This window comes from Micromys minutus (genome assembly GCF_963924665.1).
Source record: "Micromys minutus genome assembly, chromosome: 2".
Classification (NCBI taxonomy): Eukaryota; Metazoa; Chordata; class Mammalia; order Rodentia; family Muridae; genus Micromys; species Micromys minutus.
In genome coordinates this window covers 23,667,401-23,770,945 of record NC_137971.1, presented here as the reverse complement: position 1 = coordinate 23,770,945, position 103,545 = coordinate 23,667,401, and the positions used below count along the sequence as shown (strand labels likewise).

General features: G+C 39.3%; 2 protein-coding genes across 2 annotated transcripts; one reads left to right on the top strand and one right to left on the bottom strand.

Moving 5' to 3' along the window:
- Positions 1-10,784: 10,784 nt before the first annotated feature.
- On the bottom strand, positions 10,785-11,953 carry FGFBP3 (fibroblast growth factor binding protein 3). The gene has a single exon (XM_080912573.1). It carries the CDS (start codon positions 11,945-11,947, stop codon positions 11,210-11,212), a length of 738 nt encoding a protein of 245 aa, XP_080768699.1. The 5' UTR covers positions 11,948-11,953; the 3' UTR covers positions 10,785-11,209.
- A 6,364-nt stretch (positions 11,954-18,317) lies between these two features.
- Positions 18,318-99,970, top strand: BTAF1 (B-TFIID TATA-box binding protein associated factor 1). The gene is made up of 38 exons (XM_080911483.1): positions 18,318-18,338; positions 32,311-32,434; positions 35,755-35,869; positions 37,734-37,877; positions 43,505-43,668; positions 45,192-45,328; positions 48,394-48,523; positions 49,000-49,068; positions 51,366-51,455; positions 52,244-52,339; positions 52,428-52,604; positions 55,794-55,934; positions 56,629-56,753; positions 59,158-59,278; positions 63,952-64,056; positions 65,620-65,769; positions 66,344-66,486; positions 66,984-67,158; positions 68,784-68,987; positions 71,335-71,761; positions 72,911-73,101; positions 74,839-74,992; positions 75,350-75,459; positions 76,652-76,853; positions 78,211-78,359; positions 80,185-80,337; positions 80,508-80,629; positions 80,714-80,881; positions 82,344-82,421; positions 82,847-82,976; positions 84,930-85,071; positions 85,156-85,286; positions 87,283-87,408; positions 88,328-88,480; positions 89,257-89,468; positions 96,152-96,311; positions 96,590-96,760; positions 98,413-99,970. Exons 1-38 carry the CDS (start codon positions 18,325-18,327, stop codon positions 98,554-98,556), a joined length of 5,547 nt encoding a protein of 1,848 aa, XP_080767609.1. The 5' UTR covers positions 18,318-18,324; the 3' UTR covers positions 98,557-99,970.
- The last annotated feature ends 3,575 nt before the right edge of the window (positions 99,971-103,545 follow it).

The window sequence follows — 103,545 nt, the reverse complement described above, 5'->3', positions numbered from 1 at the left end:
GAGCCTCAGTTGAGGAAATGCCTCCATGAGATCCAGCTGTAAGGCATTTTCTCAACTAGTGATCGAGGGGGGAGGGCCCAGCCCATTGTGGGTGGTGCCATCCCTGGGCTGGTAGACCTGGGTTCTATAAGAAAGCAGGCTGAGCAAGCCAGGGGAAGCAAGCCAGTAAGTGACATCTCTCCATGGCCTCTGCATCAGCTCCTGCTTCCTGACCTGCTTGAGTTCCAGTTCTGACTTCCTCTGGTGATGAACAGCAGTGTGGAAGTGTTGGTCCAATAAACCCTTTCATTGGAGGTCATCCTGAACTACATGACACTTTGTGTCAAACATACACACACACAGTTCATGTATGTTATGTACATATAATAAATATTTATTTCAAATTAATTCAAAAATGAATAAATATAAAAGAAGATATGCAGGAAAAGGCTTTGTAAACTTATGATTGGCTCTTTAAATTTTTTCTACTAATAAAGGTTTTGAGACACAGTGGCGGAAGAGCAAGTGTGTCTGGCGCAACTTGTAGATCAAAAGGTCCAAAGAGACACCTCTACCTGAGCTTGCTCTGGAGAAAGCCATGGAAATCACAGACACATCCTCAGAAAACACAATGTTAGCATACAGGCGATTCCACCAGCCATCAGAAGAAACCTAGTAATTGCTTAAGTCACTACTGATGCTGCCATTTCCAAGTGTTGTGTGTCTGTCTGTCTGTCTGTCTGTCTCTTTCTCTCTCCCTCTATCCTGGGCATCCCCTTTCTCATTCTTGATGTGTGGCCCCTCTTTCTCCCTCTCTGGCTCCCCTTTTTCTGCCCTAATGGCTCTGTTCCTTTTTGTCTGTCTGTCTATTTGTCCACTTGTCTGATCTGCCTCTATCCCTTCTACAGGTCCTCACTCCTCTCCCTTTTCCCCGTAAGCCTCTTTTATACCAGGCCTGTTGCATGGTGTTATTATTATGGGGCACACCTTGGGTTGGGCCCCCAAAGGTGTCCCTAGCTACTTATATTTCATAACAACCACACTTCACAAAATTGCAGCTATATTCATGTTAGCCAAGATCCAGAATCAATAACCTAGGCACTCATAAAGAAAATATAAGATGTAAACACACTGTAACTTTATCCAGCAATTAAAAAAATAGCTAGGTGTTGTAGCACATGCCTTTAATCCCAGCACTTGGAGTCAGAGACAGGGAGATATCTGTCAGTTTGAGGCCAGCCTGGTCTACAAAGCTAATACTGGGCTTTGTTACACTATCTCCACAAAAATAACAATAATAATAACAACAACAGCAATAATAATAAAGTTTGGTTTTTCGACTGAGAACAAGAAACTGAGGAGTATACATCCTCAGTAAAATATGCACCTAAGTCCCTTGTCCCGGTTCTGAAATCAAACAGTCTATATAATAAGTTCCTGCCAGGCTAACCTGAGCTACCTAGTGAGTAGCAAGTGGGAAAGCCTGAGAAAGCCACAGGGGACAGGCTGACTAGCTGACAGCAAAAATGGATGCAGAGATGCAGCTGGATAAAAGGACTAACTTATTATTCTCCATCATGGTAGGGTATTGTTGGAAAAAATACATATATTTAAAAATAACTCGTGGAGAAGGTTTTAAATATTCCCCAAACAAAGAACTAACAAATGTCTGATGTAGTATATATGCCAATTACCGTACTTTCATTATGACTTGGTGCACACACGTACCTCATAAGCATGGACAATTGCTGAACACCAATTAAAAAATAAAAATGCATTTTTAAAAAGATTTTATTTCACGACTGTATTGGCTGCCTGTGCGCACTTGTATCACATGCCTGTTGGTGCCCTCAAAGGTTACAGTTACAGATGGCTGTGCCCTCAAAGGTTACAGTTACAGATGGCTGTGCCCTCAAAGGTTACAGTTACAAATGGCTATGCCCTCAAAGGTTACAGTTACAGATGGCTGGGAACTACCATTTGGGTGCTAGGAATATAACCCAGATTCTCCCCTAATGGCAAGTGCTCTCCAGCAGAGGACCAACTCTCCATTCCCGCATTTTAAAAAACGTGTTCATGGGTTAGTGTAATGCTCAGCAGGTAAAGGTGGCTGACACCATCTCTGATGACTGGGGATGGGTCTCCAGAATGCTTATGGTGGAGAGAACTGAATCCTGCAGGTTGTTTTCTGACTTCTTCATATGCACCTGTGGCACAGGGGCGAGCACACACACATTTAATTACAATGTGGTAATAACAATGCCTATTGAAGAGCACAGGGGTCCTGGTGAAACCAAATAGAAAGATGCCTACCTACCTCTTCCTGGGCACTGGGATGATATTAATCATTTTTAAAAAATCTGTTACAAGTGCTGTGGGTGCTAAGATGTCCTTTGCATTTATGTTATAAGCATTCGTTCTGCTGTTTATTTATAGCACAGGAGTTGGGGATGGAGCAGCTCGTAGGCTCCTCCTTGCTGCTAAGATGCTTTGAGCAAAAGGATTTTCAGTAAAACAGCCAGTGGACTGTAAAATGAATTATATATTCTAGCTAGCCGGTATAAAAGACACAAAATCCTGGTATCTTATTAACCAATTAAGTTTAAATTGGGGACCAAGGTTTACACAACAAAGGCTGTGCTCACCTTTGGGCAGCCAGATTTTGGGGTACAGAATTCACCGTTTGAATACATAGCAGTACCAGACCGACCAACAACGGGCTCCCCTTACGCAGCACCAGCCATTCCGAACACTGTAGATTCTTGGAAACAACCGTGCAAGGGTTTTAGCTTATTAAGCTGGGACTGTTTGGACATTTGGAGCAGTTAGACTAGACTTCTCGATATCAGAAGCTTTGATAAAAACTGGATGGCTAGAATAGTTCAGCTCTTGAGAGCACGCACTGCTCTTGCTGGAGACCCGAGTTCCATCCCTACAACAGTGCCTATATTTTCACAACGGCTGGTAACTCTAGTTCTAGAAGATCCAACAGCCTGTTCTGAACTTCATGGGCACCGAACTGATGTGCTCAAATCCACACATAGACACACAAACATATACACATGAATAAAACTAAATCTCAAGGGCTGGAGAGCTGCGGTCTGGAGGATCTAAGTCCGATTCCCAGTACCTACATTGGACACCTCACAAACTTCCTGTAACTTCAGCTATGTTAACAGAAAGGGCTCATGCACTCACATGCATCTACCCATGTACATACATCATTACAGACAATCTAATTTAAGAACAAAATAAATCTTTAAAAAGTAAAATGAAAGAAGCAAGAGAGGGAGAGAGAGATAGAAGGAAAGAGTGAGAAAGAAAGAAGGAAGGAAGGAAGGAAGGAAGGCAACAAACAAGAAAAGAAATCAAGCCAGCCTCCATGAAGCCAATTCCACTTTGGGCACAGGGGGCGCGCTTTCTCCGCTGGAGAGGGTCTATACGACCGGTGCTGAGTCAAAGCTGTGTCCTCCTGTCAGGTCCAGCTCCTTTGTTGGATGCTGCAAAGGTGGTTGTGATTAGTTCAGAATAAACAAAGGATTGTAACCGGCCCAAACAAACAAAGGCTGTGAGTGGTCCAAACACCCTTTTTGGACGTCTACATCTGAGCAAGCTGCTGAGATGGTTGGGAGATACGATACTCTTGTGCTACCTCCTTGGTGCCGAGCCAGTCCATTCACGTAGTTGTCTTTTCTTGACCACTGAAGAAGCCTCAGAGACAGTTCTTGCCCTGAGTTCCCAAAGAAGCCAGCTTTCTTCTATTGTCAAGTTCCTTGTCAGGCTTCGTAAAGCCATCTGCTAGACAGTGGACCTTTGTGGCTTCCGGCCAGCGCATCAGCAGTGCCTGTGGGACTCAATTCTCTTCTTCCATGGAGTGGATTGCACGGGTGAACTCAAGTTGTCAGATTTAACGGCAAGCACTTTTACCTTCTCAGCCACCTTGCCTGCCCATGTTGTGGATCTTAACAAGGCTTTCTAAGAGCAAAGAGACTCATCTAAGATGCTGGTTGCATGTCCACATAGTGACTTTGGTCACATGAACTACAGGATTAAAGAGAGGATGATCCGAAGCATCCTCTTCCCTCTAGATTCTATTGCTGGTGCTCCAGCCTTCCCATGTTGTGCCCCCCTCCCCCCCCCCGCCTACATTTTTAATTGAGAGCATTCAGAGCTTCGAGTGGTCATAGTTAGAGGTTAAATTAGAGGAGAGGAAAGGAAATAGATGCCTCTGCATTTCTTCTTGGTATTTCATCCCGTGGCACTGCGTCGGAACACTTCCACAGCGCATGACCAAGCATTAATTTGGACATCTCAGCCTTCTGGGATCTCACGAGGGCAGGTTTTTCCTTCACCGAGTTCCCCTCATCTAACAATCAATGATTGTTCCTGTCAGCATTGTAACCATTGTGCCAGAGAACAAAGGAACATATGGATCAAAGCTTTAGAGTCATCAGCCCCACTACTGTCACATGACCACCCAGCTCAAAGGCAGCTACTGTCAACTGGAGCACTGGTGGGATCCGCAGCTTCTGGGCTTTTTAAAGGAGTTCCCATGGTTACCTAGAGACAGCACCCTCGCACATCATCCGCATTGTCTGGGGCTGTGTTGCCAACATTCCTTCCGCGAGGCTGTATTTAGCCACTTGAAGCTGTAGCCCTTGGTGACAGTGTCTCTCCTCTCACAGACCCTTCCCTCCCTCCTGCTCCTCTAGTTCCTTTGGTTTCCCTTTCCTACCTAAGAATCAGCTTGCCAAATCAGATCCGAAAACCCTACTGGTGTTGAATTATAATAACAATTAAATGTATATGCTAATCTAGTCATTTTAAATGTTAATGTATGTAATAATGGCAATCCATATGTTTTCATCTGAATCTTTACTTTCCATCCCCAAAGAACTTCTTTGCTTTTTATATGGCTTTCCTATATAGTTCCTATATAGTTAGGTTCACGCTCCTTTTACCTTGTGCTGAGATTTATTAACAGCCATTTCTAATTACACCTCTTAATTTTTTTTTTTTTTGCTATCTCTATATGATGACCACACCTTCCTTCCTTCCTTCCTTCCTTCCCCTTGTACAGTTCTGATGGTGAAACACAGAGTGCTATGCATGTGAAGAACTTGCTTTCACAGCCTCAGCGCTGATGGTTTTAGTATGATTAGAGTAAGGAGAGAGAGAGAGAGAGAGAGACAGAGAGAGAGAGAGGAGAGGGAGGAATTTGGGATGCTTTTATGGCTGCTTTTATATTTTAAAAAGGGGAGAATCTTGAATGTGATGAACCAGAGGTCACAGGGGGGACAAAACTCAGGGTAAGTTCATCAAAGCCTTGCGGCTGTAAGCACTGGTCAAGAACTAAAGGAACCGTTCTTTGAAGCTCTCAGAAAGCTGTGGAGCTGGGCGGTACATGTGGTCCCCAGGGCTGGAAGACCATTTATGAACACTCCTCTCCTTTCAAGTCTTCATGCTGAAGACTCCCCTCCACAACTCCCCCAACCCCTCCAACACCCCCATCCTCCCAATATCCCACTCCCCACCCCCATCCCTGTGCTTTTACAGCGGGAATGTGAGTGCTGTCCAGTTCTTATTTATCACCACGGAATTCACTCTACAACACCCCCTCTCCCCTCCCCGCCTTCTCAGTTTCCGCTGCTGGAGAGTAAGACCTGGCCTTTGCACATTTCAAGCATTCACTCTACCACTGAGCCACATCCTGACTCTCACTATTCATTCATTCATTCATTCATTCATTCATTCATTCATTCATCCATTCACTGTCTCCAACTGAGAGGAAGAGCTGCCAATGATTGTCTTGATAGCTACATTGGCATACAAAAGAAAATAGGCTTTAGCTATCTACTTATCCACACTTGCAATGAGTCCGGCGCTGTGCTTTTCCTCAGCACCCATCTCCTTTAAGCCTCTCCACAGTACTGTGGAGGAAGTACTGTTATGACCATCTCTGTTTTACAAGTGGAAAAACGAGGCTCAGAAAGGGGAGGTGAATTGCCCAAGGTCACACAGCTAGAAGGCCATTCCTGTCCAGCACAGGATCCTGAATGAGCAATGCCTGTGTTATACTCCCCAAGGCTGAGGTTTTCTCAGGGCTCCAATGTTGAGGCCCCTTCTACTCAATTCTCCCTCCTCTTTCTGTCCGCTTCTGCTATCCTTAGGGCGCTGCGTGTCTCTGCATGACGGAGGCTCAGTTTCTAGTGCATCCTTGCCCGAATTCTGAGGAAAGGCAAGCGGCACGCTATTTAAGCACAGTGAAGTTGAAGTTACACAAGTCACTGGCAAAAGGTTAGTCACTGATCACACACGTGTACAAAGAAGGCTATAAAATGTCCCTGGCTTGGACATGGGGGTGGGGGAGAGGGACTGGATTTGGGTGGATAACTAGAACTTCATTGCAATGAACAGTGGAAAGTCGAGAGGTATATTCCCCTCCCACTCCCTTTGGTTCCTCCCACCCAGCTTGTACAAACAAAACAGGTTCCCATCACTGAAACAAACCCTAGCCGAAGCAGTCCAGGGGTTGACTTCTTTTCCTTCTTTTTAATTTTATTTGTTTGTGTTTGTTTTGGAGACAGGCTATCACTGTGTAGCTTTGACTGGCCTGAAATCCACCTGCCTCTGCCTTGAAAGTGCTGGGATTAAAGGCGTGAAGCCAACTACTCCAGAACTGATTTCTAACCCTGAAAGTGTGCAGCTTGCACTGGGTCACAGAAAGCCTGACTGTATCTGGTTTCTCGCCCACCTCTGAATGAGTTTTTGCAACTAGATGCACTTAACACGGTCTGTGTCTGTTCAGCTACAGCCATACAGTGTGTTATCTTCACGCTCAATTTCATATATTCAATATTCAAAATATTTTTTTTACTTCCTTTAGGATTCACAGACTTACGTTGGGATCCTGTGTTTACTTTTTAGAAATAATTGGACGTTTTCTTGCCGCTGTTGATTCCTAGCATAACTCTTTTCTCATCATAGGATAGATTGCGCATTATTGGAGCTGTTTAGGATGAGTTGCAATTTGTCTTGTTCAGAATATGGTCTGCGTTGATGAATATAGGAGGTCAGTCTGAAGAGAATCTATGGTGTATGGTTATTAGCTCTCCATTAGGTGTCAGCCAAGCCTGTTCTATAATGGTGTTGTTTAAGTCTTTTTCCTGTCCTTTCTTTTTGTGTGGGGCAGGGGTGATCACTATGTAGTGCAGGCTGGCATCATACAATCCTCCTGCATCTACCTCCTAAATGCCAGGACTACAGACTTCCGCCTTTGCAGTTGGCTAACTGCCCCTCTATGGCGACCTTTGCGGGGACCCTGTATAGCCTTGAACTTTGTGTGGAATATCAAAATAAAAAGTTTAACCCAGAGTTCTCTTTTAGTCAAGAGAATGTCAAGCGTTAAAACACACCTTTCAGGTGACAATCTCTGCATAGGCAGTGAGAGATGATGGAAAGTTAGCATTTTATAAACCTACTAATATTCTTGTACAAATCTGCATTCTGAGTTAATATTGTCAGAATACTAAGAGACTATGATTAGCCATTTTCCACAACTGCTAAGCAAATTTATAAAGGACTGGTACCTCAGGGCAGATGACTTTTTAAAATTAAATTAAATTTAATTTAATTTTTTGAGGCAGTGTGTCACCATGATGTAGCCTTGGTTGGGCTAGATCTCACTGTATAAACCATGCTAGCCTCTCTGCCTACCTCTGCCTCCTGCGTGCCAGATAACTTTAAGAACAGAACTAAAACAACATGGTTGTAGGCTACAATTTCTCCTTCTCCCACAGAGCTTCCAGCACCTTCCTCTTTGACACCTGATCCCAACACTGACAGCACATGTTACTGCACCTGGCTACTTTCCCTCCATTCTGCATGGTGCCTTGAGGGGAAAACATTCATCCTCCCCAGAACCAGCCTCCTGGTATTCTAGAGGTTTTCATTCAGCCCTCTTCCAGCTGAGGCTTGTCTGTCTAGCATGTTTTTCCATACTCTTCTAGATGTCCTAGACATAGACGCTTTCTCCCTGACCATTTCAGTTGCCTCTCCCTGGCTCTTCAAAGTCCGCCATCTTTCCTGGGTTACATCATGCACTCCACATGGTATACTTGTTGCTACTCATGTTATTATGTCTGTGGAGAACTGCATGTATGATTCTAGAAGACAATAAGTGTGTTTTAAAAACCCCAGACTTAGCCCAACCCAATCTCCAAAAAGAGAGACACTGGGACTTAGCCAATGCCATTCAAAAGACAGATGGTGGGGTCTGACCCTTTCCCCTCCACCGAAAGCAGCTGCCACTTGTTCCTGAGACACAGTCCTGGCACAGCTCTTAGACACAGAGTGTGACCTTTTCTTCTTTCTTAGAAAGAAAATTGTCAGACCTTCAGAGGGCATACTGGGAGGGATTGACAGTCCTCTTTCCCAGAGAGCCGAAAGTGTGATTCTAGCCATGGTTTTGGACAGTACAGATTCGTTTCTATTGTTTCTTTTTGGTGATGCATGTTTCTTGCCTGCCTTTTAGGGACTATGTATGTTGGGCCATGCTTTTGGAGAATGCGCTCCAGATAGTTTGAGTTTCCTTTCTTTGACCATGATTAATTTTATCTAAGGATCAGTGCTACTCAACGCATGATCACATAAGTCTACCTCCAACTATACTCATTCTGGATGTTTTAACAACTATTTAAACACGGAAATACACAAAACGGGTATAAAATAGTTTATATGCCGTAGAGGCAGATCAAAAAGAAAAAGCCAGGAAGTCGAGGCCCTTACTAGTATTTTTAAAGAGAGAGTAAAGATAGAGGTCAACAGAAGGTATTCTACCTGGGAGGGTGGGGGTGGGGCTCCCATTGGCGCTGGGCTCAGGATTAGATAATATAAGGTGATGTAAGGCATGGTGGGTCTTTAATTCACTTGGGAGCTGAGTCAGGCAGGGTTCCTGTCATGGCGTGCCTGGGTAGCAGAGTACCAGCATCTCATCTAAAACGTAAAGACAAGTCTAGGGGCTCCGCAGGACACCTCAGTTGGTATAGGAGTTCCTAGTCAAGGCAGACTGCCTGAGCTCAGTTCCCAGGACCCACATGCTGGAGGGAGATAACTAACTCTGGAGGCTAGGTGTCCTCTGACCTCCACACATACGAACACACACACTCACACACACACACACTCTCTCTCACACACTCACTCACACACACACACACTTTCTCACACACACTCTCACATACACACACTCTCTCTCTCTCTCTCTCTCTCACACACACACACACACACACACACACTCTCTCTCACACACTCACTCACACACACAAACACACACTTTCTCACACACACTCTCACATACACACACACACTCTCTCTCTCTCTCTCTCTCACACACACACACACACACACACACATACACACACATTCACAAAATAAAACAAGACAAAACCAAACCAAACAGCCCAGCTTAAGATGTAGCTTAGTGGTCTTGTGCTTTGCTAGCACGCACAAGTCCCTGGGCTCCGTCCCCAGTGCCACACACACACAATGAATAAGGCTGGCAGCTGCACTGCACTGCGGAAGAACTCTAGAAACCACACTCAGTCCTGAGAGGCAGCCAGTCAGCTGTGCCGTATGGGAAGACAGAACTGTTGGTGGATCTTCTGATTTTCTTTCAAGAACTTTGGGGTTTTAAACGAAATTATCCCATCTTAAAATGCTGGCAGCTAGTTCAAATTGGAGGAAAGAGAGAAAGGAGAAGGAGAGGAGGACAGGGGAGAAGGGATCAAGGAAGAGAGGGGAGAGAGAGACACACAAAGACAGAGAGAATATGCTCGTTGAAATTCAAGCAGAACAAAACATACTCTTGCCTTATACAAAAATTTCAGTTTCTCCTTTCAACCATTCAAATTATGAAATTAATTCCAGGTGACTGTGATCAGGATGTAAAGTGAATAAAATAATAAGTAGGAAAAAAAAAACCCTTATTGTAAGTTGGTCATGGTGGAGCACCTATAAACCCAGAACTTGGGCATGGTGGTCTTGAGAAAATGAAAGTCTCAAACACACACACACACACACACACACACACACACACACACACACACACACACAGAGGAGAGAGACAGACAGACAGACAGACAGACAGACAGACAGACAGAGAGAAAGAGGTGCTTAAATAAAGGTGAACGTAAAAATAGATAAATAGGGGCCAAAGAATCCAATTCCCAGCACCCACATGGCAGCTCACAGACCCAGTTCTCTGGTCTGTTCCACAGAAACCTCCATGCGTGGGACACATAACCTCACCCCACACGCACATACACAATAAAATAAAATAAATAGCAGAATCTCCATAGTTTTACAACTCTTTAAATCCAACCAGTTTTTTTTAAATGACGATCGTTACAACATATTTTAAGAACCCACATTTTAAATTTAATTACAGAAGAGATGAAGGCCCAAATGACTGAGACACGCGTTTACATCTTAGCTGATTTTTAAAAAGAGTGATCAAAATTTAAAGGCTTGGAGGTTTTGTGTTTGAAGATCTAGAGAGCACTAAACTTCAAAAATTCACTTCTGATTGTAGGTAGGGAATGAACTTTCAGGACAGTAGGCTCAAAATTCAGTTAAACAGTAGTAAAGTGACTGACAAACAGTTGTCCTGATAATCCAGTCTCAGAGGTTTTTTTTTTTTTTTTTTTTTTTTTTTAACCTATAAGGCTTTAATCTACATAGAAAGTGTGCTAAGTCATACTCAGAGTTCATAACAATCCAGAAAGGGGGGGGTGGGTGGGTTTTCACATTCTCAAGCTGAAAACCCAAGAGTTTGAACAGTTCGACATGGCTCAGGATCTTATGCACATTTAATGAAAATGTGGTGACATACACCGCATCTCACTTCCTAGGAGAGATTCGCACCTCTTTAGTCACTTCATTCCTGCTCTTCAGCGTCTCTCCCTAGTCTGGAGCTTTTGCATACTTAATATAAACCTATCCATCTCCAGTATTTCTTCTGCTCTTAAATCAGAATTGAGAAGCTTCAAAAAAAAAAAAAAAAAAGCTCTCCTGCTGCCTCAGATTCCTCTCACCCTGCCCCCTGCCCCATTTAGAAATCCCTAGCCTACTCTCCATCCTGATTCCCAGACTAAAACTCCCAGAGCCTCCCGCCCCGGTGCTCTGCCCTCTGCTCCTCAGCACCTGCCCCTAGTGCCCCTGCCAGCCAGCAGCCTCAGCCATTCCAGAAATTGACAAAGAAGTTGCAGAGAGAGTGCCACTTCTCGGTGCAGTAGGTCTCAGTGAGCTCGGCATTCTGATCCAGCCCGCTGGGCTCGAGTCCGGCCGCCGCAGGAGGTTCCGGGACCCGGTCTGGACCCGCCTTCCTCCCGCCGGAGTTGGTCTTCACCAACAAGGGTTTCTTCTCGGGCTGGGAGCTCGGGGGCCGCACCGACTGTCTTGGCCGAGCCCGGCTCCGCGCCCTGGGCCGGGGCTGCTCGCTAGGCCGCGCGGGCAGGCTGGGGTGCGCCGGCGGGTGCAGCTCGGCGCCGGCCGTCCTGCGGGCGCACAGGCGCGGCGGCAGCGGCGCGGGGTCCAGGCAGGGCCGCGATCTCCTGCGCAGCGCGCCCAGCAGCCGTCTCCAGTAGTGCGCGCGCCGGGCGCCGGTGGCCGCGCAGCGCTCCGGATGCCCGCGGTAAGCGCAGTGCAGGCTCGCCCCGCCCGGGGCCTGGCAGCGCAGGGCCAGCTCTCCGCCGGTCCGCGTCCCCGGGGCGGGCACCAAGACCTGCCAGCTGCACGCGTGCTGCTCTGGGCTCACGAAGCGACCCGAGGAACCTCCCGTGGTCCCGGAGGCTCGGGCCACTTCCCTGCCACCCGCCCCCATGTCCCTCCCGGCGGCCGAGAGGAAGCAGCCTCCCAGCAGCAACAGCAGCGGCAGCGGCGAGAGCGACGCCCGCGGCCTCGGAGGACTCATGCCCGCGTTGGCCCTGCCACTCCTCTGGGATTCCTGGGGTCTCAGCACAGGCAGCACGCGGTGAGGAGCATCCTTGGATCTGCGAATGAAGGCTAAGGATGAGTCCCGCTCTGCCCACTCCCTGGACACAGGAACCTGCCAACTCCCCTGACCCGATTTTCCCCAAACAAATGTTTCCAGTTGGCAGCGAAGAGCCCCTCTAAAGAGCTGTCTGTCCTAAGGGAACAACTTAATGTTCAAGGATTCGTTTAAAAACATTCATTAATATAGAAAAATGAAGTTTAATAATCACACCCCCCCCCCAAACCCGCACCCTCCACCAAACTGTCTACAAAGTCATTTCAGATTAATCGGATACATGTACTTCTCGCTTACCGAATTCTAGAAGAGGCGGAGGGGTCCTATTAGAGTGAAAGACTGCATAAGGGATTAGTCTGCTTTAAACCGCTCTCTGAATGAACCTGTTATCAATGGGACAGAAGGGGCCTCCCTCCTCCATGCCCCTCCCAGACTTCTCTCACACTAGGTTTCGCCCACTGCTAACACACACAGTAGACCCGCTGGCAGACACACTCTACCACGGAGATGATAGAAGCAGTCATGAAACACGAAGGAGAAAATGTTGTATTTTGCTTCCACTGCGGAAAATAAGGCAAATGTTAACAAAACGTTCCTTCTGAAACTTGTACATATTTATCTGAAGTCTATATATAGTTAACAAAAAAGATAAAACGAAGCAATCATATTCAGAACACGATGCTATTTGTAGTTTCCTTTTTCTTTTTGCATTCCCTGTATTTCTTCTGTGTGTACCCCAGGGATTCAACTCTGTCGGGGCCAGTGGGGTGGCAAGCGCCTTACAAGTCATCTCAAAGGCTCCACTATTTTCAGTCTTTCTATTTTTTTCTTATCACTCAGTTCTATATTTTCATAAGTACATCAAAGCATGGGCACTTGGGATTTTAACTATTTGGGATATGGTAAATCATTCTAAATATACTTGAAAACTCAAAGATCCTAAAATAATGAATTGCTTTGTGGTTGGAAGGTAATACAAATCCAAATGGTGTGTAATACTTAAGTATTAACCTGTTCCTTTGAATGCCTCTTTAGGAGAGGAAGAGACTTTGTGTCGGGTTAATTTTGCTGTGTGTTTATTTTTCTTTGCAAGTTTTTTAATAATAACGTTTATAAAATTTAAAAAAGAATTTTACATTTGTTTGTTGTGTGTGTGCTCAAATGCTATAGCACACTTGAAGTCAGAAGGCAAATTTCAGGAGTCTACTGTCTCCTTGTGAGTTTCAAGAATTGGAGGATTCAGCTCGGATGATTAGGCTTAGCCGCAAGTCTCTTTAATTTGATAAGCCTTAAGACTCCCCTTTTGGAAACAGTCTCTCCTGCCTTGAGTTCACTGTGGGTCTGACTGGGACCTTGTATTTTAAGAAAAGTTACTTTTAAGCTTTGGGATTATATATTCATCCCACTTGTAGCTCCAAAGTATATGTGGTCTTTTTTCTTTTCTTTTTTTTTTTTTTTTTTTTTTTAACTTTAAGTTCATTGCCACGTGAGGTAGAAAGAGGAACGGTGTCACAAAGTTGTCCCGTGATCTCCATTCTGGTGCACACAAGCCCCTCCTATACACACAGTGATAATAAAGCCATTTTGATAAAGCTTTTATATCATCAGGGAATGGGGATATTTCTCACTGGTAGAGAACTTGCTTAGTGTGTTCAAGAGCTTTGACCACTTGGCACAGAATTTCCTTATCTAATTTTGGTATTAATTATAACAGTTTTTTGGTTTTTGTTGTTGTTTTTTTTTTAAACGATTCATTTATTTTATTTTATTTGAGTATACTGTAGCTGTCTTCAGACACACCAGAAGAGAGCACCAGATCTCATTACAGATGGTTGTGAGCCACCATGTGGTTCTGGGAACTGAACTCAGGACCTCTGGAAGAGCAGTCAGTGCTCTTAGCTGCAGAACCATCTCTACAGCCATTTGCTTTTGTGTTTTTAAGACAGGGTTTCTCTGGGTAATTTCACTTGCTGTCCTGGAGCTCAACTTGTAGATCACACTGGCCTTGAACTCACAGAGATATGCCTGCCTCTACCTCCGGAGTGTTGAGATTAAAGATGTGCATATAAGTTAAATTTTTAATAAAAACAAATTGGTACCTATGGCATTAAGAAACACTAACAACATGAAAACAGGAACTCTAACAAAAGCTTCATAATTATCAGTAGATAATACATTTAAAAATGGAAATTTCTAAATTTCCTTATCGGAAAAATATTCTCTTAGGTAAAGCACCAAAAGTAGTTGTTGGGCTCCCCCACCTCACCCTTCACTCTGTGCTATGATCTTATCAAGGGCAAAATGGCCCTATCAGATTTTTCAGCTAAAGACTGACATCTTGTGGCCGTATGCTATAATTACATTAAAATTATGAGAGCCATAGAGTTTTTGATGTCAGAGACATCAAGAAAAGAAGGCCACACAGAAAAAGCAAGGTAAGTTCAAAAGCATGATAAATTAAGCAGAACAGGAGTAGCCTGGTGGTTCATGTCTGTAAGTCCAACACTCTAAATGCTGAGGCAGGAGAAGCCCACACTCAAGGCTAGACTGGGCAGCACAGCCTGAGAAACAGCAAGACTGTATCAAAAACAAGTAAAAAAAAAAAAAAAAAAAAAAAAAAAAAAACCACAGCAAAACTTAGCATTTTAGGTGCTGGAGTGAAAAGTGCTTACTGCTCTAGCAGAGGACCAGGACTTGGTTCCTGGCAGCCATATCAGGCAGCTCATAGCCACACCTGTAAATCTAGTTCTAGGGGGCCCATCACCCTACTCACATGTACACACTGCCACATAGATACACACACGTGACTAAAATTAAAATCTAAGGGAGGTCCAATCCTAGCAGCCCTGGGCTCCTGTGAATAACTAACTCTCCCTCCTCTGGGACTATATAGTTCAAGTGTTCTGGGTCCACTGCTGGGGGTGTGGTTTGCAGAATTTTCTCTTGCCATTCTTTTCTGTTCTGTAGCTCTCCCAGAGTGTGTTCTTGAGTGTTTTGAGTTCCATGTGTGAACACAGGGGTTTTATAACTCCCCTCCATTAATGTCTTCCTGCTCTCTTAGTTTCCTTCCTAGCCCTGACCTTCCTCTCTCTCCTCCTAAGTGCATTCTAACTGCCTCTTAAGAAAGAGGTTGTAGACTTGGAGGTGGGGCAGAGCCTTGAAGTTCAACTGTAGAACTGTCTCCAGTCTAGCAGTTCCCTCTAACTCGATGCTGTCCCTGCTAGTATCTGATGGCAAAGGTGGAGGCATTGGGTCTGCTTAGGCCCATGTACCTTAGCACTGGGTGGCCAAATGGAGGGGCATCCACACCCCTTACTAACCACAAGCACCTTAGTCTTAGTCCCTCCAACCCATCACAGATCCCATGCATAATCTCCTGGGAACTTGGCAAGCACTTGACTCTGGCTAAGGCTCTGGCTTTGTAAGGGAGCAGCTCCCTGGTACTGAGAGTTCTTGCAACACAGAACACATTGGTTCCAAGAACCTCAAGAATTGACTCTGGTTCCTGGGATTAAGGGAAGCTGGTATCAAATAAGCGGAGTTTGTTTCCACAGCCACTATCTTTAAACTGGGAATATACATGGATCCTCAAGAAATGTATAGGTCTAGTAGTACCATGCTTTTAAAAGTCAGTGTACCAGAGTTATACATCTGTTTCATTAAAGAACACTGACCTAGAAGCTGGTGGGATGTGGCATAAGAGCTACATGCACTCAATTTCTTTTCAGTCCCCACGTGTAACCTAGACAACTGTACTGTCAAAAGTTGTGAACTCGGATTATTGTCCCCATTTCACAGTTGAGGAATTAAGGTACAGAAATTAAGTAACTAGCTCAAGGTTATGTTAACAAAGAAATGATCAGAAATGGAGGCGTAGCTCAGAGTCGCACATGTGCCTAGCATGAGCCAGTCTTGGACTCTTCACCTTAATGAGTAGGGTGGAGTGCTTATGTGGCAGTCATTGGTTCAGTGGTGTGCATTTCCGTCTAGGCCTTACTGACTCCATAAATGCCATTATTCTCCTCACTTCCAGATGTAGAAAACATGCTTAGTGAGGTTATAAAACTTCTTTGGACATGTAGCTGTTTTGTTATGAGAAAGGACTGAGAAATAAGCCAGTTCACTCAGGTGGTGGTGATGGCACACCATAAAATCTCAGCACACAGGAGGCAGAGGCACCAGCTTGGTCTATAGGGGTAATGCCAGGACAGCCAGGGCTACACAAAGTAACTCCGTCTTTAAAAAAAAAAAAAGAAAAAAAAAAAAAAAAAAAGACAAAGACAAACAAAAAACCAAACCAAACCAAACAAACAAAAAGAAATAAAAGTTGGTTTATGTGAGTATAGTTGACCATTTGACAATTACTTCATCCTTACAAGCTTAAGGGTTAAAGACTCAGTAGTTAAGAGCACATACTACTCTTCTAGAGTAACTGAGTTAGATTCTTAGGAGGCTCACAACCATCTGTAACTTCAGTTCCAGGAGGACCAGATGTTCCAGATGTTATGGCCCTCTGGCTTCCACAGGCACAGTTCCCCCCCAACTTAAATTACCTTGGGGGGGGGGACAAGTTGATAATAGTCCCATCCTCTCTCAAAGTTTTAGACTATAGACCTATATATCTGAGTATAGAAAATGTAAATTAGATCATTTTACTCTCTTGCCCAAAACGCTCTTTTCTATATCTTATATAAAATCCAAATCCCTTACTTCCAGGCCCCCTTTACTCCTCCCAACAGAATAGACCAGTCTTAGGTGGACCCATTATTTAGAGGGCTCCCAGGATCTCTGCATAGCTAACCACCTCTTGTCATATAGTTAGCGGCCTAAACATGTTTTTTCCCCCTAACCACCTGGTTCAGACAGGTCTTTGTCACTTTCTTTTCCAGTATTCTGGTTTATATACTAGGAAAACATTTCTGCATTTAGGTTTACTTTCTCTTCAAAACCTTTTTTACATTTATATGAGATTTTGCCTGTATGTGTGTATGTGTACGTCAGCTTGGTGCCAGAAGTCAGAAGGCATTGGCTCTCCTGGATCCGTAAGTTACCTATGCAGTACTTTAGCATACACTTGCTTCATTTCCTCCTATACACATCTATTTCAGTTTGAGTTCTTGTGAACTTTCCTGGATTCATGACATCCTCCCCCCCCCCCCCCACCCGAGCCTTTTACAGTGCTTCTCATAACTTCCAAATAGGTAACAAGAAGCTAGTGGGCATGTTTTATAAGGAAGGGCGACAGGACATGTGCCTTTTGATGATTAATCTGTCAGTGGCCTATAAACTGGGCTTGCCGAAACTTGAGAAATACTAGTTTGACTACTAGCATAAAAACAAAGTTTAAGGTGCTAAGAGGCCACGGTAGTTTAGAGAAGTGTTTAGTAGTGGGGGGTGAGGGTGGACGGAAGGAGGAAAAGATGGGAGAAGGGTGATCGGTCTAGGTAAAATTATGAGCAGTTTCTTCAGCATTCGTGCAGAACTTCTAGGAAATAACTGTATACACTTGAGACTCCTCCCGCCCCTTCCTCGCGGAACTAATGCAAATTCTTGGCCTGGATCTCTCTCTGTAGCCCAGATTGACCCCCAGTTTCACAATCTGCTGCCTCAGCCTCCCAGGTGCTAGGATTATAGGCCTGCATCACCCTAGCCAGCCCTCTTCAGCTTTTCCTTCTTGACTTCATCCCGCCCACAGCATCGCGACCTGGGCCGGAGTCTCCTTTCTCCGGTTTGTTCCGGTTTGGAAGCCGCCTAGCTGGGTAGTAGGGTCTGGGTGGAAAGCACTTAGAAACCGAGGTTTGGAACTTTTAGAGCTTTAGCTAGTCAATCTTCGTCCTTCTTTGGAAGACACAGACATCTTTCCACTTCTCCCCTTAATCTTAGAGATTAGGAGCTCGGTCCCGATCGGCGCCGCCAACCAGCTCTAGGAGCCCCGGGACGCTCCGACACTCCGCTCGCAGGCCCCGGGAGCCACGTGCTGGTGACGTCACTTCCGGCGTGCGGACGCTGGGTCCGGCGTGCCGGCGTCTGCGTCAGCAGAGAGCGGGGCTGGGGGCACCCGGTTTGAAGTGGTGCGGGTCAGAGCGGCGCCGCCTCCGCCCGTGTGTGGGACCGTGGTCGCGGCGGAGACGAGCTCAGGTGACCGGCCCATGCCGGAAGGCCCGTGCCGGCCGCAACACGCCCCGCCGCCTGCTGCCCTGCTCCCGGCGGCCTGGGCCTGCGCCGCTCTGCTCGGGAAACGAGCGCCGGAGCGGCGCGGCGTGTAGCTCCCCGAGAGTTGGGAACCGCCGGCGCGGGCCATGGCGGTCTCCAGGTGAGTGTCGCCGGCCGCCAGCTAACGGGGAGCGCGCGCGGGCAAGGCTGTGCGCTCCCGGCGTGACGGTGCGGGGCCGGAGCGCTGCTGCTCGCCCAGACTTCCGAGGCTTCCCGCGGCTGGCAGGCGCTTTGGGCTCGGGTTACCCGGAGAAATCGGCTCAAGAAGGGCTCTTTCCTGGTTAAATGAGACTCGGCGCGTTCGGTCTGGCTCTCTCTCTCTCTTTCTCTCTCTCTCTCTCTCTCTCTCTCTCTCTCTCTTTTTCTTCACCACGTTGCTCTTCTTTGGTTTCTCTTCCCTCTTTGAATTCTAGGCGAGTTTCTTTTCTTTTTCTTTCGTAGTATCAAAGTCTGTTCCCTAACCACCATTTCACGGCAAAACTTGGTAGTAACTGTCTATAGAGTGGGGGTTGAAATACTGTTTGTTATCTAAGAGATGTGGTTTTGCTACATTTAAAAAACTTACAGCGTAAAGGGTATAGTCTTTCTCACTTTTTTTTTCTTAAGGTCTAATTCCTCCTTTTTGTTCCGCAGTAAGTATTCTGTCAGTCAGCGTGTGGTCTTTAAGCAGATCACCATTTTAGCATCTTTCCCCAAGCGAAATCATAGATGTTAATTATTGGGAAAATTTTGCCCATTGTGGAAAAGTCTGAGAAAATTATAGAAAAACTTACAAGCATTTAACCTTTATAGATGATAAAATGGGTTGGAAAGTTGGAAATGATCTTGGTGTCCCAATGACGTTTATGTAGGGAATGGTCTCTCTGTGTTTAGTCACTTAGAGTTACCAAGTCCTTTAAGGGTGATTGAGTCCTTTCACCAAATGGACTGAAGGAGGTAAAATAATGATGAAAATAAATAGCTTTCACTCATTTTTCGAAATTAGTTGAACACATTCCTTTAAGCACAATGTGTGCTGACGTTTTCTCTTATAAGGAGAGAAAGACTCCCCAGGTAACTGATGAAATAGTGTGTGGGAGAAGCCCATGGGAGTTGAGTGAAGGGAGTTGCTAGGTGCTGGTGGTAGGGACACCTAATTTTTATTTTATAAGCAGCCTCATCCGCTCAGGAGGAGAAAGAATTTTATTGCAGCATCTATGAAACTGCTTTAAGAGAATACAAGTGGCATTTCTTATTTCTGCAAGTACAGATAGCTCTATCTTATAATTTATCTTCCATGTAGATGCATAAATATATAGACCAGAAATGCATTGTACACAAACAATGTGAGATTTATCAGTCTCTTTCTTCTTTGAGACTCATGTAGCCTAGGCTAGCCTCAAACTCAGAAGGACCCTTTGGTTCTGGGATTAGAGTTTGGTCCTCATTATCTGGTTTCAAAGAGTAGTGCTGTTTGTTGTTCCTGTTTTTTTTTTTTTTTTTTTTTTTAAATTCACTGCCATAATTAAAGCCAGCCACATTTTATAGAAGCTTCTTCTGTGCTTGGCTTAGTAATCTAAATTTAAGCAAAGGCTTTGGGATGCCTTGTTTGGTGGGAGGTATTGGACTTTAAAAAATATTTGTGGATTCAATTTGAAAAACAAACTTTGTAGTTTCAGGTATGTCATACACTAAACATAAGTCTGTGTTAAATAAGCTTCATTTCTCTCTTGTTGGTATTATGGAAATGGGGATTTATTTACGTACTTTTATGTAAAATAGGCAGAATATAGAATTGAGAAATGGAAATCATATGCCAGAATCAAATAAAAAATGTTTGCGCTGTTTATATCAATGCACATAACTGTAGAGGAGCCACTTTTTTTTAAGACCTGCTATTCCCACCCCACAAGGATTTCCCTGTGTAGCCTTGTTTGTCCTGGAACTTGTTCTGTAGGGTATGTTGGCCTGGAATTCAGAGATCCACCTGTCTCTGCCTCCCGAGTGCTAGGATTAAAGGTATACCACCATTCTACAGTATTTTAGATCTTAGAAACATTGGTACCATTGTGCCTTCTGTCGGGAAATTTGGAGTAGTCTTTGACTTTTCTGTCTTTTTCATTCCATCTACCCAGTCACTAAGCCCAATCCTGCCCCACCTACTAAGCTTCCTGTAGCCCTTCTTTTTGATATTCTATAATTGCCAAAGTCATCCAAACTCCACCATCTGCAACAGCATTCACATACACAAACACTTTTTTTCTTTTCTGTTTTTAGAGGAAAGGGGTTTTATTTTGGCTCATGAGGGTAAAGTTGATCATGGTCAGGAAGGCATGTGGGAATATGAGACAGCTGTCCACACTGCATCCACAGTTAGGAAGCAGAAAGAAGTGCTCTCTTTAAAATTTTTTTTGTGTGAGTATGCATATAGAAGTCAGAGGACAACTTACAGGAGTTTTTTCTTTCTAACTTGAGTTCCAGGGATAGAACTCAGGTTGTTAAGGCATATATCAACTATCTTCACCAGCGGCAGCAACAGCAGCATGATCTGGCCAGCTCACGGCAGCCTTTTTCTTTGTGTTTGTCCTCTTTGGTGTCTCTAAATTACTTGTCATTTTAGACACGTTATTTGCTAATATGCAAATTTTAATTAGATTATTTTTCTTCCTATAAATGACTAGCTTTCTGTTGCCATATAAGGTTCATTTTCCCAAGCTTCTTGTAGATCTTTTGATTCTTGCTACATCTTGCATCAAGTTTTCTGTACTTCATGTCCTCCCTCCCTTTTTTCTATCTTCTTCCCTAGAATGTTCTTACCTCCCATTCTTTTGTACCTAGAACACTTATCTTCCCATCTTGTCTTTCTTGTTACAGTCTGACTTGTGCCTAAGTGCCTACACACCACTTTGCTCAGAAGCCTTCTTCTTTAGTTTTACTTTACCTGTGCTGTTTGCAGTGGTGTGGTTTTTGTCTTTTAAAGCATTTATCACAGTAGCTGGCTGCCTACTTGTTCTCTCTCTCTCTCTCTCTCTTTTTGCTGAATTAATAAATTCTGTTTGGTATAGAAATGTGTCTTATGATTGAACTCAGGAACTTACAAATGTCATGCAAATATTTACCACTGAACTATAATTTTGGTTTTGGTTTTGTGAGGTAGACTCTGAATATGTATTCTAGGCTGCCTTACAACTGTCTTATCTTCCTGTCCCGAATCTACTAGGTTTACCGGTACACTAACAGGCCTGACACCTAACACTTTTGTTGTTGTTAAGAACATTTTCTTTAGCTTTGCACATTGTTTATTTATAAGCATATACATGACTACACATTTATAAGTATATTATCTGTACTTATAAAAGATTGATTATTCTTTCAAAAGTTTTAATTTTATTAGTTTTAATAATGTATATGAGTATGCCTGTTTGTGAGGTATGTGCATGTGAATACAGGTTACCTTGTAGGCCAAAGACATCAAATTCCCTGGAACTGGGTTATTGTTTATTGTGTGCAGCCTGACATGGTGGCTGGGAATTGAACTCAGGTCCTCAGGAAGAAAAGGAGTTGTAGACTGTGGAGCCATTACTCAAGCTCAGGATCATACTTGTGCGTGTGTGTGTGTTGTGTGTGTGTGTTGTGTGTGTGTGTGTGTGTGTTACACTAGAAGAGGGCATCAGATCTCATTACAGATGGTTGTGAGCCACCATGTGGTTGCTGGGAATTGAACTCAGGACCTCTGGAAGAGCAGTCAGTGCTCTTAACCACTGAGCCATCTCTCCAGCCCAGAATCATAAATGATCACAATAGTTTTAAATATTTAAAGATAAGTATTGTCATAACATGATTTTTATAATGTAAATAAAGTATATAAAATGTAACCCTGCATGTTGTATGATCAAAAATATTGATCCTTATAAGGATTGGTTTTATTGTACTTGTGTAGCAAATTATGAAGTGCACATGAACTTTTGATTTGTGGATGAGGATATAAATCATGTACAAATAACTGATTCTCTACGATCATGAGCAAAGGCAGCATTTGAAATTCTCTGTAAAATTCAGCAGAATATCATTGGAAGATAATGTGTCTTCTTTAGGTGCTTACTGTTTAACTGCTGTTAAAACATGGGTGCTGAAAAGTCAGCTAAGCTTATTATGTCCCATAAAATTTTGCACCTCTCCACTCCCCCACCAAATTAGTACTTGTTAAGAACTTGTACTGTTGCTTACTAACAGTTTAAGTGTACTTAAGTACTTGCCAAATCTTGAATTCTATCTTCTTGGCTTTGTGACACACTCTTCTGTTATCTTTTTTTACTTAGTGAGAATTAGACAGAAAATGCAACCTTAGAGAGTTTAGAGAGAATAAGTTTAAGGTTTATTCATGGACAGTGAATCTATAACTCTTCAGTTGGGTCCTCTTCTCTCAAATTTTGGGCTTGCAGGCTTGTACCGCCATGCTCTGCTTAATGTAGATTAGAAAAAGTTTTGTGTGTGTGTGTGTGTGAGAGAGAGAGAGAGACAGAGAGAGAGAGAGAGAGAGAGGGAGGGAGGGAGGGAGGGAGGGAGGGAGGGAGAGAGAGAGAGAGAGAGAGAGAGAGACACTTGATTAAAGGATTATTTGAGGGAGTTAGTTCTCTTTTACATTTGAGTCTGGGGGATTAAGCTCAGGTTATCAGCCCTACCAGTACCTGCTTTTACTAGATGAACTATCTTTATCTTGCCAGACCTGATACAGATTTTTAAAAAAGGATTGATTGGTTTTGGTATGGTTGCTCATTTATGCCTTAAGTGACAGAGTTCACTGTTGTACAGTAATATTTTCCTGTTGTCCAGGTAAGTTTCTTTCTTGATTATGTGGGTTCAAGAATGTAGTTTATATTATTTTTCTCTGACTTATGCATAACAAGTAATATGTATAGTGTTTAAACATCGAGGATTTATTTTGGAAGCTGCATCCACCTCACTCCTCCGTATATAAATTGAAAATTATAGAACTACCAAAGATTATGGGAAGAAAAAGGAAATTTATCTCTTAACAAATTGTTACACAGGAACAGAACTTTTGCTCAGTCTTGTTAATTATCACTACAGTGCTGATACTTTAGAGAAACATTGTTTCAACAGCCCTATTCTACAAAATAACAGGAAGTAGTACCTGCCATGTTCTGGTGACTTGTAGTCTCTTGAGTCAGCTTTCTCAGGGCTGAGCGTACATGCTGACAAAAGGAAGTTCCTTGATGTGGGAAAGTGCTAAGGACAGGGGAAATAATTACTTACGTGGGTCAAACAAGTATGCTATGCCTGCTGCTCCTCCCTTACTATTAATTTCAGCCATTATAAGATTGACAGGAGGTATGACTGTAAATTATATTTTATCAAATTCCATTCTTTAGAAAATTCATAGACAACTAGGAAAAAGTAGAGGAGGTATTATAGAAGATTTCCCATTTCACTGTTGTAAATTTCAACATGATTTGGTTTATCTCTCAAAGTGCTTCTATAAGTTTGCTTTATTGTGCTTGATGTTTAAATCCAAGGCCTTAAGAATGCATGGTAGCCAATCACCTGACCACTGACCTGTATTCTCAGCCATGTTTATTTTAATTGTACCAAAACAAAATGTACTGCTTTAACCATTTAAAGAGGTATATTTTCATAATTTGAAATTATATGTTTTTGTGTCAAAGAATCTAGCTTATGATTTTTTGTCTTTAAGATAACGGCTGGAGTATAGAGAAGTGGACTGAGGGACTAGCATGGCTTGATTATGCCTTTTCAGTGTCACTTAGTACTTACTGAATGCTTCTATGTCCTGTGTACTAGAATTATAACAAACACATTTTCTAACTGAGCTTTCACCTGACTTTGTGGTTTCACATCTTCCTGTTGCTTGTGAGTGTACTATGTGGTGTCTTAAGTTAGTCTACTTTCTTTTTTAGAAAGAAACATCAGTGTGGTTTTATATTACTCGTAGTATAAACTAGAAGTTGTACATTTTGAACAGTAGAGAACTTCTTGGTGAGGTATACATACCAGCATTTATTCTCCTAATTTTTAAAAAAAATACAATCTCTACATTAAATTTTACTGCACTTTATGTGTGAAAGAATAAAATGGACAAACTTGACCTTAAAAATATTGATTTTACTATTTAGTGTGCATGTGTGTGCTTGTGTCTGTCTCTCTTTGTGCAGTGGCTATGAAGACTAGATGGTGGCATCCCTGGAACTGGTTGTGAGCTGCCCACTGTGTGGGAGCGGTCATGTGGATGCTAGAACCAAACCCAGGTCCTCTGCAAGAGAATCCAGCGCTCTAACTGCTGATCATCCCTTCAGTAGATAGCAGGATCATTACATTTTGCAGTTACTTATGTTATGGCCCCTTGTGTCCTGGGCTACTCTAGTGTTAGTGCTCGTCAGTCTTAGCTGAGATGACGCCACCATTTTTGTGAACTATTTTGTCAGTTGTCCTTTCTCCACTTTCTCAAAGATTAAATTTTGAGAATCCCAGTGAGATTTCTTTTGCAGAAGGACATAGAGTAAAAATGTAGCTTTTTTAAAAATTAATTGTACTTGTAATCTGGGACATGTCATAGTTCAAATGTATAAGATTTCTGTTTCTCTTTAATAGCCTACCTGTTATTAATTCTATTGCAAACATTTGGAGAGGAGAGGGGTTATATTGTAGTTACCTGCAAAACCTCACAAACATCTCTATCCTCTTTCTATATAAACTTTTAAGGCAATTTTTAGGGCATTTGTCTGAAGTGAGTTTGAAATAACGTGAATCATATTTTCTGTATTATTTCTCTGAGTTGAAAACAGACTATTTCTTAGCATCAGCAAATTCAAAACTAGTGAGTATTGTCAAATACAACTACCTTATCTTTTAAGTTTGTTTTGTTTCATTTTTTTTTTGATTTTTGTTGAGACAGGATTTCTATATAGTCTTGGCTGTTGTGTAACTCACTTTGTAGACCAGGCTAGCCTCAAACTCTCCTGCCTCTGCCTCCTGAGAGCTGGAATTAAGGGCATTTACTATCACTACTTGACAAAAAGATTCGTTTGTTAAAAAAAGATTTTATGTGTATAAGTTTGTCTGAATGTATATATTACTCCATGCATTCACGGAGGCCAGAAGAGGCTTTTAGATACCCCGTGACTGGAGTTAAAGTTAGTTGTGAGCCACTTACCATGGGTGTTGAAAACTAAACCTAAAACATCACTGCAAAAGCCACAGTTTTTTTAAGCACAGAGCCATTTTCTCATCCGAAATACCTTAAATTTTAATTGCTCTGTGCAGTCTGACAGTCTGACACCTCCGGTTCAACTCGGCATTTGTCACCTTTGTTTTTTTCATCTGCGTATCCTTCCAAGAATGAAGTTTGTTTAAGACAGGGTCTCAGTATGCAGCGCTGGCTGGTCTAGAACTCATTTTATAGATGAGGCAGGTCTCAAACTCAAAAGAATTCTTTTGCTTTTCCTCCCTCCTGAGTGCTGAGATTAAAGGCATGTGCCACCATACCTGGCCAAATTTTTGTGGTAACCAAGCATGGCACATGCCTGTGCTCCTAGTACTCTCCAGGCTGAGACAGGATGGTCTCAAGTACTAAGCCTCAGAAAACGAACAGTGGGGTTGGAGAGATGCCTAGAAGTTAAGAGCATTGGTGGCTCTTAGAGAGGCCCTGGGTTGGATTCCTAGTACACGGTGGCTGTCAACCATCTGTAAACTCCAGTGCCAGGCGAATCAACACTGCTTCCACTGGCACCAGACGCACATGAGGCACAGCCATGCAGGCAAAACACCAGGGTATGTTTTGCTGCATCTGGTCATGGTTCTATGACAGCAATAGAAAGAAAAATTTACTGGTTATGTAACACAGGTTGGCTTTAAACTCAAGATAATAGTCATGAATTCCCAAGTCCAGTTTGTAAGACATTGTTTGAGACTGTGGATGTAGCTCATAATCCTGCATTCAGTCCCTTATCTCTCCATCACTTAAACTAGGTGTGGTTGTAGACACCTGTAATCCTAGCCCGTGGAGGTGAAGTAGAAAGATCAGGATTCATTGTTAGCCTCAGCTGCATCGAGAGTTCAAGGCAAGCCTAAGCTACATGAGGAGCCTATCTATAAAATAAAGTAGATACAAATTAAGTTTAAAAGTAAGTTAATTTAAAAAGTATGTTCTAAAGGGAAAATAGTATAACAATATTTTGAAAAACCAAAAGACTCACATTTGGGTTATACATCTCTGTTTTATGTTATCATGTGGTAGATAAGGGTGAGTCATTGAAAGTTTTAGAATAAGTAGTGATTTGATCATCGTATACTGTAGGGAATTAATCTGGCAACTGGATCACATTGAGTATGGGTTATATATACTTAAAGGCAGGTGGAAGTGTGTCTGATGAAATAGATTTGGGAGGTATTTGTACTGGGTATAAACAAACAGTAGTATACGGTTTCCTAAAAGGAACTGGAGAGATGAGCAGGCAAAGACTGGGCGATGAATGTTCATAGAAAGGGGTATGGATAGGAGGTGAAGTAAAGAAGTATTTGGAGACCAGCAAGGTAATCAATCAAAACTTGACAAGGAAAGGATTTAAGAATGAATATTTGCTGGTATCAGTGTCATAGAAGAGTCAAGAAATTTGAATATATAAGAATGTTACTGGGTTTGGAGCTTAAGAAATTATTGGTAACCTTCAAGCGTGGTATTTCAGTCATATATAAATAAATCAGATTTTCCAGGATTAAATTGCATGTGATCAGAAAAAAAAATGGTGTGCACGTTTGTGTGTGGGCCTAATGACAATCTTTGGTGGCATTTCTAAGATAATATCCATCTTGGTTTTGGACACTGAGTCTCTCACTAGCCTTAAACTCGATGATCAGACTAGTTTGGTTGTTGAGCTTCAGGGATCCACCTGTCTCTGCCTTCCTGGCACTAGGATTACAAGAGTGCATTGAAATACTTGCATTTTAGAATGTGTGTTCTAGGGTTTGAGCTCAGGTCTTCATGCATGAGCAAACACTAAATTGAATGAGTATCTACCAGCCCCAGGAATAAATGTATTTACTATTTAGGCACTTGTTCAAGAAGTTTGGCACTAAAGGAACATATTGTAGAAAATAGAGATCAAGAGATCTTTGCATAGAGGAAAGTAGAGGGAATGAAGTAATAACACAGGCGTTATGAGCAGATATTAGGGAAGGGTAACTGAGGTTAGTATTAGACTTCCCTTAGAGTGCAAGTGTATTTTGCTGTATATGGATTTACAAATATATTGGTACTGGGCCTTCTTTAGAGTGCTGATTTTGCAGCCAGTTTTGCTTTTGATTTAAAAAAAAATCACAGAAAATAAATTTTATAGTAGAGAGTAGTTTTTCCAGAGGCACAATTTAAAAAGCTAAGGTCAGATAAATCGAAGATATGACAAACATATTAGTGGTCAAACCAACCAAACACTATACATACACACACACACACATACACACACACACACACACACCACGTTAAACTATCAATATATACACTATCTAGTTCTGTACTCCAAAATAAGAGAAGCCTATGTGACATTTGAAGTTAACCTCCCAGAGTCTCTTATCTTCAGTTTACTGGTTTGGTTTTGTTTGTTTTATTTGGGTGGGTGGAGTTCAATAGTTGAGTCCTCAGTTAATGTGAATTGTATGCATTGTAGAGAGCATCATGATATAAAAAATACAAAATCTATGCTTTTGTGGCATAGATTTAATCTTCAAAATTTAAAAAAAGATTTATTTATTTATGTGTACACTATAGCTGTCTTCAGACACACTAGAAGAGGGCATCAGACCTCATTACAGATGGTTGTGAGCCACCATGTGGTTGCTGGGAATTGAACTCAGGACCTTTGGAAGAACAGTTAGTGCTCTTAACCACTGAGCCATCTCCAGCCCTAATCTTCAATTTTTTAACTGAGTGTGGCTTATGTATGCATATTTAGTGTGCATGCTTGCAGAGGCCATAGGAGAATGTCTTGTGTCCTGTTCTATAACTCAACCATCTATTCCCTTGAGACAGGGTCTCTCACTAAACCCCAAGAGCTAGGACAGCAGTTGGCAAGCCGCAATAACACACCTGCCACTGCCTCCCATAGTACTGAGCATACATGGCCATGCCCAGCTTTTTAAAAATGTGGGTGCTAGGGATTCAAACTCGGGCCCTCATGCTTGTTCTACAGTGCTCTTTCCAGTGTGCTATCTCCCCAGCTCCTATTGGATCTCATTACATACAGATGGTTGTGAGCCACCATGTGGTTGCTGGGAATTGAACTCAGGACCTCTGGAAGAGCAGTCAGTGCTCTTAACCACTGAGCCCCAACTATTATCTTTATGATAAGAGACACTATTTGCCAGTTTTGCCTTCCATGAAATTTAAGATTTAAAATGCATGTCTGGGCCAAGTGAGGTTTCAGTTGGATTTAAGGGGTGGGAAGCTTAAAAAAACAAAACAAAATCTTGTGTATTCTTGCATGCTTAACATTTCTTTTAAAAACATTTATTTTGGAGAACAGGGCATGCCACGGTATATATGTGGAGGTCAGAAGACAATTTGTGGGATAATTTTCTTCAGCTATGTGGCTTCTGGGGACTGAGCTCAAGTTGTTGGGGTTGCTGGCAAGCACTTTTACCTGCTAGTAAGCCGTCTACTGGTCCCTAAAACTTCCTGAAAATAAATTTCTTTTTGTCATTGAGCCTGAGGTGTTCTGAGTAGCAACGTGCAGATGTTTGTTGCTATCTCCAAGGATTTTTGTTTTGAAGAATCACAGGGGGCATTCATGAACTCTTGACATGCCAGTCTCATGAAAATAAGTCAGATGGGCTCAGACCTGAGAATCACATATAAAATGAATGAAGGAAAGCTGTTGATAGTACAAGGATTTTAAGTCTGACCTTACCTTAGGACTTTCTAAGAATACCAGTGGTCATAAACAATTTTCCTTCCTTTTGTTTCAAAATCCTAATCTTTCTACCAATTCTTTAGCAGGAAACCAGAATGAATGGTGATCAGCGTTTGCCATTGTGGCAGGTATTTGAGAGACCACATAGAGAGGAAGCTACTTCAGCTTACTGTTTCAGAGGTTCCAGTCCATGGTTGGCTGGCTCCATTGTGTGGACCTAAAGAAGGAGGGAGGGAGAGAGATAGCCTTTGAAGACACATTCCAAGCAATTTTCCTTCAGCTAGGTCCACCTCTTGAAGTTTCTCCTACCATTCCAATAGACCATATACTAATAGTTTAACTTTTAACACATTAGCCTGTGGAGGATTATTTTATTTTTCCACAGTTGGGTAAAGCCAAGTGTTTAGATAGCTGTGAATGAACAAGAAGAAATTAAGTCTACATGCCCAGTGTATGTGTAAATTAATTTTTGCATTTCTTTTAGAAGCTTACTGTGTTGGATTTTTAAAAGTTGTCTTTAGCTTTAATTGCCTGAAGGAGTTTTCTTGAGCTATATCTTTCTTACAATACCCTTAACTCTAAAATGTAAATCATGTGTCATCATTTTGTTCTGAAACAGTTGAACATATCAATACCATGATATTGAGAGAAAAAGATGTATTTTATTTTTCTAACCAATTCCAATGATTTTGTGTTTAGTATGATTCATTTTTTTAGATACCACGTTTCTGCTGTTTGCCCTGGCTGGCTTTGAACTCAGATTCACCAGCCTTGTCTTGCTGCTGAGTGTTGGCATTAAAGGCATGGGCTACCAGGCCTGTCCTGTTTTCCTCTTAGTGTGAAAGAAATTCATTTATTTCATTTGTCCTCTCATAGTCTCTTTTTATTATTATTATTCTTATTATTATTATTATTTCTTCTCCATTTTCTGTTTTTTCTTTTTTTCTTAAATAAAAGGCTTTCAGAACTTTGTAGTTTTTAGTTCTTTGTAAGATAAAAAGAATCCCAGAAATATTATAAACCTTTTAGTTTATTAATGCTTAAAGCTTATGCCTAGCTTTGGGACCTTGTATGTTCTCTCTTCCTCATAGACAAAATGCAAAATTATATTCACTAGCTCTCCCTTCATGTCGGATGGGCAGTTCTTATAGCCTTGCCCATTGTTCCCCTCCATTTTGTTTAAAAGTGTCCACATATCCCCAATATGAAGCCTTCTATAGACATGGCACTCAGTTTACTTCAGTGGGTTAGTGTGGCAAGGCTAGCCCTGTGTGGTACATGGATAGGTAGGTGGAGTTGGGACTTTGTTCACCCTCCTCACTCTAAGCATAATCTATTGTGATTTCATTGCACACCTTGCTTAGAAGTAGCAGAGTAGGGTTTGGATTTGTATCATCTCTCGTATGTTGCAAGCTCAGGATTATATTGTCAAGTTTATCACCTCTGCAGACGACCTTCCTTCAGCGCTTGTAAATGCTGGCTCTGGTCCAGCCATCATGTTGTGCTCTTTCTCTCTCTCTCCCACTAGTGAGCTTGCCAGCTTTTCTGTTTTTCTTCAGTGCCCTTTTTGGATTCTTTCAATGATATCTTTTTTTTTAGGTGTGGGGTAGGATGGGAAGTTGTGTCAAAGTCCCTGTATGTAGCACAAGCTAGTCTTGAACTTGGTTGTAGGTAGCTCTTAGGTTGGTCTCATTCTCAGATTGATCATTCTGCCCTGTTTTCCTAAGCACTGGGGTTATAAGTATGTACCACAAAGTTCTTGACATTTTCATTTCTTAAGATTCAAAATCTTAAAGTTCTTTCAATACCCATGATGTTTTGTTTAATTACCACACTCTGTGTGTTTTGTTTAGATGTATGTTTTGCTTCTGTATATTGACTACTAGATTCTTCGGGGTTTTGTATGAATTGTGGTTTAATTCTCCACAAGACTTCCACTACTGCTAGATGAGTCTTCCTAATCCATAAACCCAGCTGTACTTGGTGAGCTCTGCTATACTCAGCCTGTTTCCTTTGTCCTTTTCTTTCCTTTCCTATGTAGCCCAGGCTGGCTTTGAACCCACAGTCATCCCGTTTCAGCTCTCTGAGTACTCAAATAATTGTGACTCCTATGCCCCGCTAGTCCCGTCATTTTCTTGACCCAAGGCTTTTGATGCACTATACAGTAAGGATTCCACAGTATTTCTGTAGTTGTATTTGTTTTTCTTTTCTTTCTTTCATTCGTTTATTGTTTATTTATTTATTTAGACAAGGTTTTTATATGCAATGCTGGCTAGTTGGGAAGGTTTTATGTATATGAAACCTTTCAGTTTTCAATTCTCCACTCCACTCACCTTACAGATGAGTATAATAATGTCTAATATTCATCTTTTTCCATTCTGAGAATGTGTGGCCTATAGGTACCAACTCAGTCTCTTCATCTCCATCTTGGTTAGAAAGTCCAGATAGTGTCTAATTCTGTTAGCCCTTATGGTACCAATCACACAATACACATTTGTATGTATTGAAGGGAGTTTATAACTCCCCTCATAGCCTGTCTTTGCCTCTCTCCCAGCTGGAGATGTGCTTGGCCCTCCCACTGTTTTGTAAGTTAACCCTGAGTTACAGCCAAGCCATGTTATCAATTTTGCAAGTTACAATCTTTCATTATTGCTAGCTCTTTTAAAATTTATTTTTGAGACAAGGACTCAAAAATAAAATTGAACCCAGGCTGGACTGGAACTCACTATATAGATTAGCAGCCTTGAGTTTGTGACAGTCTTGACTCCTTCCTTGCTGCTGGGAATACAGGTATGAGCCGCTGCCCCAAGTTCATTGCAGGTTCTCTCTCCTTCTTTGAGAGCAAAGATAGGCATGTCTTATAGCGATAGCTTTTAAGGATTTGTTTTTTGTTTTTTTGGTTTTTTTGGTTTTTGTTTTTAATCTTTTGAGACAAGGTTTCTGCATAGCCCAGATTGGCCTTGCTTTTACTCTGTAGATTTGGTTGGCCTTTAACTCTTGATCTTTCTGCTTCTCAGGTGTGGGATAACAGGCACATGCTGCCACACCTGGCTCCCAGCATAGGGCTTTGTTTACAGGTTAAATACATTTCCTGCCTCTAGTTTATGAGGAAACACATTCAGATTAACTATTGTATTTTTGCTATTTTAGACTTGATCGTCTTTTTATCTTACTGGATACTGGTACTACTCCAGTTACAAGAAAAGCTGCTGCACAGCAACTTGGAGAAGTGGTGAAGCTTCATCCTCATGAATTAAATAATTTGTTATCTAAGGTAAGAACTCAGCATTTATTTTTTTATTTTTTTTTTTAAATTTTTATGTGATGTCTGGGCAGAGAAATAGTAGGAGAGGTAAAACTCATCCTAAGTGACCTTGTGGTCTCTAAATATATCTTTAGTTCTCAAATATTTTTCAAAGTTGCTATTTGTTTAAAAGATATAAAGTATTTAAATCACTTTTAGTTGTTTAAGGGATCTGTCAATATTGAAACTTTTGCTTGTGTGACAAATTTGAATCTGACCCAAATTGTTAATGAGCTAAGTTGTTAATCTGGTTCGTTAGTGGTCTAACTTGTTCTTAATGGCTAATAATTATATGGCAGTTGGTAGTTTTCAAATGGATGAGTGCGCATGGCCAATACTTGAATATATAAGATACTAGATGAGCTGTTTGGAATGGGAGATTTTCTGCTGTGGTGGGACACTGTTTCTGTAATACTAGTATATGTTTTTGCCTGTGCAGTGGCTGAATTTTTGCTTAACTCTGTGGGTACCTATACATTAATATTTGACAGGTGTTAAATTCCTTGGCATGCAGAATAAAGCAGTGATACTTTGGGATGATGGGAGCATATGACTGCCCAGACATTTGAAGCCCTTTACTCTCCTTTTATTCTTATTTGTCTCTTCCTGATACATAGGAGTCAGAGTTATAAACTCCCTTCAACACATACAAATGTGTATTGTGTGATTAGTACCATAAGGGCTAATAGTATTAGACATTATCTGGACTTTCTAACCAAGATGGAGAGACTGATTTGGTACCTATAGGCCCCACATTCTCAGAATGGAAAAGAATGCATATTAGGCCTTATTATATATTATACTCATCTGTAAGGTGAGTGGAGAACTGAAAACCGAAAGAAGGTTTTTAGTCTTCCAAGAGAGACTTATTCTCCCCATTCCCTTCTTTTGGGTTTTCCAAGACAAGTTTTTTTCTTCTTCTTTCTGTGTAGTTTTGGCTGTCCTGGAACTTGCTTTGTAGATTAGGCTGGCTTTGAACTCAGATATCTGCCTGCCCTTGTCTTCTTTTTTTTTAAAACTCTTGACTTTTAATTCGTTTTTAACGAATTTTTTTTATTATATATAAGTACACTGCAGCTGTCTTCAGACACATCAGAAGAGAGCATCGGATTCCATTACAGATGGTTGTGAGCCACCATGTGGTTCTGGGAATTGAACTCAGGACCTCTGGAAGAGCAGCCAGTGCTCTTCTATTCTTAATTCTGACTTGAACATATTGACTGCTATTAAATTGTTCTAAAATAATTGTTTTAGCACCTTCTTGTCTTCTTTTTTTACAACATTTGCTCTTAATATTTATTCTCCTGGTCTCTTTGGTGTGGCTGTACAGATGGTTTAGAGTTTGAATTCTTGCTATTGCAGAAGTGGGTTTTGGTTTCCACACATGCACATGGTGGCACATAAACTCTGTAACTCCACTTATAGGAGATCCTATTCCATCTTCTCGTCTCCAAAAGTACCAGGCACACATGTAGATGCCCATACATGCATGCATACAGGAAGATACTTCATATATAAAATAAAAGTAAATAAACACCCCCATCTAATAGACAGTCATTAAATATGTTTCTGTATATTTAGTATATCACTTTATGTACAGCAGGCATCACAGCAGTCTAATTGTTTATTATTTATTTATTTATTTGTTTGTTTGTTTGTTTGTTTGTTTGTTTATTTTTGAGACATTGTTTCTTTGTGAAGCTCTGCTGTCCTGGAACACAGGCTAGTTTTGAAATCAGAACTCTGAGACCCACCTGCCTCTGCCTCCCAAGTCCCGGGATTAAAGCCTTGCCACACCATCATTAGGCTCAACAGGCAAATTTTAAAGTGTTTATTTTTATCACCATAGAAGGATATCATGTTTCATTTAGCAGTTGCTTTAGCACATACTTCCTATTCAGTCACATTCAGCTCTAGCAACCATTAACTGACTTTGTAGACATGTCTGTTTTGTGCAAAACAAATTGTGCAGTGTGTGCTTTTATGACATGTTTTATTACTTTATTTCTCTATATTGTAAAGTGATATTTAATTATGTGGATATGAATGGACAGAATTTATATAGTTTATACCTCTTATGTTAATTATCTGATAGACTTGATGTTGTACCAAAAAATACTGCCCTAAAAATTTATGCACTTTTTTATTGTATGGAGATACAGTTTTTGGTCTGTTTTGTTCCTTTCTGTTTTTAAAGTTTATTTTTATATGTATGGGTGTTTTGCCTGCAAATATATTTGTGTGTGCAGTTAGTTGTGGAGCCAGAAGGGGTAGGCTGGCCGCCTAGTGATAGGAAGCAGTGCTGTCTGCTGTAGCAGCAGACAGCATGTGCTCTTCACCACTAAGTGTGTCTCCAGCCCACTTTCCCTTTTAAGTGATCAAATACGTTTAGCTTTATGACAGTAGGGAATGTATGTTAGTCAAAAGACAGACATAAATGTGGTAAAAAATATCAACTTGAAAGAAGACTAATTCCATATTATACGAAGTGTTCAGTGAAGTACAAAGAGAAGCAATCTAACAGGTATGAACAAGTAGCTGTTAAAAAGAATGCTAGTCGGGGTGGTGTACAGCTTTAATCCCAGCACTCAGAAGGCAAAGGCAGGTGGATTTCTATGAGTTGGTGGGCAGCCAAGTCTCCATAGTGAGTTCTATCCAGACTAGTCAGGGCTTCTCAGTGAAACACTGTCTTCAAAAAGCAAATCCTAACAACAAAATCAAAACTATGTATAGGTAGTATAATTGGAAACAATACCAAACCTTTGGTAAGTAAAGAAATATCACCATTCCTGGTTTATTACTTGAGTTCTTGGTATTATTGAATTATGTCTTCATGCTTGCCTGGCTGTAGCTTACTTACAAAGTGAGCTATCTTGCCCACTTGGTTTTTTTAAAAATTTCTTTAAAATATTTTATTGTCTCCTTTCCCTTTTAAAGATGGTAGTGAGGGCAAGAAAAATGGCTCAGTAGGTAAAGGAGCATTCTGCCAAGCCTGGTAACCTAGTTCAGTTCATGGACCCAGAAAGAAGAAGGAGAGAACTAATTTTGCAAGCTGTTCTCTGACTTCACACATGTTCGAGAGTAATAAACATTAAAAAACAAACAAAAAAATCAAACCAAACAAAAAGTTAATATTGTCTATGAAAAATTAAATTCAAAGCTTAATAATTTTAAAATGTTTTATATATATTTGAAGGATCCCAGGTTATAAATTAACAACAAATTCTTTTTTTCTTGTTACCTGAAGCAAACTTGTTTGATATGTAATTATTTTATTTTATAATTTTAAGGTATTAATATATTTAAGGAGTGCAAATTGGGATACCCGGATTGCAGCAGGACAAGCTGTTGAAGCTATAGTGAAAAACGTGCCTGAGTGGAATCCAGTGCCCAGAACCAAACAAGGTGCCGTGTACATGGAAAAGTGGTTTGAAGGGAAGCGTGACTGTGATGAAGCCTGTGGTTTTCTAAGTTCAGCTTTGACTTAAAGGGTTTATTTTCATGTTAGGAAAGAACATAGATTAAGTTGGTTTCTGCCAGTATACTTAAAAAGAGAAGCTGCTGGGTAACAATATATTCATGTGTATTTCTAAAATTATTAAATCCTATAGGGCACTAAGTGTATTCATTACTTCCTTTAAGGAATGAATATTTCTGAATCAATTCCTTTTTCACTGTTGTTTAGAAGTTTGTATAGTGTGGTATTTTTAAACTTTAGCCTCATTTATACATGGGTACTTGGCAAGCTAATTTTTTAGTCATGCTTTCCCTTGCTTAGGGGCTTTGTCTTCTTGTTTGTTTTGATTTTGTGGTGTTGAGAATTGAACCCAGGGCCTTGCAGATGAAAGGGTCTGTCATCCCAAATAAATGGGTTTTGTTGCTGGTCTCTTTAAATATGGTAAAGAAGTAAAAGATTGCACTTATTTTATGATTGCCTATGCTTATATTTTAAAGCAAACCCTATGCCTTTGAAAAAGCTATAAGGCATACATTTTAAAACAAAGTTTTGTTTTGTTTTTTAAGATTTATTCATTTATTTATTATATACTCTGTAGCTGTCTTCAGACACACCAGAAGAGGATGGTTATGAGCCACTATGTGGTTTCTGGGATTTGAACTCAGGACCTCTGGAAGAGCAGTCAGTGCTCTTAACCCGTGAGCCTTCTCTCCAGCCCCTAAACAAAGTTTTATTGTGTTATTTTATCTAAATTTTATGTTTTAGAATCCAGCAACACAGTCATTTATATTATAGTATGAGGCTTATCAAAGGACAGAATTACAAGTTTAGTTTTCAGGCATTAATTGAGGATTTTGGTTTGTTTGTTTTTTAAATAAATGGTTCCTAATTGAGAATTCAATAAGGAGCAACTAGATTAATTTTTAGATGCTTAATATAAATCTTATCTTTCTTAAAAGTTTTTGCATTTATTTTTGATGTGTTATTTTGAATTTTTGTATTAATTTGCCTTTCTCAAATGTAAACCCAGAATCTCTTCATTTCCAGCTCATTATCCCCAATTATCTTGGTGAATAGACACAACGTAGCTCGTTTTAGTGAACTAATTATCTTATCATTAAAATGTATACTGAAACTCTTATCAGGAATAGAAAACTATTCCTGAGGTTTTGGTTGCATTGTTTTAGGTTAAGCAGTTATACTTGGCTGCAAATGCTGGATTAACTTATGTTAGTAAGCAGTTCTTTAACATTTGCAGCTGACCTTTTTTGGGAAGAATGTAGGACATTTTGAAGATATTGGATGTCAGTCAGATGGGTATATGATTTCAGTAGCTTGTCATGAGTGTATAAGTAGAGTATGAAAAGCAAGTCCTATTGCATGAATTGCTTATATCCTGGCTATTCCTCGGACAAAGGGAGAGACTGTTTCTAACTCATTTATGAATACATTTTGTGCATATTTTGTTTTCAAATTTAACAGTACAATTACCTCATGCTGTAGCTCTTAACAGTAAATTAAAGTATAATATTTAACATATGTGTCAACATGGGGATGCATTTCTTGCTATAGCATACTTTCATGGTTGGAAACACATATATACTTCCTTACAATTTTTATGGTTTGTAGAAGGGGAATCACCAAGTTAATTGATTTTCATATAACTAAGAACTGACTGTAAATAAATCACAGTATTTTTCTATTTATTTGTTTCTCTTAAATATTAGCTGATTCTGTAAGTAATGATATACCATGTTCTTTCATTCTGATTTTTGACTATATGGTCAAATAATATTTTTAAACTTCATCTAGAACCCACAGAGTGTTCTATGGAAGATTCATCTACTACAGATCGATTAAATTTTGACAGATTTGATATATGCAGATTGTTACAGCATGGGGCATCACTTTTGGGGTCTGCTGGTGCAGAATTTGAAGTCCAAGATGAAAAATCAGGTTGGTAGTCCTGGAGAAGCCTGAAATTTTGCTTTCAAATTAATTTATAATTTGTTGTGCTGTGTAGTATGTAAGGAATCCTGGAGTGTAAATTGACTGAAGTTTTTATGTATGGGGAATTATACAGGTAGACAGAGTGATCAACAGTGCTTGTCCTAAGCTGCAGTAACAAGAACCAGGACAGATTGGGGCAATGTTTTCACAGTTCTGGGAATTTGAAGGTTATCTTATGGTTTTATTTTCTTATGTTTTGTGTAGAGTTAAAACTTGTGCTTATGTCCAAAATAAAAAGTTGAAATTAAAATTAAACCCAGGGTAGGTAAATGGCTCATTATCTTTAAACTTTCAGAATATATTAGATACAGAGGTAATTAAATACCTTGAGTGCAGTGGCTCATACTTTTTAGTGCTAGCTCATTTAGAGGCTGAAATAGGACTATTTGAGGCCAGAATTTGGAATTAGTCTGTGTAACATAGGGAGATCCTGCATCCAAAACAAAAAACAAAAAAACAAAAAAACAAATAAACAAAAAAAAAACCCAAAAAGGGTGATTACAGGAAAATTAATGTTTTTTCCTACTTAAGATTGTGGCCTTGAGTAGGAAAAAAAACTCTGTTTTTAATGGATTTCTGTAAATAAATAGGCTGTCTCTTAATTTAAAAAAGGGAGCAGGTTATCACATACTTGAATCCCATCAGAGGCAGGTGGATCTCTTGAGTTCCAGGCCAGCCTGGTCTACATAGTGAGTTCTAGGCCAGACAAAGTTATACTGTGAGATTTTTAAGTGATAGATGGTATCAATATGATTTTGATTATGGTCTGGGAAATTTGATTTTTGAAAATTATTTATTATTGTATGTATGTATATGTAGGGTAAGGACCTTTGTATCATGTTGCACATAATAGAGTTAGGAGAAATTTTTTGGTTCTTGCTTTCTACTGGGTGGGTTCTAGGGATTGAACTCAAGTCATAAGGTTTGGTAGCAAGCACCTTTATCAGCTCACCCAGTCCATCATTCTTCGGCGTTCATTTCTTTGGCACATGTACGATGAAGTGAGTTGCTGATGAGGTGAAGGTTCTAAGTTTTCTATAGTGCTGGAATCATTTTTCATTGCCACTTAATGGAATTTGGTGGGATCCAAGGGATTGCGTTTCTTTCTTTAATGCTGTAGCTAGACCTTTTTTGATATGCTAGGTTTAAGGCATCATTCATTCTGCAAGATCTACTAGTGAGTTATACCCTACCTCTTCCTTTCCTTTTCCCACATTCGTTTGGGTGTTTGGTATGGGTATATGTGCACACATGTATTTGTGAGGACCAGAAGTCAACCTCCTCTTCATGTTGATTTTTCAGACAAGGTCTCAGCTTTTCCTGGAATTTACTGGGCTGTGTGGTTATTGAGCTTTAGAGAGCTCTGGTTTAATTTTTTAAGATGTGGTTTCTCTGTGTAACAGAATTCTGGTTTCCTTGGAACTCGATTTGTAGCAGCCTCCCCTATCAGTAACACGGGTGTGGGCTCTCGGGCTAGGGTTCTGAAGGCCCTTGAAATCAGGTGCTGCCTTTCCAGCCCTCAATTTTAGTTTTTGTTTTGTTTGGTTTTTTGGTTGTTGCTTTGTAGTAATCACTGTAAGGATATGAGACACTCATCTTTTATGGCTGAATAATATTTTACTGTGTGGATACCATGTTTTGCTTATATTTTATTAATTTGGGTGTTTCCACTTTTTGACTATTAAGAATACGTTTCTGCCTAGGGCTAGTGAGATGTCTTATGGCTTAAAGTGTTACTGCCCTGCAGAGCATCCGTGTTTGGTTCTGAGCCTGTATGTCAAGTGATGAAACACCCTGTAACTCCAGCTCAGGGGAATCCACTGCCTCTGCTCTGTGCACATATCTCCCCTGCCATACTCATTAAACATTTAAAAAAAGTATTAAAAGGAATAAGTTACTATAAATCATTCATTTAAAAGTTTCTGTATGAACATGTTTTTATTTTCGAAGTAGAATGCTGACTAATATAGTAATCATGTTTTTCTGTTGAAACTACCAGGTTTTTTGTTTGTTTTATTTTGGTTTAGTTTCTTGAGATAGGGTTTCTCTGTGTAACAGAGTCCTAGCTGCCCCAGAAATTGATCTGTAGACCAGGCTGGTCTCAAACTCAGGGACCTGTCTGTCTCTGCCTCCAAGTGCTGGGATTAAGGGTGTGGATCACAATGGCTGGTTGAAACTACCAAAGTGGCTCTACCATCTTATGTTCCACCAACAGTGTATGGGGATTCAAGTTTCTCCACGGCCTTGCCAACACTTTATTGTCTAACTTTTGATGCTAGCCATACTTGCTAATGTGAGTTTTTATTTGTTGTTTTCAGCTGACTAGTGATATTAAGCATCTTTCTTTTCATGTATTTGTTGTCCATTTTTATATCTTCTTTGTAGAAATGTCTGTTTAGAGACTGTTTAGAGAATATTTGATCACACTGTGAACCCCAAGATTGTGTTATTTACTGAAAAGATCTGTTTCTACTTGTGGTGAGGCTCAGCTATTGGCACACACTTTTAATCCCTCTGGGTGGAAAACAGACATGCCCTTAGTACACACGTTTAATTCTAAACAGTGAAGGTAAAGCTAGTTTGTAGAAGGAGGCACCATGTTTGGAAGTGATGTCTAATTGAGCGGCAAAGTGATGAGTCAGAGGAAGAGCTAGGATCTGCCCCACTCTCAGGGGAAAAAAAGAGAGAGGCTACTTAAGAGAGAGCAGTGCAGAGAGAGAAAGAGGAAGAAGGCAGTGCTGTACAGAGACAGGTTGCGGACAGAATAAGCTAGACACAGGTGAAGAACAGATTTCAGAAGTTAGTATGGGGACAGGAGAGGGAGGGAGTGTGTCTGTGTGTGTTAGATTGAATCAAGTCAGCTTGGAGAGGAGTTAGAGCAAGAACAGCTGAATTGGATCTGTCAGCCAGAGATCAGAACAAGAAAGGGGCAATCTTATTCAGCACCAAGTCTCAGAGGCTGAAAACATTCTAGGCCTAAATAAGATTGTGTGGAGGCCAGAAGCTTCCAAGACTACTAGGTCTAGGTTACAATAAGCCTCAGAAATGACAGTTACCACAGGAGAATAAAAGATACTTTTACAAGAGACTTTGCTCATTTCATCTTTTATTATGGCTTAGACACATTCTTTATATGTTCTAGATACAAGTGCCTTATCAGATGGAATTTGCATATTCATTTATTCTGTGGGTTGCCCTTTTATTTTCTTGGCATTATTCTTTTCTTATGGTAGAACTGGGGATCAAACCCAAGGCCTCCCATATATTTTGCTAGTGTTCTATCATTGAGTTATAATCCTTGTTTTCATTTTCTTGATGATATTCTGTTGAATATTAAAGTGAAAGGCTTATTTCTTTATTGGCCCCTGAGGTCTCACTCTGCGGGCGCAGCTTTTATCATGGAGCCATGTGCATGGTGGATTCTGTCACTCGGTCCACGAGCTACACTCGCCATGAGATTCTCTTCCAGGCGGTTCACTCCACCCACCCTGGTGCTTCTGTTCCTGGTTGTGGTTACCGCCCCGGCGTCTTCTTTCCTCCACTGCCCGTAACAAACATGGCTTCACGGCCCGGTAACTTTTCAAATGGGTTTATATGATAGATTCTCAATTCACAAACCCTCTACACAGTAAGATTACATCCAAAAGACAAAGTCACAAACTGCCCTTTTATATGAGATAAAATGACCTACAGAAACCCTTAAAATATTTATATCTACTTACGTCCGATAACAGCCACTAGGATCTAAGTTTGCTTTTCCCTGGCTTCATCTTGATTTTTGAGTTTTCAATCTCTGTTTCTCTTCCGTTTTCCTACCTTTTCTCCACCTACCTCTCCACTGTTTGACTTAACATAAATGTATCGACTTAACATAAATCTACAATATCCTTTGAAGTATAAAGTGTAATCTTTTTTAGGTTCAATTTATGCATTTTTCTTTTGTTTTTCAATTTTTGTGTGCCATATGCAAGAAATTCTAAATCAAGATGCATTGTTCTAGTTTTGTTTAATCTTAGTTCTTACTTATATGTAAGATTAATTAATGTTCTGTTTTAACAAGTCTTTAAATCAAGAAGTATCAGTTTCCAACTTTGTTCTCTTGGATTTCTGGGCTCTGGAGTTAGGGCAGGTGTGAGTGATGACAAGTATGAGGACTCTGAGAAGCAGCTGTATCTCTAACCTGAGCCTCTCTTCAGTTCACCAGCGCTTCATCTGCGCATGTGTGTGAATAGGTGTGCAAGTGCCACAGTGTTCTTGTGGAGGTCAGAGGACAGCTTGCAGGTGGTGGTGGTGCATTGCTTGAGACATTTTAAAACTTACCTACTTTAATCTCCTTATCTTTGTTGTTTGGGCTACAGTATCTCAGAACATACAAAAGAGCACTCTTGAAATGAGCATCATTTGTTGATCCTTTTTTGTCAATCAGAATCTAGATTTTGGCATTATAGCCTGTCAGGGCACTTCAGAGAAGGTTAGGTATAGCTATAAAGTAAGACTTAGGAGTAAATTATATCATCTCATATGTATAGTTGGTAACTGACAGGACAGTTAGAATTTCAGTGAAATTGGACATTGTTTTCTGATGTTTATAGGTAACAAAGTTTACGGGCTCTCCAAATTACTGATTATGGTTTATTCAGTTGGGCAGATGTTGGTCTTCATCTCCTTTTCCTTATTCTTCTTTCTCATTTCTCCCCCATTTCTCCCCCGTCGTCGTCTTCATCATCATCATCATCATCATCATCATCATCATCAGGTCTCACTTTTATATCATGATCCTCCTGTCTTAGGCTTTTAGATAGCTAGCATTACAACTCTGAGACTCCATTTCTGACAAAAGGTGTTTACCTCATTATTATTGTGCTTATTGTCTGCCTGCCTGCTTGCATGTTTTCCTGTCTGTCCTCTTTGTCTTTCCTCCAACTCCTTTGTAGACAGATCTCAATAGTCAGCACTAGTAGACCTACTTGGTCTGCCTCTGCCTCCCCAGTGCCACTCTGCCTGTCTCTGGTTTTGTTGTTTCTGTTTTATTTGTTTGTTTTTTGAAGAGGTCCTCATTATGCAGCATTGGTAATCCTGGAACTCACTATGTAGACCAGGATAGCTTCAAACTCACATAGATCCATTCACCTGCCTCTGCTTCTCAAGTGCTGGGATTAAAGGGATGTACCACTATTTCTGGCTCTAGTTTTGTTATTTTGAAACAATCCTACTGTTAATCCAGCTTGGTCTTGAATTTAAACCATGTGACCCTGGTTGGCCTCAACTGTGTAGCCTAGACTGGCCTTCTACTGCTACCTCAGCTTCTGAGTACTGGAATTACAGGCATGTGGTACAGCTTGCAGTTAACTAAGCAAATGTCTGACAGTATGAGTTTTTAAATATTTTTCTTCTTGTAGTGGGAGTCTGTTGAGACAGGGTTTTTCTGTGTGGACCAGATTGGTCTTTAAGCCAGAGAGATCTGACTGCCTCTGCCTCCTCAGTGCTGGGATTAAAGGTGTGCACCACTGCTACCTAGCTAGTAAAACTTTGTTAACTGACTTAGAGGGATTGTATTTCTTCTCTGTTTATAGGTGAAGTCGATCCTAAAGAGAGAATAGCACGTCAACGGAAATTATTACAGAAGAAACTTGGACTTAATATGGGAGAAGCAATTGGAATGAGTACTGAAGAACTCTTCAATGATGAAGATTTGGATTATACTCCAACTTCAGCAGCCCTTGTAAACAAACAATCTGTAGGTAAAACATTGAGTTGCTTGGTTGCAAGTAACAACACAAAGAGTTTGCTTCATGTTATGCAATTGCACCAAGAAAAATGCTGTGCTTAAATCTACTTGTTGCTGTTTAGTGCCACTCTGACTCAGTGTCTTAAGCTGAGAGTCTGGCCTCATCTACAGACAGAAGTCTAGCCAGTCTCCTACATATCAGACTGTTGGATAAATGCTGTGCTAGACTGTGCATGTGCCATTAATATTAAAAGATTCTAGTTGCGTAAGTGGATAAAAGTAATCTTCTGAGAGTGAGAGGACTATCACAGATAATAAGAAGGCTTAGAACTGTCATTCATAGTTAAAAAATAAAGAGGAAATAAGATATTTTAAAAAACAGGAAAACAGGATACAAGAATAAAAATTAACATGGAAATTGAATGAACAGATCAAGTCAGTAGATGGCTATAAGCTATAATGTGCATTCTGGGAACCAAGTTCAGATCCTCTGCAAGAATAGCAAGCACTTTTATCTTCTGAGCCATCTTCTCCTTAGTCCACCACAGAGTTAGCTTACCAATATTTTAGGAACACAAACTTCTCTATTCTATAGGGGATCTGTTTAGAGTTCCTTGTGTATCTTTCCTAAAATTTCTACATGGGTGCTGGGGCTTCAAACTCAGTTCCTCATGCTTTCCCAGCAAGTACTTTATCAACTGAAGTTTGTATTTACTGTACTATTGTGTGTGTCCATTTAAGACATATTATCCTTTCCCCCATTAAGAATAGCTTAGTATACCAGTATATGTAGATGAAACACATTTATGTGTGTGGTATATGTATGTGCTTGTGTGGTTATGTGTATGAGTGCTTCCAGGTATATTTGCTTATCATGCAGTTTCTATGGTGTCTTCAATGAATAGAAAAAGACCAAAACAAGCAAGAAGTAGCTATGAGGAGAGGATCATGTGGCTAAATTGATGATAGAATACTGGACCAATCAGTCACTTAAGGCTATAATTCTTTTCTTTCTCTTTCTCTTGTTGCTGCTGCTAAGCATCAGTTTCTTTTATTAAGATTTTATTTTCATAACTTTTTATGATATTGTAATTATTTTGAAATCTCAGCTCTTTAGGAACTCTCTCCCTATTAGGACTATTTATTTATTTACTATTATTACCTGTAGTGCAAAAAAGTTAGTTGGGAATAGAGAATTAAGATAGACATTTCTTTAAAGTTTTAATTATGTAGTCCTGGATGTCCTGGAACTCAGAACACCCCTGCCTCCGATGGGAGGCATGCTATTTCTTTTAAGACAAGTCTTAGATGGCCCTGGCTTTCTCATCCTCCTCCTCCTGCCTTTCAAGTGCTGGAATTTTAAGTGTTCCAACACTCATGGCTTGAGAGTAAAATTGTGATAGATAATACCGCAATATCAAAAAGAATGCTTAATCTCTTTAAAATTTATGCAACTATTTTTTTCTAAGATTGAAGCTATCAGTATTTACTTTAATTTCTGGCAGTTTAAACTCCTTGTTTTACTCTTTTAGACTCTCCAAGCAGCTGAATTGATTGATTCAGAATTCCGAGCAGGAATGAGTAATAGACAGAAGAACAAAGCTAAAAGAATGGCCAAGTTATTTGCAAAACAGAGATCCAGGGATGCAGTGGAAACGAATGAGAAGAGGTAGTAATCTTCCGGCTTGTTCCTTAGAACAGTGTGTGCTTGGGTTATAGCTCATGTTTGATGACCTTTGCTCAGCTGAGTAATAATGCTTGAGTTGTCTTACCTAGGACAGAAGATTTACTGTTACTAGGGAATCAGATTGTTTCTCCAGAAAAATCTATAGGCGTAGATTTTTTTTTTTTGTTTTTGTTTTTATTTTTATAATTTTTTCCTTAGTGATAATCAGCCTTACGTGAAGACTGAAGACCTACAATGGGACAGCATTCTAGTTATGGGATAGAAACACCTTCATTATGGGATATTCAGGGTGGCAGAAGTGCATTGAATGAAGAACATTAGAGAATGAATTTAGAGAGGGGTTCTAAGGGTCACCAGTCAAGGTGATGATTTTATTAAGTGAGAAGTGGTGTCAGGGTGTTATTCCTGTTCTTGTGCTAAATAGTGAATGGTTATCTGGACTTGCTTAGGTTAACCTTTCTGTAGAAAAAAACTGAACTGAGAGTCAATTTTTTAGACTCTGAAAAAATTAATAAAAGTGTCACCTGTCTTTAAAGGATAGGTCAAAACAACATCTTTCAAGTTAATCTCTGAAGTATGTGTTAAGTTGTAGATTCTTGGGCCCTCATCTATTAAATCAGACTCTTATGGTGTTCAAGAAATGTTTGAGTAAGTGATGAGTTAATAAATACTACAAAGTCTATAAAATTATATCTTTGGTGTAGATTACATAGTACTTTGGTTCTTTAAATTCAGATAAAGCTAAAAAGTGTTTGCAGTGTTCAAGAATTAAGAGTGTGTTCCTGGACAGCCAGGGCCATACAGAGAAACCCTGTCTTGGAAAACCAGGGGGAGGGGAGAATAGAAAAGAAAAAGTTAAACACAAACCAGGGTGACAGTGGTGCATACCACTCTGGAGGTAGAGACAGACAGATCTCTGAGTTTGAGGCCAGCATGGTCTACAGAGTGAGTTCCAGGGCAGCCAGAGCCACACAGAGAAGCCCTGTATGGAAAAACAAAACAAAGAATTAAGCACAAATAGCTAAATAAAAAAATCATTTAATAGAAATCTATGCTTGAGGGTTATTTTTAAAGTGTAAACTCTTTATTGAAAATTTTTAACTGTTGGAACTTTCTTTGTAGATCAGGCTGACCTGGGATTGACAGAGATCCTCTTGCCTCTGCCTCCCGAGTACTGGGATTAAAGGCCCTTTTTGTTTTTAACTGTGGGATTTTTAAGGTGAACAACTTGTTAAGGACATAGACATTGAATATCCCTAAGCTAAAATGTTCCAAAAATCTAAAACCATAAGCCTGAGTTTCAGATTCCAGAGGATTTTATGTTTTGTTTTTGTTTTGCTTTTTGTTGTTGTTGTTTTTTTCCAAATAATGAGACTCATCTAATAAGGTCTTTGCAAATATCCTCAAAATAAAGTTTACAATTAGAATGTCACTGATCCCAAACTAGATGAGATATTCATCATATAGTAATTTAATAAAAGTTTGTAGAGGAATGAAAAAAGTACAAGTTTCTATTAGTTTTTATTCATTCTTTTACTCGAGTATTTGAATGTTAGACCTTTTCAGCATTTGTTAATTATGTTTTCCAAATGCCATGACAAGGCAGCTATTACAAGAGAGAACATTAACTGGAGGCTTGCTTACAGTTTCAGAGGTAGTTTCCATTATTATGGAGGGGAGTATGGTGATATGCAAAGCATGGAGCAGGATATATAGATACACCCTGATCAGTAGGCGAGAGAGTGAGAGACTAGGCCTGGCATGGACTTTTGATGACACACTTCCTCCAGAAGGCCATACCTCCAAATCCTTCTCAAACAGTGCCATTTACTGGTGACTAAGCATTCAAATATATGATCTTATGGCAACCATTCTTACTCAAGCCACCACAGAGGGGGATGTGAAATTTAGGCAGACCTTGATTTTGAGTTTCTGATTGGAGGTCTATAAAACCTTCAAATTAGCTTAGAATAAAGATCTGAAAGAAGGGTGATAATTCTTACTGTCTAGGAAAAGACATTCCAAAGACAGTCATAAAAACAAATATCTGAAAGTGTAAGTGTGCAAGTTTAAAGGTGTAAGGTGACCTACTAGTATAGCTGATAGGAGAATTAGGTGAGGGTGCGAGGGGAGTCTTCAGTCTCTTTCGTGTCATATAGAACAAGAGACGTTGAAAATAGTTCACACTGTTAAGATGTAGAGTCGGAGCACTGAGAAGCAGAGGCAGGCAGATCTTTGTGAGCTTTGTGAGGTCTACAAGGATAGTTTCAGAACTGTCAGGCCTATGCAGAGAAATCCTGTCTTGAAAAACAAATAAGCATATATATATATATGGGGGGAAGATTCAGAGAAAGAAAGTATACTTTAAACTGCATTACTTTGTTTTTTGAATGATGCATAAAGGTATTTTGTGTTTTATTCAAGTTGTGGCTAAGCTGACCTTGAGCTCATGATGTTCTTGCCTCACCTTGGTGCTGGGAAAGAAAGGTGTGTGCCACCACACTCAGATAACTTTTCTTTCTTTATATTTTCTTTGTATTTCTTACTAAGCTAGCCTTTGTATTTCTTTTCAACTTATAAAACAGTACTTTTTCCAAATTTTTTGTATGCTTTATCAGTGGTCAGTTTCTGTATATATTAAATTTTTGTTAATTTTTTATATATTTTAATATCCTTTCTAAACAAATAAGTTTATCTTATATTACTTGGCATATTAGTTTTCTCCAGGTTACAGCCTAAAACAGTGTCATGTTTGGCTAGACTTAAATTATTTGATTAAAACAGTTTAAAAGAGGGGAAACTGGTTGTAGATATGAAAGAATGTTAGATTTGAGGTTTAATTTGAAAGAAAAAATGCACCAATTCAGAGAATAGCGGGGTATATTTTGTTCAAAGTATTAATGAATTCATTTTAGTTGTAAGATTGCTGAGTAAGTACTTCAGCAAGGTAAGGTACCCATGCAGTGGGGACAGTGGGTTCTCTGACACACATTGTAGGGCATTTGCATCCTTCATAGACTTTTAAAATTGGTAACTTCTTTTTTTAGCAATGACAGCACTGATGGCGAGCCAGAAGAAAAGAGACGGAAAGTAGGAAATGTTGTTATTAATCAGACTGCAAATGATTCCAAAGTCTTGATAGATAATGTTCCAGAAAGCTCTTCCTTAATTGAAGAGGTATGTTAAAATTGCTTATAACTTTTATTTTTTTAAGTTTTAGCTTTGTTCATTAATTTTTTTATGTGTATGGATGTTTTGCTGCATGTATGCGTGTGTACCACTTGCATGACTGGTGTCCATGAAGGCCAGAAGAGGGTATTGGACACCCTGGAATTAAAGTTACAGACAGTTGTGAGCTGTCATGTAGATGCTGGAGATTGAAACTGGAAAAACAGCCAGTGTTCTTAATGACTGAGCCATCTGTCCTAGCCCCTTTTATAAGTTTCTTAAAATATATTCATCGAGATATGGTTTGTCAACAAAGAAATTTTATTAGTAAATATCTTATACTTCTTTAGTAAAACATTTTAAACTTTGAAAGCCTTGTTACTATTGCTAAGACTACAAGTAAACACACCCTTTTGACATTCTTATATTGTTAAATCTTGAATCCAAAGCTTTGATATAGTAGTAATGTGTATCTTTCTTTTTAGACAAATGAATGGCCTTTGGAAAGCTTTTGTGAAGAACTTTGCAATGACCTTTTTAATCCCTCCTGGGAGGTAAGGAATCTTTCTCTCAGGCAAGGATAACTTATTCAGATACTTACCTTTTTCATCAGGTCTCTTAGGAATTGTAGCATATTGTACATTTTTATTCATTCACAACCCCCGCCCAGAGGGGTTTGGGACAGGGTCTTATCTCTTCATGTAACTGGTCTGGAACTCATTTTAGACCTGGTGGGCTTTGGACTCACAGATTCCTCTGCCTTTGCTTCTGGGTGATGGGATTAAAAGTGTATGCCACCACGCCAGGTTTGACTTCTAAGTAGAAATTTTTAGTTTTTTTAAAAAACCTTTTTTTCCTTTAAATTCTGAAGCAAAATTTAATAAACTTGTTATTATTCTTTTGGCTACTGTAAAGACTTGTATTTTTCTCATAAAAAGTAAAAATTGTTCTTTTTTTTTTTATTAAAATGGACAGTTTTTGGGGAGGAAGATGACAGTCTTATTATTGTAGTCCATACTGGCCTTAAACTTGTGATATTCCTGACTCATCTTCCTAAATTCTGAGATTACAAGTGTTCACTCCTATATCATGCCTGTAGTGGGCGGTTTTGGTTTACCTAAATTTCAGGGACTAGGTGTAGAGAAGCCTACACTTGGGCCCAAACCTCAAGATCACCAGAAAAAACAAAAAACAAAAAAAAAAAACCAAACAAACAAAAAAAAAAAACCCAGAATGGTATAACTGTAGAAAGAGCAGTAGTTTTAAACCAGGTTCAGAAATAATTAAGTCTCTGAAGTATTTCTTCTTCAAAGAAAATTTCAAGCATGTAGAAAAGATAAAAATTAAGCTTGAGTTATTGGTTAGATATTTCAAACCTTTAGTTGGCCCTTGAATTAAACAAACAAAACAAACCTGTAGTGTGCAGTCTTTTTCTACCCTGCTTTAATGCTCCTGGGTGAGCTATGCTACCAGCCACCCGCCCAAGTTCTCTTGGATCCGTAGATGAAAGACATGCATGCATTAGCTCATTGTTAATCTGTTTTACTGGCTCAGTGGCTGGGCTCTTGTAAGCCTCCCGCTGCTAGTGTGCCCTTCTCTTTACTCCCAGCTCAACACTTTTAAATCTTCCCTTGGCTTAGTGGCCCTGTTACCTTCTGTGAAGCCCGTTGGTCTTGCTGCCCTTCTATGAACTGCTTTCCACCTATATTTCGGAAGATCCCCCCCTGCAGCTCTGAGTCTGTTCCATCTCTCTCCCCTAAGTATATTGATTTACCTAGCCTGTGGGAACCCGGAAGTCCCCCCTCTTTCTACCCAGCTATTGGCAGCTGGCATCTTTATTGATTGATCAGTAACCAATTGGGAATGAGGACCATAGTGTATGAATATGCAGATTCCCCATCAAAGCATCAGAACCACTCTTTCACAAACCTGCTTTGGGTCCATGGGATCTAGCTTATTGGAATAGCACTTTGCTTAGCATGTATGAGATCCTGCCTGGGTGTGATTATCAGAATGGAAAAAAAGGAAAAGAAAAGGTGGGGGGGGTGGATTTTGCTGTGATTAAGTAAGTCTTAGCTCAGAGCATTTTAAATAAATCACTATAGTATATAGGACAGACTTTCTCCTTTTTACATAATATATACAAGCATCTCCTCATCTCTGAGAATGCTAATTGATCCACCAGATATAAGAAAGCACTAGTCGACAATTTGTATGGCTTTTCCTCTTTTGGCACCTGATTACTTTTTTTTTTTTTTTTTAATTCATGTACTTCTAAAATATCAGCATTTGGGCTATACAGAAAAATTTCTTTCCCTTTCTGTTTAGTTCTGAGTCCAGATAGAGACTAGGGATGTGAGTGAAAACCAGGTGGATTTATATCCTAGAGTTGGAGAATAACTATTTTGTTGCTCAACCTTGAAAACCTTCTATGTAACTAAAAAAAGTTGTGAAATTAGTAAAGGTACTGTTTATTTTACTTTTTTTCAAATCACAATACAGAATGCATGTTATTTAAAAAGGTGATTATAGGCTTGGGGTGGTCGCACACAGTGTGGTCTCACAGTGTGGTCACACACATCTTTAGTACCAGCACTAGGGCAGTATAGCCTGGCTAGTCTTTATGAGATCTTGGCTGATCTTTATACATAGTAGCTTTCAGCTCAGTTAGAGTTACAAAGTAAAACCTGCTTGAAAGATTGACAGAGGCACATGATTATGCTTTAATAGAGGTTTCTGTAGCATCAACACTGACTGAAAAACATTTTTATATTAAAGAAAGTTGAACTTGGGTTTTTTAAACATTTGACACTGGATATTTGCTTCTTGTGGTCTTTTTTTTTTTTTTTAGGTTCGACATGGGGCAGGTACTGGACTCAGAGAAATTCTTAAAGCTCATGGGAAAAGTGGTGGTAAAATGGGAGACAGCACTTTAGAAGAGGTAAGTATATTAAAAATATGGTTTAATTTAGTGGTTGGTCTCTTTTCCCAATTTAGGAGGAAGTAACAAAAGTTAAGTAACAAAGTTGGAACTTAAGGTGAGTAAGAAGAACTGAGTACAAATAAATAAATAAAAACAAGTTTATTGTTATAGAATGAGTTTAGAGAATGGATCTTCAGAAACACTAGAAGAGCATTTGAGCAGGATAATGCAGTAGAGAGTAAGATCAAACAGATAATAGTGTCTGCTAGCAACATTAGTGTAAAAAACACTGGAAATAGCATAGGTAGCAGAAGACCCCATACAGAGTAACCTGAAGTAATGCTTTGTCTTTGTTTTCTTGGAGCTGTAGGATGATTTGAGATAGTTTTACTGTTTAGCTATGGCTGGCTTGGAATTTCCTGTGTACCTTTTTGGTCTGGAACTCACAGAGATCCCGCTGCCTTTGCTTCTGCCTCCTGAATGCCCAGCCTGTAATTAGTTTGTTTAAGAGTATAGGAACATAATAGGAGCCCTGAATATAAGAATTTTAAAGTAGTGTTTCTTAATACAATTATCAAAGAGGACATGGTTATGTTTAAAGATGATATCTAAAACTCTTACATGATTTGGTAACTGTTCATTCTACTCAGATAATATGTCACAATATTTTGTGTGAGTGTGAGTGTGTGTGTGTGTGTGTGTGTGTGTGTGTGTGTGTGTGTGTTCCCCCCCATCGTTGGACTTAGCGTCTCCACTCTCTCTAGTACAGTGTTGAGTTATTGTTTGACATGGTTGTATTTTAATAGATGATTCAGCAGCATCAAGAGTGGTTGGAAGACTTAGTCATTAGACTCCTTTGTGTTTTTGCATTGGACAGATTTGGAGATTTCGTTTCTGATGAAGTAAGTATCATCTGAGTGAAGCTTTGCCCAAATTGTAAATTCTGCATATGTACATTTTCTGCATATGTAACTCCTTTCTCTTCTCAAGGTTGTAGCACCAGTTCGTGAAACCTGTGCTCAAACATTAGGTGTGGTTTTAAAGCACATGAACGAAACAGGAGTTCATAAGACAGTGGATGTGCTGCTGAAATTATTGACACAAGAACAGTGGGAAGTTAGACATGGTGGTCTTCTGGGAATAAAATATGCTTTGGCAGTTCGTCAGGTAACTAACTCAATTTTTGAAGGGGATCTTCCCTTTTGGATGTTTTGTTTTTTTGTGATATAGGAATGGATATATGCTTGATTGCAGTTTGTTCCTTTGTTTTATGATCTCCCTATGTATCTCCAGCTGGCCTAGAACTTACAGGCAAGCCTTTAGAATTGCAGAGATTATTCTGCCTCTGCCTTCTCTTTCTCTCTTGGGTTCTAAGAGTACAGGTGTGTGTCATCACACACCTGTGACTCTTTCTCAAGAAGCTCAAGCAAGCTTGCCTTCTTGAGAAAGAGTCACAAAATAGTTGTTGCTCATAAGAATTCACAGAGAAATCAAAAGATGGTTAGTTACATTGTTGCAACTCATTCAGTGTATCTCATAGTTCTTTAGTTGTTTAAACTCATTTAAATATTGAATACATGGTCTTAGGTCTGTGAGAATCAAGTTATATAGGAGATATATATTCAGAAGATATAGACAAGAAATATACAGAGAGGATCAAAGCAAGCAGTCTATACAGTCATGTACTTTTTAAAATATTATTCACCAATGTTTTTCTTTGTTTATCTTCTCTAAGAAGGCTGAGAAAAACAGAATATAGGTAGCCTTACCATTTTTGCATAGGAAAATGGGTTCTAAAAAGTTCGAAGCCTTGTTTAAGGTTGTAAAACTAGGGTTAGTACCGGCAGTCTAAACCATATGACTTTTTTATATCCAGTGTTTGTTCCATTGTTAGACTTCATCCTGGATAAAAACACAAGCGTTATATTTATATAATCTACTGATGAGCATTAATGTGCTCTCTGTAACTTACTGAAAATTTTGGTATACTCTAGCATGCCACAGAGTTGCAGGCTATACTTCCCCAGTGCGGGACTAAAATACAGAGTTGGGTTCCTGGGTTGACTCACAAAAGCCTTTTTAATTTATGACCCATATACATATATAATTTTTTTACACAAAGTTGAGTGCTAAAAGGATAGAAGCAAGTGAGGGATGGTGCCCAGGCCTGTAATTGTGCTTAGAGTCAAACCTGTGTGCTCCAAAGTCCTTATCCCAGTATTTGGCAGGTAAAAACAGATCAAGGTCATCCTTAGCTAGGTAAATTTTTGTGTAGGATACGCATGAGACCTTGTCTTAGTAAAGAAAAGAAAAGATTTTGAAAAAAAAAAAGCAAGTGAGATAAATGAGGAGCTAGAGAGAAACCAGGACTGAACCTTTTCTTACCAGTATGTAATTAGTTTCCTGCCAGCACTAGCAGGAATTTAAGAGATTGTCTTATTTACTGCTCTGGATTAGCTTCTCCTCTGCTCACTGAGCCAAGAATGGAGCTTCTCTTCCTATCCCAGAAAAGCCTTTTGAAGTTACTTCTAAGGTTGTCTTTTTCTTTTGTTGTTTTAAACTACCAGCAATAAAACATTCCCTTGTGATTTCTGCTCATAGACCCAAGCTCTCTATTACTTAGTTTATCCTTTCTGCTTTGTTCTTGCTTTTCCTGGCTGTAACCCACATAGCAACTCTTCAAACACAACCTTTTCCTAACTTGTAGCTTCCATAAAACATGGAATAGACCATGCCTTGTTAGTATTTGAAAAGCTGTACCTATTTCATAACAAAACAAATTTTTAAAAAAACTTCTTAATTTTTGAGATTATAATTACGGTATTTCTCCCTTCCCTTTTCCCTCCAAGCCCTCCAACATACCCCTCCTTGCTCTCTTTCAAATTCATGGCTTCCCCCCCATTGTTACCACATGCCTATATGTATATACACATATTTCTAAATATAATGTACTCAGTTTCTATGATGCTACTTTTATGTATGTTTTCAGGGCTGGTCATTTGATATTGGATAACCAAGTGACAAAAAGACTGAAAAAGACTCATTTTTCCTATAAAAGTAATTAAAAAAATTTTTTTATCCATATTTTGATAACAAGCTGACTCATCTCTTGAGAAGCATTTGTTTTTCTTCTGTTTTTATAACTTAAATTAATTTTTTTGTACAAGGAATTGGGTCTCATTTTGAAATTTTCATATGTATTTTTACTTTATAAAAGTTCATTACAGTGTATAACAGGCTCCAGGAGAACATTTTATTCTGGCTAGGTGGCAAAAAGACATTTGTGGTGGGAAATTCAGATTTTTTGATAGGAATTTAAGTAGGCCATCATCATCTTATGTCCAAGGAACAGCTTACTTTTTGCCATATTTTATAATCCCACCTCTGGCCAAGGGGCCTTTTCTATGGGTTCAGCTATTATTTTAGCTCCAAGAGATTCTTCTGCTATTATTATTTCTGACTAAAAGTTCTCTTTCGTTCACATTCTTGGCTTGTTTCTTGGGCTGTTTCAGAGGCTTCTTTTTGCCACCTTTGTGGTCCATCTTCCTGCAGAAGTCACACTTACATTCCTCTTTTTAGCTTGAATACATTTTTTCTATTTTGTATGTGTACCACATTTTTTTCACTCATTCATGTGTTGATGACATATTGGCCACTGTGAATACTGTTATCAGTGATCACGGATGTAAAGTTGGCTGGTATGCTGACTTACCACAGAGATACTAAAGTCTTCACTCTTCACATAATTGATGACAGAGTTTCCGACTGAGGCTCACTTTTTTGAGTAGACTGTCTAACCAGCAAGCTCTTGGAAGCGTGCTTGCGAGCGCTCTCTCTCTCTCTCTCTCTCTCTCTCTCTCTCTCTCTCTCTCTCTCTCTCTCTCTCTCTCTCTCTCTCTCTCTCTCTCACACACACACACACACACACACAATAATAATGGCATGACAGGTACACATAACCATGCCTGACTTGATCACAGGAGTACCCCAGAGCAGATAGCCTTAGTGGGAAAAATGAAGGGATTACATTGCAGTAAGGAGAAGCAGAAGGATGTGGCCTTTTCTTCTCATCTCATATCTCCTTGTCAGTGATACTGAAGAAAAAAAAGCTGAGGGTCTCTGTATATATTTGTGTTCACATACAGCATTTATGGACTTACTAAGAACTATTTACATCCAGAAATATTTGGATTTTTTTTCTCAAGTGGGAATATTTATGCAGTCTTCTGCTAATTTATCTATTCTGTTTATTAATTTTTCAAATATATAAATATTGAAATGTAGTTCAAAGTTAATAGAGATGTTTGAGTAATTATACCATAGAAAATTAGCATATTTTGGTATACTGTTTTACAGGATGTAATTAATACTTTATTGCCTAAAGTTTTAACTCGAATAATTGAAGGACTCCAGGACCTTGATGATGATGTTAGAGCTGTTGCTGCAGCATCCTTAGTTCCTGTAGTAGAAAGCCTCGTTTACCTTCAGACACAAAAGGTACACTGAAAGTCTTTCAGCATTTCTTTCCTATAGAGCATGCTTATTCGTATATGGAATAGAAGGAAAAACATAGCGTTCTTTCTATTTTATCTGTACCTTTTGTAGAAATTGTTTTGTCTCTAACATCCCTCCGATGCATGCAAGCTTGATTATATGTTGTCTTTGGGAACAGTGAATTGTGTATTGTCTGTGTATTTAGTACACAGAGAATTTCCTTGAAAAGCAAACAGCTATTTCTAATTTTGTCCCTTGTGTTTAGAGATGTGAAGTTTGTTTTGATTTTATATTTTACTATTTTAACCTGATCTCATTTTTGAGACTACTAAATTTTAGCTACTTCTGATTTTATCATATCCAGACTATGAAGGTAAAAGTGCAGTCAACATTATTTTATGAGCTCAAAAACTAACCTTGTATTTACATGATTGTTGATATCACTTAAAATTCCCTGAAATTATCCTGCCCATTAAAGATTTGGTTAGAGAGGAAGTGACAAAAGCAGAGCCAAATGGCAATAAAAAGAGGGTAAGAGACTTGTCAGAGACAAATGTTGTCTTCTTGATATTCTTTAAAGCTGACATTGTCCAAATTCAGTACGTATGCTCTTGACTTGTAGTGACCTTTGGGATATAATTTGGCAGGATTTATAAAATGTGAAATCAGTAACTTTTCTTAAAAACTGATCTTACAGGTGCCCTCCATTATAAATACCTTATGGGATTCTCTTCTGGAATTAGATGATCTAACAGCTTCAACCAATAGTATTATGACTCTCCTTTCATCCATGTTAACTTACCCTCAGGTCCAGCAATGCAGGTAATCATTTCTTATTAGACATATAGAATAAAAGTCCTTTATTTATATCTTTCCAGATGACTAAACTTAGATTGTTTTAGCACCTTTAAAGAAGAGTGCTGTCAACCATCTGTAATGAGATCTGACGACAGCTACAGTGTACTTATATATAATAAATAAATAAATCTTAAAAAAAAAAAGAACAGTGCTGAAAGTTGAATACACTTTTTCTTGGGAGGTGTTAGTCCTTTATTCTCGCTACTAGCACCTTGCAAAGGACCGAAGTTTGATTCCCAGCAGCCATATGGCTGCTTGGTGGCTTTCTTGAAGCCTCTTATAATTTAAACAAGAAAAAGGAAGGGCTTGAGAGATGGCTCAGTGGTTAAGAGCACTGACTGCTCTTCCAAAGGTCCTGAGTTCAATTCCCAGCAACCACATGGTGGCTCAGAACCATCTGTAATGAGATCTGATGCCCTCTTCTGGTGTGTAGACAGCAAAGTGTACTCATATAATAAATAAATTCTAAGAAAAAGAAAAGCAAAATAATAATAGAATGTTTGGAACAAGAAGGAATATTTTAGGGGCTGGGATCAGAGCTTAGTGGGAGAAATTGTCTGCCTAATATGAAAAAGCCTAGAGTTCCAGCATTGTACGAGTGCACGCGCACACATGCACACGCGCACACATGCACACGCGCACGTGCACACACACACACACACACACACACACACTCAGAGAGGGAGAGGGAAAGCTAAATTAGTTATTTTTCTTATTTTGTGCAATAGTTTTATAGTTCATTATCTTGTGGATCTAAAATAGATACTTTAAAATCATTTACTTTAAAATGAGCCATTTTATATTATTTACAGTGCTGACCCCAAAATAAAGATTTTAAAATTTGACATTGGATTTATATTTGTAAAGATTTTCACCTTTCTGTTAAGTTTTTCTGTGTAATGTTTATTTCTTTAGTTTTTATACTTAATTTCAGAAATTACTAGTCAGGATGATAGCAGGAAATGATAATTGAAAATTTAAAGACAGGATTCAGTGAAGACAGACACATTACTTAAAACTGTTAGGGCTTTACAGTTCTAACACTAGTGTGAGACTCAGGAGTGTCTCATCTGTGTAAAATGCCAGAATGCTGTTAACTGTTTCTATTACTAATAGTATCCACAAAGATGCAGAAGAAGAAATACCACACAGCTTTGTAAATGAATGAGGAAATTATAGTTCTAGCCTAGTGAAGCTATTCAGTGAATATTCATATGATTATGAATTTAAAGTAACTTTTGGCTGGATGAGTGAGTAGTTCAGTGAAATTCAAACATAGGAAAAGCATGTTCATATATTACCAACGAGTACAGTTTAGTTCAGAATTTAGCTGGTCTACAGAGGTAGACCAGGACAGCCAGAGCTATACAGAAAAAACCCTGTCTTGAAAAGACAAAAAAATTTTTTTAATAAATAAATAAATAAATGAATAAATGGATGAATGAATGAATATAATCTCTTCATGTTATGGTAATCAGCAGATATTTTGCAGTTTATGCAAGAAATGCAGTATGTCTTGTGATGCACGAACAATTACACCATTAACAAATCTTTATTGTCATAGTTTTATGTATTCTGAATTTCTCTGATGTTTGTATGTGCATGTATTTGAATTGGAACTTTTAAGATGAACTTACAAAAATAAACACAGGAAGTACTATGTGCAAATGATGAAACTAGCATTGAAGGTCGCTCCTGTGAGGAGGGAAGGCGAGCTATTGACGGGTGGGCTTTGTTTTGTTTCCGCTTTATTCTATTGAAGGATATCATTCAAATGCTGCTTACACATGACTCCCTAATTTGAGGTACCTTTTAGAAAGGATTCCTGAATATGGCAGAAGTTTATGATCCAAGTTAGCCTAGGTTTGGCTTTATATCTTCCTCCATTTTATGTAGTAAATGCTAAACTGGAGTAATAAATTTAAAAAACTACTATTGCTTCTTCATTTCTTGCCATTTGAGGTGGCCTGAAAGATGAATATAAATTATGATTAGCTACCCATTAAGGTTAACCCTTGGCTGGAAAACAGTTATGCGGACCTGATTGTGTAGCTAGGATACATATGCCATTTTTCTTGGAAGAAAAGGACAGATATATTGGAAAGTTCTAACTTGATGAAGGTAATTATGGCATTAGTGCTATAGAGAAACCTAATACTGAGTCTCTACCCTTTATTGGCTACATTTTTCTGCCTTTTTGTAATATATTTTTGAAAGTGTAAGTGAATGCTCATGAAAATTGGATCATTTTCAATTTATTAAAAATTCATGTAAATGTGATTAGGTCCACACAACATATATATTAGATAATGTATCTGTGGAGTTTCAAGGGAAAATAAATAAGATTAATTTGTTTCTTCTTCATTAGTATTCAGCAGTCACTCACAGTTTTGGTCCCACGTGTCTGGCCATTTTTGCATCACACTATATCTTCAGTTCGAAGAGCAGCATTGGAAACTCTCTTTACATTATTGTCAACACAGGACCAGGTAAGAACTAATAATTATAAATAGTAACCTCAAAACTTTTGTAACTTTCGTGAGATACACCAGATCATTGCCTCATTTTTTTTTTGCCATATATCAAAGGATCACTCAGAATGCTCGCATACATTTATTCTGTGCACCGTGTGTGTCTGGTGCCTCAGAGGCCAGAAGATCCCTAGAGTTGGAGTTACAAGTGGTTGTGAGCCATCTGATATGGGCACTGGGAACTGAACCTGGGTCCTCTACAAGTGCAGCAAATGCTTTTAACCACTGGATTACCTCCCCATTTCTAGCTCCAGTGTTTTTTTTTTTAAGATTCTATGAATGCAAGCTTTATTAGTAATGTACCTTCCATAGACATAAATTCCAACAGCCCCCCTGCCCCAACAAGGAAGTTGAAAAGTCAGAAGTCCTGTGACATGCCATCCTTGCTTTGGTATCCAGAAGACAGTGTGAGACTCTTTAAGGCTTCCAAAGCTTCAGGGAGTCCAGGGTCATGGCAAGGACTCCTTGGGGTTCTGCCTGACGGTGCCTCTTGATGTGCAGTTGTGACAGCACATTTTCCAATTCTTGAGGGGCTTTCAGGGCTTACTGGGCTTAAGCCAACTGCTTGAGAATCATCTCATACCTCTTCTTGAAGAATAGTACCTGATCTGTTCTTTTGTCAGTTTAAGTGCATCAGCCAAGGCCTCTAGAGTCTCCTGGTTAGGGTTGGGGGTCTTCCTCCAAGTACTTTTTTAGCTCCTGGGACAGGTCACTGGTGAACTCGGAGCTGATATCCGTGCAGGACAAATGTGGATTTGTCTTCATCTCAGTTGCTTCCATCATGACCACAGCTTACTTGAGTTCTCTTCTTCAGTTTTTTGTTGTTGTTTGGTTTTTTTTTTTGTTTGTTTGTTTTTTTCCCTCTATTGAGACAGGGTTTCTCTGTGTAGCTCTGGCTATCCTTGAACTCAGTCTGTAGACCAGGCTGTCCTGGAACTCAGATCTGCCTCTGTCTGCCTCCTGAGGTTTAGAGATGTGTGCCACCCCCTCACCCTGACAACCTCTCTCCCGTTTCTCCAGCCCCCACTGCTCCACCCCACTTTTCTTTTTTTTTTCAGTGTGGATTCTGGGTATCAAACTAGGGTTTGGTGCTTACAAGGTAAGCATTTTGTTGACTGAGCTGTCTCTTCAGCCCTTTGGTTTTTGTTTTATATTCAATCATTCATGTATCTAGTTTTATGTGTGTGGATGTGGGACACACATGAAAGTCAGGGGAAAACTTGTAGGAGTTGACTCCGTCTACTGGGTGGGTTCTAGGACTTAAACTCCAATCATCAAACACATTTACCTGATAAATTACCTTACTGCATACCCCTTTAAATCTAAACTGTTGTTTGGAAATTACTATGTAGTAAAAACTTTATTATAAATCTTGAGTTCCCAGTAACATCAAAAGAACTGTCAGAGTAATTCTAATTAATCAATTAATTAATCAATTAATTAATTGGTGCCATTTAAAATTGTATTCTTTACAGATTACTTGGGGGTTACTTATAAGCTATACTTAAAGTTTTGTGAAAATTCAATGATCTCTTGCCTGAATATTTAAGAAATGTTGCTTGTAGTTTTGAAATTTAAAGCTTTTTTGTGAATTAATCATTTGGCAGCAAAGCATTCTAAATAGCTATTTATAGTCTTTTATCCCGTGTATGTGCCTATTTATAAAAATAGCATTTTATTTGTTTCTTTAGAGTATAAGGGGTTATGTAATGTACAGTGCATGCAACCAACCTTTTTATTATACTAAAATTAGAAATGTTCTGAGCACATTTGGCTCTAAGATACTCGATGTGATAATAAAGCCTGTGATTAATTTAAACTTACCTCCCCTCTCTTCTCTGCTTCCTTTGCATTTGCTCCTGGGCTAGCATTAGATTCTTAGCATGATAACAGACAAAACATGGAGAACAGCCAGCTAAAGCTTATATTGCTGCTGTAAAGATCTTAGACACAAGCTCTGAGTTCTAGCATTCTTTCTTTAAATCCCTTATACAACAGGTGCATATATGTAAGAGAATACATTTCAACTCCCCCACCCCGGAACACACACAACAAAAACCTGGGGGCTGGAGAGATGGTTCAGCAAGTAAGAGCACTGTAGGTAATTTTCCAGAAACCACATGGAGGCTCACAAACACCTGTAACTTCAGTGCAGGGAATCCAATGATCTTCTGGTGTCTGTGCAGCAGGCTCAAAGTAGTAAACTTTGCAGAACACCATATAATCCCTTTGCAGCCTTTCTTGTAGTATGGATCAAGTGAGGTAATATAAAAGAAAGGACTTTGGAAATGTTAATTCTATACAAATATAAATAGTTATATAGCGGGTGAAATATACTTTTGCCATACTTTATAGTTGAAAATCTTATATTCTGTGACATAGAAGTGATTCTTAAAAGTAACAACATTTAAAAAAAAAGTAACAATATTACTGGGGTTTGTTTTATGCTAGGATCTATGACAAGCACGCTAAAGCAGGCAGCTACTACTATTTCTAGTTTGGAGATGAGAGAACTGATGATCAAAAATTAAACTCCCAAATTTACAGACATTACACATCTCACAGTAAGCTGCTTACCTCAGGTTCATGTGGAGTCTGAGTGACCTAAATTGACAAAGAGATGGATTTCTTTCCAACTTTTAACTGTGAAGTGAGCTTAAGTACAGAGTGAGGAGAGACAAATGCCCGTGTGTCTTGTCACCGTGCTCTTGTGTCATTCCTGACATGCACAGCTGGCACCTTCAGCAATGGCAGTAACTTGGTGGGCAAATGTCACTATAGCTCAGTAGAGTATACATTCTGATGGCTCTGTTGTCTAGTCTCAGGTTTTCTGATTATCAGCTTTTTGTTTTGCCCATAAAACTAGAAGATTTTAAGAAAGGATATGTTACTGTCAAATGTGTAAAGACACGTGTCTACCATTATAGTGTCAAAGAGTTGTTTTCATGTCCTGAAAGTCACCTTTGTTCATCTCATCATTCCTCATCTTTCCAACCTCTCATACATAATCACTGGTCTTTTCCTGTTTGCATAGTTTTGTGTATGTAATACAGTTGGAGTCATCCACCATGGAACCTAGCTAGTCATTACTTTTTTTAAAAGTCATTACTTTGTAATATGCATTTACGTTTACTTTCTGTCCATGTTTTGCTAGCTCATTTTTAAGGATGTCTTATACTGTTATTGTCTTGTTGTGCTCCAATTTATTCATTTACCAATTTAAGGACACCGTTGCTACCTTCAAATTTTGGTAGTACACACATGAGGCTTTTATAAAGTACAGGTTTTTGTGTAGATGCATACTTTCTTTTCTGCGGGCAGATATTAAGGAACCCAAGTACTAGACTATACCATAAGAATATGATTAATTTTGTAAGAAACTTCTAAGTTGTCTTTCAGAGTAAATGCACCATTTTGCCTCTTAATTAACAATAAATGCTCCACATCTGGCCAGTGTATATTGTCATCAGTGTTCCCTCTGTAGGTCATTCTGAGAGGTGTATAGTGATAATCTCAGTGTTGTAACATGTGTGAAATAGTTTCTTATTTTGTTTCTTTGTCTGTCCGTCATAGTACTGTAGATTTAACCAAAGGTTTCACACACAAAAGGCACAAACTATGTCCCTAGCCTTGAACTGTATGCACCCCCAAGTCCCCAAAACCCGGATAGGGTCTTTCTAACAGTCCCGGCTGTCCTGGAGCTCACTTTATGGATCAGGCTGGCCTCAAACTCAGAGATCTGCCTGCCTCTGCCTCAGGAGTCCTGAGACTAAAGGCATGCAACACTATGTCTAGTTTTTTAGAGCAGTTTTAAGTTGAGAGAAAAACAGAAGATAAAGTATAGTATTATTCCCTTAATTTCACACTGGATATAGCATCTCCCACTGTGAACACCCTGTGTGGAAAAATAAGGCACTCAGTATTATTAGTACATTTACATCCACTGAAGTTTCCATTAGGGTTCACCGTTGGTATTGTACAATCTAGGGACTTGACAAACTTGTGACATGAATGCACAATTATGTGGAATTATTTCTCCAAGTATCCTTTGCTCTGCCCATGTACTCTTTCCACCCCTGGGTGATTTGGACATTTGCAGTGTGTATTCATCAGTATTTATAAACTGAGACAGCTAGTGTACTTATAGCACATTTTACATGTTATAAATGAAGGGCAGACATCTTTCTCTAGAGGTGAAGTTTGGTGTCTACAGATAACTGAGTTCTGGCACCTTGCATTATTGATGAGTGCATAGAATTAAGGCTTTGGTCTTTTGGCACAGCAGCAGTGATCTGAGCATTTCCCAGTTTCCTTAGAGCAGTGATGTATGATGATGTAAGTAACAACATTGTTGTTATAGCTTGATACTGTACTTTCAGTTTATCTGAGGAAATTTTGGTGGTAGGATAATCAGTTTCTGCCCACCTCCCTGTGATTATAGGATTGTGTAATTTTCTAGCCACTGTGATAATAACTTATGCTGATTTGATCTTATCAAAATTTATCAGCAGTTGAATCTTTTTGATAAAGCATATAGTCTTTTTTTATGACAATGTTTGTTTATTTGACTTTTCATGTAAGCTAACTTCCAGGAACTACATGTCATACTTGGAATCTGTTTTTGTTTTCAGAACTCTTCATCTTGGCTTATACCTATCCTGTCTGATATGCTGCGACACATTTTTCAGTTTTGTGTTTTAGAAAGCAACCAGGAAATTCTGGATCTTATTCACAAGGTACATGATGGATCTATCTATATTTCTCATCCTAATAAATTTGTAGATATAATTAAATAATAATTACTATGCTATTGAGAGATTTTAATGAATTAAGCCACATAAGACATTGAAGAGTCCAAGTAATCTTACAAGATGAACCAGAAAACTAGACTTAGTATGGGATTTAATAGTAAATCCAGGTTAGTTATGTTTCTTTGTTTTTTGTTTTTTGTTTTTTTTTTCTCCCTCTTTTACATGTCCTGTTAAGCTAATGTTTTACTTGTTTTTTTTAAGATTTTTATTTTTAATAATACTTTTAATTTGTGTGTGTGAGTGAGACAGAGAGAAGAGAACAGAGAGAGACAGAGAGAGAGAGACAGAGAGAGAGAGAGAGAGAGAGAGAGAGTGTGTGTGTGTGTGTGTGTGTGTGTGTGTGTGTGTTCGTTCACCTTATCAGTGTCAGGTCTCACATAACCTAGGCTGGCCTGAGCTTGCTGTGTAGCTGGGATTGGCCTCAAACTCCTGGTCCTGTTGTTTTTATCTCCCAGTCCTAGGCTTCAGATATATATGAACATGCCTGGCATGGCATGTTTAATTTATAAACATATATGTTTATATGTCATAGACTAATAATGATCATATTATATGATTATAAAGTATCAAATAGTCTATTGGATTTTGTTGAGTAGATCCATCTGGGCATTCCAGGCTGTCCTTGAACCCTTAATCCTTGTGCTGCAGTCTCTTGATTGCTTTATAGATGTGTACTATTGCTTTTTTGTTTTTTCAAGACATGGATTCTCTGACTATCCTAGTACTCACTTTGCTGACAGGCTGGCCTTGAACTCACAGAGATCCTTCCTGCCTCTGCCTCTGGAGTGCTAGGATTAAGGGCGTGTGCCACTGTACCTGCTTCTATATTTTACTTTTTTAAAACCTTATACTTATTTATTGGGCTGGAGATTGGCTCTGTGGCACTTGTTGTCTTGACAAGGACTTATATTTGCTCCCCTGCATCCACATGGCAGCTCATAATTTCCTGTAACTTCAGTTCTAGGCAGATATGACGTTTTCTTCTGTCCTCCATGGGCACCAGACACACATGTGGTGCATGTACATATGGTGCATGTTCAAGTAGAACACACATAGAATACACACATTAAAAAAATAAATTTAGTCTAAAACAAACCACAGCTTATACTTTGTAGTGGCCGGTGCTGGTTTGAGTGGTATTTGTAGGTTAGAGGATAGCTTTATAGGAGTTGTTTTCTCCTTCCTTATAGTTCCAGAAATTGAACTTAGATTGTCAGGTGTGGCAGCAACTGCCTTTACTCACTTTGCTTTCTTCTTGGCCCCCATGTTCTTAAAAACAAAACCAAAAAACTTTCCTTTATATTATTTTATGTAGTATATAACCCAAGAACAAAATTGGTATTTTAAAGTAAACCTCTATATTGAGTTTCGAATGAATCTCATTGCTGTTTCTTACTCCTTCCAGTTTATTTTCCCTAGAAGTATATTTTAGACTTTGTTAGGACTTAATAGAAAAATTTGTTTCATATTTTCTTTTTCCCTTTGTAGGTCTGGATGGAACTGTTGAGCAAAGCTTCAGTTCAGTATGTGGTGGCAGCTGCTTGTCCATGGATGGGTGCTTGGCTTTGCCTAATGATGCAGCCTTCTCATTTACCTATTGATTTAAATATGCTGCTAGAAGTAAAAGCAAGAGCCAAGGTATGTGCAGAGAAACGTAAAGTATTGTTATGTTCAGCTTATCACTAATCCAGTAACTGTTTAAGAAACTGGTATTTAGGGGCTGGAGAAATGGCTCAGTGGTTAAGAGCACTGACTGCTCTTCCAAAGGTCCTGAGTTCAGTTCCCAGCAACTACATGGTGGCTCACAACCATCTGAAGTAGGATCAGACTCTCTCTTCTGGTCTGTCTGAAAATAGCTACAATGCACTCACATAAAAGAAATAAATTGTAACTAGTGGGATTTCAAATACATGCTATCAAACCTCTAAAAGAATTGCCAAAATGCTTTTAAAAATCTGTACATGTATTTCTCTTCTTTATATAAAGTTGTAAGAAAAAAAAGAAATCTTAAAAAAAAAGAAACCTGTATTTATTTATTCTAAAAGTGCCTTCATAAACATTAGTTAGAATTTCTTTATTCAGACTCTGATAAACTGGATAGTAATTATTAAGTTTTTACAAAAAGACTACATTTTACTTGGGTTTTAATAGCATTTTTGTTGTTTTCAATCACATAGGTCTTTAATTATTGATTTTTCTGTTTTTTCTCTAGGAAAAAACAGGTGGTAAGGTACGGCAAGGTCAAACCCAGAATAAAGAAGTGCTTCAGGAGTATATTGCAGGTGCAGACACCATCATGGAAGACCCCGCTACCAGGGATTTTGTAGTTATGAGAGCCAGGATGATGGCAGCTAAGTGAGTATTTACCAAGTGCCAAATGTCAGAGAATGAAAATTCTGGCTAATGGCTTTAAAATTCAACCACAAGATTTTTTTCAAGGTGTCAGTTCTTCCTTATACCAGTTATCTAAGCAGAATTAATGCAAGTCAATATTTTTAAGTTTCTGAAGTTTTACAAATAAATTTTTGGGTTAGAGGTGTAACTTTGCCTAGCAGGCACAAGTCTCTTGATTCCAGATACAACATAAACAGTGTGGTGGCATATACCTGTAGTATCACCTGAGAGACAAGGGCAGGAGATCAGGATTTCAGAGTCAGCCTCAGGCACATAAAGCGTTGAGGGCCCGTCTGGGATGTTAGACTGTGTATTAAAAACAAAACCAAACCACCTCGTCTATTCATGCAAATAAGATGGAAGATAGTTATGGTTTTTTTTGGGGGAAGTTTAGAGCTTTAGCAGGGTAAATTTTACCACAGGTAATTTTTGAAGTGTGACCTTTCCTTCTCTTTTAGGTTGTTAGGAGCACTCTGTTGCTGTATTTGTGATCCAGGTGTAAATATGGTAAACCAAGAAATTAAACCAGCAGAATCCCTTGGCCAGCTACTATTATTTCATTTGAATTCCAAATCTGCCTTACAGAGAATTAGTGTCGCATTAGTAATCTGTGAATGGGCTGCTTTACAAAAGGTAAGGTTTATTCCTAAAATAATAAAGCAAATTTAGTAAAACCAATTTTTATTAGCATTTAGGACTATTTATAACATACAACACAAAAGTAAAAACATTTTTTTAATAAAAATTTAAGTTATGGGAAAGTATTCCATATAATATTGAGCATTGTTTTCCATTTAACTTTTAACTTGATTTTTTTTTAGCACCCCATTCATATCTAAGACTACTAAATTGCATTCATATTTAATATTTGTTCATTCTCTACAGTCTGTTAAAAAAATTCCTGTTAAGAGTCTTATGTATAAAAAGAGTCAGGTCATAACCTGACCGTATATATTCAGTTGGTCATTACTATAAAGTAGCACATTTTTAGTGCTTTTGTTTTTTGTTGCCTGTCTGTGTGTCTGTCTGTCTGTCTGTCTGTCTGTGTCTGTCAAGGGTTTCTCTGCATAGACTTGGCTGTCCTGGAACTTGGATCTGTAGACCAGGCTGGCCTCAAACTCAGAAAATCCACCCGAGTCTGCCTCCTGAGTGCTGGGATTAAAGGTGTGTGCCACCAGCATCAGGCCTGTGCTTTGTATTTTGGCATTCTGTTTGTCTGGATAGTAACAAGGGGAGAAATTTTGGTTGCAAGGAAAAGAAATCACCACATTTAAATTCATATCTTTGCTTCCAAATCTCTTTTAGCCTTTTTAACTTTAAGCTTCTGTAAGATGTACAATTTTGTTAAGACTTGTTTCTGTAAATCAAAGAAACTTCCTGCTGATTTTGTTTATTCCATTGACTGGAATTCTGGAAATTTAACTGTCTGCACTTGCTGTGAGAGTTGCTTGTTACTGCCTCTTAGCAGTTTGTCATAAGCGATGTCTAAAAGTAATTGAACCATGCTTTAATGCAATCGAGACCCCGCTTTGCCTCTGGAAAGAAGCAAAGCTTGTCTGTTTTGTTGTCAGGACACCATGTGCTGGAGAGGCAGTGATGCTGTGTTTTTGTGCCTCTCAGACTCAGCAGCAAGTGTTGACAGTTCGGTTTCTGGACCCTCACAGAGCTTCTCTGGATTTACTCTGTGAAGCCCAGGCTGATCACCCAGATCTCACAGAACCCCTCATGGCTCACCACTGAGGCCATTGTCCCTGTTGTTGGGGCAGGCAACAACCAGAGAGAGTGGGAAGGGTTAGTTAAATTTGGGGGCAGGTAAGTAGCTTTTAAATTATATCCATTTTTACAATACAGCATGTGAGGCTGTGGTTGAATTGTTAAAGATACCTAATAACAAATTTTGAACATTTTTTAGTGCATGCCAGATGTTTCCTGATTGATTTTTATAGTAATATACTTTTAAATGTCTGCTGTATTTATACATACATTTTTGAATAAATTCAGAGTACACTAAGAATAATTTGGTTGAAATTTAAATGGAATTATAGTAGTTACATGTGCATGTCTTATAGTCATATTAAAATTTCAGAGTAGTCTTGATATAATACTTTTCCTTTGTGTAACTAACTATTCTGGAAGATAACAGACTATAGATTCAAAATCTGTGGCAATGTAACATTTGGTTGTCTGAAGTGAAGATTTATATATCTCTACCTATATTTCTATCTTTTCCCTAAGTCTTGTTATCTATTGTATTTTAGGAGTGTAAAGCTGTTACCCTAGCTGTGCAACCGCGTTTACTTGATATCCTTTCAGAACATTTGTATTATGATGAAATTGCTGTTCCGTTCACACGAATGCAGAATGAATGTAAACAGTTTATATCATCATTAGCTGATGCACATATTGAAGTTGGTAATAGAGTAAACAACAATGTTTTAACAATAGATCAAGCTAACGACCTGGTGAGTAAAGAAGTAACTTTCTTCATTTTAGAGCATGAAGTAAAGATTAGAAACGTGTCATGTGCCAGGATAGAAACACTGATATGCGGGATCTTTGGAATCTATCCTGTAGTTCTTGTTCTGTAGAAATGTAGTTCCCTATATTGAATTGCTTCCAATTAGAGGACAGAAAACTAGTTACTAAAAAACTGTCCTACTGGTAAACTTGTTACTTCTAGGTGTATCCTAAGATTGTAGCCGATAGGAAGGACTGCTTTACAGTTTCCTTGGTATTTCTCCTCTTGGTGTAAGATGGGAAGATTTAGACACAAGCAAAAGAGGAAAGTAGTTCTGTGGCCTCAGGAACTTGGTCATTGAGTGTTAGGTTGACTTGGGTTCTGTATTTATGTGTCTCTACTTTGGGATGGAGGGTCTTACTTACCTGTAAGTTAATAAGCATTGGTTAAATGATAGGGTTAATTTGGAATTATTTGAAAACCTCCTCACTATACAATAGTTAATGAAGACTGACATAGCATAGTCTATTTAGGATAATGTTCAAAATTTTAAGTGTAGCAATGATCTGTAAGTCTTGAGCATCACTCCAGATGAACCAGACAAAGTACAGAGTGTAAGTTACATAGAGGGCATTTTGTTGTTTTGTGATAAGCATATTGGCATGGTCACATAGCTATAATTTAAAACCTTTTTAATTTTATTTTGATAGAAATACTGTGTCGTGTAACTTGCTTCCACAATAAATACAGCATTATCCACATCTTCTACTATGTCAGTGATTTATAGGTCTTAAAAGATAAATTCTTAGCAGGATATGGTGGCAAGTATTTGGCAATCCCAGCACTCGGGAGGTTGACGCAGGAGGATGACATAGAAGCAAGCTTGTGCTATTCGGTGAAACTGTCCCCCTAAACAAAACAACAACAAAAAATAAATACCCATGGAAAGTTGTGCTTTTCAATGCTTACATAGTTTTGTGATCAATAATTATTAAACTATACCATTTTAAGAAAGCTTTCAGTAATTGCAGTTAACCAGTAAAGATGACTATTTTTGTGGGGTGGGGTGGGGTGGTTGAGACAGGGTTTCTGTATATAGTCCTGGCTGTCCTGGAACTCTGTAAATTAAGCTGGCCTCAAACTCAGAGATCAGCCAGCCTTTGCCTTCAGAATGCTGGGAACAAAGGCATGTGCCACTACTTCCTGTGCTATATAAGCCTTTACAGTCTTGATGTACAGTCACTTAATTATAATAGTCAAAAGATAGGAAGAACCCAAATATTAAGCGATATAAATAAAATGTATAGAAGGATTAAATTCAAAAGTTAAATATTTGACAGAGAGTATCATTACATGCTACAACATAGATGATCCCAAAGAAGTTGTTTAGTATGAGAAAACCAGCAAAAGACTTATATTGAGGTTTCATTCACAAGAAACAACTAAAATAAACCTATTTGTTTCTGAGTGCTGGTGGTGCATGCCTTTGATCCCAGCACTTAGGAGGCTGAGGTAGTTAGTTCAAGGTTAGCCTGGTCTCTCGGTCTCCACGTCTCCCCTCCCCGTGTGTGTGTGTGTGTGTGTGTGTGTGTGTGTGTGTGTGTGTAGAAGGGAAATAGGCTTAGTAGGACTAGGGAAATGAGTTATTGCTAATGGTTATGAGTCTTTTTCAGGAAATTTATGGAAAAAATTCTTAATATACTGAAAATCACTGAATTAGGTACTTCAATTGAGTTAATTTATAGTGCAGGAATTATATTTTAATAAAGTTAGAATAACTAACAGTCTTTTAATGAAGCTTGTGATGTACCCTCTTACAGTGAACACTGCACTTTGGTTTGTGTATGTGTGTTTTTGTGTTTCTTCTGGGTTTTATCTCTGGTTGGTTGGTTTTCTAAGACAGGATTTCTTTGTATAGTCTTGGCTGTCCTGGTGCTCACACTGTAGTCCAAGCTGATTCTGTTTGTTTGTGGAGTAGAGACGTAGTTTGAATTTTGATATTACTCAAATTAACAGTTTGTATCTGCTTGTAGCTTTCATGTTTTACCAGTTAGGTAAAATGTGGTATATCTAATGGTACTTTTATTTCCTTTAAGAGACTGTGTCTTTTCTTAAAATGTATAATGTTACTGTTAAGACAGATTAAGCTAGACTTTTAGTTGGGCTATTTTAGACATACTTATCCACTTATATTTAGACATAGCTTACTAAATATTAAAATAATTCTTGATACTGTGGGACTTTTGCAAGTGAAACAGAAAACTGCCATTTAGGAATTTAGAGTATCTGGGATTATTGTAATTAATGATTTTAATTTCTTCTTTGTTTTTGTTTTTTTGTTTTCTAACTAGGTAACTACTATTTTTAATGAAGTCACATCAACTTTTGATTTAAATCCTCAAGTGTTACAGCAGTTAGATAGTAAACGGCATCAGGTCCAAATGACAGTTGCAGAGACGAACCAGGAGTGGCAAGTGTTGCAGCTGAGAGTACACACGTTTGCTGCGTGTGCAGTTGTGAGCTTGCAGCAGCTTCCGGAGAAACTAAATCCTATCATAAAACCACTAATGGAAACAATTAAAAAAGAAGAGAATACGCTAGTACAGAACTATGCTGCTCAGTACATAGCTAAGCTTCTTCAGCAGTGTACAACAAGGATGCCATGTCCCAATTCAAAAGTTATTAAAAACCTCTGCAGCTCTCTTTGTGTGGACCCATACCTCACGCCCTGTGTAACATGTCCAGTACCAACACAAAGTGGCCAGGAAAATTCTAAAGGTATATGTCTAAACCTTTATTTGCATAGAGAAGGAATTGACCATTTAAGCTTAGTGTCATTTTATAGGAATCATTTAAGCACAAATCTGATCTTTTTAGAGCTATTCTCTCCATTTCTTATTCTGATGAAAGAAAGCTGATGACAGAGTTGTATCCATCTGTGTACTTGCAGTCAGTCCTCTTCTGTGCAAATGTGCATACATATAAGAAGTGAGACAGTTGACTGAAGTCTGTCCAGCTGGCCTCTTAATCTTGAAAGTCATTTGTAGCTTATCATAGGCTAGAAAACTAGCTGAATTTATTTCATTAATTTAGTGACATGTTATGATGTGAGTAGTCTATTTGATAAATAATACCAAATAAACAAATTGCCTTTGTTTGTTTGCTTGTTTGTTTATTTATTTATTTGATTTATTTTGTGTATGGAGTACACTGTTGCTCTCTTCAGGCACACTAGACGAGGGCATCAGATTGGTTATGACCCACCATGTGGTTGCTGGGAATTGAACTCAGGACGTCTGGAAGAGCAGTCAGTGTTATTAACCACTGAGCCATTTTTCTAGCCCCAAATTTTCTATTTTTATGTAGAAAATTTATATGGAAAACAACCATTTCATTTAGATGATCTCAGAAATAAGTGTAGTCACATGACTAAGTTCTATATGATTTTCAAATTAAGACTTTAGAAAGCCTAAGTTATTTGAAATGTAATTACTTGTAATGTAAATAGATTTACAACATTTATAAGAACAAATGAAGGAAGACAGTTCCTTGTTTAATATTAATTTAAAAATGTAGTCAGGTCATCATCTTCCTATGTGAAGAGGTAGTTCTTTGAAGTGGCTAGTGTTTTTCTGAATTCATGGCGATTATGAATATTTAGAGAAAATATGGAATATTCTTTAATATTTATTCCTGGGCACTATCATTGCATGTGCTATTTTCATTGTTTTTTACTCCATAACTTTCATTGTATTTAATATAAGTCTTAATTAAAATAGACAATTTTGCTATCATTTTATTGTCTAACGCAGCAGCATCCTCTATAAAAATTGAGGTCTTACTGAGTTTATAATTACATTTTGTCTCTTTAGAGCAAAAACCATTTGCTCACCTATATTTTGATTAAATGGCTTTTTTCCTTATTAGGATCCAACTCAGAAAAAGATGGAATGCACCATACTGTCACCAAGCACAGAGGTATCATTACACTCTATAGGCATCAGAAAGCAGCTTTTGCTATCACAAGCAGGCGAGGTCCTATCCCTAAAGCAATCAAAGCTCAGATAGCAGATCTACCTGCAGGAAGTAGTGGGAATATCCTGGTTGAACTTGATGAGGTAAATAGTCCCCATCCTGTCCTCTCCCTCAATGAATGCTTTTACTCTTAAATATTTGGTTTCTAGATTCAGAACTAAGTTGTTAGCTTTCAGAATCGTATTTTTATATTTACAAAATGAAAGGACTGGTACTAATAGTATTTTAGCAACCTAACCTGAAAATTTTAATTTATATGTATTTATTTTGCCAGGTAGTAAATCCTTTTGATATAGATATGATTGTAGAATAGATATACTATTGTAGAATAGATATGCTGTTCATAAAAATAAACCAACTCATTTTCAAAGCATTGACTATAAAGGTTATATTAAACAGCAGTGATAATTAATTGTTCATTATCTTTTCAATGGCAAGAGTTTCTAGTGATGGACTTAGAACCATTTTACAAGCATCCAAAATATTAACACCTACCTTTAGTCAACCAGGTATTGCATTTTACCAGAGTAAGGACCTAAATTTAGTTCTCCATATGAACAGCCAGCCACCTCACTGTTAAATTCCTTCTTTGACTTACATTGACACACCAGTATAATATCTGCTGTAAAGATGCTTCCTATTTGTGTTGATTTATATGAATTTTACATTCTGTTTCATTATAAACTATTTTAAAATGTCCAGTGGGGTGGATGTGTTTAAACCAGACTCTCATGTATCACGGGTCTGCTTAAAACATACTGATGAGCTTCTGGTCCTCGTGTATCCACCTCCCAGGCACCACTCCCCCTGGTCTGTTTCAGCGCCAGGAATAAAGCTCAGGGCCTTGTCCATGCTGAGCAACATCCCCTGCCCATAGCCAGTGTTTCACTACGTGAATTAGGCTGCAGCGGTGGCACACACCGGTAATCCTACTACTTGGGCTGAGATAGGAGAATTACAAGTTTGAGGCCAGACTAGGAGGGAGGTAGGAAGGAGGATCAAATTAACATCCAGGGTGCGGATACTATTCCAGGACAGGGAATGCAGGCCGATGCTTTGCCCTAAGTCATAGCCATAGCTCTTACAGTAGCATATTAACAGCAGGATGACTATTCCTGGTTTTTGTATGGAAGACATGATCACTTACTGGGCTGCAGAGTAAACTGTTGGTGCTAAAATGTGGTTTTGTAAAATATGGGTCATGGGTAAGTTTCTCATTAAAACCACATCGTACTCTGTTTTCTTTTGAAACATTTTATAAATCTGTTTCACTTATTTATCTCCATAATTTTCATGAAAAATTTACCATGATCCCATACTTACAGCTTTATAACTTAAACAGCTACTTCAAATTCCATTTGGGGGGAGGTTAGTCCAGGCCAGCTTTAAACAAGCTCTTGTCACAGGTTTATCTCAACTTCCTGAGTGTACCACCATGCCCTGAACAGCTTTTCTTCTTTCAGTTAAAACTGTGTTATTTTAGGGAAGACTGTCTTATGACTCTTAATTACTGATGCATTTAAGAAAAGTATCACTCTTGGGGTTAGCAAATATATGGCCCCACCATTTCCCTGTAGTGATTTTAAATAAGAATAGATGGTTTCATCTCTGAGACTGTTGATTTTCTGGAGGGCAGTGAACATTTTAATAGTTAGGAGTTTGGGCCTGTGTGTCATTTATTATTGAAAAATGTTTGCAGTGGCCATAAATACATCCAGTTATTGTTTTTATTGATTAACAAAAGCACTATCAAAATTCTTTTCATTAAAACTATAATGTATTATGCTTTTTTCTAATATTCTTTCCAAATTGGATTTTAGGGTCAGAAGCCTTACCTGGTACAACGGAGAGGAGCTGAATTTGCCTTAACAACTATAGTGAAGCATTTTGGTGCTGAAATGGCAGTGAAGCTGCCACATCTTTGGGATGCTATGATTGGTCCACTGAAGACTATGATTGACGTAAATAATTTTGGTATGTGTTCATTTAAATCAGTTCAGGGTTTTCAGTGTGCATCACATATCGGTTTAAAAGAAAGCTGCTTATCTCTTTTTATCCTAGACTAGCATCTAAATTTTAAAGTGGGCGATAATTTTCATGTTAGTCTGTATGCTTTCCACCTTTTTTCTTATATATTTAAAAATAGATTTTGAAATGCATTATTATTTTAAATCTCTTCGATCGCTTTCAGTGCAGTACTTAAAGTCACACCATTTTTAATACAAAAAGCTTTGTTTAGGCTTATACACTAGCTGAGGGGGTATTAATTTCTTTTGTGGACTCTAGGTTCTAAAAATTAGTTACAAAGTGATAGAACTTTTATTTGAATAGATGGAAAGTCTCTCCTGGAAAGAGGTGATGTTCCTGCTCAAGAATTGGTGAATTCCCTGCAAGTGTTTGAAATAGCATCAGCTTCGATGGATTCTGCACTTCATTCCTTGGTAATTAATATGTGTGGTGCTTTTTCAGATAAAATAAATAGTCTTGTTGAGTAATTTTAATACTTGAAAAATGCGATTTTTGTTGTTACTAATGGCCTTTTAAAAAATATGGTATAACTAGATTCTTCCTTATGGGACTTGTGAATTGGGCGCAGGAATGAAACCCCAACGTGGAAACTTGAGGAGCATTGTGGGAAAAGTTTTGAAGCAAAGCAGACAGAGTAAAGAGCAAAGTGTAGGCCGTTTAGATCAATAGTAGGTAGAGCTCCATACAAGGAGGAACTCGGGCAGCAGGACGAGTCTTCAGGGTAAGCACAGGTGAAAGAGATCACCTACTAAGGTGGAGCTGGTCAGTGGCCAAGGGGATTCCAGTGTATGGAATTGGTTTTGGGTTGACTTTTAATATTATACTTCTAACAAGAGTTTTTATAGAGGGAAGAGGAAAAGTAGATTTGGTTTTAATTTTTAAAAAATCTATTTATCTATACTAGAGAGGTTCTTTGCCATTTATTGTGTTGCACAAAAGTCAATCTAGGAGATAGTGGTTAGGAGGAAAACTGTGTTAAGAATTTCTGATAAGGGCTGGAGAGATGGCTCAGTGGTTAAGAGCACTGACTGCTCTTCCAGAGGTCCTGAGTTCAATTCCCAGCAACCACATGGTGGCTCACACCATCTGTAATGAGATCAGGTGTCCTATTCTGGTGTGTCTGAAGACAGCTACAGTGTACTCATATATAATAAATAAATAATAAACATTATTTTTTTTTTTTCTGATAAGCTGTAGCAGCCTGTGTCTGTTTCCCAGTTTCTTAGAAGACTAGGTAGAAGGATTGCTTGTGGACCATAGTTTGAGGCTAGCCTGGACAACAACAGTCCTCTTCTCAAAGAAGGCTCTACCATCTTCTTTTTTATTGTTATTAGTAAAGAAAAAACTCCATCTTTATTCTCCTGTACTCAGCTGAAATGTAAGGCTGGCCTTCACTTTTGAATGAGTGCTTGGCTATTACTGGCAGCCTTGATTTTCTGTGCAGTGGACATTTCAGTGAGGTGCTGTTGCAGTCATATGTTGTGGTAAGCCAGAACTTGGAAATACCTACCAAAACCCAAAGTATGGTACCTAGAACAAAACCAGGAGCACTGAACTGTTTCCGAATTCCCTGGTAAGTAATGTAACTGTTTTAATTATTTGTAGCTGGTGCAGCATCTGCCTCATCTTTATATGTGCCTTCAGTACCCCAGCACTGCAGTGAGACACATGGCGGCTCGCTGCATCGGTACCATGAGTAAGATAGCTACCATGGAAACAATGAATATTTTTTTGGAGAAGGTACTTCCCTGGTTGGGAGCAATTGATGACAATGTCAAGCAAGAAGGTGCAATTGAAGCACTTGCCTGTATCCTTATTTTGTCAAACTTGAAAAATGTTATTCATTTTAATTAAGAATAATTCAGTTTATTCACTTTAAAATGCACATGATCTGCTTTACTCCAAATAACTGTTTTATATTTTATTTTGAAGTATTTTACATTTCACTATGAATTTATTATATCTTATTGCTAAAGTTTCACGTAAGAAGTTTAGAGAATTGCTTAAAATAGGTATCTTTTTAACACGCAAAAATACTTATATAATTTTAAACTACTAACCAGTCTGTTTATCTTACTTAATATTTTCTTCGTTTTAATCAAGTACTAGGTAGGTTATATATGTTTCTAAACTGTGCATTCTTTTTTTTCAGAGGAAAATTAATGAAATATATAATTAAGCTCTGGTTTCTCTTTAGATCATGTAAACTTGTGCCTTTTACTGCAATCTGACAAATCTAGAAATGTGCCGCAAGCTCTATTAAAGGACATGGCAGCCATTGTTTAATTTGGAATGTGTGAATCTCATGGATCAAAGCAAGAAAGGAGGAGAAGGTCAGACCAGTAGAAAACGCTGGTTCTTCTGGTTAAGAATTTTCACAGCTACAGAGAGAGGGTTCAGTACATCCAGGTGGTGATTTTTATGTTTCTTGTGGAAACTGAGAATTAATCTTTGTGTGGTACTGAATTGTCCCATGGAATCTGACTCCCTCTTCTGACTTTTTTAGGCACAAGGCATGCAAATGGTGCATAGTCAGACATGCAAATAAAATACCCAAGCAGCAGGATTTATAAAAATTTAAAAATAAACACACATGGGACTGAGGTTAGAGATGGTTCTGGGTATCAAATCCAGGACCCATGTTTTTAACCACTGGGCATCTCTTCATCCCCAGCTTTGTTTGCTTTTGGTCTTTTGAGGCAGGGTTTCTCTGTGTAGTTTTGGAACTCACCATATAGACCAGATTGGTTTTGAACTCAGATGTTTCTGTCTCTGCCTCCCAAGTGCTGGGATCAGAGGTTTGTGTCACCACTGCCTAACTTTCGATTTTATATTTTTAATTGTGATAGTTACATAAAAGAGTTCCAGCATGCAAATATAGTTAGGATTGCTAACAGAAATCATGACGTTGAGCTTGGCTGGGTACTGCCCATCTGTAATCCTAGCACAAGAGGTAGAATCAAAACGATCAAGAGTTAAGGCCATTCTGCACTTACAGAAAAACCTGTAAGTAATAGAAAGTAGAGTCAAGATAATTTATATACATATGTGAAAATATCAAGAAAAAGACTTCATTTTAAAGTTGAAGTTGCAATCTTTATATACTAGTACATGTGGATGTTTACCTGGGAGCTGTTGTGAAATTTCCTTAATGGCTTACTCAGGTGTTATGGAGCAGTTGGATGTTGGTATTGTTCCATATATCGTCCTTTTAGTTGTTCCTGTGTTGGGAAGAATGAGTGATCAAACAGACAGTGTGAGATTCATGGCTACTCAGTGCTTTGCAACGCTGATTAGGCTGATGCCACTTGAGGTAAGTGGAAGAGATTTGGGTCCATGACGATTTATTTTGTGTGTGTGTGTGTGTGTGTGTGTGTGTCAGGGCTGTAGGTGCCTGTAATGGAGGTCAGAGGTCCAGCCCCATCGTAAGACCTCAGTCTGTTGCACTGTGGTGTGTCCCGGCCACTGGCCACAAGCACAGCTCTACTTGGTTATTGTAATTTTTAGGTCTCCATGAGTAAAACTAGTCTTAAAAGAATAATAATTATATGATGATCCAAAGTTAATAATTTGTAAATATTTTGGATTTAAATTTTTTTGTGGTACTGGGGATTGAACATAAGTCTTGTACCTTGTACATGGTAGGTGAGTGTTCTACCAATTAGCTAACATTCCTTAGCTCAGAAATATTTATCTCAAGATTATGATTGGCTGAGAAGGTGATTCAGTGGCTAAGAGTACTTGATGTACAAGTATGAGGACCTGAGTTTGAATCCCCATCACCCACATAAAAACTAGATGTGGCCAGTCACAGTCTGTCACTCTGACACTAAGGGACAGGGACAGGAGGATCACTGGGCTTGCTGGCTGCCATCTTGGCTCTGGTTCAGGTTCAATGAGATATTGAAGGGTATGTTAGAGAGTGACAGAGCAGGACTCCAGGTATCTCTCCTTGGCCTTTGTGCAGGCATGGATTCAAAACACACTCTGTCAATACTGAAACATAAGGCTGGATACAGCCAGGGCATGTATGAGTACATCAGAGAATTTAGTGGAATACTGATGCATTTTAGTTATTTAAGGAAAAAAGAGGCTAGTTTAGCAAACAGGTCTTCCCCCCCCCCCCAATAGATTATATTTAGAAAAGGTCAGAAGTACTTTGTATATATTTCACATTTGTCTTATGCTCAAGAATAAGATTTAATAGCTTTTCCCATTTTCACCAGCCCAGCAAGGGCCTTTCTAGATGAAGCTAGCTGGTGAGTTGTAAATGTCACTAGGACATTTGGTGCTCTTGCTTAGATTCTTTCTCAGGCTCAAGCAGTTTTGCACTAAGCTGCACAGGTGTTAACACAAGAAATACAGTGCACAATCCCTTCTTTGTTATAAAACAAAAAAATTTGACTTTCACAGGGTGACATTTACATCTTCGTAACAGCTTCATGGTGAACATTTTCTTTGCTATTCATTATTGAACCAATAAAGACTGTGAATCCTTAAAAAAACACAGAAAATTTGGGGAGATTTATTAGAACTTTTGTATACCATATTTTTGAGATTTAATATCTGAAGACTTCAGAACACTGGGAAGATGATATGATTAATAACATAGAGTGTAAAGTAGGCTATCTGTATCTTAGTTTATTAACACTTATTGCAAGTTAAAGTCCTAACTGCATTTTCTTTTTCTAATTTTTCAAGCACTTTAATATCTTTAGATTTATTTACTATCAAGTTTTTATATTATTTTTAATCATGTGTGTATGTATGTATGTTTGCCTTGGTAAAACAAATTATTGCAGTAACATTTTAGGATGGAAATTTTTAGTAAATGGCATAGACTATAATAAAATCAAAGCCTTTTAGAAAGCCTCGTCCCTTACCCATCCCCCATACAAAGCCCAAGCATTTGTTAATACTTCTTTTTGAGAGAAGATCTCACATTGCTGACCTCAAATTCTCTGTGTAGCTGAGCATGAACTTGAATTTTGCCTTCAGCCCTGAAGGCTGTGACTGGGCTGGTGTAGCTGCAGTGCTAGCATTGAGCTCCAAGCTCTTTGCATGTCAGTCAAGCACTTAACAAATGAGCTGTGTATTCCTCTCAGGCCTGATTTTAATACATCTCCAACATATTTCAGGCAGGCATTCCAGACCCTCCAAACATGTCAGAAGAATTAATCCAGTTGAAAGCAAAAGAGCGACACTTTTTAGAACAGTTGTTAGATGGGAAGAAGCTAGAAAATTACAAGATCCCAGTGCCAATCAATGCTGAACTCAGAAAGTATCAGCAGGTAAGTTTGTTTTTCTTAAAAAGCGAAGTCACTTTTTCTATTTGATGTGGTAAAGTCTTAAGTCTAGTGTCCTATTTTACTTTATCTAGGTTCATATAAACACATTTTACAAGAAAAAGATTCCTATGCTCTCCTTACATTTATAGTTTTCCTTTCTCCACTCGACCTAGGATGGTGTGAACTGGTTAGCCTTCCTCAATAAGTATAAACTTCATGGGATTCTGTGTGATGACATGGGCTTAGGAAAGACATTACAGTCCATCTGCATCCTGGCAGGAGACCACTGTCAGAGGTAATTCAAAACAGTGTTTCTAAATAAAGGTTCTAAATCCGATCAGTGTAAACAAATTGCTTACGTGCTGTTTCTTTTGTAAAGGGCTCAGGAATACGCAAGATCGAAACTGGCAGAATGCATGCCGCTTCCTTCCTTGGTGGTTTGCCCACCAACATTAACAGGGCATTGGGTAGATGAAGTAGGTAAATTTTGCTCCAGAGAATATCTCAATCCATTGCATTATACTGGCCCTCCCACAGAAAGGATAAGGTAAGAGCTGTGCAACAAAAAGGTTCCTAGTTTAAGACTTTTGGAAACAAATTTATTAAAAGTGAACTGTAGTTAGATCTGTAATTAGACCCATAGAAACCCGGCTTTAAGAAAATGGTAAGAAGGTAACAGTGAAGTTCACCAGAATGAAGGACTTGAACCGTTCTCCCACCCACTGTGGTTCTAACTCTGAGAAACTAGCTGCAGCCATGTTCACCCGGTGTGTGCTCTTGAGGACCTTCTGGCCACAGCACCTCTTTGTTCTTTTATTTCAGACTCTTCCTATTTTCTCAGTTTTCTTCTCCTTTGCTTCCTTTATGTGTACTTTTGGTTCACAGTGGCTGTTCTAGATATACGACTGTCAAGGCAGCAAGTGTGTGCTCAGTTACTCTCAGCTGCTGGTTCTCAGCCTGTGGGTCACGACTCCTTTGTTAGTTGCATATCAGATATTTACATTACAAATTATGACAGCAGTTATAGTTATGAAGTTTTATGGCTGGGGTCACCACAAACTGAGGAACTGTATTACAGGGTCACAGCATCAGGAAGGTTGAGAATCACTGTGCTAAAGTCTTACTTATTGGCGATCAGTGTAAAGGTCCTGATCATAGGTCCTGAGTCAGAGGTCACTTAAATTTGTTAAGTGGACAGAGTGAGGATTTGAATGTAAGCAGTTCAAATGTTTGCACTCACAGTTCAGTATGTCACTTAGTATTCATTCATGTGTGATAGGAATTCTGCTTCTTAGCTCACCTCACAGGGCATCAGTCCACTCCCTTGAGAAGAATTTTAAGACTGGGATATTGCTTTAGAAGCAACTGGAATACTCTTACTTGTTCTTCTTTCCCAAAGGTAGTTTATTGAGTTTGTAGGTTGTTCGTCAGATTATTCTACAGTCAGTGGTAAATGACCCTGGGCAGTCGCTGACCACATTCTCCTAGCCCCACTACCTACCATGCTAAGTAGATCTTTCCTCTTTCAGAGATCTCAGTCCTGGACATGATAGGCTGGCTGTTAATCGTATTCATAGGATATAATCTTGTGAATAGTTCAACCTAGTTCTGATGCTTCATCTTTTTATTCATTATGGGGATATAGGATGGATAAGCCCTGTTTAGCTTGAATAGTAAAGGAATTAATGTGCCTCAAAAGAAGAGATCTTCACAAAGTTCTTTGAGTTAGGTGCTTATCTTTTTTCTGAGCCACATATCAGTTCTGAAATTCTATGAAGACGAGTGCTGGCTCTCACCTTTAGCTTTTAATCCCAGCTCGGGGCAGAGGCAGTCTGATCTCTTGAGTTCGAGGCCAGCCTGGTCTGCAAAGTGAGTTTCAGGACAGCCAGGGCTACACGGAGAGACCTTGTCTCAAACAACAAAACCAACCAACCAAACAAACAAACCAAAAAAGAAAAGCAAAATAAAATGGCATTAAGAAATTAATTCCTTTCTTATTTTCTTTTAAGGTTGCAACATCAAGTAAAAAGGCATAATCTGATAGTAGCCTCATATGATGTTGTGAGGAATGACATTGACTTTTTTAGGTAAGAGTTGAGATATTCTTTAGAAAGGGAGGGTAAGGTGGGATAATGTGGGTGCTGAGTATGATCAGTATTCTTGACACACACGTGTGACATGTCAGCCAAACTGTCACTCCTTACAGTCAGTGCATGACAATTTGAATTTTAAAACTTTGTTGGGAGAAAGCACAAAAGAGATTTCAGGCTGCTGGAACATAATGTTTTACACTGAATTGTGGCTATGTATACAATATACCTTAGGATCCATACATTCATTCACATCAGAATTGTAGATTCGTCTGTATGTATTCACTATTTCCATGAAGTACTTTTAGCAAAAAAAGAAAAAAAAATGTAATTGAGAATACTTAATTTTTTGGCTTCTAAGATTGTTCCTATAATGCCTGATATGTAAGAAAAGATGGATAACAATTTTTATTTTTCCTTAGAAATATTAAATTTAACTACTGTATTCTTGATGAAGGCCATGTGATAAAAAATGGAAAAACCAAGTTGTCAAAAGCAGTAAAACAACTGACTGCTAACTATAGGATTATTCTTTCTGGAACACCAATCCAGGTAATTGTTTACAGTTCTTCCTGTTTTAAAACAGAAATAACAAACTTGCCAGGTGTCGTGGCACTTCATGGTAAATTAAGGAGTCTTTTAGTTTATAAAGATGACCCAAGAAATCTCCAGTACTTAGATTGTTTTTGTAAAGGCTCCTTTGGTTTGTGGTAGTAGCATACAGGTTTTGTCTGTTTATGTTTTTGTTTTGAGACAAGGTCTTATTATGTAGCCCTGGCTGGTCTGAAATCCACTAGATAGACCAAGTTGGTTTTCAGTTCATTGTAATCCCCCTGTCTCTGCTTCCTGAATGCTGAGATTACAGATATGCATGACCACACCTGGCCTTTCATAATTAATCTTTTTTTTTTCCTTTTTGGTTTTTGAGACAGGGTCTCTTTATGAAGTCCTGGTTGTCCTAGAAGTAGCTCTGTAGATAAGGCTGGTCTTAAACTCCCAGAGCTCTACCTGCCTCTGTCTCCCAAGTGCATTACCACTTAAAGGTGTCTATCACCACTGCCTGGCCATAATTAATCTATTAGATTAATTAGATGTATATATTTAATTTTATGTGTATGAGTGTTTAAGGAGATCACAGAGACCAGAAGAGGGTGTCACATTCCATGGTACTGGAGTTGTGACTGTTGCCACTATGTAGGTGTTGGGAACTGAATCTGGGTCCTCTGTAAGAGCAGCAACTCTGAGCTATCTCTCAGGGTGTCCCATCTTTTTTGCCATTACATAGTGAGACTAGCCCAGAACTCACTATAGATCAAGCTGTAGACAAACTCACAGATTTGCTTGCCTCTTAGGTCAAGTTTTACTAAAGGTCATACTTAAATTCTAATTTTAGGCTGTTTGAATAAGACTTGTTTGATGTATAAAACAGGTTTGATCCTACCCTGACCATTCTACTTCTGTAGTTACCTAGAAATCTGACTTATCAGTGAAAGTTTGGAACCATCATAGAAATGAATATCACATAGTAGAGGTGTGAAACTTCAGCAAATATTTTCACTTTGTAGAACCATATGTTCTAGCTCTAAAAATTAATGGGTTTTTCTTAGGGCACGCTTTGTTGTGTAATCGCATAGCTGGTCTCAAGTTAGTTTCACTTCCCTCAGCTCCTCATGTATCAGGATACAGAACCCTTTGACTCCACCACTCCTTAGTCAGGGGCAGGTAGATCTGTGTGAATTTGAAGTCGGCCTGATATACACAGGTAGTTCTACAACAGCCCAGGCTATAAAGAAACTCAATAAAAATAAAAAGTAAGAAAAAGGGGATTCTGAGGCTTACAGTACAGATAGTTTAATAAGCACTGCATATTTTAATAATCATTAAAGATAGGCTCAGTATCTGTAAGACATTATTTTGTTGTGTTAGGGCTCAAACCCAGGGCCACAGTGAATTCAAGCAATTGTTAAATTCTGAATTAACCCCCTAGCCCAAAGTTGTTTTTGGTATGTGTCTGTTTTAAAGTGCATTAAAAGGGGATAGGAGAGTCTTAGATTTTATTACTGTTATCATCATCATCACTTTGGTTTTTCGAGATAGAGTTTCTTTGTGTATTTCTGGATGTCCTGGGGTTCGCTTTGTTAACCAGGTAGATAGACCTTTAATTTACAGAGATCTACCTGCCTCTGCCTCCCAAGTTCTGGGATTAAAGGCACATGCCCTATTTTAGATTTTAAATAGGTTACTATGTATACTTGATTGAGACATCAGAAGGTTTGGGGTTCTGTCTAATTAAAGGCCATCTGTCAGGTGGGTTTCTCCTCTCAGAGCTTTAGAGGGCTTAGAGGGGTGTTCATGTTAGAGAGCAGCTGAATGTGCTGAGGGGGAGCCTGGGCTTCTAAGGTGTCTAAAGAAGAAAATAGTGGGGAGGCACACTAGGACCCATATCTGCTGGGGAATATTTTCCAAAGTGAAGAAAAGGTAATTGGTGATTCTTTTTCTGTTCAGAACAATGTTTTGGAGTTGTGGTCATTATTTGATTTCCTTATGCCTGGATTTTTGGGTACTGAACGCCAGTTTGCTGCTCGATATGGCAAACCTATATTAGCAAGTAGGGATGCACGAAGCTCCAGTCGAGAGCAAGAAGCAGGTAAGCAAAGAATTATAGTAAGTCCTCATGGTCAGGAGCTTGGTGTGTTACAGACATTTAAAGCCATGTTCTCACTGTTGACAGGTGTTCTTGCAATGGACGCACTGCACCGGCAAGTCCTGCCGTTCCTTCTCAGAAGAATGAAAGAAGATGTTTTGCAGGATCTTCCACCTAAAATTATTCAAGACTATTACTGTACTCTTAGCCCTCTCCAGGTTAGGAGTGTGGTCATTGTAGTTATTGGTAGAATATTATTAGCAGGACAGCCTTTAGTTTTATCAGATGTCCATTGATAATTATTTATTTGATGACTTTCTGGACTGATTCCTTATTGCTGTTAATGATAAAGTATAAACATGAACTACATCTCTAGTGGAGGAGTCTAGAGCATTTCCTGTCGAAGGGACAGAGTACTTTCTCTAAAGATAGTAATCCTGTTCTACAGATTATAAAATAGAGACCAATGCTCTTCTCCCCTCCAAGTATAAGGGAATAAACTACTACTGAGTAAGCTCCCATCCCCCCACTTACTTGTTAAGATATTCACTTAAAGAAAGCACTGTAACTTCTGTTAGGCATATCTAAGATTTGGGGTCATTTTTGAGTGAAATAAGGCTTGAACACAGGTCATAGAGAAGGTAAGAGCTGATCTGTATTGGAATTGGGACTGCCTGACTGGTAGACAGGTGCCATATGCAACATGAATGTGCTCACAGGAGGCTGATTCACATGCCTGGCAGAATATCTTGGGATGGTATAGGATTTAGCCACACAGAGTGGTATCTTGATGTCATGATATAAATCATTTATTTTTTTTAGAATTTTTATTTTATATTTTCAAACAACTAATAATTGAACCTACAAGAATCAAAAAGGGGCAGAGAGGGTGCCAATACACACACACACACACACACACACACACACACACACACACACACACACACAGCCCTATTAAGACTGAAATCTATGAGTGGTATTGTATCATCTTTCTGACAGCGTTTATTATTGCATAGTTTCTGTTTTTGCACACTCAGCAAAAATGAGAAAAAGTAAGCAACTTGCCTAATAATTTGAGTTAAGTATAAAGTCTTGATCTTTAGCATGTTATTGTACTTGAAGTATTAGTTGTTTTCTATCAGTGTTCCAAATAAATTTTACCCATTTCTGACTTTATGCACAGAGACTATTAGAAAGGAGTTTTATTATGAGGCTTTCCTTGTACTCTCCTCAGAGAAACCATTTGTCAGACTTTTCACTTGGATGTTTAGTTTATATACTGTTTCATTATTGTTTGGTTTGGCAAGGTCAAATGCATCAAAGACTCATAGAATTATCCCAAATCTGACCTTACTCTCTTCTGGTATATATTAGTGTAGTACCCAGTATCCAATACTGATCTGTTCACCTTGGAATTATGGGCAGGGAGCTCTGGTTCTTCTGTGACTTACCATCTGGTCTACAGAGTGAGTTCCAGAACAGAGGGGGGGGGGACAAGAAAATGAAAGGAATGTCTTAAGAGTAATGGGACACTTTTTGCCCTTTGGGGTTGGGATAATGGAGATATCCTAGTGATGGTGCTATAGTGCAGGCAAAAACCACGTTTAAGTCATCTGGAGGGAGAGAACCCCAGAAGAAAGGGACATTTTGCTTTTGTTTAGCATTTATGGATTTGTGTTCTGTGACTTTTGTTCTTCCATCCTTGATAGATTTTACTTCCTTTTGCATTATGTTAGTCAATACAAGGTAATGCTTTAAATTAGCAGCAAGATTCTTTTAAAATCTAGTCTCAGAAGGGACTGATAGGGTTGTTGTTGTTGTTTTTTAAAAAGCCTTGTGTTAAAGATTTTTCTCATTTACTTGTAATGGATCTGACTTTATTGATAATTTATTTTCCTGAATGGAGGAATAATTTAGTGTTTGTGTGTATGTTCACTTTGCAGCTGAACTTAACACATTAATTTTCATTTATTTGGTAAATGTAATTTTAAAGGAACTTACATACAGATGGAGTGAATTATCTCTAATATCAATAATGAGGTAGTGGTGTCTTAGTTTGCTTTCATTTATAAAGGCTGCTTTAATTTACTGTTTCTGGCAAGTATGCGCGCACGCGCGCGCACACACACACACACACACACACACACACACACACACACGAAACTTTTTTTTTCTTAGATGTATATTAACTGTTTCCCTGGGATAATTTCACAGGTTCAGCTTTATGAAGATTTTGCTAAGTCACGTGCCAAGTGTGATGTTGATGAGACTGTATCTTCAGCTGCACTTTCAGAAGAAACTGAAAAACCAAAACTTAAAGCTACAGGTCATGTATTCCAGGTAGAGGTTATAAACTACTTTTAAAATTAAAGAATGTCCTTTAGTGGGGGCAGTTATATAGTTTATATAGAAGATTAAACTGCATATTCCTCTTTTTTCAACACTGTATATAACATGAAAATTATCAAACACCTATTTAATATTTCCTGGTGTTGTTTGTTGAGAGACAGACTTATGTAGCTCAGGCTAGCTGCATGGTCACCATGGCAAATGGTGTATGAACCTCTGTTCTTGATTCTCCTCTTTTTGCCTCCAGAGTGCTGGGATTACAGGCATGTGCTGCCACACCCTGCTAAAGTTAATGTCAGCAGTGAGAAATGCTTTAATGTAGCACACGTTTGAATTGCATGAAAAGGAGGCTTTAGAATGAAGGGCCTTACTTTTCAGAAAACAATGAGCTAAATACAGTGCCGTGTGGGTGACCATCTGGAAGCTGACATGAACATCCTTTTCGCCTTTTTTGTCTTTTGTTTTTCAAGACAGTTTCTCTGTGTAGCCCTGGCTGTCCTCAAATTCAGATATCTGCTTGCCTCTGCCTCCCAAGTGCTGGGATTAAAGGTACACACCACCACCACCTTTATCTTTCTAGATTGTTCTCCACCTTGTATAGTGAGGGAATCTCTTGTTGAGCCTCAAAGCTTGCTGTTCAGGCTTATCCAGCCAGGGGATCCCTAGTATCTTTTACCATGCACTGTCCTCAGGATTTTTGTTCTTTCTTTTTTAAATGTAGGTTCTAGGGATCTGAACTCTGGCCCTCATGCTTGTGGCACATGGTTTATGTGCTAAGCCATCTTGCTCTGAGCTGGTTTTTGAACACTGAGTAGGAATTTTCTGGACAAATGGAATAGGGAGGGAAGGGTACAAATTACAAATACTTAGGTGTGAAAATGCATTTACAGAGTTGTTTTCCCTTCTAAAGGCATTGCAGTATTTACGTAAACTCTGCAACCATCCGGCATTGGTCTTAACCCCTCAGCATCCAGAATTCAAGAGTACTACTGAAAAACTGGCAGTTCAGAATTCTTCTCTTCATGATATTCAACATGCCCCTAAGCTCTCAGCCTTGAAACAAGTATGTAATGATAAAATAATGTTCCTAATATATAATAATATTAGAGCACCCAGATGTTTGCAAAGATTATTCATGTGCTTACTATTTACTGTATTTCTAAGTTGGGCTTACACATTTTTTATAGCTTTTAAAAAACAATGACAGGCCATTTTAACTGTGCCTTTCTGACATTACAGTCTCAGTCACCATTATAGTCCCTGAGGACTCTGGGTCACAGAGCCATTGCCTACTGAGCAGTCACTTACCATGCCTAACCTGCTTTCTGTGACTTCCCTCTTCAACTGTTTCATGTAAATGGAATCATACAGTGTTGTGTTTTTTTTTTTTTTTTTTTTACTGGCTTTTTAAATTTTATTTTTATTTACTTAATTACTTTATTCTCTCATTTAGTTTTTGAGACAGGGTTTCACTGTGTAGCCCTTGACTGGCTTGTAATTTACTGTGTGGTCCAGGCTGACCTCAAGCTCACACATCTGCCTGCTTTTCTCAGTATTGAGATTAAAGATGCGCATGAATCACTATACATGATTGCTTATTTAAAGAAGTTACTTTATAGCTTTTGAGACACCCATGTCACTGCTTTGAATTAACATTAACAGAAGGGGGAAGTAAGCTGGATGGTCAATTTTAGCCTCAAGTACTAATGGGCTGATACTGGTTACAAATATATTTGACCTTTTCTTTCTACAGAAATACTTGCAGTAGCTAGCATATGTGGTAGCAAATACTTGTTGTCTACTTCTGTTGAATGAGAGTGTAATGCTTTCTTCCCCAAGTTGCTGTTGGACTGTGGTTTGGGAAATGGCAGTTCTTCGGAGAGTGGCACAGAGTCTGTTGTGGCACAGCACAGAATACTGATCTTCTGTCAGCTTAAAAGCATGCTTGATATAGTAGAACATGATCTCCTCAAGCCTCACCTGCCGTCTGTCACTTACCTGAGACTAGATGGCAGCATACCTCCTGGACAGAGGCATTCCATTGTCTCCCGGTAAGTCGCTCCTTCTCCTCAGCTACTGAGCCAACTAATGGTGAATTTGTTGTCGCTCAGGAAGGAAGGCGTTGCCTACAGTAATGTTTTCTGTGGGTAAATGCCTACAGGTGTGCTACTGGGTAATCCAGTCCCAGTAAATGTCACGTAATACAGACATACAGAAGGTCTGTGAGGGAAGCAGTGGTTGTGTTAGGAGAGCAGGAGGAAGAACGAGTGTTAGGCAACTGCTTTCCTCTGCTGCTGGGGGTCAGAATGGAAGCAAGCCAATAGGTAGCTTAGCTAAAATCTCTGTCCTACCTACTGTTTCTCTGCTAAAAACAAGTAGTAAACCAACTCATCTAGGAAGCAAAATGCAAACTCTGCCCGAAATACATCTATGAAATCAACATTCCGAGAAGACAGACTCCCAGGTTCAATTCCAAACCTCAGACTCTCTTCTAATGTATTCTTTTAGGCAGGGTCTCCTCAGACTCAGAACCACCAGTAAGGCTGGTCTTTATAGCCAAATTCCTCCAGGTATTTCTGTCTCCACTTTCTATAGCTTGAATTAACAATCATGTGGCACGCATGTAGTCTGTAGAGATCTGAACTCAAGTACTCTTGTGTAAGTGCGTTACCCACTGACCATTGCCCCAGCTCTTGTTATTTGTCTTAATGACTGTTCTGAGGAGTTATGTTTATATTGGATCTTTCAGCTGTTTATTTCATTAGCCCAGTTATTGATTTGGTTGGTTTTTTGGTGTTTAGTTTGTCTTCACTGTGTATTGTACATATTAATCCTTTAAGGTTAGCAAAGATTTTCCCCCATTCTGTAAGCTGCCTCTTCATTTGACTTTGTTTCTTTGACAAACAAGTTTTTAATTCCATGTAATCCTGTTTCTTAGTTCTTGGTATTATTTCTTGAGTGATTGGATTCCTTTTTAGGAAGTCCTTGACAATGTCTATATTCTAATTAGTTTCCCTAACTTTGCCTCTAACACTCGGGACATTTCAGTTCTTTATTAAAGTCTCTGATCATTTAGAAATGTTCTTCTTGTACAGGGTGACAGGGATGGAGACGTGGAGATCCAGTTTTCATAGCACAGTCAGCTGACAAGGGCTGTCTTTACCCAGCACGTGTTTTGGGCGTTGTGCTGAAGTGAGTGTATATTTGGGTCCTTTGTCATATTGCGTTGTTTTCAGTGTCTGTGTCCTTGAAATATGCTGTTTCCTGTGGCTTGGAAACCAGCTATGGTGACATCTCTCTTTGTTTCTTTTGCTCGTATGGCATTGGCTTATTCCAGGTCTTCTGTGCTTAATATGAATAGGACCCTCCACCCCCATTTTTTGTGAAGTTACTGAAATTGTTTTGTTGGTTTGAATTAAGGTTTGATTATTTAGCCATGGCTTGCCTGGAACTCACTTTGTAGCCTATGCTGGGGTCAAACTCAGAGACCTACCTGTCTCTGGTTTCTGAGTGCTGGGGTTAACGACGTGTGCCACTTCGGCCAGCTTATTGACATACTGTCTTCTATTCTTGTCATATTCACACCTCCCTCGTTACCTTGTCATTTCATTCCTGTCCTGTTTATGTCCGTATCTGTTATTTTATCCCCACTGAATCCGGTCAGTGCTGCCTTCACACTCTGGTCGAGTGGTAAAGGTTGGGAAGTGTACATTGAATTTGTAGGTTGCTTTTGGTAGCACAGTCCTTTTCACGATTTTCTAAATTACGTCATAGAGGGCTTTTCATTTTCAGTCGTCTTTTTCAGTTTCCTTTTTCAGTATTTAAATCTTTCATTGTTAGCTGGGCATGGTGGTATTTATCTTTAATTTCAAGACCAGACTTGTCTACATATCAAGTTCCAGGAAAGCCAGGGCTACATAGAGGGACACTGCCTCTATATATAATCAACAAATAAATAATTTTCTTTGTAGAGCTCCTTAATCTCCTACGTTAGGGTCTTCTGAGAGTGTCCCTTTTCTTTCTCAGCATGTCTGTTACTGACATGTAGGAATGCTACTGATTCTGAATGTTTTTAATTGCTTCTTTGCTTATCTAAGAATTTTTTATGATGGGTGCATGAGTGCATGCATGCGTGTGCGTGCATTTGCACACAGATTTGTACTTCTCTGTTTTACTTTAGGAGACAGTCTGTCCCTGAACCTGGAGCTTACTATTGAGTCTAGACTACTGATCCACCCCAGGAGTCACCTTTGATGTGGGTGCTGAGGGCTTGAATTCAGTTCACTGAGCCATCTTCCAGCCCAAGACCAAGATGAAATTAAATCATCTTCTGACAACCACCCAAATAAGACCTCTGACTTTCCTTTCTCTTTGCATCTCTTTGTTTCCTTCTCTGACTGCTTCAAGCACAATATAGGTTACAGTGAAGAACTTGGACCCATCCTTGTTCCAGGCTTTAGAAGAAATGGTCTTAGTTTTCTCCCGATGAGTAAGTGCGTCATCTGTAGCCTTATTACGCTGAGACATGTTCCTTTTATTCCTAGTTTCTCACTGAGTTTATCATGAAGGGATTGAGGATTTTGTCCAGCCCCTCTGCACCTATTGAAGTAATTATTTGATTTCTATCCTTGAGTCCATTTACGTAATGAATCACATCCATTGTTTTGCATATGTTAAGCCAACCCCTGGAATGAAGCCATCTTGACTACCATCTTTCTGATGTTACTTAATTTGATTTGCAAGTATTTTATTGAGAATTTTTGTATCTTATGTTCATCATAGAGAACTTTTTTGTTATTAGCTGTTTTGATATCAGTAACACTAGCTTTTTAAAAGGTTGGTGTCAAGTCTTTGCTTTTTGTTATGAATTAGCTTGATGAATGCTACTGATGCTTCTCATTTGAATGTCTCTAAGTTCAGTGAATCCATCTGGACTTCTGCTCTCTTAACTGTGATATATTTTATTGCTTGAATTTCAGTAGATTGTCTAGAAGTATCCATTTCTTTTAATTTCTTAATTATAGTAGTTTTTAAGGTGTATACTAATATGAAATTTGTTGGTACACTTTCTTTTTTTGTATCTCTGATTTTGTTGATTTAAAGATTCTTTAGCTTTTATTGTAGTTTGGCTCTTCGTTGATCTTGTGCATCTTTTCAGAGCCATATTCCTTCCAGTTTGGTTCACCAATTTAATTTACCTTTGTTTCTTTCTTTTCTTTCTTTTTTTTCTATGTACTTAGGGTTTAAGAGCACAATGTGTGTGTGTGTGTGTGTGTGTGTGTGTGTGTGTGTGTGAACAACTCTGGAGTCAGTTCTGTCCTTCCACCATGCTGTTACTCTGGTTTTTAATGTATGTACTTGGAGCTCTAAACTTCCTTCCTCCAGCTGTTTTGATTGCATTTCAAAGGTTTTGGTAAGCTCTCATTTTCATCTGACTTCAGACATTTAAATTTCTCTTATTTCTTGTTCAGTGGTGTGTGCTTTTCTTTAGGGTTGCCTGTCAGTGAAGGTTCGAGTACAGTTGTTACTGAGTGGAGACTGACGATACCGGCTCTCTGAAGCAGCTGTATTTTATGTGCACAGTGCTGCCCCCTGCAGTTTTGATGTTCTCCTTCTCTGTCTGGCATCCGGAATGCAGCCTGAATTTGGGTGTTCATTTCTTTCCCTCAGTTTGGGGGGTTTCCACTGATTTTACAAAAACATTTATCTTGATGCTGTAGTAAATCTGGTCTATTGGTTCCATGGACCTTATGTTCTCTTCACACTTCCTGAATATCTGTCAGTGTCTGAGTGTTCTCACTTCTCTTCTGTCCTTGATGTTCTGACTTCAACTTCCTCCATTCTATGAGGCTTTTTGCTGGGTTTTTCATTTGACTTAGCTTTCATTTCTGAATTTTGAATTTGAGGCTTATGATATGGCTCAGCTGGTAAAAGTACTTGCTCTACAAACCTGGTAAACTAATTTTAAATCCCTGGAGCACTATTTCTGTTTCTTTATTGAATTCATGCTTCAGATCCTATATTGGCTTCCTCATTTCAACTGTTGCCTTTTAAATTAGAAGTTTACTTGTATCCTCTTTTATTTCATTAAACGGTTTAATGTTCCCCTATTGAGTCTTTTGGATTTCATCTGACTCAGTCTCTTTTCTTAGTATCTGCTTTTGTGGAATTGCTACTTTTCACAGGGTTCATCGTGCTTTGGGCCTGTCTGTGATTCTTGATTTTTTTTCCCCCTTTTTTAGGCTTTTTTTTCCTCACTCCACATGTGTAGGGCATTGGGCATGATCACCAGCACCATTCCTATCGTTGAGCATTAACGACAGACAACCACAGCCAACAGCTAGTCCTTTAAAAACAGCCACCTTGTTTAACTTCAGTAACGTTTGGGGGCATAAAGAGCGGCACTAGTACAGTAACGTGTCAGTATTAGGAAGGAAATGGCCAATCATAGGGCTGCTATTAGTCAGTGGGGTGGGGCACACACAGGGGAATGTAGCTAGGAGGAGGTTTGGGACCCACAGAATATCGAGATTAGTAAGGAGTGGAGAGGGTTGCCAGTAGTTACAAGCAGTTGCTCCTGTTTTAGAGGACCCAGGTTTTATTCCCAGCATTCACAGTGTGGCTCACAAGTAACTCCAGTTCTAGGGCAGATTCAACACCTAATAGTTTTTGCTTCCTGGTGTTGCAGACAAAACACCCATACAAGTCAAAAACAAAACCAGTGTAGAGGGCATTGAAGGGAAATAAGAAAGGACTGAAAGGGAATAAGCTGCAAGAAACACACAGCATAGACACAGAACCTGACTGAGCGATGCAGACTGTAAGCAGGGACACTAACGTTTTTATTGTTGCTACTATCAGGAGGTTTGTTTTAAGACTAGGCAGAATAAAACCACAAGTGTCTTGCACATCAAATCAGGCATGCCTAAAATTCCTACATTATGAAGTGAGTCAGGAATTCAAGGCAGTCCTTGAGACCAGCCTGGAGAAGAGGGAGGGAGGGAAGGAGGGAGGGAGGGAGGGAGGAAGGAAGGAAGAAAGGAAGGAAGGAAGGAAGGAGAGCTAGAGGAGGGAGGAACGTGGGATAATGTATCGATCAACATTTTTGTCCTTTGTTTTTGAGTTGCTTTCCTCCCTGTTCTATAGAGCAGACTGTGATGACGGGTGAGGTGCAGTTTGTGACTCAATTTAAAGCCAGCATTGTGTATATAAGTGTTTCAAAGTTCAGAACAAGTGACTTTTTAGGTTTCATTCTGCTTAATTGACAATGTCAGCACTTCCCCCATGTGTTTTGGAGGGAAGCCCAAGGTTCAGAAAGTGCCTGTGACTGAGCTTTTTTATCATTTGGGGGGGTGGGGGGGAGAGAGAGGTGTGGGGGGCAGACAGAGTGTGCGCCTCCAGCATCTGCTTCCACAGTCCACTCAGCTTCCAGTGTGCCCAGTCTCTTCTCACCGGGAGATCTCACAGCATCTCTTGCTCATAGCCTCAGCCTCAGCTTCCGCTGGCTTTTCTTGCAGTGATGTCAGGAGAGTAGAGAGAGCACCTAGAAAGCCTCCTCGCTCATCCCAGTGAGGCCTGAGGGACAGGGTTCAAGGCTGCTTTGTGCTCCTCTGCAAAGCTCTCACCTGACTTACTCTTTGTTTTTAGTTACAGCATTTGTAGGAGTAGGTTATTATTTATTTCTTTTTTTTCCACAGTGGGTTACAGTGAAAGAACTTCTAATCTGTATGGCTGCTCCCTTCCCCCCAAGATTTATTTATTTTATGTACATGAGTACACGGTAGCTGTCTTCAGACACACCAGAAGAGGGCATCAGATCCCATTACAGATGGTTGTGAGCCACCATTTGGTTGCTGGGAATTGAACTCACGACCTCTGGAAGAACAGTCTGTGCTTTTAACCCTCTGTGCATTCTCTCCAGCTCCTCTGTAACTATAGCTATCCCGAAAATGTAACCTACCCCCACTCATCTGTCACCGCACTTTAAAAGTTCATAATTGGGTTTTTGATTATAACATCTAAACTTCTTTATGACTTAATCTGTATCTGATATAAAATGTATCTGGTTTGGCCTTATAACAGTTGAGGGCAGGATGGGCGTTGGGGAAGCCAGGGCAGCAGGCAGCGAGTCACACTGCACCTGCTCTCAGGGACAGCCAGTGATGACTGCTCCCTGTGGAGTGGACCACCCATATTTAGAGTTTCTGTAATCTAGAAACCTCTTTACAAAGCTGATTCATTTTTTGGTGATCCCAAGTCTTACCAAGTTGACAGAGTTTAACCATCACAGTATATTTATATTCAAAGGATATTCTCATCTCAGTGGACAAGAAACATCCATACCATGGCTGTTGCTGGCAAGTTTTATATCAACTTGGAATAAAAAATCTCAGTTGAGAAAATGCCCCCCCCCCCAGACTGGTCTTTGGGCAAACCTGTGTTTCATTGTCTTAACTGATGTGGGAGTGTGCAGCTCCCTGTGGGCACTTACTCCTGGCCGTTGGCCTGGCTGCGTCAGCCATGAGGAGCAGCCCAGCAGTTAGTAAGAGCACCCTTCATGCTTCAGCCTCCATTCCTGCTCTGAGCTCCTTGGATGGTGGACTATGACCTAAGAGTTAAAAGCTGAATAAACCCTTTCCTCCCCAAGGTGCTTTTAATCATGGTGTTCTATCACATCAGTAGAAACCCTAAGACAGTAGGTTTAAAAATAGTATGTTGTTATGTCTGTTTGTAGGTTTAACAATGACCCATCCATTGATGTTCTTCTGCTCACAACTCATGTTGGTGGCCTGGGGCTTAACTTGACTGGTGCTGACACTGTGGTGTTCGTAGAGCATGACTGGAACCCTATGCGAGACTTACAGGCCATGGACCGGGCCCATCGTATTGGGCAGGTGAGTCATCTAACACTCCATTAGACTAGACAGATAGTTCAAAAGCCAAGGAGACTGGGTTCCAGTCCTTGCTTTGATGCAAAGTGCACATTCACCTTCGTGAATTGTTTCTACGAAAGCTGGGTCACTGTCTGTCTCTGTTCTATGTCACCTCGAGACATTTTTAGGGTTGTGGGAGCAGACAAAACTTTGGTCAGAGTTAAGGTAATAAAAAGGGCTGGCTTGACAAACCTGAGTTTATCAGTTTGTATTACAGTTCAACTGTTTTTCTCGTTCAGAAACGTGTGGTTAATGTCTACCGGTTGATAACCAGAGGAACACTAGAAGAAAAGATAATGGGACTGCAGAAATTCAAGATGAACATTGCGAATACCGTAATTAGCCAAGAAAATTCTAGTTTACAGAGTATGGGGACTGATCAGCTTCTTGACCTGTTTACTCTAGATAAGGTAAAACCTACTTATCTTAATCAGCCCTGGTTAAAGTTAGTTGTCTGGTGAACTGTGAGAGTGTGGCACTCTGAAGTGTGCCCAGGCTGCTGTGCAGTCTCTGGGATTAGCAAGCAAAAAGCATTAAGAATAGTAAATAAGGGCTGAGAACATTGGCTGCTCTTCCAGAAACCTCAAATTCAGTTCCCACCCACCCACATGGCAGCCTACAACTTCCTGTTCCAGGGGTCTGTGCCCTCATACAGACGCACATGCAGGCAGAACTCCTGTGTACATAAAAGGCTGAGGGTGTCATTAGATCCTTTGGAGCTGAAGTTATAAGACAGCTGAGAGCTGCTTACTGTGTGTGCTGAGCCATCTCCAGCCTGCAACACTTGACATTTTACAACTACATTGGAGTTGGTGCCTTTCTTCTGCCATCTTGCTCTGAGGCCCCCACTCAGACTGTCAGACTTGGTGGTCTACTGAGTCATCTTGTGAGTAGGTAACTTTGGTGCACAAATTCTTCCATAATGGATATTTTATTAGTTTGTTTGTTTATTATAAGTACGCTGTTGCTGTCTACAGACACACCAGAAGAGGGCATCAGATCCCATTACAGATGGTGTGAGCCACCATGTGGTTGCTGGGAATTGAACTCATGACCTCTGGAAGAGCAGTCAGTGCCCTTAACCACTAAGCCATCTCTCCAGCCCTCCATAACAGATATTTTAAGTCTTGGCTTCTGGACTTGTCTCAAGGCATCTTGTAGTCTCTGGAGTCTGTGGGGATCATGTGTGGGCATTGCTGGCCCAGCCTCCTAATAAATGGCAAATTAACTTCTCAGCATCTGCACCTATTATATTATATGGTGTTAAGATAAAATGAAGTTATACACACATACAGAATGACACAGGCACTCAGCAGATAGTAAGTATTATTGTGGGGGATCAAACTTCTAATCCATTAGATCACCCATCAGAAATGTTATAGCACATCAGAGCAAGGAGGCCAAGGCCTGGAATCCCAGCTCTCTGGAAGTGGAGGAAGAAAGGGCCAGTCTAGGTCAAATTGCAAGACCCTGTCTGTCTCCCTCCCTCCCTTCTTCCCTCCTTCCCTTCATCTTGTGCCTGTTTTCATATTATTGATTGGTTGACTGAGAAAACTCTCATGTATTTCAGACTAGCCTTGAGCTTTTGGTGTAGCTGAAAATAACCTTGAACTGATTGCAGGCATACCTCCACTGTGCCTGGGTTTGTGCTGTTGGGGTCCAACCCAGAATATAGTACTCAAGCACACTTAATCTGACCCCGAGCTCCTCTTCTCTGCTTTCTTTTTCCAGTGCTGGAGACTGAACTCAGGGAGGGATTCAACCTCTGATCTATCTATCTATCTATCTATCTGTCTGTCTGTCTGTCTGTCTGTCTGTCTGTCTGTCTGTCTATCTGTCTATCTGTCTATCCATCCATCCATCTATCTATCTATGTTGCCTTTGAACTTTGATATTTCTGAATTAAACCAGGTGTGGTAGCACACACACCTCTAATACCAGCACTTGGAAGGCAGAAGCAGGTGGATAGATCTCTGTGAGTTCAAGGACAGCCAGGGCTATGTAATGAGACCCTGTCTCAAACAAAACAGAAAACTCACTTTATCTGCCAATGTTTCATTAGGATGGAAAAGCAGAAAAGGCTGACAGCTCCACTTCTGGAAAAGCAAGCATGAAATCAGTTCTTGAAAACCTGAGTGACCTCTGGGATGCCGAGCAGTATGATTCAGAGTACAACCTGGATACCTTCATGCGTTCTCTTGAGTGACTGCTGCATGCTGGGACGCAACTGCTGCTAGCTCAGTTACCTTCTGCTGATATTCAGCAAATTCCTAAGTCTATGGCGAACTTGAACTGAATGTATAAATAGATCTGAGGAATATTCAGCTTAGTGCTGGCTCTTGCTTCATTGGGGAACAAGTTATTCTCAAGTATTTGCACTGTATTAAATATAAATGTTAATGTGAAAAGGTTTAAATTTTACATGCTGAATAGCTGCAGACAGGAAGCAACCAGGTTTCCATGTGCTACCAGGAGGTGCTTCTGCAGGGACAGCCTCCTCTACAGACACTTTCTCCACGGTGAGATCCACCCGTGCTGTGGTGTTTGTATGCATTTGTGTTCTTTAAGATAGTACTTGTTTTTATAATTGATTACAAATAGGGCTTCTTTTGTAAAAGCCTTAATGAGCCATACTTTTCAGAATTTTTGAGTGACTTTAATATTAGCCCTAGAACATTAAAATGTTAAGCAATGAATTGAACCAGGCCCTGTGGCAACCTTTGTATATTTAATTCAGATGCATATAGTGTTTTTCAAATCCTTTAACATCATTTATTCACTTTTAAAATATACTAAATAATAAATGCAGGTACTGGTATATTTAAGGCTACAATAACATCCTATTAGAGGGTGGGTTCTTGTTTAATTTATCTAATGGCTAGGATATAGCCAGATTCAAAGAACATATATGTACTCAGTTTCAATCATATAAATAAATATATAGATATAAAATATATTTTGTAACTAGGAACACACACAGTTTTCCAGACATAGATTTTACATTGCTTAAAATCCCAGCCCCTGTGGTAAAGGCTGTTTACTGTAGTGGGGCATGCCTGACACAGGGGAGGAACCTCTCTCCACACTGCACACAAGGATACAGTGTATCTATAACAGTGTCCCTCCTACACCAGAAAAATGTGTCTGGCTTTGGCACTAAAATCATGTAGTTATACCAGACAGCAATAATTGAGCACGGAGTTAATGAGCTAGTTAAGCAGCTCAGTGGTGAGGGTGGGTAGCTGTATATAGATATGCATGTATGTGTATGTATATATAATTTTATAAATGTCCCACATAAATTAATACATGCTCGTGTTGTATACACACCTGTGTGGAATATATTTGTATATATGTATGTACAGGTAATAAACATCCCTAAGGTTTGTGTCTGGTCCTACACCTAGGCATCAACTTAAAAACCATCAGACCTCAATTGTACAATAACAAGGGTTTTGTTAAAATAATTAAATGCTCCACAGCACTTAGATATGAAGTTTGTCACACTTGAGTAGCCTTGACAACCATCCTGTAACCCTGAACCTAGCATTCCAAAAGAGAATAAATGACAGATTGTAAAGTCTGTGCAGTTGTGTGTTGTTTACAGTGAAGACTGAACAAGTAGCCCAGATGCACAGGTGCTGGAAGCCACACTTTTTTAATATAAGATTTATATTCAAATATACAGGACCAAAAAAGGAAAATTCATAATTTCATGTCAAAGATACAGTGTACGTGTATGCTTTTATAAACTGTTTATTTGCTATTTCCGTATCTTCTAAAAGCAGGAAGCAGTTTTATCGTTGAGGAAATAGTAAGGGACAGAAGCATTCAGAGCATGTATTAGCTTTTTGTTTTTCATCCTCACTTCAAGTCACAGCTAGAAGGCAGTTTATGGGTTTCATCAGAAAGTACATGTGCATATTGGCAAACTGTTTCTCAGAGAGAAGGCCCGTGACCTAAAACATTGGTGGCTGCCCATCTGACAGTGGGGAACACTTCTGATGTTTAAAATGTGTGGGTTTTGGAGCTCAAGTAAACATGGTAGAGTGTTGGTGCTGAACTGGATTGTGGGTTAATGGAATCCATTGTGCTATTGTTGAAATTTTCAACTAGTTAATTACATTTAGGGTTGATCATAGATTGTTTTTTATAACATTTATACACACACCACTCACAAATCCCAGTCTCTGAGCAGAGCTGGTTACTTGACAACTAGCAGTTGTGGGGGAAAGACCTCCATTGAGACAGTTTGTAGAGGTTTGGGCAAATGCAAGTGTCCAGGGGAGCCATCTGAAGGTGTGACAGTGTAGCACCATGTCCTTGAATGTACCTGGTCTCAGAACCAAGCCTGGTCGGGCACCTCCGACCTTGCGGAGAGCATGACCATGACGTGGCACAACAGGCTAAGAACACTGCGTGCTTTAATCCCAGCCCTCAGGAGGCAGAGGTACATGAATCTTGGGCTTGAGGCCAGCCTGAGCTACAGAGTGAGTTCCAGGACAGAGCTACTCAGAGACCCCGTCTCAAACAAAACCGGTAACAAACCAATGGAATAGGACTTCAGGAAAGAACAATGCCTAGGCGGGGTTTTGCCCACTAGACCTCAATTTTCCAGGACACACTGGTACTGTGGGATTAAGTGACATTAAATGCAGGGATGTCTGTAATCAAATGTCAGAAAATTCAGTGTGAATTAATACAATAAAAACTTGAGTTTTGCTACCAATCAGTTGAGAATGTTTGCTTGTCACACTGGGCATCATCATCAGCCTAAAGAGATACAAACTAGAGAAACCACCACCTGAGCTGGAGAAATGGTTCAGTGGGTGAAGGTGCTTGCCACCAAGCCTAATACCCTGCAGTCCAGCCCTGCAGCAAGTGCAGTCAACTCCAGCATCTTCAGACCAAGGCAGCCGGCATTGGATCTCCTGCTTCATGGCCTTAGAGCTGATCCAACTATCGGCCAGACCCCCAAGCCTTCGGTCACATCTGTGCTTCATCAAAACAGTAATGGCTCTACAAGTAACAGCTCTTGCCCACCTCTGAACGCATCTCTGCCCCTGCCTGTTCATCTCAGTCAAGCCAGTATATTCTCAGCAGAAGACAAAAAGATTTGGGGAGGGATAAAGGTAGACAGCGGTTTTGTTTATTTCTACATGCCTGAACAAAGACATCTCTCAAAGGAGAGTATTGAGTAGGTAAGTTGAGCCCAAAAAGGAAAAGTCAAGACTGAAATTTAGTGTGGAAGATATTTTAAAGCAAGAATCTGCAAGATCACCGGCAGAAATGCTATGATTCAGTGCTATTGATTAGGGGAAAGCTAATGGCCAGTGAGTTATTTATGGATCTTTACAGTGATTGCAAAAGACTTGCAGGCCCAGCCAGGCAAACTAGAACATCTGTAGGGTGTGAGAGGAGTTGTATGCATGGCTCTGACTTCAGACTAAGGCAGCAGCCACATGCACATTCATGGCTCCTTTGATTGCATGTACCATACTCATGGGAGAAGCGCGGCATGGCTTCACTAATTCAGGAAAACCTTCCAGTAAAAACTATTGCTTGCAAAAAAAGGGAAGATACTTTAAATGATTTGGTTAATAACAAGTCACAAGTGATTGATTAAACATGTCACATCAAGCCTGGACAAAACCACAAAGATAAAGGGCAACGGGTTTCACGTCTCTCAGAAGTAACAAGAAGAAAAACTGGAGTTTCATGTAGATCATAGGCAATCTGGATATACCCAACAATTCCAGCATACAGTCCTTAGACGTGCATGTCAGAAGTTGACCCAAACTGACCATGTGCTGAGGAAGAATGCAATCCCTCACAAATTTCAAGAAACTGAAATAATGCATGTATCACAGTAAAGCAATCTAAAGGACAAAGGTTAAGTGGTTAAGAGCATTGTTAGTTCTTCCAGAGGACTCAGGTTAATCACCCACCATCTATATGGTGGCTCACAACCATCTCCAGTCCCTGAGGATCAGCACCTTCTGATACCCCTAAACATTAGCTACATGCATGGTGCACAAACACACACATTCACAAAATACCCATGTGTAAATTAAAAAACAAAAGTCAGGAATGGTCACACATACCTGCAATCCCAGCACTTAGGAAGTAGAGGCAGAGGGATTACAAAGCTTAAAACCAGTTTTGGGCTTTGCAGAAAGCTTGAGGCCATCTAGGTTGTATGAGATCCTTCTTCAGAAAACAACAAAAGACTAGACCTGTAAACAAAATCATATCCTATGTAGATCTCCAGAGTCTACAAAGGGATTAGACTAGGCAGCTTTAGCAGTTTAATGTGAGATGACAATAATAAAAGTGTTTCTGAATGCTGACAAAAGAATTTTAATTTTTGAATATTCCAAATGTAACAGCACCAGAATCCATGAGACAGGTACACATCTTACAAAGCATGTGAAAATATACATTGAGCCTTATAGGACAACAAAAAATGATCTTGAGAAATGGAGATCTATATTCATGGATTAGATATATAACTTTGGGGCTGGGGACAGCTCAAAGCATGCTCAAGATCTTGAGTTTAATCTCCAGTGCTAGACACCAGAGTATAGAAAAAAAAATAGTCAGGATTCCAAGTATGTATAGATTCAAATCAATTACATTCAAAATCCCAGTGAAACTTTTTAAAAGTGTTGAATCTAAAGCTGAGAAGGGAGGGGATACTTGAAGGACTTTTCATACTGCGGAGGAGGAATGTTGCAAATGCTGCGGAAGGGCCTGAAAGAATCTTGGACAGACAGGCAGAGAGAACGAAACACAGAAAAAACTAGAGAGCTGCACACCCAGGTCAGAAGGCTCACTGCCCAGCTCAGCAATCAGGAGCAAAGAATGGGCATAAAGAAAGGCTCGTGGGGTGGAGCCCAGGGCTGCCTGCAAATGCAATCCACGTCATTGCTTGGTTTTTCTTCAATGGAGAAAGTCTCCAAAACTCAGGTCCATATGCTTTAAAAAATCTATAGATACAGATATAATTCACACACATATGTATGTATGATGCTGTGAAAATTTTAGCTCAATCGTGAACATGTATTTTAAACTAAAATAATAAAACTTAGAAGAAAGCATGGGGCTTGGGATGTGGTTCAGTTGGCAAAAGTGTGCCGTGCCTAGCATGTGTGGTAGCAAACACCTATGCTCTCAACATTAAGCAGGTAGAAGA

Coding starts and splice junctions, on each gene's coding strand:
- FGFBP3 (XM_080912573.1), bottom strand. CDS start 11,947: ATGAGTCCTCCGAGGCCGCGGGCGTCGCTCTCGCCGCTGCCGCTGCTG.
- BTAF1 (XM_080911483.1), top strand. Junction 64,057..65,619: donor TTCTGGATCTTATTCACAAG/GTACATGATGGA, acceptor TTCCCTTTGTAG/GTCTGGATGGAACTGTTGAG. Junction 80,630..80,713: donor GCAGGAGACCACTGTCAGAG/GTAATTCAAAAC, acceptor TCTTTTGTAAAG/GGCTCAGGAATACGCAAGAT.